This window comes from Rana temporaria, chromosome 2, assembly GCF_905171775.1.
Source record: "Rana temporaria chromosome 2, aRanTem1.1, whole genome shotgun sequence".
In the NCBI taxonomy this organism is placed as follows: Eukaryota; Metazoa; Chordata; class Amphibia; order Anura; family Ranidae; genus Rana; species Rana temporaria.
The window spans coordinates 20,851,437-20,965,260 of NC_053490.1; the positions used below are offsets into that span (position 1 = coordinate 20,851,437).

The 113,824-nt window shown below is 47.0% G+C and overlaps 2 protein-coding genes across 5 annotated transcripts in view; one reads left to right on the top strand and one right to left on the bottom strand.

The window, feature by feature from the left end:
* The window catches only part of PAK1 (p21 (RAC1) activated kinase 1), a 123,026-nt gene extending 109,521 nt beyond the window's left edge, over positions 1 to 13,505 (top strand). For all 3 annotated transcript variants that reach the window (XM_040339959.1, XM_040339958.1, XM_040339957.1), the window contains one exon: positions 13,131 to 13,505. In XM_040339959.1, the coding sequence (XP_040195893.1) occupies positions 13,131 to 13,217 (87 nt within the window). In that variant the 3' untranslated portion in view covers positions 13,218 to 13,505. The remainder of the gene's footprint in view (positions 1 to 13,130) is intronic.
* A 25,762-nt stretch (positions 13,506 to 39,267) lies between these two features.
* ALG8 (ALG8 alpha-1,3-glucosyltransferase) lies at positions 39,268 to 85,160 on the bottom strand. Of its 2 annotated transcripts, XM_040339960.1 has the most exons (13): positions 84,997 to 85,159; positions 81,506 to 81,584; positions 77,121 to 77,314; positions 74,410 to 74,519; positions 67,932 to 67,999; positions 67,639 to 67,765; positions 59,812 to 59,915; positions 55,628 to 55,748; positions 53,760 to 53,899; positions 49,940 to 50,079; positions 45,183 to 45,280; positions 40,925 to 40,997; positions 39,268 to 39,732 (listed from the first exon to the last, which is right to left on the bottom strand). In XM_040339960.1, exons 1-13 carry the CDS (start codon positions 85,113 to 85,115, stop codon positions 39,501 to 39,503), a joined length of 1,605 nt encoding a protein of 534 aa, XP_040195894.1. In that variant the 5' UTR covers positions 85,116 to 85,159; the 3' UTR covers positions 39,268 to 39,500. The 2 variants fall into 2 exon arrangements, with proteins under 2 accessions (XP_040195894.1, XP_040195895.1); XM_040339961.1 differs by lacking the exon at positions 49,940 to 50,079 and having other exon boundaries at positions 39,556 to 39,732; positions 84,997 to 85,160.
* Positions 85,161 to 113,824: the final 28,664 nt, after the last annotated feature.

The window sequence follows — 113,824 nt, forward strand, 5'->3', positions numbered from 1 at the left end:
GCAACTCACAGAACTAATTTTGTCTAATTCAGCCGGAATTCAATGCCTGTATGGAGAGCTTTAAGCTCACCGAATATTTTACAATATGACCATACAGTTAACTTTTTAGAGGTACCAAAATCTCTGTATTATAAGGGCTAACTATCCACTTGAATCTAAATTTAACCACTTAAAGACTGCCCGCCCACAATGTACTGTGGATAGGTGGCCCATACAGGCAAGTCGACTTACTGGTATGTTGTTGCCTGTTTCTGGGTTTAGGGCACGCGCATGTGCGCCCCCCTTGCCAACACCCGCTGTGATTGTATACATCAGGAGTGCGTCAGAAGGTCCCGGCCAATGATTCATGGCTGGGCCCTTTTGATCGGCTGTGTCCAATCACAGCACAGAGACCTGTGTTGACAATTCACACAGGGCTCTGTACAGAGGGAGCAATCTCTCTGTCTCTTATCCCTGCAAATCGGGGACAAGAAACAAAGAGATCTTTGGTAAAAAAGCAGCACACATTGTTAGGCACACATTTAACCCCTTAATCGCCAGCAGCCAGCAGCAGACATGCTCAGGTCTGCACCAGAGAACACAAGCCGGCGTATTGTGCGTTGGACTGGCTGGGCATACGTTATGTTCACGGCGTACGCAGTGATCCGGCGTAGCTTAGGTAGTTGTGCCGGCGTGGTTGTGAGCAGGCGCGGGGGGGTGTGCGCATGCGCAGTTCGTAATACGTACCTGTCTGGCGCTCGGCCCATCATTTGCATGGGTTCACGCCTCATTTGCATGGGTCACGCCCACTTCCACGTACGCCTTCGAAACTCACGCTGGCGCAGCGTTGGGAGCACTGGCTTGCTGAATGCAATGCTTGCCTCTCTGCGCTGCGTTGGCGTAGCGTACGGTGGTTACTCTACGGCGGGGGCGTAATGTGCGCCTTACTCTTTGTGTATCTGGGCCACAGTGAGTAGCACTACCTGTGATTATAGTTGCCATTAAAAGTCCCCACTACAGTTCTCAGATCAGCAGATGACTTTGATCAAGAGCACCTAAATTGGCTGATCAGAACTCCCCCCAGCACTGCCACTGATCCCATTGCCCCCCCACCAAGGAGTGAGAGAATGAATTAAAATAGAGAATACATGGAAGGAAGCGAAAGAGAGGGGGCGGAAGAAAGAAAAAGGGAGAGAAAGAATAAGAGAAAAAACAAGTAAGATGGCTAGAGAGAAGGATGGGGGGAAAAAGCAAGGAATTAGGATAGAGAGATAAAAGGGAAAAAGAGGAGACCAAAGAGACAGAGTGGTAAATCCTAACATGTACCATAAGGGGTTTAACCACTTAACCACCAGGCACATAAACCCACTTAATAACCAGACCAATTTTCAGCTTTCGGTGCTCTCACAATTTGAATGACAATTACTCAGTCATACAACACTTTACCCAAATGAAATTTTCGTCCTTTTTTTCACACAAATAGAGCTTTCTTTTGGTGGTATTTAATCACCATTGGGTTTTTTATTTTTTGCGCTATAAGAGAAAAAAGACTGAAAATTCTGTAAAAAAATATGAATTTTTCTTTGTTTCTGTTATAGAATTTAGCAAATTTTGTATTTTTTCTTCATTCTTTTGCATAAATGTGAAAGATGAAGTTACGCCGAGTAAATAGATACCCAACATGTCACCCTTCAAAATTGCACACGCTCGTGGAATGGCGCCAAACTTCGCTACTTAAAAATCCCCATAGGTGACGTTGCAGGGTATTGTGGGGTATTGCAGAGTAGTGTGGGGTATTGCAGAGTAGTGTGAGGTATTGCAGAGTAGTGTGGGGTATTGCAGAGTAGTGTGGGGTATTGCAGAGTAGTGTGGGGTATTGCAGAGTATTGCACAGGGTATTGTGTATTGCACAGTATGGGCAGGGATAGCTGAGCATGTAGGGATGGATGGATCTGTGACTGCATTTGTCACAGATCCAGCCCACAGCACTCGTGCTGCATCCGCTCTCTCCCCTCTCCTCTCACACTGTACAGTTCGATACAGAGAGGGGAGGGAGGAACCGGCGTCATCACATGACGCCGGTTTGTTTACAAGTGATCGCTCCGTCATTGGACGGAGCGATCACGTGGTAAACCGCCGCTATCAGCGGCGATTTACCGTGATCCGTGATGCGCCGGGTCCTCCAGACCCGGCGGTCACGGACATTCCCGTGTGCGCGCCCCATGGGGCGTCCTCCCAGAGTTAAGGAACCGCCTTGTAGATGTCTTTTGTCTATAGGGCGGTGATTAAGCGGTTAATATTGTACGAGTGGAGGGGACTCAGGGAGCGCTAAATTTCCGTGGGTTAGGGGCGTAAATTACTTGTCTTGCCGTGGGTGCTGACAACCCACGCTACGAAAATAATTTTACTGTAAGGGGTCCCCAAAACTTGGGAAATTTTATCAAGGGGTCATGGATCTAATAGGTTGAGAACCACTGCCCTAGTAGGTCTCAACCAACTGCAGTTGTAGTTGTTGTATATTTTTTGTACCGTTCGAAACAGGGAATGTCCAGAGGCTCTGTATAGTACACTACTTTTGGAAAAACAATAAAAATAATAAAAAATAAAAAAAAGTAGCGCAGTGCTAAATAGCAAAAAATGGTCTGGCCATGAAGGGGGTGAAACTTTCCGGAGGTGAGGTGGACATGAAGACACTTTTAGCTAGATTCAGAGAGGGCGTCCTAACTTTGCGGCGGCGTAGCATATCGTGTTTACACTACGCCGCCGTAAGTTAGCGAGGCAAGTACATGATTCACAAAGTACTTGCCTGCTAACTGTCTACTTCAAATTTAGCGGAGGGGGCGTGTTTTATGTTAATGGGGCTTGACCTGACGTGATTGACATTTTGACCTGACGTGACCGCCTACATATCCCAGTGTGCATTGCGGCAACGTACGCCACACGGGCCTATTGGTTTTGACGTGGATGTAAATGACGTAAATCCCTATTAACGGACGACTTACGCAAACGACGGAAAATTTTCGAATTTCGACGCGGGAACGGCCGCCATACTTTAACATTACTATTCCAACTATTTGATGGAATATCTTTAGGCCTGATAATGCGTTACGTAAACGGCGTATCTGTACTGCGGCGGCCGGGCTTACGTTCGTGAATAGGCGTATCTAGTGATTTACATATTCTACGCTGACCGCAATGGAAGCGCCACCTAGCGGCCAGCCTAAATATTGCACCCTAACATAGGACGGCGCAAGCCGTCGTATCTTAGATAGGTTTAAGTGTATCTCTGTTTGAGAATACACTTAAACTTAGGTCGGCGCAGATTCCGAGTTAGGTCGGCTAATCTACTGATACGCCGACCTAACTCTTACTGAATCTGGCTATATGAACGACATTGCTGTTGGTAGATGAAAAGGAATGGATCTACCAACAAGGACACACAAGGAGAATATACCGAGGTTGGGTGTGGATGGAGAATGAGCCACATCCTCTGTAGATTGCGGTGTATTCGTTCTATATCAGGAAGCTGGCTGCGTCCATGGCACCAAGCTGTGCATTCCTCTGCTGTCCGTATTGCATGGAGCAGGTGGCATCTTCTGTTCCCCATGTGGTTGGCAGCAGACGTGGGCCGAACACGGGCTCTGAGCTTATTCTTGCTAAATAGATTTCTTGCTTTTGATGAGCGGTCTGCACTGAACCCAACACGCCACATCGGGGCCGGAAATTCCCATAATCCTTTGCTCTGAAGAACTGTGATGGGAAAGCAGCCAATATTACACCTGGCTGCATTGTAATACTGTAGAATGGCATGGTGGTGGTGGGGGGGGGGTTATGTAAATTTTTGGCAGCCTACAGTGATTGATGGCCGAATGGGGAAGACAGCAAATATCTATATCTATATATATATAGATATAGATAGATGTGTACATATATATCCAGAGGCGTTGCTAGGGGGTGCGGGGGGTGCGGTCCGCACCGGGTGACACCCGCTAGAGGGGTGACACCATCCCGTTTTTTTTTTTGTTTTTGTTTTTTAGCTGACATGCCCAGCCTGCCCTGTACCACCCCAGCCTGCCCTGTACCACCCCAAACAGCCCTATACCACCCCAGCCTGCCCTGTACCCCCCCAAACAGCCCTGTACCACCCCAGCCTGCCCTGTACCACCCAGCCTGCCCTGTGCCACCCCAGCCTGCCCTGTACCACCCCAAACTTTCCTGTGCCACCCCAAACTTTCCTGTGTCACCCTAACTTGCCCTGTACCACCCCAATCTTCCCTATGCCACCATAACTTGCCCTATACCACCCCAACCTGCCCAATGCCACCCTAACTTGCCCTGTACCACCCCAACCTTTCCCATGCCATCCCAACTTGCCCTATGCCACCCTAACTTGCACTATACCACCCCAACCTGCCCTGTACCACCCTAACTTGCCCTATACCACCCCAACCTGCCCTATGCAACCCTAACTTGCCCTATACCACATCAAACTACCCTATATCACCCCAACATGCCCTATACCACCTTAACCTGTCCTATACCACCCCACTACAACAAACCTGCCACTATACCACTCTATACTACCCTAACCTGCCACTATACTATCATTTACAGGGGCTGGTTTGGGGTGCGCCCCATGCCCGTGCGCTGCCTGCTTGGTGCTGGGCAGCCTAGACAGAGGGGGGGGGTGACACCATGTTTTACTGCACCGGGTGACACCAACCCTAGTCACGCCACTGTATATATCTATATATACAGTGCCTTGAAAAAGTATTCATACCCCATGAAATTTCCCACATTGTGTCATGTTACAACCAAAAACGTAAATGTATTTTATTGGGATTTATGTGATGGACCAACACAAAGTGGCACATAATTGTGAAGTGGAAGAAAAATGATAAATGGTTTTCAACATTTTTTACAAATAAATATGTGAAAAGTGTGGGGGGTACATTTGTATGGCGCCCCCCGGAGTCAATACTTTGTAGAACCGCCTTTCACTGTAATTACAGCTGCAAGTCTTTTTGGGGAAGTCTCTACCAGCTTTGCACATCTAGAGAGGGACAATTTTGCCCATTCTTCTTTGCAAAATATCTCAAGCTCTGTCAGATTGGATGGAGAGCGTCTGTGAACTGCAATTGTCATGTCTTGCCACAGATTCTCAATGTGATTTCGGTCTGGACTGTGACTGGGCCATTCTAACACATGAATATGCTTTGATCTAAACCATTCCATTGTAGCTCTGGCTGTATGTTTAGGGTCGTTGTCCTGCTGGAAGGTGAACCTCCGCCCCAGTCTCAAGTCTTTTGCAGATTCTAACAGGTTTTCTTCTAAGATTGTCCTGTATTTGACTCCATCCATCTTCCCATCAACTCTGACCAGCTTCCCTGTCCCTGCTGAAGAAAAGAATCCCCACAAAATGATGCTGCCACCACCATGTTTCACGGTGGGGATGGTGTGTTCAGGGTGATGTGCAGTGTTAGTTTGTTCCTTGGTCTTCATGATGCTGTTTGTTCACTAAAACCTCTGATGGCTTCACATAACTGCTGTATTTATACTGAGATTAAATTATTGGCTTCTATTTACTAATTGGGTGACTTCCGAAGGCAATTGGTTCCACTCTATTTTAGTTATGGGTATCAGAGTAAAGAGGGCTGAATACAAATGCACACCACACTTTTCACATATTTATTTGTAAAACAAAATGGAAACCCATTTTACATTTTCCTTCCACTTCACAATTATTTGCCACTTTGTCTATCACATAAAATCCCAATAAAATACATTTACGTTTTTGGTTGTAACATGACAATATGTGGAAAATTTCAAGTGGTATGAATACTTTTTCAAAGCACTGTGTGTATATAGATATATACAGAGGCCGGGATTCAGAAAGAACGGCGCATGTTTAGATAGGCGTAGCGCATGTGATATGCGCTACGCCGACGTAACTTGGAGAGGCAAGTACTGTATTCAGAAAGCACTTGCTCCCTTTCTTGCGCCGACGTAACGTAAAATGGCCGGCGTAAGCACGCCTAACTCAAAGTAGCAAGGCAGTGGGCGTGTAGTATTCTAATGAAGCGTGACCCCATGTAAATGCATGGCCGAACGAACGGCGCATGCGCGCGCATGCTCAGAAACCCGTCGCAAATACTCCCTAAGATACGCCGGCTCCATTCATACGACGTGAACGTAACCTACGCCCAGCCCCATTCACGTACGACTTACATAAACGACGTAAAATACGACGGCTGTTCCGACGTTTCCGACGTCCATACCTTAACATGACTTACCCCTGCCTTATGAGGCGTAATTTACTGCGACGGGCGCAAGTACGTTCGTGAATCGGCGTATCTAGCTCATTTACATATTCGACACGTAAATCTACGGAAGCGCCCCTAGCGGCCAGCGTAAATATGCACCCAAGATATGACGGCGTAAGGAGACTTACGTCGGTCGTATCTTGAAAAATGTAGGCGTATCTCAGTTTCTGAATAAGCGCATAGATACAAAGGCGCACATTTGGACTTACGACGGCGTATCTGGAGATACGTCGTCGTAAGTCTCTTCTGAATCCCGGCCAGAGAATATAAATGATAACGCAACAACTTTTCTATCACTTGGTTAGTGTTTGGCTGAAGCCATTTATTAATTAACGGTGTTTACTCTTTTTAAATCATAATGACAACAGAAACTACCCAAATGACGCTGATCAAAAGTTTACATACCCCAGTTCTTAATACCGTGTATTGCTCCCTTTAACATCAATGACAGCTTGAAGTCTTTTGTGGTATTTGTGGACGAGGCTCTTTATCTTCTCAGATGGTAAAGCTGCCCATTCCTCTTGGTAAAAAGCCCCCAGTTCCTGTAAATTCTTGGGCTGTCTTTCATGAACGGCACGTTTAAGATCTCCCCAGAGGGGCTCAATGATATTGAGGTCGGGAGACTGAGATGGCTACTCCAGAACCTTCACTTTATTCTGCTGTAGCCAATGACAGGTGGACTTGGCCTTGTGTTTTGGATCGTTGTCATGTTGAAATGTCCAAGTACGTCCCATGCACAGCTTCCTGGCTGATGAATGAAATGTTCCTCCAGTATTTTTTGATAGCACACTGCATTCATCTTGCCATAAATTTTGACCTAATTTCTTGTGTCTTTGTAGCTCACATATCCCCAAAACATCAGCGACCCACCACCGTGTTTCACAGTAGGTATGGTGGACCTTTCATCATAGGCCTTGTTGACTCCTCTCCAAATGTAGTGTTTATGGTTGTGGCCAAAAAGCTAAATTTTGGTCTCATCACTCTAAATGACTTTGTGCCAGAAGGTTTGAGGCTTGTCTCTGTGCTGTTTGGCGTATTGTAAGCGGATACTTTTTGGTATTTGTGTAGTAATGACTTTCTTCTGGAGACTCGACCATGCAGCCCATCTTTCTTCAAGTGCCTCCTTATTGTGCATCTTGGAACAGCCACACCACATGTTTTCAGAGAGTCCTGTATTTCACCTGAAGTTATTTGTGGGGTTTTCTTTGCATCCCGAACAATTTTCCTGGCAGTTGTGGCTGAAATTTTAGTTGGTCTACCTGACCGTGGTTTGGTTCCAACAGAACCCCTCATTTTCCATTTCTTGATTAGAGTTTGAACACTGCTGATTGGCATTCTCAATTCCTTGGATATCTTTTTATATCCCTTTCCTGTTTTATACAGTTAACCTACCTTTTCCTGCAGATCCTTTGACAATTTTTTTGCTTTCCCCATGACTCAGAATCCAGAAACCTCAGTGCATCACTGGATGGAAGATGTAAGGGTCTGTCAGGAGTCCAGAAACTCATTGATCTTTTATACACACACACTAATTACAAGCAAACAGATCACAGATGAGGATGGTTACCTTTAATAGCCATTAAAACACCCTTGTGTCAACTTGTGTGCATGTTATCAGGCCAAAATCATAAGGGTATGTAAACTTTTGATCAGGGTCATTTGGGTCTTTTCTGTTGCCATTATGATTTAAAAAGAGTAAACACAGTTGATTAATTGATAATAAATGGCTTCAGGCAAACACTAACCATGAGTGAAAGAAAAGTTTTTGTGTTTTTCATATTCTCTGAAAAATGGCCAAGAAACCATAAATTCTGCCAGGGTATGTAAACTTATGAGCACAACTGTATATACACACATACAACAAACATAATAGAAAGATATATAGATAGATATATACACACACACACACAAAGCTGAACTCCCTCTACAGTAAAATATAGAGCCCAGCTGAGTTAAGTGTAGACAAAACTATTTTGCAACAGTACTCACCTTCAACCCAAAGCTGTCCCCTGTGGTGCTTCTTATCCACCATTAGTCGCCACTCTTCCAGGTAAAATGACAGCTAGTGTTATTAAACCCACTTCCTGTGAGCCCAGGATGTTTTGAATCCGCCGCCTGGAGGGGACACCACCCGGGCTGGACTTGCAGTACTTGCAGTACTGGAGCACAAAATGTATCTGACATGTCAATATAGAATATGTTTTGTGCTAAAGTAAGGACCGCCCACCACACAAGCAGGGGAAAGGACTGTGATGTTATCGGACTGCTCAGAAGAATCTTGGGAAAAGATGTGTACTTGCATTTAAAAAAACAGAAAAAAGTGCAGTGGGTCTCAGGGAAGGGGTACAGGGCAGGGAATGGGTAGAGGTTGCTGTAAAGCAGGGGTCTCAAACTCGAATTACCTGAGGGCCACAAGACAAGTTTTCATATGCCATGGGGGGCCGCATGCAAACTTTCAAACTTCAAAAACAACAGTACTGGTGTCAGCGAACACATTATTAACCCCTAGCACTGGTGTAAGGCAGGGTTTGACAAATTTGCTTGGAATCTAGGAGCCAGCTAAAAAAGTTAGGAGCCAGAAAACGCACCCCGTCCCGATGAGCTTGCGCGCAGAAGTGAACACATACGTGAGCAGCGCCCGCATATGTAAACGGTGTTCAAACCACACATTTGAGGTATTGCCGCGATTGGTAGAGTGAGAGCAATAATTCTAGCTCCTCTGTAACTTAAAACATGCAACCTGTAGATTTTTTTAAACGTCGCCTATGAAGATTTTAAAAGGTAAAAAAGTTTGTCGGCATTCCACAAGCGGACGTAATTTTGAAGCGTGACATGTTGGGTATGAATTTACTCGGCGTAACATTATCTTTCATAATATTAAAAAAAATGGGGATAACTTTACTGTCTTATTTTTTTTTTAATTAACCACTTGACCACTGGGCACGTAAACCCCCTTAATAACCAGACCAATTTTCAGCTTTCGGTGCTCTCACAATTTGAATGACAATTACTCAGTCATACAACACTGTACCCAAATGAAATTTTCGTCCTTTTTTTCACACAAATAGAGCTTTCTTTTGGTGGTATTTAATCACCGTTGGGTTTTTTATTTTTTGCGCTATAAAAGAAAAAAGACTGAAAATTCTGTAAAAAAAAAAATTTTTTCTTTGTTTCTGTTATAAAATTTGGCAAATTTAGTATTTTTTCTTCATTTTTTTGCATAAATGTGAAAGATGAAGTTACGCCGAGTAAATAGATACCCAACATGTCACCCTTCAAAATTGCACACGCTCGTGGAATGGCGCCAAACTTCGCTACTTAAAAATCCCCATAGACGACGTTGCAGGGTATTGCGGAGTATTGTGGGGTATTGCGGAGTATTGGGGGCATTGCAGAGTATTGCGGGCATTGCAGAGTATTTTGGGGTATTGCACAGTGTGGGGGCATTGCAGAGTGTGGGGGCATTGCAGAGTATTTTGGGGTATTGCACAGTGTGGGGGTATTGCACAGTGTGGGGGCATTGCAGAGTGTGGGGGCATTGCAGAGTGTGGGGGCATTGCAGAGTATGGCTGGTACTGCAGAGTATTGCACAGGGAGGGATCGATGGCTGGATCTGAGACTGCATGTGTCACAGATCCAGCCCGCAGCAGCAGCTGCTGCTGCTTCCGCTCTCTCCCCTCTCCTCTCTCACACTGTACCGTTCGGTACAGAGAGGAGAGGGAGGAACCGGTTTGTTTACTAGTGATCGCTCCGTCATTGGACGGAGCGATCACGTGGTAAATCGCCGCTATCAGCGGCGATTTACCGTGATCCGTGATCAGTCGGGTCCGGAGGACCCGGCGGTCACGGAGACTCCCGTGTGCGCGCCCCACAGGGCGCGCGGGAGCGCGATTCTGGGAGGACGTACATTGACGCCCTCCCAGAGTTAAGCAACCGCCTTGTAGACGTATTTCGTCTATAGGGCGGTTGCTAACTGGTTAAAAAAAGTGTAATTTTTTCCCAAAAAAAGTGCGCTTGTAAGACCGATGCGCAAATACGGCGTAACAGAAAGTATTGCAACGATCGCTATTTTATTCTCTAGGGTGTTAGGATAAAAAAAATATATAATGTTTGGGGGTTCTAATTAGAGGGAAGAATATGGCAGTGAAAATAGTGAAAAATGACATTAGAATTGCTGTTTAACTTGTAATGCTTAACTTGTAATACCAACGGCCACCACCAGATGGCGCCAGCTCACATCTGGTGGTAATAACTTGTAAAACCAACGGCTCACCACCAGATGGCGCCAGCTCAAAAAAAAATATATATATTTTTTTTTTGCTCCCCTCACTTCCACCCTGCCTGCGGGCCATTTATAACTGGTCCGCGGGCCGCAAATGGCCCGCGGGCCGGTACTTTGAGACCACTGCTGTAAAGCTAGCTTGTCCATGCCGTGTCATATGTTTTTAAAATATCATCAACCAGTGTAGTATAATATGTTAACACCTAAAGATACAATATTTCGAATCACATTCACCTATATGGATAAGACAATTGATCCCCTTTCATTTTTCATATATGTCTAGGATAGCTATTCTCAGCCAGGGTTCCGTGGGATGCTAGGGGTTCCTCCGGAGATTGCTAGGGGTTCCTCCAGAGATTGCTAGGGGTTCCTCCAGAGATTGCTAGGGGTTCCTCCAGAGATTGCTAGAGGTTCCTCCAGAGATTTCTAGGGGTTCCCCCAGATATTGCTAGGGGTTCCCCCAGAGATTGCTAGGGGTTCCTCCAGAGGTTGCTAGGTGTTCCTCCAGAGATTGCTAGGGGTTCCTCCAGAGATTGCTAGGGGTTCCCCCAGAGATTTCTTGGGGTTCCTCCAGAGATTTCTTGGGGTTCCTCCAGAGATTGCTAAAGGGTTCCTCCAGAGATTTCTAGGGGTTCCTCCAGAGATTGCTAGGGGTTCCTCCAGAGATTGCTAGGGGTTCCTCCAGAGATTGCTAGGGGTTCCTCCAGAGATTGCTAGAGGTTCCTCCAGAGATTGCTAGGGGTTCCCCCAGAGATTTCTTGGGGTTCCTCCAGAGATTTCTAGGGGTTCCCCCAGAGATTGCTAGGGGTTCCCCCAGAGATTGCTAGGGGTTCCTCCAGAGATTGCTAGGGGTTCCTCCAGAGATTGCTAGAGGTTCCTCCAGAGATTGCTAGGGGTTCCCCCAGAGATTGCTAGGGGTTCCTCCAGAGATTGCTAGGGGTTCCTCCAGAGATTGCTAGGGGTTCCTCCAGAGATTGCTAAGGGTTCCTCCAGAGATTGCTAGGGGTTCCTCCAGAGATTGCTAGGGGTTCCTCCAGAGATTGCTAGAGGTTCTCCAGAGATTGCTAGGGGTTCCCCCAGAGATTGCTAGGGGTTCCCCCAGAGATTGCTAGGGGTTCCCCCAGAGATTGCTAGGGGTTCCTCCAGAGATTGCTAGGGGTTCCTCCAGAGATTGCTAGGGGTTCCTCCAGAGATTGCTAGTGGTTCCTTCAGAGATTTCTAGGGGATTCTCCAGAGATTGCTAGGGGTTCCCCCAGAAATTGCCAGGGGTTCCTCCAGAGAATGCTAGGGGTTCCTCCAGAGAATGCTAGGGGTTCCCCAGAGATTGCTTGGGGTTCCCCAGAGATTGCTAGGGGTTCCTCCAGAGATTGCTTGGGGTTCCCCCAGAGATTGCTAGGGGTTCCCCCAGAGATTGCTAGGGGTTCCTCCAGAGATTGCTAGTGGTTCTAATAAAGAAAAATTATTCAGCGCTGGAATGTAAATATAAACTAAAAAATGCAAGCCAGCACTAAGGTAAATTCAAATAAAACATCTCACATTGACATAAAATAATAATAGTGCAGCGCAAAACAAACAATTTTAAACTATACATACAGAAAGTTAAAACATATGATATATGATATATAATTAAAAATTATATAATAGAGTCCATATAAAGTGCTCAAGTGCAAAAAGATGATCCAAATCGGAATATAATAGTGCAAAAATCCAAAGGGTGATATCCAGAAGGAACCTCCACCAAATAGCAGGAATGGCCTCTCACCTTACAACTTCGACCTGCAATAGGTCACAAAGCATAATCAGAGAACCACCTGTTCTCAGAGGACAGCAAGCAATGCAGCAGTAGAACCACGATATCAGTCAGACTCAGGATCAGGACATGGCAATCAGGGCATAAAAAACAAAGGAGAGGAAATCTAGTGCTCTCTGAAGCCAAAATACATTTATTTAAGAATAAAAAACGAATACACTCTCAAACGAGTGCAGCGAAACAGCATAAAACATCCATAAGAGCATGGGTTTCAGTCTAGGTCGGCGATCGCGGGTGACGTCACATGGCTGCCTTTTGCACTATTATATTCCGATTTGGATCATCTTTTTGCACTTGAGCACTTTATATGGACTCCATTATATAATTTTTAATTATATATCATATATCATATGTTTTAACTTTCTGTATGTATAGTTTAAAATTGTTTGTTTTGCGCTGCACTATTATTATTTTATGCTAGTGGTTCTCCCAGAGATTGCTAGGGGTTCCTTGACCTGTGGCTGATTGACCCCTCATTTGATGGTGCCTGCATTAGTCCTGAGGCCGAGACCACTTGGCTGAGTCAGCGGCATGACATTAATGTTCTTTTGTAGCTAACTGTAAGGGTGGCATTCCTATCACTACTGTACTTCCCACTGACCCCCGATGAATTGGTTCCTCAAGACCTGATTATTTTAACTGTTCCTCAGGGGTAAAAAGGTTGAGAATGGCTGGTCTAAGAGGAGCCTATGAGACTGAAATCTTATCAATTGATGTTATTCTTTTATTTCTGCAGCACCCGTTCCTGAAGGTGGCCAAACCTCTGTCTAGCCTGACGCCTGTAATACTGGCAGCCAAGGAAGCCATAAAGAACAGCCACTGAGCGATGAAGTCACTACTACTGTTGTTGTTGGCCTGGCTCTCTGCGATGGGACTGATGGGACTGTTTTTGGCCTGTTTTTGGCCTCCTTTTATTGTGTCTTCAGGCCGTGGGACACCAGGCAGCCTCCTCTGGAAGCACAAAGCACGAGGCCTCTTCTCTGGACTCGCACAGGACTGTGAACTCTGTTTTATATGTGATAACATTTTGTCAGCGTCTATTTAAATTCATTTTTTATGATGTGGAGCCTTGATTGCTGATCTGAGTAAATTAAACCACCTTGTTCTTCAATTCTGCAGAGGATGGATTATTTCTAGACTTGTGAGGTGGCCCCCAACAATACTAAGGGGCCACACCCAATGTTCAGTATACACAATTTTACAAACGACTGTCAGATACTGCATTGTGGGAGGCTAAACCTGGGGACAGGTTGAAGGAGGCAGTTGCAGACCGGGGACAGATTGCAGGAAACAATCCTGTGCTAGGGACGGCATTCACAGGCTGGAGACAGAGAGACCGGGGACTGGCTGCAGGGAGGCACAGAGCCGGGGACTGGCTGCAGGGAGGCACAGAGCCGGGGACTGGCTGCAGGGAGGCACAGAGCCGGGGACTGGCTGCAGGGAGGCACAGAGCCGGGGACTGGCTGCAGGGAGGCACAGAGCCGGGGACTGGCTGCAGGGAGGCACAGAGCCGGGGACTGGCTGCAGGGAGGCACAGACCCGGGGACTGGCTGCAGGGAGGCACAGACCCGGGGACTGGCTGCAGGGAGGCACAGACCCGGGGACTGGCTGCAGGGAGGCAGAGACCTGGGGACTGGCTGCAGGGAGGCAGAGACCCGGGCACTGGCTGCAGGGAAGCGGAGACCCGGGGTCTGGCTGCAGGGAGGCGGAGACCCGGGATCTGGCTGCAGGGAGGCGGAGACCCAGGGACTGGCTGCAGGGAGGCAGAGACCCGGGGACTGGCTGCAGGGAGGCAGAGACCCGGCGACTGGCTGCAGGGAGGCACAGACCCGAAACTGGCAGCAGGAAGGCAGAGACCCGGGACTGGCCAGATTGGACAGATTGCAGGAGACAGTCATGTGCTAGGGACAGTTTTCAGGAGATGGTCACACACAGGGGACAGGTTGTGGGAGGCATTCACAGGCTGGGGACAGAGAGACCGGGGACTTGCTCTGGGAGGCAGAGACAGGGGACTGGCTGCTGTAGGTGGCCATGGACCTGGGACTGGCTGCTGTCCGTGATCACCTGCGCACATCTGTACATGATCATTTGCGTACATCTGTCCGTGATCACACAAACTAATTATTATACACTTAATGGGATTGTTTTTACCAAAGACATGTAAAAAAATATTTCTTTCTCAAATAGGTGCTGGAACTCACCCACGATGCCCCAAAACCCCTCCCCTTTGACGTTTCTTTTATAGGGGAGGCGGGCCACGCGTCACGTGACCCCATCCCACTCTGACGCAAGGGGCATGTCTGGGCTGTCCCAGTGACATAGCAGAGTGTGCATCAGAGGGGGACGGGGTCACGTGACGCGTGGCCCGCCTCCCCTATAAAAGAAACGTCAAAGCATCGGCGCGTCATTCGCTGAGCTGTGCTCTGAATGGATGGATGTTCTCATCGCTGGACCAATCGTCCGTCGCTGGAGACATCACCCGGCACTGGATAGAGACAACGTTGGAGCAGGGAGCAGCATCGATCGTCTATTTTCACAGCTGGATTTTTATTTGGTTTAATTAATAAAGTAATTTGTTCTACGGTGTGTGTGTTTTTTTTTCTGAAAACTACTATTTACACTTCCTTCGTGAAATGGTAGGGGTACAGTGTACCCCGTTACCATTTCACACAGGGGGGGCAGGATCTGGGGGTCCCCTTTGTTAAAGGGGTCTTTCAGATTCTGATAAGCCCCCTGCCCACAGACCCCCACAACCACCGGGTAAGGGTTGTGGGGATGAGACCCTTGTCCCCATCAACATGGGGACAAGGTGCTTTGGGGGGCACCCCAAAGCACCCTCCCAATGTTGAGGGCATGTGGCCTGGTGCGGTTCAGGAGAGGGGGGGCGCACTCTGTCCCCCCCTCTTTTCTGCGGCCGGCCAGGTCAACATGCTCAGATAAGGGGTCTGGTGTGGATTTTAGGGGGAACTCCACGCCATTTTTTTTTTAAATTTGGGGTGGAGTTCCCCTTAAAATCCACACCAGACCTGAAGGGTCTGGTTATGGATATTTAGGGGGAACCCCATGTCTTTTTTTTTTTTTTTAAATTGACGGCGGGGTTCCCCTTAATATCCATACCAGACCTAAAGGGTCTGGTTATTGAATTTGGAGGGACCTCTGCATTTTTTTTTTTTTTTTACTAAAAGTCCGTGTTCTATTGACTTCAATGGGGTTCGGGTTCGGGTTCCCGAACCCAAACTTTTTTTTTAAAGTTCGGGTCTGAACCCGAACATTCAGGTGTCCGCTCAATACATTGTTCAAAGTACAACATATAGGTTTAAAATTAAAAGGAACATTTTGGAAAGAGCAATGCTGGTGGTGTATTGCATTAATGAATGATTATATATCATCTCTGAATTATCTAAATTATCCACATAATTATAAACTAATTTAATTTATTTTTTTTACAATTTTATATGATATTTCCTTATTTTATTCTGTTAAAAAAAAGGGTACCTTTAAAAACGCTTATAAACGCAAACGCGGCTAAACGCGGGTGCCGCGTTTAGCGTTTGAAACGCAAAAACTTTTGCGTCTGAACCCAAAATTTTGCTTCTGAAAAAACGAGCCTAAACCCAACTGCTTTAAAACGCAAAAAAAACGTGAATGTATGCATGGACACACAGGATAACATTAAATGTGTTCAGGGACAGTTGAATAATAAGTAAAATATTGTAAAAAAAAAAATTATTTGATAACAAACATCTCTATACTTACCTGCTCTGTGCAACGGAATTGCACAAAGCGCTGGTGAACCTCCTCTTTTTGGGTCCCTGTCAGCGCTCCTAGCCCCTCCTCTCTGTCCAGTGCCCCCATAAGAAGCCGATTCCCATGGGGGCACCACTGACCAGAGGACATGTATTTATCCCATTCCACACCAAGGACATCATCAATATTGGTGAAGTGACCACTGAGGCCTACAACAGCTGAAGGACTCTGTAGCTTCGGGTCACTGTACAAAAAGGATCTCTAGGTCACTTAAAAATATCGTAACCCAAGGGTAAATACGGACGGCTCAATGGGTAGGGTGGATGGAATGAGACCCATTCAGAGTCTCCCCCTACAGGATAGATTATGAAAGATTGATAACTCTACCTGTATCTCCAGTTCCTTTAGGAAATTTAAAGCTGAAGGAGTAAGAGGAGGAAAAGCAGAACTTCCCTTTTAAAGATCGGACAGAACAGAGGCTTAGTAGTTGGCACTTCTGCCTTGCAGCACTGGGGTGTTTGGTTCATATCCTGACCAGGACACTGTCTGCATTGAGTCTGCGTGTTCTCCCCGTGCTTGTGTGGGTTTCCTCCTACAGCTCAAAGACACGCTGGTAGGTTAAAAGACTTAATTCAGTGCGCCTAAGATGGCTACTTCACCTCCTAAGTGCTTTGAGTGTACATCACTCATTTTCCCAGGAGCAGCCCAGTGGGCGTGGTCTCCGCCGCTGTGCATTCTGGGAGAGGGTACTTAAGGGACAGACACGCCGCCGCAACTTAGAGAGGCAAGTGCTGTATTCACAAAGCACTTGCCTCCTAAGTTACGGCGGCGTAGCGTAAATGGGCCGTGGTAAGCGCGCGTAATTCAAAGTAGGCTTTAGGGGGCGTGTTGTATTTAAATGAGGCTTGACCCCATGTAGATGCATGGCCGAACGAACGGCGCATGCGCGCGCATGCTCAGTATCACGTCGTATTTACGCCCAAAGACACGTCGGCTCAATGCCTGTGACGTGAACATAATTTACACACAGCCCTATTCGCGTACGACTTACGCAAACAACGTAAAAAGATGCGCTTGTTCCGACGTCCATACTTTGCATGGGATGCGCCACCTAGAGACCAGCTTTATCTTTACGCCGGCGTATCTCTAACGTAAACGGCGTAACTAATTGCGATGGGCGCACGTACGTTCGTGAATCGGCGTATCTAGTCATTTGCATATTCTACGCCGAACTCAACGGAAGCGCCACCTAGCGGCCAGCGTAAATATTGCACCCTAAGATACGACGGCGTAGGAGACTTACGCCGCTCGTATCTTAGCCTAATTTAAGCGTATCTGGTTTCCAGAATACGCTTACATTTAGGACGGCGTAGATTCAGAGTTACGTCGGCGTATCTACTGATACGCCGGCGTAAAGCTACCTGAATCCGGCCCTAAGTGTTGGTGCAGACATTTGTGAACAATTCTTCAGGGAGGACCCCTAGGACGAACGTGGTGAATAGTGAGGTAACGGTAGGCACAAATTTAAACCAGCGGCCCCTTCTGGGGTATTGCTACAAACTTATCATAGGGGCCATGTGATCCCTTCCTGGCTATGTGGGGGGATCCATAGTAGAGAAGGATCTGGAGGTTTTGGTAGATCATAAGCTTAAAACGTTTCGTTGAAAAAGTATTCATACCCCATAACATTTTCCAAATTTTGTCATGTTACGACCAAAAATGTAAAAGCATTTTATTGGGATTTGATGTGGCTCAGCTCTTCAGTGTGGGGAAGGGAGAGGGGAGAGTTTAGAAAGCATACAGGTGCGGCGGCGTAACGTATCCCATTTACGTTACACCGCCGCAGGTTTACAGCGCAAGTGCCTGATTCACAAAGCTCTTACCTGTAAACTTTCGGCGGTGTAACATAAATGCGCTCGGCGCAAGCCCGCCTAATTCAAATGGGGCGGGCACCATTTTAATTAGGCGCGTTCCTGCGCCGAACGTACTGCGCATGCTCCGTCGGGAAAATTACCCGACGTGCATTGCGCTAAATGACGTCATTTGTTTAGACGTTAACGTAAATGGCGTCCAGCGCCATTCACGGACGACTTACGCAAACGACGTGATTTTTTTTTAAAATTTCGACGCGGGAACGACGGCCATACTTAACGATGCTTAGAACACCTAGGAGGCAGCCCTAATTTTACGACGCGTATCTCGACGGAAAAGGCGTAAATTTAGATCGGCGGGCAGCGCGGACGTTCGTGAATCGGCGTAAGTAGTCATTTGCATATTCTACGCTGACTGCAATGGAATCGCCACCTAGCGGCCGGCCTAGAATTGCAGCCTAAGATCCGACGGTGTAAGTCAATTACACCTGTCGGATCTTAGGGCTATCTATGCGTAACTGATTCTATGAATCAGCCGCATAGTTAGGACGGGCGTATCAGGAGATACGCCGTCGTATCTCTTTTGTGAATCTGGCCCACTATCTGCAGCAAGGCTGGCTGTGTCAGTGAGAAACGCCATAAACTGGTTCTACCAATACATTTGGTGAGTGATGTCAGCAATTCATTTTTCTTTTCTTAAAGGGTCACTAAAGGGAAAAAAAAATGTTGCCTAAAATTAATGGGCTGGATTCAAGAAGCAATTGCGCCTGTGTAACCATAGGTTACACAGCGCAATTGCTTACTTGCCCAGGCGTAACGAATGCTCCTGATTCAGGAACCTCGTTACGCCGACTGCAGCCTAAGATATGCGTGGCATAAGGCTCTTATGCCCGCATATCTTAGGCTGCATTCTTGCGATGGCCGATAGGTGGCGTTCCCGTTGTGCTCAGCGTATAGTATGCAAATTGCATACTAACGCTGATTCACAACGTTACGCGAGCCCTGCGTACGCAGTTTACGTCGTTTCGGTACGGCGGTTTTCGCGTAAGGCTGCCCCTGCTATTAGCAGGGGCAGCCAATGTTACGTATACCCGTCGTTCCCGCGTCGCGAAATTTCAAATTTACGTAGTTTGCGTAAGTGAATCGTGAATGGCGCTGGACGCCATTCACGTTCACTTTGAAGCAAATGACATCCTTGCGACGTCATTTGCCGCAATGCACGATCGGAGCGGGAACGCGCCAAACTTAAATGATTCCCGCCCCCTACGGGATCATTTAAATTGCGCGCGCTTACGCCGGGCATTTTGCCGGCGCGCCCACGCAATTCTACTGCTCCGTGAATCAAGGGCAGCGCAGTAAATTTGCGGGGGCGCAGGGCGAAAACGTTGCCCTGCGCCTCCGTAAAAAAAAGCGCAAATCTACCTGAATCCAGCCCAATGTCTGCAAGGTTAGACAGACAGAATAGTGTAATGATTCTGTTAAAAAACGAGTAAATACCTATTAAATTCCTTCATCTATATCACCTCCGGAGTTCTAGTTTCTGTTCTCTCATTCACCTCCTGGTTTGCGGAGCTCGTTCATGTAAGAACTACATTTCCCAGTATGCATTGCGGCATGCCCAGTAATTCACACCTCCTTGAAGTCTCTAACACGTAGAGGGCGTCCTGCCGCACAGATGTAGTTCCCAGGAGGGGGTGAGCACGTCACTGACCACCGCAGTAAAGCCTCCCTTCACGGTGGTCAGTAACAATCAGGCAAGCAGGAAGTGAACAGAACAGAGAAGAAATAGAGCGACTTCTGAGCAAAAACTAACAATGAGGAAGTGAAAAGAGGAATGTCTGCAGGTAAAGGATGCTTATTATGAAAAAAAAACCATTTCCTTTACAACCCCTTTAAGCCTCGTACACATTACTACTCCACATCAGAAGAGAAATACGGGAGAGGTCATCATTTCTTTTTAAGTGTGTATGGGACTACATAGCAAGTCAATGACCAAGGAAAAGCATGGAGCCAGAGTAATGGTGGAACATTAGACCGGGTCAGAGACTCACTGGGCCGGATTCAGAAAGATTAGTCTAAGTTGTAGGCGGGCGTAGCGTATCTCAGATACACTACGCCGCCGTAACTTAGGGCGCAAGTTCCGTATTCAGAAAGAACTTGCGCCCTAAGTTACGGCGGCGTAGTGTAAATGTGTCGGCGTAAGCCCGCCCAATTCAAATTTGGCTGATAGTGGGCGTGTTGTATGTTAATCTATCATGACCCCACGCAATTGACGCTCGTTACGAATCACGTCGCAAATAGTCAATGCTTTCGACGTGAACGTCACTTACGCCCAGCCCCATTCACGGACGAGTTACGCAAACGACGGGAAATACGACGCTGTCCCGACGTCCATACTTAACATTGGCTGCGCCTCATATAGCAGGGGTAAGTATACGCCGGAAAAAGCCGAACACAAACGACGTAAAAAAAAAAGCGCCGGGCGGTCGTTCGTTTCTGAATCGGCGTAAATAGCTCATTTGCATATTCCTCGCGTAACTATATGGAAGCGCCACCTAGCGGCCAGCGAGAATATGCAGCCTAAGATACGACGGTGTAAGACACTTACGCCAGTCGGATCTTAGGGATATCTATGCTTAACTAATTCTATGAATCAGGCGCATAGATACGACAGGCCGAACTCAGAGATACGACGGCGTATCTGGAGATACGCCGTCGTATCTCTTTTCTGAATCCCTCCCACTATGTATAAGCCATGATCAGGGGGGTCATCGGAGGGGGGGGGGGCAAAAAGAGCTGTAAATCCCAATGCCCTCCTTCTATTTTAGATTCTCCCCAAAAATATAGCGATGCTGTTATAGTTTAGTGTGCCTGGAATATCCCAACCATTTCAGTTACTTCTCAAGCAATACCTAACTTTTGTAAACATAAAACTAAGATAATGGCATCTAAAAAAAATATGCCGTTGATTTTACCAATTGGAATTCTTATCTCACAGCACCATCTAGTGTATAAAGTGCTACACAAATCTAAGTGTGTGTACCAGGCTTAAGGCAGTGGTCTCCAAACTACGGCCCTTTGCTTGCCTTTATCTGGCCCTTGGGGCACTATTCCTCCCCCTGACGGTAACAATGGGGCACTATTCCTTCCCCTGGTACCAATGATGGGGCACTATTTCTCCCCCTGATACCAACAATGGGGCACTATTCCTCCCACTTGCATCAATGATGGGACGCTATTCCTCCCACTGATACCAATGATGGAACACTATTCCTCCCACTGATACCAATGATGGGACACTATTCCTCCCACTGATACCAATGATGGGACGCTATTCCTCCCCTTGATACCAATGATGGGACACTATTCCTCCCACTGATACCAATGATGGGACACTATTCCTCCCACTGATACCAATGATGGGGAGCTATTCCTCCCACTTACACCAATGATGGGACACTATTCCTCCCACTCACACCAATGATGGGACACTATTCCTCCCACTCGCACCAATGATGGGGCACTATTCCTCCCACTGATACCAATGATGGGGAGCTATTCCTCCCACTGACACCAATGATGGGACACTATTCCTCCCACTGATACCAATGATGGGGAGCTATTCCTACCACTGACAGCAATGATGGGACACTATTCCTCCCACTTACGCCAATGATGGGGAGCTATTCCTCCCACTTTTGCCAACACTGGGGCACTATTCCTCCTCAGGATACCAATGATGGGGCACTATTCCTCCAACTTATACCAACAATGGGGCACTATTCCTCCTACTGATACCGATGATGGGACATTCTTACCGATGCCAGGACATTTTCTACTCTCACTGACCAAAGTCTGGCCCCTATAAAAGACAGTAAACTGACCCTTTGTTTAGAAAGTTTGGCGACGCCTAAGACACTGTCTGCTGGTCTTCAGAGCTTTGATGCCACTATTGTTCTGTCAGTGGAGAGTCTGCTGGAGAGGAAGCAGTATCTGAGAACCTGCAGTGCACGGACCTCCCTGCTTTATTTATTCTGTTCACTTTCTGCATCTTGATTTCTCCCCCCACCAGAGATCATCATTCATTGAGAGGCAACTCTAACATGGGGGAGCGAAGCACAATCTCTACCAATATGGCCACCCTCCACACCAGTGTTGCCAACCGTCCGTATTTTTACGGACAGTTCTTAAAAATGGGCACTTTTTTCCCCCCGTTCGTAAATGTTCGTGGTTGCGGGAATGTGCCAGTAAAAATAGCCAAGATCGGTTCGGCTTGGAACTGCGCATGGAGATTGGATTTGAGAGTTGATTTTCGCGCCAAAGAAAAAAATTGTGGAACATCAAAACTTGATATAATAAATAAATTACATAAAAAATATATAATGAAAAAGCTGCTCCCCTGAAAATATAAGAGGACAATACCTCATTAGATTTAGTGAATGTGTAGGTAGGTAGGGGGCGCTAGTAGAATAATTAGTGTGATAGCAATTACAAAATCATGTGATATTAATTAAATGAACAACAACTAGCAATCAGAGCTAAATAGCAAAGACCCAGTTGGATCAGTAGTGAAAAAAATTGGATTCACAATAGAGCCACTACATAGAGAAGTGATGTGCTCCCAAAACTTAATATCAAAAAAAAATAATAATTCTCCAGTGATATAAATAATGTCCATAAATTTCTGTAGTAGTAGTGAGCCACTTGAAAAATTACGAAGTGAATCTTGCAATGGACCAGAAGATAAACATGCAATCTTCTCATTAACTGCAGTGCTTTAAAATCCTTCCACCAGTTTTCGCTAAACGACACCCAAAAGTGAGTAATATATATGCGCTTACCACAGCGCTTTGACTCCTTTAATTAAAAAGAAAGTCAAAAACGCTTGTGCAGTTGTGAATGTCTGCAAACATATATGCGTCCTCCAGTGGTTGACACAGGCAGATCTTCTCCCAGTTTTCTCAGAAATGGAATAAAAAGCAGAAAAACTCCATAGTGTAACCGGTTTTAATAAAAAATTATAAAACAAAACAAGGGCCAAGTGGCCACTTACATTAAAAGGTCTGCGGGCCTTTGAATTGAGGAGGTTTACAACCTCAGTTGCGTGCGGTGTGTGTCTCCTCTCGCCTCGCCAGCTCTCATGCGTCGGGTGATGGGGAAAGGTAAAAAGCGTGACCAGGCTACGCCGCCGACGATCGTTTCGTGTATACGTCTTCAGGGGGGCGTGCCTGGTCACTGGGGTCACGTTTACTTATTTTGGAGCAACCGGATGTGCTCCGCTTGATTGACTCACAATCTGGCCAATTACAGCACAGTTGCGGTCTAGACGGAAACCGGAAGTGGCCAGAACTAATGGACATACGCCGCAGCCAATTACAGCGCGGCAGCGAGACACTGGGGGCCGGATAGAAACAAGAGTGATGGACACAATATCTAGCCAATCACAGCACAGTCCCAGTGTTGGCTTAGGCACTTTCATAAAGGATTTGTTGATTTAAACAAACGACATTGTATAACCATTACTCTCCTTATCGACAACTAGTTCTTAATGGCAACCACCTTAAGTCACAAGTCTCTATCTCAAAAATAGTTTTAAACTTAAATCAGCGGTTGTAATGAAAGATATATTACTGAGATATAAGTAGACAATGTAAGGCTGTCTTCTAGTAAAAGGCCACAAGATGGCACCCTATATTACACTAGAAGAAACACACCAAATAGATAGGAGAATATGATCTTAAATTAAAAATAAATTAAAAATATCAGAATCTCATTGGATATTAGTGTCATTGAAAGACAAGGGATATTTTAAACATTAGTAGCTACCTTGATCCAATGAAGGAAAAGATATATAATAAGTAGATGATAATACACATATAACTATATAAATAAATATAGGAATATATTAAGAGGGCCCACCCAAGAGCTAATAAGGCCTATAAACTAACTTAGAAATTGTATAAAGTATTTTAGTCAATTGGCTTGGTTTGTGAACTGGTGGCACAAATGAATAAAAAATATATATATATATATATATATATGAAAGGTGGACTTATTGGACTAAATACATAACAGAAAAAAAGAAGAGGCATACACAAAGCTCAGTCGTTGGATAAAAAGCAGTTAAGGTCGAGTTCGATGTTTAGACCTAAGGGCTGCATACTTCTGAGCTTGTGTATCCACATAGTCTCATTCTGAGAGATGGCTCTTCTCATGTGAGTACCCCGCCAGTGGTTCGATATCTTGTCAATTCCGTAGAACTGACAAAGAGATGGATCACTTTGATGATATTTTTCAAAGTGTCTGGAAACACTGTGGTTCGGAAATTTCTTTTTTATGTTTGCTAGATGTTCATTTATCCTCACTCTGAGTTTCCGAGTGGTACGGCCTACGTACTGGAGCGAGCACGGACACTCCAGGACGTAGGTAACATGATCAGAGTTGCAAGTAATCAATGGTTTAATTTTGAACTTGTCTTGAGTTACATTAGACTGAAAATGTGTTCGTTTCTTTGTGGCTCCAGGCTTTCTTGTAATCTGGCAGGCCTTGCAGCGTGTACAATGGTGAAAGCCAGAGCCATCTAAGAAAGTAATCAATTTTTTGGGGGGATCTGGTACATTTTGGGCTATCCGATTTCTAAGCCCCGGCGCTCTTCTATATATGAACTTTGGTTTTGATGTAATCGATGTCATCAAATCAGGGTCTTTTAGAAGTAGTGGCCAGTGCTTTTTAAATATGGTCTCCACCTGACGATATTGTCGATGAAATCCTGAGATGAATGGAACCTGGCTCTCAAATAACTTTTTCGGCTTGGTGGTAAGTAAAGATTCTCTTTCCATTATAGACACTTGGGTCAACACTTTATTTAAATTTACTTCAGAGTAACCTTTTTCTAGAAACGTATTTGTCAATACTTGTGCTTGTGCTTCAAAATCCCTTTGTGTGGCACAATTGCGTCTTAGACGCATGTATTGGCCTTTTGGAATGGCTCCTACCCACTGGGGGTGGTGGCAACTAGTGGTTGGAACAAAGCCATTCCTGTCAGTTGCTTTGAAGTATGTTTTTGTTTCAAATAAAGTTGCTTTTTTTGTAATGGTGAGATCTAGGTAGTTCACTGTCTCCATACTTGTCTCAGCTGTAAATTTAAGGCTATACTTGTTGGCATTCATCTGGGCAAGAAAAACTTTTAAACTACTTTCTGGACCTTCCCAAAAAAGGATCACGTCGTCTATATATCTCCGGTAGAAATACAAAGACTGGTCTCGGTTGGAAAAAATACTTTCGTGTTCCCACTTATTGAGAACTACATTGGCTACGCTGGGAGCGTATCTGGCTCCCATAGCCACTCCGCTGGATTGGTTGTAGTACTGTTGATTTGCCCAGAAGAAATTATTAGTCATAGCTAATTTGAGACCCTCCACTAGAAACTTGATCTGAGCTTTTTTCAGGACAGATTGTTTTGTCAGTGCCCATTTTATTGCTTGTAGTGCATCTGAATGTGTAATATTCGTATATAACGATTCGATGTCAACCGTCACTAGAATGGTAAGTTCTGTGGCTGGAAGATTCTTGAGTGCAATTATAAGGTCCTTACTATCTTTCAAGTAGGAGGGGCTTAGTGGAACCAGTGTTTTGAAAAAGCTATCTAAATATTCTCCCAATCGGGAGAAAAGCGATTCTATGCCGCTGATTATAGGCCTACCGGGAGGATGTTCTCTGTCTTTGTGCACTTTAGGCAAAATATACATGACAGGAACTTTAGGTGCATGGATTATCAGATATGCTGCCTCTTTCTGATTGAGAATTTTGCGAGCCACTCCTTCTTCAATCCACTCAGAGAGTAGATCTTTTAATTTCATTGTGGGGTTCCCCATCTCCGCATGGAGATTGGAGGCAGGGGGTGATGGTGGCTGCGGTGGCACCGCAGAGGGGGATGGAGGCAGGGGGCAATGGAGGCAGGGGGAGATAGTGGCAGGGGGTCATATAGTGCAGGGGGTGATTGGAGGCAGGGGGTGATTGGAGGCACCGTAGAGGGTGGGGAATGGAGACAGGGGTTGTTGGTGGCACTCCTGAGGGGATGGAGGCAAGGGGAAATTGTGGCACCGCAGAGGGGGGTGAACGCAGGGGGTGTTGGTGGCAGAGGGGGATGGAGGCAGGGGGTGATGTGACTAAATAATTTGCCCTTATTATATCGAAAATAACAAAAATATGTTTTATTCCCTTAACCACTTAAGGACCGCTGCACGACAATATACGTCGGCAGAATGGCACGGCTGGGCACATCAACGTATATGTACGTTGCTCTTTAAGCCCAGGCCTGCGGCGCGCTCCCGCGACCCGGTCCGAAGCTCCGTGACCGCGGACCCGATCGCCGCTGGAGTCCCGTGATCGTTCCCCGGAGCTGAAGAACGGGGAGAGCTGTGTGTAAACACCGCTTCCCTGTTCTTCACTGTGGCGCCGTCATCGATCGTGTCATCCCTTTTATAGGGGGACACAATCGATGACGTCACACCTACAGCCACACCCCCTACAGTTAGAAACACAAATGAGGTCACACATAACCCCATCAGCGCCCCTTGTGGTTAACTCCCAAACTGCAACTGTCATTTTCACAATAAACAATGCAATTTAAATGCATTTTTTGCTGTGAAAATGACAATGGTCCCAAAAATGTGTCAAAATTGTCCGAAGTGTCCGTCATAATGTCGCAGTCACGAAAAAAATCGCTGATCGCCGCCATTACTAGTAAAAAAAAAAAAAAAATGAATAAAAATGCAATAAAACTACCCCCTATTTTGTAAACGCTACAAATTTTGCGCAAACCAACCGATAAACCTTATTGCGATTTTTTTTACCAAAAATAGGTAGAAGAATACGTATCGGCCTAAACTGAGGAAAAAAAATGTTTTTTATATATTTTTGGGGGATATTTATTATAGCAAAAAGTAAATAATATTGCATTTTTTTTCAAAATTGTCGCTCTATTTTTGTTTATAGCGCAAAAAATAAAAACAGCAGAGGTGATCAAATACCACCAAAAGAAAGCTCTATTTGTGGGGAAAAAAGGACGCCAATTTTGTTTGGGAGCCACGTTGCACGACCGCGCAATTGTCTGTTAAAGCGACGCAGTCCCGAACTGTAAAAACCCCTTGGGTCTTTAGGCAGCAATATGGTCCGGGGCTCAAGTGGTTAAAGCCGTATTAAACCCCAAAGCAAACATTTATTATATTGCATCTTTAAACCCAAAAATACCAGTAAGAAGGAAGAATCCAACACTAGGGTTATCATAAATTTCTCCAATGAACATCAAAAAATCCGAAAGACGATCTCCAAGTTCTGGCCTATCCTGACAGAAGACCCCATTTTAAAAAATCTAATCACAAACCAGCCACAAATAACTTTTAAGAAAGCACCTTCCTTGGGTACACTTTTGGTCAAAAGTGAGTACAAGGGTACAAACAAAAAGGATCCCTGCAAAACATTTGGCACCTACCCCTGCGGGACGTGTGCCCAATGTCCCGTCATAGGGAGGAGAACCACACTGACACTGCCAAATGGGGATACCTTCTCCCTGAAACATTTTGCAAATTGCAGAACACGGGGAGTGGTATACCTCATGCAGTGTCAGTGTGGTTCTTTCTATGTGGGTAAAACCAAACAGGAACTACACAAGCGAATAGAGAAACATATGCATTCTATGCGCATCTGTAATCTCTATCTCCCATTGGGTCGACATATAGCCAAGCATCATGGCTATCATATGCCTGACCTAAATTTCACTGTGTTGGACCGTATTCACATTCCCCTACGGGGGGGTGATTGGAATAAAACTCTACTGCAGCGCGAAATGCGTTGGATTAGATATTTAAAGGCCACTACACCTCCCGGCCTCAACGAAAGTGAGAGTTTTAGGCCTTTTTTGGAGGGTTTTTCTTCTGGCAAAACAGATTAGGATCTCAAGCGGTGATGAAGAATGTCGTCCCCGATTTTGATTTCCTGGATGACTTTGCCCACATTTTCCAAATCTTTCCCCCTTTTCCCTTCACTGTGAACGCAATAGACATTTTCAGGTTAGGGCCCAGCACATATATGACACTTAGAAATAGGGAGGGTTTGTTTTATTTTTCGTTTATTCTTATTATAATTGATATGTTTTTTGACTCGATGTTGCCCTTCCACCGTATTTATGCGGACTGATTTGAAGGGATTCTTTGTCATAATTGGGATTTTGATATTTGTTTTTTCTTTTTTGCACTTAACCTAAATTTGCTCTCTTGGTTCTATAGCTCGGAGGTGTGGGTCACGGGCCAACTACCCCGGTTGAGTGGACATCGGTGTTCTCTATGGCTATTCTGCAGGTTGTTTTCCATTTTTCCTCAATTTGTTTTGACTCATCAGCTGCCAGGGGAGACTTTGGGCTTTGTACCCAAATGTCATTAAATTTACCGAAAGGGGGATAGTCATATCCCCTTGGGTAGATATAGAAGGCAGCTGTGGCTTTTTTCTCCCAAAGGTCTCCTAGTGGTTCACGCAAGAACTACAGGAGAAAAATGTCTTACCATAATACACACACACTTGGGCTTGATTTTGCCCTTGTGATGACTGTTTCAAACTGTGATCAAGGTCATCTTTTGAACGTTTTTATCCTCCTACTATCACCCCTTACAGTTGCACCCTTTCAATCAAGTTGCTAATCTCGAACAAGACATACATCAAACGTCCAATTCAGGTCTATGCCCTTTTGTAAAATGGCCACCGGGGAATTTCCGGATCCGGTTGAGAGAGTTTTTCAGATATCTCTGATTTAACCAACCAATAAAATGGCTACGGGGGCGAATTGTGTGGCAATCGAATTGCAATTGAACGGCAATTCGCGATGGTGAGTCGAATGACAACTTAGTCCCATTGGGGTGGCATTCGAGTGGCAATCGAATGGCAATTCACAACGGTGAATCGATTGGCACTCGAATCCCTTTACCAAAATGGCCGCGGCGATACTTCCGGTTCCGGAAATGACGCGGATCTGTATACACTGAATGACGGCGCTATAATGCGCCTTGTAACAGCGGCGGTTTGCTTGAAAATAATAAGGAGCCACACATGGCTCCTCAGGAACAACAAGTTTTCAATTGATGGGTGATGAGGGGGAGGACCACAGCACCTGAATACAGTTAAGGTAAGTACTTAAGGAGGGCCAAGAGGGTTGGGTGGTGTCATTCCCTCTCCATATGTAGGAGAACAAGGAGCTGTCTTTCCTCTCCAAGGGGAATCTGTCTGGGCAACCAAAATCTTTTCAGGATTTACCTGCACCCGGCTCTCCCTCTTTTTTGGATATAAAGACTTCAAACTACTGGTGGTGAGTTTTCCATGAACGGTTTGGAATACAATTCCCAACCAGTTATTTGAGGCTCAAATGCTGGGTTATTATTTTTGACACAAGCCTTTGATATATCTCCTTTATATAGGACTACAAAAACACCACCCAAATTGAACCAATTGGTTCTATCCACTCTATGAGTGACACTCAAATGGGGATTTGTTTTAAATGGTGCAACCTGCCATAGGAGACATCGGCGTCCCTGAACACCTGGGGGCCTTCTGCCCCACACTCCTGGGCGTGGAGCTTTTTAAGCAATAGGTGAGTCCTCTTCATTGTTAATTATGCCTTTTCCCTACTCGAGGAAGAGGATGTGTATGTGCTTTTGCACTTCAATGGAGAGAATACAATGATTTAATGTGAATGTATTTAATATTTTTTGCTCTACTCTAGATGCAATACTTGTTTTATGCCATGATGAAGAATGCGTAGCATTCGAAACGCGTCGGCTTTTCAGCTACAACCTTACCTCCCTTATGGTGATGGTACCGTATGCCGGACAGTATCTGCATCATCCATGTTTTGTTTTTGTACTATGTATATTCTTACAATGCTCGAGATATTTTTGTACATGTTGTAACTATTTTTGTAATAAATTGTTATTTTTTCATATATATTTTTGAAATTTGTATTCGTTGCCTATACAATCCCACTTCAGGAGGTATTTTCGATTTATTTGTAGTACTATGGGATGATGGCAACCACATGCTATCATATGTGAGTTGGTTCTTTTTTCCTATATTATAGGGTGGACAATACACCCAACTACCTCACCACAGCTCACATATGTTGGCATGGCCCTCTAATTTTTTGATATAGGTTTCTTTTTTGATCCTTATAAACTCTTTCCATGTCCTCATGAGGTACCACCTCCAGGGGAGAAGGATTTAGGATCTAAAGAGATTTGTTGTTAACCCCAATCTGGGTTCAACATAGTGATTTTTCATTATATTTGTTTTGGTCTTTCCTTTGGGGTTGTCTATGCCTTTTCACACTATGGGGGATCTCCAAGGGGGACAATGGGAGGAACTTATGACTCAAATTGAGCGTAATTACCAGGGAAAGGAACAATTAGATTCAGACTTGCTCTCCCTTTTCTTTAATCTCACCAAACTATTGGAGAAAAAATCAGCCTTACATTGGCATATCCAATCCATGGAGAGATACATAAATGAACACATCAACCCGATTGGATTAAGAATACAAATCTTTCCAATACTCGAGAATATCAGCAAAGATTTAAAAGTTAATTGGGAGAGCAGCCTGAACGAATGTTCCAAAAATTTAATGCAATTGCTGCAAAAGGAATACAGATTGCAATTACAGGTCCTTGATAAAGAAATTGAATTAATATACATGCGCCTTACACCTTTAAAAACCATGGAAGAGTATACAGGACAGGAAAACAAACTTAAAGAACATTTAGAAAATTTCAGCAAACAGATTCTTATTAAAAAAGAAAAGAAATACTGGAGAGACAAGAATGCCTTCTGTGAAGGAAGGGCATATAAATGGAATAAAGATAAAAATAAAAAATTTAGTAACAAAAATTCCAAAAAACCCAATGTTCAATCAAATGACTATCTGTCTGATGTACCTTCGAATTCTTCCTCATCAGCCTCCTCACATACCAGTCGGACATCGGCCAAGAGAAAGGGCCCCTTCTCTAAACATGGGACAGAAGGAGAAGTCCAACAAACCAGCAAAAAACCCATCACTGATTCCCAGGTGTCATTTTCACAAAATGAAAGGGGAGCTAGCTTGACAAGGGGAGCCTCGGGTGGGAACTCCAGGGGGTCTCCCTCAAATAGAGGTAAACTCTTCTCCCGTAAAGATACGGGGGCAATTTCAAAGACTTCACGTACCCCCCTAGATAATTTTTTGGAGAAGAAGGGGGTGTCCTCAACGCCCCCACTCTTTCAAACACAGATGACCATGGATCTGGCGGTGGAGATACCGCCAGAGGAGAATATAATAATATCATAAACCTATCCTCCCATACTTTAACAACAGTAGAGCAGGAAGTTTTATGTTTGGGACTCTCCTTCTGCCCCACTAACAACACTGATTCATTTGAGACGATTAAGGATATCAACCTATTTGCACGGAGACTCTTTTACAAAGGTCTCTATTACAAACATAAAAAACAAGAAGAGGAAGTGGCCCCAAACCTCAAAGCGGCTGATTTTAGAGCCTTAAGAGACTTAAATCTCCTCTTACAGGAGAATGCCTCACTTGGTGACGCATGGGAAGAAGATCCAAATGAGGAAGCGGATGAGGAAATCGAAGAAGGCAATTTTTTCAAAATCAGGAAATTCAAAAGGAAATCTAACAAATTTCCTGTCCTGAGTTTGAATCCAGCAATTTCTTTATTTGTGAAACAAGTTTCAAAAGAATTAGAAACCTTAAAAAAGGACACAAACCATAGAAATCTGACCATTGAGCAGCAACATGCACTTAAAACCCTAAAAAATAGCCCAAATCTGATCATCAAAGCATCAGATAAAGGCGGCAATGTAGTTCTGATGAACAATATAGACTACGAGAAAATGTGCCTAAAAATATTAAACAATAAACAATGTTATAGGAAAATCACAGCAGCAACTGTGGACAGGTTCAATGGAGAATTTTATGAGCTCGTTGATAGTTTTTACAACAATGGCAGCATCATCAAAGATGTCTGGGACTTTATTAGAACACAGCACCCACGACAACCGACCATGTATTCTCTACCAAAGGTGCACAAAAACTTGAAAGACCCGCCGGGACGTCCAATTATATCTGGCAATGGATCAATTTCGGAATGTGTTAGTCAAGTAATTGACCAATACCTCCGACCCCATGTACTTGACCTACCATCCTATACTAAGGATACAATTCATCTTCTGCAGGTGTTGGAGGATTTAACCATACCTCCAGATGCTATCCTAGTAACTATAGATGTAGAATCACTCTACAATAGTATTCCGCACCAACTGGGCTTAGAAGCCATCAAGCGGGTACTCAAACAAAGACCAACCACAGATTGGAAGTTTAATCATTTCATTTTGACTATGCTGGACTTCATCCTCCAGCATAACACTTTTCTTTTCCAGGGCTCCCACTACCTCCAGGTACAGGGTGTTGCTATGGGGACGTGCTGTGCACCCTCATATGCAAACCTGTACCTGGGGGAGTGGGAGCGGGAATTTTTGCTGGGTGAAAATGCGTCTATGTGCGCTGCCAACATTCTTGTTTGGCAGCGCTACATAGACGACATTTTTATTGTTTGGGACGGTCTGGAGAACGAACTTCAAGAGATGTTGAGGCTGATGAACATCAACAGCTTCAATCTTTTTTTTACCATGTCATACAATGACAAGGAGGTCAGCTTTTTGGACATACGTATCTTCAAAGAATTGGATGGTGCACTTGGCACATCCTTATTCAGAAAGGAAACGGCGGGGAACACTCTGCTTCACGCGGAGAGTTTTCATCCGGAAGTACTTAAGAAATCTATTCCATATAGTCAGTTCCTTCGGCTTAGGAGGAACTGCTCCACGGATTTTGACTTTCAAAGGGAAAGCGATCTGCTAACTGAACGCCTCTTGATAAGAGGCTACACAAAAACCAGCCTAAAGAAGGCTTTCAACAGAGTGAGAGATACAAATAGACGATCTCTCATCTTTAAACCCAAAAATACCAGTAAGAAGGAAGAATCCAACACTAGGGTTATCATAAATTTCTCCAATGAACATCAAAAAATCCGAAAGACGATCTCCAAGTTCTGGCCTATCCTGACAGAAGACCCCATTTTAAAAAATCTAATCACAAACCAGCCACAAATAACTTTTAAGAAAGCACCTTCCTTGGGTACACTTTTGGTCAAAAGTGAGTACAAGGGTACAAACAAAAAGGATCCCTGCAAAACATTTGGCACCTACCCCTGCGGGACGTGTGCCCAATGTCCCGTCATAGGGAGGAGAACCACACTGACACTGCCAAATGGGGATACCTTCTCCCTGAAACATTTTGCAAATTGCAGAACACGGGGAGTGGTATACCTCATGCAGTGTCAGTGTGGTTCTTTCTATGTGGGTAAAACCAAACAGGAACTACACAAGCGAATAGAGAAACATATGCATTCTATGCGCATCTGTAATCTCTATCTCCCATTGGGTCGACATATAGCCAAGCATCATGGCTATCATATGCCTGACCTAAATTTCACTGTGTTGGACCGTATTCACATTCCCCTACGGGGGGGTGATTGGAATAAAACTCTACTGCAGCGCGAAATGCGTTGGATTAGATATTTAAAGGCCACTACACCTCCCGGCCTCAACGAAAGTGAGAGTTTTAGGCCTTTTTTGGAGGGTTTTTCTTCTGGCAAAACAGATTAGGATCTCAAGCGGTGATGAAGAATGTCGTCCCCGATTTTGATTTCCTGGATGACTTTGCCCACATTTTCCAAATCTTTCCCCCTTTTCCCTTCACTGTGAACGCAATAGACATTTTCAGGTTAGGGCCCAGCACATATATGACACTTAGAAATAGGGAGGGTTTGTTTTATTTTTCGTTTATTCTTATTATAATTGATATGTTTTTTGACTCGATGTTGCCCTTCCACCGTATTTATGCGGACTGATTTGAAGGGATTCTTTGTCATAATTGGGATTTTGATATTTGTTTTTTCTTTTTTGCACTTAACCTAAATTTGCTCTCTTGGTTCTATAGCTCGGAGGTGTGGGTCACGGGCCAACTACCCCGGTTGAGTGGACATCGGTGTTCTCTATGGCTATTCTGCAGGTTGTTTTCCATTTTTCCTCAATTTGTTTTGACTCATCAGCTGCCAGGGGAGACTTTGGGCTTTGTACCCAAATGTCATTAAATTTACCGAAAGGGGGATAGTCATATCCCCTTGGGTAGATATAGAAGGCAGCTGTGGCTTTTTTCTCCCAAAGGTCTCCTAGTGGTTCACGCAAGAACTACAGGAGAAAAATGTCTTACCATAATACACACACACTTGGGCTTGATTTTGCCCTTGTGATGACTGTTTCAAACTGTGATCAAGGTCATCTTTTGAACGTTTTTATCCTCCTACTATCACCCCTTACAGTTGCACCCTTTCAATCAAGTTGCTAATCTCGAACAAGACATACATCAAACGTCCAATTCAGGTCTATGCCCTTTTGTAAAATGGCCACCGGGGAATTTCCGGATCCGGTTGAGAGAGTTTTTCAGATATCTCTGATTTAACCAACCAATAAAATGGCTACGGGGGCGAATTGTGTGGCAATCGAATTGCAATTGAACGGCAATTCGCGATGGTGAGTCGAATGACAACTTAGTCCCATTGGGGTGGCATTCGAGTGGCAATCGAATGGCAATTCACAACTGTGAATCGATTGGCACTCGAATCCCTTTACCAAAATGGCCGCGGCGATACTTCCGGTTCCGGAAATGACGCGGATCTGTATACACTGAATGACGGCGCTATAATGCGCCTTGTAACAGCGGCGGTTTGCTTGAAAATAATAAGGAGCCACACATGGCTCCTCAGGAACAACAAGTTTTCAATTGATGGGTGATGAGGGGGAGGACCACAGCACCTGAATACAGTTAAGGTAAGTACTTAAGGAGGGCCAAGAGGGTTGGGTGGTGTCATTCCCTCTCCATATGTAGGAGAACAAGGAGCTGTCTTTCCTCTCCAAGGGGAATCTGTCTGGGCAACCAAAATCTTTTCAGGATTTACCTGCACCCGGCTCTCCCTCTTTTTTGGATATAAAGACTTCAAACTACTGGTGGTGAGTTTTCCATGAACGGTTTGGAATACAATTCCCAACCAGTTATTTGAGGCTCAAATGCTGGGTTATTATTTTTGACACAAGCCTTTGATATATCTCCTTTATATAGGACTACAAAAACACCACCCAAATTGAACCAATTGGTTCTATCCACTCTATGAGTGACACTCAAATGGGGATTTGTTTTAAATGGTGCAACCTGCCATAGGAGACATCGGCGTCCCTGAACACCTGGGGGCCTTCTGCCCCACACTCCTGGGCGTGGAGCTTTTTAAGCAATAGGTGAGTCCTCTTCATTGTTAATTATGCCTTTTCCCTACTCGAGGAAGAGGATGTGTATGTGCTTTTGCACTTCAATGGAGAGAATACAATGATTTAATGTGAATGTATTTAATATTTTTTGCTCTACTCTAGATGCAATACTTGTTTTATGCCATGATGAAGAATGCGTAGCATTCGAAACGCGTCGGCTTTTCAGCTACAACCTTACCTCCCTTATGGTGATGGTACCGTATGCCGGACAGTATCTGCATCATCCATGTTTTGTTTTTGTACTATGTATATTCTTACAATGCTCGAGATATTTTTGTACATGTTGTAACTATTTTTGTAATAAATTGTTATTTTTTCATATATATTTTTGAAATTTGTATTCGTTGCCTATACAATCCCACTTCAGGAGGTATTTTCGATTTAATTATATTGCATCTTAGTCATAGTTGTAGTGGCTGCATTCGTTTTCTCATCTTATTTCCACCTGGTGATCTGGCCAGTCGGTCTGTTGTTTTTCAACAGAACAAGCTCTGTTGCAGCTTAAAAAGTGTGAGCTTGAGTTTGGTTTCCTATTTGTTAGTGTATTTAAATCTGCTAGTCCACCCAACGTTCCTCCACCACCCCCACCCCCCAGACTGACAATGCTGCTGTCCAAATGTGTCTCCTGTGCTCCTTCTTCCAAAGGGGGGGCGTTCTAGTACAGGAGTAAAAAAGAAAGAAAACAAATGCAGCCGTCACATCAAATGATTGGTAAGGGAAATGGAAATATGGAAATGGATTGGATTGATTAGGACAGTTCAGGATTGCCACAACCTGCAAGGGACCGTTCACACGGTAATGAGTGGCCCTATGTGAGAACGTGCCTGAAAGCCATTAATTGTTAATAGCACCCCAACACATCCAGCAAATGTGTGCGCAATGTCCCCATCAAACCACAAAAAAAAATTGCACCTGTCGTTCTTTTTGCGCCTTCGGCTCCCCATTGAAAAGAATAGGGCTGTCAGAAACGCACATGTTCCACTTTAAATCGGGGCCAAGGGAGGTGCCACAATCAGCTTAAAGTATATGCACCTCCTACCAAATACTCGATCCCGCCAGTAACTACCTGCGCTGCACTCTATCGGTTACACTACAGAGCATCTCCCCTCTATGCTATAGAGAGGGGGTGGTGTTCATTAGTCCCGTCAATGACAATGTAGCTCCTTCATAGATACAATACAGCGAATGAGTTATCATCCAGGGGCAGGAAAAAGGTGTTACTGGTGTGATGACCAGGTAAAAATAAAAAAAGAACACCAATGTGGCCACCACATCTAAGGGTTTAGATCAGGGGTCTCCAAAGTTTCTAAACAAAGGGCCAGTTTACTGTCCTTCAAACTTTAAGGGGGCCGAACTGTGGCCACCAGGAGTACAAAATGTTCCAGTGTCACTGGGAGTGAACAATCCCCCATCATTGGTGTCATTAGGAGGAATTGTGCTCTGTCATTGGGCCCCATTATTAGTGGCATTGGGAGGATTTGTGCTCCATCATTGGTGTCATTGTTTCCCCATCGTTGAGGTCATTGGAAGGTATTTTAGCGCCATCATTGGTGTTATTGAGCCCCATTGTTAGTGTCATCAGGAGGAATGGTGCTCTGTCATTGGGCCCCATTGTTGGTGTCATCAGGAGGAATGGTGCTCTGTCATTGGGCCCCATTGTTGGTGTCATTGAGCCCCATCGTTGATGTCATTGGGAGGCATTGTGCTCCATCATTGGTTTCATTGGGAGAAATTGTGCTCCATCATTGGGCCTCATTGTTGGTGTTACTGAGAGAAATTGCGCTCCATCATTGGACCCCATTGTTAGTGTCATCAGGAGGAATGGTGCTCTGTCACTGGGCCCCATCGTTGATGTCATTGGGAGGTATTGTGCTCCATCATTGGTTTCATTCAGAGAAATTGTGCTCCCTTGTAGGTATCATTGAGCCCCATCATTGGAAGTCATTTTGCTCCATCATTGGTGTCATTGGGCCCCATTATTGGTGTCATTTGGGGGAATTGTGCGCCATCATTGGGCCCTATTGTTAGTGACATTGGGAGGATTTGTGCTCTATCATTGGACCCCATTGTTGGTGTCATTAGGAGGAATGGTGCTCTGTCATTGGGCCCCATCGTTGATGTCATTGGGATGCATTGTGCTCCATCATTAGTGTCATTGGGAGGAATTGTGCTCATCATTGTGCCCCATTGTTGGTGTTATTGGGAGAAATTGTGCTCCATCATTGGGCCCCATTGTCAGTGTCATTGGAAGGAATTGTGCTCCCTTGTAGGTATCATTGAGCCCCGTCATTGGAAGTCATTTTGCTCCATTATTGGTGTCATTTGGGGGAATTGTGTGCCATCATTGGGCCCCATTGTTGGTGTAATTTGGGAGGCATTGTGCCCCATCATTGGGGAGGCATTGTGCTCCATCATTGGTGTCATTGGGGAGGCATTGTGCTCCATCATTGGTGTCATTGGGGAGGCATTGTGCCCCATCATTGGTGTCATTGGGGAGGCATTGTGCCCCATCATTGGTGTCATTGGGGAGGCATTGTGCCCCATCGTTGCTATCATTGGGGGGCATTGTGCTCCATCGTTGCTATCATTGGGGGGCATTGTGCTCCATCGTTGCTATCATTGGGGGGCATTGTGCTCCATCGTTGGTGTCCGTGAATAAAATAGCAGCCAAAGGGCCAGATAAAAGCAAATAAAGGGCCGCATCCGGACCACGGGCCATAGTTTGGAGACTGGTTTAGATCATAGGTGCTCAACCTGTGGCCCTCCAGCTGTTGCAGAACTACAAGTCCCATGAGGCATCGCAAGGCTGACAGTTCCAAGCATGACCCTCAGGCCAAGGCATGATAGGACTTGTAGTCCCACAACAACTAGAGTACTCGTGGTTGAGATACACTTGAGGGCTTCCTGGCAAATGGCCATTATTGCTTTGCACAAGGCATGACCGACGACGAGACAAGAATTACAGCAAATGACATTTTTATTTACAAAAAAAGTATTTTTCTGCATCATATAAAAATAGTTTTTTGTTTTTTTGGTCCACCTATGTCATATTTAAAGCAGACCCGTGCTTGGCCATCCAAAAGAAAAGGTTTTCTGGAATGCCTCCCTCCCCTGCAGTGCTCACCTTTCCCTCACTCCCCACTCTCTGTTCAGCCACCAGGAGATAAGACTATACCCAGTGGCCCGGATTCAGAGAGCAATTGCGCCTGCGTAACCATAGTTACGCAGCGCAATTGCTTACTTGCCCGGGCGTAACGAGTGTTCTGTATTCAGAAAACTCGTTACGCCGACTGCAGCCTAAGATATGCGCGGCATAAGGCTCTTATGCCCGCATATGGTAGGCTGCATTCTTGCGATGGCCGCTAGGGGGCGTTCCGGTAGTGGTCAGCGTACAGTATGCAAATTGCATACTAACGCCGATTCACTACCCTACGCGAGCCCTGCGTACGCAGTTTACGTACGTCGGTTTTTGCGTAAGGCTGCCCCTTCTAAGAGCAGGGGCAGCCAATGCTAAAGTATACCCGTCGTTCCCGCGTCGCGAAATTTGAAATTTACGTAGTTTGCGTAAGTGAATCGTGAATGGTCGCTGGACGCCATTCACGTTCACTTTTAAGCAAATGACGTCCTTGCGACGTCATTTACCGCAACGCACGTCGGGAAAGTTTTCGGTGCGGGGCCTAATTTAAATGATTCCCGCCCCCTACGGGATTTTGCCGGAGCGCCTACTGCTCTGTGAATCGCGGGTAGCGCAGAAAATTTGCAGGGGTGCAGGGCAAAAAAAGCGCAAGGCTACCTGAATCTGGGCCAGTACCTCCGAGTATGGAGGAGCATGTGACCATGATGGTGCACCGCCATTGGCCCACTGTTGTCACAAGCCCCAGAAGACAGGGTTCAGTCCTTTTAGAGCTTTCATGGGTCATGCTGAACAGAGCAGAGGAGGGAAGGAGAGGAGATTTGTGTTGCTGGGAGGGTATTATAGTGAACCTGTCACTTCGCCCGATTGGTAGAGGTCCTCATTGACGTTTCTTGTGAGCAGCTGCAGGATCTGTGAAGACGGAAGCATAGAGTCTGATCCAGGCGTATCCAACCCCCAGCGCACAGTATATGGAGGTCAGCATCAGAGGAACGAATGGGAGGCTCTGCTGCCAGGGGCTCAAGGGGTAAATCACCTCACATAGCAGCTCCAGCGGGACCAAACCCCAGAGGTACAGGGTCTCCATACAGCCCAGGAGGCGGCCATCTTTCCTGCAACAATGCCAAGAAAAGGGGATTGCAATAAAAGCTCAACTCCATACACATTAATCAAAGCTCTCAATTCATTATTACATCAATAAAATTTACTTTTTTTTTTTTTAAAGCACTGCTAAGTACCAAAATATGACCAGGTAACAGCCTTGTGCAGCTCCCGTACAGAAAAGCTCAGACTGGGAGCAGAGGAAGCAGCACAAGCAACCAATCAATTGTGCTGCAATGTGTTAACAAGACTGACCTAGATTAAGTATGCAGCAAGTGAAGTCACAACTCCTGATCTACATACCTGCTGCTCTTTATATTCTCAGAGTATTATTTCTTCCATCTCTCAGGGACTCCTTGATCTATCTTCACCCCCTCAATACGTGACCCTCGTCTCTCATATACCCCCCCAATGCACAAGCCTCATCTCTCGTATCCCCCCCCCCCCCAATGCACAAGCCTCATCTCTCGTATCCCCCCCCCAATGCACAAGCCTCATCTCTCGTATCCCCCCCCCAATACGTGACCCTCATCTCTCCCAATACACGACCCTCATCTCTCCCAATACACGACCCCTCATCTCTCCCAATACACGACCCTCATCTCTCCCAATACACGACCCTCATCTCTCCCAATACACGACCCCTCATCTCTCCCAATACACGACCCCTCATCTCTCCCAATACACGACCCTCATCTCTCCCAATACACGACCCTCATCTCTCCCAATACACGACCCTCATCTCTCCCAATACACGACCCTCATCTCTCCCAATACACGACCCTCATCTCTCCCAATACACGACCCTCATCTCTCCCAATACACGACCCTCATCTCTCCCAATACACGACCCTCATCTCTCCCAATACACGACCCTCATCTCTCCCAATACACGACCCCTCATCTCTCCCAATACACGACCCCTCATCTCTCCCAATACACGACCCCTCATCTCTCCCAATACACGACCCTCATCTCTCCCAATACACGACCCTCATCTCTCCCAATACACGACCCCTCATCTCTCCCAATACACGACCCCTCATCTCTCCCAATACACGACCCTCATCTCTAATATCTCCCAATACGTGACCCTCGTTCTATTTACTTGGGTGATGGGTGGACATCCCCTGCAGAAGTCACCCGCTCTGTGCCCCGGGGTTCACCCAACTAAATATCAGTGAATAAAAGTTAGTGGATTACCTGAAAAGTGCCTTCAATGAGCTGACACTGAACACGGTGAAAATCGCCATTAGAAAGATCTTGATAGGCAACTCTAAAAGACATTGGTGAAAAATGAATCACAAATAAAATCTTTACAGCAAATTATTACAACAGGACCAAAGTAAAAATTATAGAGAATAACTCACAACAGGACAAAATACATTCTCTACATAATATCACTGCAATAGGATTGAATGACATCCATACAACCAATACCAGTATCACAAATGTCATCTTACCTCTTATTGTAACACAATTTAACCTCAATAAAAAAAAAAAAAAAAGCGACCCCAAGTCAGAAAGTGAAGATTTCTTATGTTATAGGGAGCAATAATCCCCAGATCCAGGGCCGCCATCAGTGGGGTACAGGCAGTACACCTGTAAGGGGCCCGGAGGTCCCCAGATGGCAACCAACCCTTTTTTTTATAAAAAAAACAACACACACACATATATATATATTTTTTATATAAATGTTTTTTTTTTTTTATATATATATATATATATATATATATATATATATATATATATATTTTTTGTATTTCTTTTTTATCAAAGGGCCCAGAGGTTTATTTTTTTTTATTATTAAAGGGCCCAGATGGCAACCCCCCTTTTAAAAAAAAAAATATATATATATATATATATATTTTTTTTTTTTTAAGGGCGCAGAGGACCCCTCTTTTTTTTAATATTTATATATATATATATATATATATATATATATATATATAAAATTTTTCTCTTTGCTTCTCAATTCGCGGCACCCTTCCCCCCCCCCCTCCCGCTTCTCAATTTCAGGCAGGGCAGCACCCCCCCCCCCCCTCCCGTTCAGGCCCATGCCTGAAGCCGTGTAAGGGGCCCCATAATTCCTGATGGCGACACTGCCCAGATCCCAACAAGAATGTCAGAATGCACGTGCATTTACCGCATGAGCCACAAACACTAATGTTAGTGAGCGCAATGTCATGGAGAATTTTAACCAAATCGCAATTCTACTCAAATGCCTGTCCATGTAACCTAGCTATTGTGTGGCCCCCAGCTGCACGTGGGACTCCCTCTATATTTACTATGTTAACCACCACTACTCCAAGACCTGTAAGGCACCAATGTCCGTTTTAGCCAACCAGTTAACAAAAACATAAAAAATAAAAAAATTGAAGGGAGTTTACTTTTAAAGTAAAAAAGTTCTCTGGACGAGGTGTTCTCTGACTGGATGAGGTGGAGTTTGTGACATAATCCACCCCCTCCTCATCACCTTGTCCAATCAGAAAACTCCTTGCATACACAAGGCGGCGCTTGTGGCCTAGTCCTGAGCTCCGTGACTGCACCCATGGGACCCGATCGCCGCCGGTGTCCCGCAATCGGGTCACAGGAGCTAAAGAACGGGGAGAGGCGAGTGTAAACAAACCTTACCCGTTCTTCTCTGTGGCTGGTCACTGATCGTCTGTATTCCCTGTCATAGGGAACGATGATCAGTGACGTCACACGTCCAGCCACGCCCCCCTACAGTAAGAATCACACAATAAGACACACTTAACCCCCTTTAGCGCCCCCTAGTGGTTAACCCCTTCACTGCCATTTTCACAGTAAGCAGTGTATTTTTACAGCACTTTACGCTGCGAAAATGACAATGGTCCCAAAAATGTGTCAAAAGTGTCCGATGTGTCCTCCATAATGTCGCAGTCGCAAAAAAGAAAAAAAAAAAAAAACGCTGATCGCTGCCATTACTAGTAATTTTTTTTTAATAAAAATGCCATAAAACAGACCTTGTAATGCAATGTACCCACGAATTAGGCTGGGTTCACACTACGATTTTCCCGTCCGTCAGCCGCATACGATTTCAGTATTGAAAACGTACGGGCCCGGACGGGAAAACGTATAGATAGACAATGCATTGCAAATCGTATGCACTCAGATGCATCCGGGTGCGTACGATTTGCTGGCAAAACGTTTTTTAAATGTACGCAAAACCGTGTTCAACCACGGTTTTGCGGCCGTTTTTGAAACAGTATGGCAAACGCATACGTTTTTTTTTAACATTAATGTCAATGGAAAACGCACATATGTGCGGTTCCATACGTTCCCGTCCGTTTCAGCCGCATACGTTTTTTCATATAAATCGTATGCGGCTGACGGATGGGAAAATCGTAGTGTGAACCCAGCCTTACTGATTGATTTCTGTATGCAACTTTACTCAATAAAATATTTTGTTTGATTAAAAAAAAAAAAAAAAAAAAAAAAAAAAAACATAAAAAACTTTCCCCTATATTGTAAACACTATGGGCCAGATTCATAAAGGACATACGACGGCGTATCTCCAGATACGCCGTCGTATGTCCGAATGAGCGCGGTCGTATCTATGCGCCTGATTCATAGAATCAGTTACGCATAGATTTGGCCTAGATAGGAGCGGCGTAAGTCTCCTACGCCGTCGTATCTTAGGGTGCATATTTACGCTGGCCGCTAGGGGCGCTTCCATTGATTTACGCGTTGAATATGCAAATGAGCTAGATACGCCGATTCTGAAATGTACGTCTGCCCGGCGCATTGATTTACGTCGTTTACGTAAGGCTTTTTTTCGGCGTAAAGTTACACCTGCTATATGAGGCTTGGCAATGTTAACTATGGACGTCGGGACAGCGTCGCTTTTTCCGTTGTTTACGCAAGTCGTACGCGAATAGGGCTGTGCGTAAGTTACATTACATTGACTATTTGCGACGTGATTTTGAGCATGTGCAATGGGATACGTTCACAGACGGCGCATGCGCTGTTCGTTAGGAGCGTGAATTACGTGGGGTCAAGGCTCATTATAATACAACACCCCCACTGCCTGGACAATTTGAATTAGGCGGGCTTACGCCGGCCCATTTACACTACGCCGTCGTAACTTAGGACGCAAGTTCGTTGTGAATACGGTACCTGCCTCACTAAGTTACGGCGGCGTAGTGTAACTGAGATACGCTACGCCCGCCTAAAGATAGGCAATTCTATCTGAATCTAGCCCTATAACTTTTGCGCAAACCAATCGAACGCTTATTGCAATTTTTTTTAACAAAAATTTGGTAGAAGTATACGTATCGGCCTAAACTGAGGAAAAAAATGTTTTATATATTTTTTGGGGATATATATTATAGCAAAAAGTAAAAAATATTGGCCCAGATTCAAGAAGCAATTGCGCCTGTGTAACCATAGGTTACACAGCGCAATTGCTTACTTGCCTCGGCTTTATGAATGCTCCTGATTCAGGAACATCGTAACGCCGACTGCAGCCTAAAATCTGCGTGGCATAAGGCTCTTATGCCCACATATCTTAGGCTGCATTCTAGCGATGACCGCTAGGGGGCGCTCCCATTGTGCTCAGTGTATAGTATGCAAATTGCATACTAACACCGATTCACAACGTTGCGCGAGCCCTGCGTACGCAATTTACGTAGTTTGCGTACGTCGGGTTTTGCGTAAGGTTGCACATCCTAATAGCACGCGCAGCCAATGCTAAAGGACACCCGTCGTTCCCGCGTCGCGATATTTGAAATCTATGTCGTTTGCGTAAGTGATTCGTGAATGGCGCAGGACGCCATTCACTTTGAAGCAAATGACGTCCTTGCGACGTCATTTGCCGCAATGCGCGTCGGGAAAGTTTCCCGACGGAGCATGCGCTCTACGCTCGGCGCGGGAGCGCGCCTAATTTAAATGATTCCCGCCCCCTACGGGATCATTTACATTAGGCGCCCTTACGCAGGGCAAGTTTACACAGCGCACACGCAATTTACGGAGCTACTGCTCCGTGAATCGTGGGTAGCGCAGTAAATTTGCGGGGGCGCAGGGCAAAAACGCTGCCCTGCGCCTCCGTAAATAAGGGGCAAATCTACCTGAATCCGGGCCATTGAATTTTTTATAACATTTTAGCTCTATTTGGGTTTATAGCGCAAAAAATAAAAACCACAGAGGTGATCAAATACCACCAAAAGAAAGCTCTATTTGTGGGAAAAAAAGGACGCCAATTATGTTTGGGAGCCACGTCGCACGACCGCGCAATTGTCAGTTAAAGGGACGCAGTGCCGAATCGCAAAAAGGGGCCAGGTCCTTTACCTGCATAATGGTCCGGGTCTTAAGTGGTTAATAAGCACGTGATCCATACACCTATATTGTGCTTGAATTCTAGATTTAGCGGTCCTCCTGGGGTTGAACCTCATGCTTTAGCACAGTCCTAAACCATGATAATATAACGGGAATCTTTTACCTTGTGCTGTGAAGAGCAGAGGGAAGAGGGAGAAGTGGCCCGTTGTTGCCAGAATCAAATATATCCCAGCATCCTTTGCACTGCCGACTGCTAGTATGCTGAAAGAAAAGAACCAGACTTTTACATTACAGTGAATCAATGGCAGGCCTTTTATATATCGGGGTATAGCGCGCTCCCGCGTATAGCGCGCACCCCTAAAGTTGCCCGAATTCCTGTGGAAAAAATATGTTTTGTACTTACAGTTTTGGTGTCTTGCGCGGCGGCCTCGTCGGGTCCGTCTGCGGCTTCGGGTATCCTCTTCGTCGGGTCCGGCGTCCTTCTGCAGCGTCCTCGCCGCTCATTTCCCGCGCCGAGTTTGAATACTGCGCCGACATATACCGAGCGCAGTACACTCGTGTATCGTCGGGCAGGCTTCGGCAACTCTCGCGCTGACGTCCTGTACGCTCAAGACGTCAGCGCGAGAGGCGCCGAGACTGCCCGAATGATACACGAGTGTACTGCGCTCGGTATATGCCGGCGCAGTATTCAAACTCGTGGCGGGAAAGCAGGTATCGGCGTATACCGCGCACCCACGATTTTGCAAAATAGTGCGCGGTATACGGCGATAAATACGGTACATCTCAGTCACTCCAATGGCGATAAATCTCCACCAATCCCAACGCTGCAGCCATTGATGGCCCATCCACGCAGGGGCGCCAAACCCCGCCCCCCCCCACACACACAATCCATCCCCTAATCTGCATACAGGACGCCAGACGCATGGATTTCAAAGGGGGCTTTTTTTTTGGAAGCATAGGATTAGAGCCTGAGACAATAGCAAATATTAAGGGCTAGATTCAGCAACATGGAGATACGCCGCCGTAATTTCAAATCTGCGCCGTCGTATCTTTACGCCGATTCTCAAAGGCAGATACGTTGAAAAAAATAGGCTTCCTCCGCCGACGTAACTTGAATACGCCGGTGTATAATTGTGTGCAATTTTACGCTGGCCGCTAGGGGCGCTTCCGTAGGATTTCAGCGTAGAATATGCAAATGCACTGGATACGCCGATTCAGAAACGTACGTGCGCCCGGCGGAATTTTTTACGCCGTTTGCGTAAGGCTTTTTCCGGAGTAACGTTGCTCCTGCTATATGAGGAGCAACCAATGTTAAGTATGGACGTCGTTCCCGCGTCAAAGTTTGACATTTTTACGTCATTTGCGTAAGTCGTTCGCGAATAGGGCTTTGCGTAAATTACGTCCACGTCGATAGCACGATTTGCGGCAGAATTTCCAGCATGCGCACTGGGATTTTTTCACGAACGGCGAATGCGCCGTTCGTTAAAGACGTAATTTATGTGGGGGTCATGTTTTATTTACATAAAACACGCCCACCTCTTCTCAATTTGAATTTGGCGCACTTACGCCGGCTGATTTACGCTACGCCGTCGCAACTTACGGAGCAAGTGCTTTGTGAATACTGCACTTGCCCGTCTAAGTTGCGGAGGCGTAGCGTAAATGGGATACGCTACGTCTGCACTAAAATACGCCAGGATACGTGAATCTAGCCCTAAATTGCTATTGCCACATAACTGGGTGGGCTCAGCGGGCAGTGCTCTGCTCCCCGAGCCCACCCAGTTATGTGGCAATAGCAAGTTAATATTTGCTATTGTCTTCCCGATACTCCTCCTGGTCAAATCGGGAAGCGGGTCCTGAGACCTGATTGGCCAGGGGCGTCCGAGAACTCCTGTCCAAATCTCAGGACCCACTTCCTGTTCGGCCAGGAGAAGCATTGCCTGTTCGGCCAAGAGGAGAAGCCCCTAACCCTCGTCCTCGATATCTCCTAAGGTAAGGCCGCTTACCCGTCCATCTCCCGGAGGGGGGGGGGGGGGTATTGGCATTGGTTCGTGTGAGAGGGGGAGGTTTGTTTGCCGCGCCCCCCTCCCCCTAACAAAAAAAAATAAAACAATGAGCACCAGCCGCCACTGGCTGCAGCCATTCCAGCGCCAACTGATGTCAAGCTATTCGCTGGATTCTCCAAAATAGGGGAGTCCTGCTGAGAGGCAAATACACTCATGTGCTGGTATGTATGCGAGCCAATCAGGCTGCAAGAAAGCATAGTGAGTAAGCTCCAGTGGGTGAAGTGAAACGCGTCAGTGGCGCGGCCTGCACACAGCGGGTCTTGTTCTGATATGAATCTCCCAGGACCTTCAGATCTGAAAGTGGAAGTAAACCCCCCCTATTGTTTTCAGCCAAGGAAGCGGCCATCTTGGCCTCTGTTTAATCTTCAACTGTCATGGTGCTGCCCATGTGATCAGTTATGACACCAGCCATTGGATGGTTTGACAGTTTGGTTGAGAGCACAACCAATGGGAGTGTTACATTTCCGGCACATGCTGGAAATGGATTTACTTCCGCTTTAACTACCAAAACTTTATTATATTTATTATATGAGAGCCTACCTTAACCACTTAACGACCGCCTCCTGCATATATACGTCAGCAGAATGGCACGGCTGGGCAGATGCACGTACAGGTACATCTACCCAGCCGCGGGCGCGCTCCCGCGACCTGGTCTGAAGCTCCGGGACCCGATCGCCGCTGGAGTCCCACGATCGGTCCCCGGAGCTGAAGAACGGGGAGAGCCGCGTGTAAACACGGCTTCCCCGTGCTTCACTGTGGCGGCGCATCGATCGAGTGATCCCTTTTATAGGGAGACACAATCGATGACATCAGACCTATAGCCACACCCCCCTACAGTTGTAAACACACACTAGGTGAAGCATAACCCCTTCAGCGCCCCCTGTGGTTAACTCCCAAACTGCAACTGTCATTTCCACAATAAACAATGCAATTTAAATGCATTTTTTTGCTGTGAAAATGACAATGGTCCCAAAAAGGTGTCAAAATTGTCCGCCATAATGTCGCAGTCACGAAAAAAAAAAAAACGCAGATTGCCGCCATTTGTAGTAAAAAAAAAAAAAAAAATGCAATAAAACTATCCCCTATTTTGTAAACGCTATAAATTTTGCGCAAACCAATCGATAAAACGCTTATTGCAATTTTTTTTACCAAAAATAGGTAGAAGAATACGTATCGGCCTAAACTGAGGAAAACAACTATTTTTTTATATATTTTTTGGGGATATTTATTATAGAAAAAAAGTAAAAAATATAGAATTTTTTTCAAAATTGTCGCTCAATTTTTGTTTATAGCGCAAAAAATAAAACCCGCAGAGGTGATCAAATTACCACCAAAAGAAAGCTCTATTTGTGGGGAAAAAAGGACGCCAATTTTGTTTGGGAGCCACGTCGCACGACCGCGCAATTGTCAGTTAAAGCAACGCAGTGCCGAATCGCAAAAAGTGCCCAGGTCCTTTACCTGCATAATGGTCAGGGTCTTAAGTGATTAAAAACGCGGTATTGAGACAACCCTTAATTATAATAATATTGAACAAGCAGCTTGTAACATGTAATACCAGCATGGAGTGTGGCCTTGTAGGAAGGGAGGAGATGCAACTACTGTTATATACAAATGCACCTTTAAAAGGAAACCTCTACCCAGCCCATCCAACCCTAACCAACGAGATACACTATATTACCAAAAGTATTGGGACGCCTGCCTTTGCACGTGCATCAACTTTAACACCAAGGTCCATAAAATACATTAGCGAGTTTGGGGTGGAGGAACATGACTGGCCTGCACAGAGTCCTGACCTTAACCCCATAGAACACCTTTGGGATGACTTGGAGTGGAGACTGTGAGCCAGCCCTTCTCAGCCAACATCAGTGCCTGACCTCACAAATGCTCTTCTGGAAGAATGATCAAACATTCCCATAGACACTCCTAAACCTTGTGGACGGCCTTCCCAGAAGAGTTGAAGCTGTTATAGCTGCAAAGGGTGAACTCCATATTGAACTTTACAGACTAAGACGCCATTAAAGTTCATGTGCGTGTAAAGGCAGGTGTCCCAATACTTTTGGTATTATATAGCTGGATTCAGGTACGGCGGCGCATCGTTGCGGCGGCATTGCGTATCGTATTTACACTACGCCGCCGTAAGTTTGCAAGGCAAGTACTGTATTCACAAAGTACATGCCTGCCAAGTTACAGTGGCGTAGCGTAAATGCAGCGCGCCTAATTGAAATTTAGCTGAGGGGGCGTGTTTTATGTTAATGGGGGGGGGGGTGACCTGACGTGATTGACGTTATTTCCAAACGGCGCAAGCGCCCGTCCGTGTACATATCCCAGTGTGCATTGCGGCAAAGTACGCCGCAACGACGTATTGGTTTCGACGTGGACGTAAATTACGTCCAGCGCTATTTACCGACGACTTACGCAAACGACGTCAAATTTTCAAATTTCGACGCGGGAACGACGGCCATACTTAACATCACTAGTCCAGCTATTTGATGGAATAACTTTACGCCTGAAAATGCCTTACGTAAACGGCGTATCTTTACTGCGTCGGCCGGGCGTACGTTCGTGAATAGGCGTATCTGGTGATTTACATATTCTACGCCAACCGCAATGGAAACGCCACCTAGCGGCCAGCCTAAAAATTACACTTTAAGATACGACGGTGTAAGACACTTACGACGCTCGTATCTTAGCCTAATTTAAGCGCATCTGGTTACCAGAACACGCTTAAATTTGCAACGGCGCAGATTCAGACTTAGGCCGGCGTATCTACTGATACGCCAGCCTAAGTCTTTCTGAATCTGCCTAATAGTGTACATAGAAGACCAGCAGCACAGTTGTCAATACAGAGAAGCCTCACCTTAATGGAAGGATGGCCAGGAGGACGGCTTTCTCATGTACGTGCCAGCCAAACATAAATGACCCGAGGGCACACAGGACCAGACAGCGGAGGAAAGCGGCAGGTCCGCGGGGTCTCACCCACAGGAGGAGTACGGACGGCTGGGAAACAACAGGATGCATGCAGTGAATTTAGGGAGCGCAATAACCTTAAAGCAAAACTTCACTCTCTCCATCAACATGGACTATTTTATAATCTTTACACTTTCATCATTAGTAAATAGATGGGAAAGACGATCAGATTTACTTGTTTTAGACTTTTTTTCTCTACATTTCTTCAGTTACCGTATTTATCGGCGTATACCGCGCACTTTTTTGCCCTGAAAATCAGGGCAAAAATCGTAGGTGCGCGGTATACGCCGATACCCGCGCCGAGTTTGAATACTGCGCCGACATATACCGAGCGCAGTACACTCGTGTATTGTCGGGCAGTCTCGGCTCCTTCCGCGCTCACGTCCTGGACGTAAAGGACGTCAGCGCGAGAGGAGCCGAGCCTGCCCGACAATACACGAGTGTACTGCGCTCGGTATATGTCGGCGCAGTATTCAAACTCGGCGCGGGAAACGAGCGGGGAGGACGCCGGACCTGACGAAGAGGACACCCGAAGCCGCAGACGGACGCCGGACCCGACGAGGACGCCGCGCAAGACACCAAAACTGTAAGTACAAAAAAACTTTTTTCCACAAGGAATTCGGGGCAACTTTAGGGGTGCGCGCTATACCCCGATAAATACGGTACTTCCTGGTCTCCAATCTAGAGAACTTAAAGGGGTTGTAAAGGTTCGTTTTTTTTATATTCTAAATAGGTTCCTTTAAGCTGGTGCATTGTTGGCTCACTTACCTTTTCCTTCCATTTCCCTTCTAAATGTTTTTTTTTCTTTGTCTGAATTTCTCACTTCCTGTATCTCCTCAGTAAGCTTGCCCCCATCATCTGGGGGTTAGTCAGCGTGCTCGCCCCCTCCCTTAGGAACACAGCGTCTGTCCCCGCAGGGATGAAGTCCTAAGGGAGGGGGTGAGCACACTGACTAACCCCCAGCCAGAACTGCTCGGATGATGGGGGCAAGCTTACTGAGGAGAACAGGAAGTGAGAAATTCAGACAAAGAAAAAAAAAACATTTAGAAGGGAAATGGAAGGAAAAGGTTAGCGAACCAACAATGCACTAGCTTAAAAGGAACCTACCGTATATACTCGAGTATAAGCCGACCCCAATATAAGCAGAGGCACCCAATTTTACCACAAAAAAATGGGAAAACGTATTGACTTGAGTATAAGCCAAGGGTGTCACATCTGCATGCCTCACTGTGCCCATGTGCATGCCTCACTGTGCCCATGTCCATGCCTCACTGTGCCCATGTCCATGCCTCACTGTGCCCATGCCTCACTTGGCCTCACTGTGTCCATGTGCATGCCTCACTGTGCCCATGCCTAGACTAACATTTAACATGGGAGTCTATGGAAGGGGTGCCCAGGTTTAAAAACTCAGTGCTCCCCAGCCGTAGGTCCCACAGACAACAAACTTTGCACACTTGTAGAGAAGAAATGGGGCTACATGTGTGCCAAGTTCCGGGTCCAGGGGACCTACGACCAGCCAGTACCGGGTCCTCAAAGTCACCGGAGAAATGACAGTTTACACATGGGAGTCTATGGAGGGGGTACCCGGTTTTGAAAATTCGGTGCTCCCCGGCCAACAAACTTTGCACACTTGTAGAAGAAGAGTGGGGCTACATGTGCACCAAGTTGGGGTCCAGGGGACCTACGGCCCGCCGGTACCCGGTCCCCAAAGTCCGGGAGATCAGACGCAAAAAAGGTGACTCGAGTATAAGCCGAGGGGGGCATTTTCAGCACAAAAAAAAAAAAATGTGCTGAAAAACTCAACTTATACTTGAGTATATACAGTATCTAGAAAATAAAAAACGAACCTTTACAACCCGTTTAAGTTCATAAAACAGAGAGGAGTTCCTGGTTTCCAGGAGTCTTCAAGGAGGGGAGGAGGGGTTTTCTCAGCCAAGCACACACCTCCATGCCTGAGCCAAGGGCAGATGGACTCCAGGAAATAAATCCTACATGAATCAGCTGCCCTTATTTAAGATGGCCATGGTCTAAAATGCTGGGGGGGGGGGGCGTTTATTAAAGTGATTTCTCAGCAAAATAAAACATGCAGTGAGGTTTTTGTAGCGGTTGGGTGCGATGTGCACCCACAGGGAGTTTCTACTTTCTGTGGTATTTAATAGAAGTTCATTGTTCAGGTTCACATACACTTTAAAGCAGATTTTCACTTAAAGTTCCACTCATCTGCCTACTACCCCTAACCAATTCTTTTTTTTCTGGGAGTAGGTACCTTTTCCTAACAGATATCCACTCCAACAATTCTATCCTAAGCGAGAATTTAGTAAGCTTGGTTAGGGCACTATTCCTCCCACCGACACCAACAATGGGGCATTATTCCCCCCCACTGACACCAACAATGGGGCAATATCCCTTCCTCTGACACCAACAATGGGGCATTATCCCCCCCACTGACACCAACAATGGGGCACTATTCCTCCCATATTTCTAATCTGGATCCCGATTCTGGGTACTGTATTTGCCGGCGTATAAGACGACTTTTTATGCTTAAAGATTTGGCTCAAAAATCGGGGGGTCGTCTTATACGCCGGATGCAGACTGCGGGCGTCCATTTATTAAAACACGCACCTCCTCCTCGTGCTGTTCCACGATAGGCTCAGTGATCCACCTATCACGGACATCGTCTCGGACGAGAGGACGTCCGTGATAGGCGGAACACTGAACACAGGCTCTGCTGGGAAACTAAGTGTTCCGCCTATCACGGAACAGGACGAGGAGGCGGCGCGGCTTTTAAAAAATGGACGCCCGCAGTCTGACTCACTCTGCCAGGCAAAAAAACGGAATGAAGATCGGCAAATTGAGGCGAGGCAATGGCACAGTGAGGCGAGGCGAAGCAATGGCACAGTGAGGCGAGGCGAAGCAATGGCACAGTGAGGCGAGGCGAAGCAATGGCACAGTGAGGCGAGGCGAAGCAATGGCACAGTGGGGCGAGGCGAAGCAATGGCACAGTGAGGCGAGGCGAAGCAATGGCACAGTGAGGCGAGGCGAAGCAATGGCACAGTGGGGCGAGGCGAAGCAATGGCACAGTGGGGCGAGGCGAAGCAATGGCACAGTGGGGCGAGGCGAAGCAATGGCACAGTGGGGCGAGGCGAAGCAATGGCACAGTGGGGCGAGGCGAAGCAATGGCACAGTGAGGCGAGGCGAAGCAATGGCACAGTGAGGCGAGGCGAAGCAATGGCACAGTGAGGCGAGGCAATGGCACAGTGAGGCGAGACAATGGCACAGTGAGGCGAGACAATGGCACAGTGAGGCGAGCCAAGGGCACAGTGAGGCGAGCCAATGGCACAGTGAGGTGAGGCGAGCCAAGGGCACAGTGAGGTGAGGCGAGCCAAGGGCACAGTGAGGTGAGGCGAGCCAAGGGCACAGTGAGGCGAGCCAAGGGCACAGTGAGGGGTCATCTTATACAGTGAGTATATCCCAAAACCAACATTTTAGCTGGAAAATTGGGGGGGGGGGGGGGGGGGGTCGCCTTATACGCCGGCAAATACGGTAAATGATTTAGGAGGCACTAAAGCCCTTTGCTTAGTTATCTTGAAGTCATACTGTACACACTCACATATACATCTTATATATATATATATATCCTCTGATACAAGGACTGAGCTAGTGTAATGGGGAAAATGGAGGAGCTCAGTAGTCATCTTTTTGTTCATTACCAGGATGGAGAGAAGGGTGCAGATCAAAGTGGCCAGCGGAGTGACAGAGGGAAGGATGCTGTGCTCAAACTCCTGAACCAACCCGCCCGTCATGGATCCAGTCCGTATGGCAGTTGGGTCCACCAGCTGCATCTTGACACCTGCACCACAAAAGGGTTAGAACTCCCATAATGGATATTTCAGTTCTGATTAGACATTGAGATGACATCCCCCACCCCACATGCTAAAATATGGTATGCTATAATAATAATAATGTCATTTCAAAAGTCATTTTCAATATTTTAAAATCTTTGAGAGGTAAGTGCTGGAGTGCAGATCTCCCTGGTGACGTGGGTACTGGGTAGTCAGCAATGTATACTGGAGTGCAGATCTCCCTGGTGACGTGGGTACTGGGGTGATTTGAGAAACTTTTTTTTTGGTCTCACAGATAATAATATTATTAATCTGAGGTTTGGCTGTGCAACCCCTATCCTCATGGCATCATTTCTTTTTTTTTATTCACCTATTTCAATTACATCAGATATACTGTTTAACCCCATTACTTTTAGTGCTTTAACCAAATACTTTCTGCTCATTTCATATAGTGCAGAATTGACATTATTGTATTTATTATTATCCACAAGAAATAGATTATCATATACCACAATAAAATATTGTTTTTGTAATCTGTTTGATGAAATGACTATGCTATCTATATATGTATGAATCTTCGTACGTCTGTAAAATGAATTTCAATAAAATTAGATTGAAGTAATAAATAAAGATATCCCAGAGAGACCTTAGCAGATAAAAAAATAAAGGTAAGATAAAATAGATTATATACAAAAAATATTTACATTTTATTAAAAATATAAATAATATTTTGTATGTGTGGTAATTTGAGATTTTTATTTTTTTTGTTCTAATGGCAGATATTACATTAGATTTAGCTGAAACATATCTAACCCCATAGCAAACTTTATTTTTTAACTTTTTTATAGTCACATATTTATGTGACATTGGAGTTACCATTTTATCTCTTTATTTTTAGGTATAGAGTAATGTTTTAACATAATACTATCTACCATTTGTATATGGTATAGTATAGTATATCAAGCATACATATTTGTATTATTATAGACAAAATAGATTATTATACAATAAAGGTGTCCTCAGAGAAATGACCTTAGCATTTAAAAAATAAATAAAATAATACATAGCAGAAAATAGAATAGAACAATCTTTACATTTATTGAAACTACAAAAAAACAATTTTAAAAGTTCTATAAATATTTTTGTAAAAAAAAGTAAATTTATGTTTTTGCAATTTGTTTTAAAAATAATATTATTTCAAATTTCGTCGCGGGAACGACGGCCATACTTAACATTGTTACGCTGCACTTACGCCACCATATAGCAGGGGCAACTATACGCCGGGAAAAGCCCAACGTAAACGGTGTAAATGTACTACGTCGGCCGGGCGTACGTTCGTGAATTTGCGTATCTTGCCGATTTACATATTTCGAAGCGTAAATCAGCATACACGCCCCTAGCGGTCAGCGCAAAAATGCAGTTACGATCCGACAGCGTAAGAGACTTACGCCTGTCGGATCTAAGGGAAATCTATGCGTAACTGATTCTAAGAATCAGGCGCATAGATACGACGGCAGAACGCAGAGATACGACGGCGTATCTGGAGATACGCCGTCGTATCTCCACTGAGAATCCGGGCCTCTGTCTCTATCATTTAAAATACACATATTAAAAATTATAGACCCTTCATTTCTTTGTAAGTGGACAAACTTACAAAATCTGCAGGGGATCAAATAATTATTTTTCCCCACTGTGTGGGTTTAGTTTTGAAATCTTAGAAACGTTTAGAACCTTACCAATGATAGAAAGCACTTTATCTGCTGCATTGTATAATGCCCAGAAATTTGGAGCCCAGTAAGCATGGCAGAGACCTCTCTTGAAGGGAAAAAGGCGGGAAAGGACTTGAGGAAGTTGACCCTTAAAAGAAATGTGTACAGGAATGTTACTTTCATTGTTCAGTATACTAATAATCATTATCTTATAATGTGTTCTAGGATGGAAACATTCAATTAGGTTTTGCGCTTGTCAATTATTTTATCAATGGATTCTGTTTAACCAGTCATGCGATTCACACATCCACACCACACAATCCAGGAAGGGACACCACCACTTCCTGGTTAGGATTTGTAGCTTCCTGTGTCACCTGACCACCTCCAGCCTGCTTAATGAACAGTGAAGGAGAATGAACACCTATTTAACCACTTAAGGACCGGACCAATATGCTGCTAAATGACCCAAGGGGTTTTTACAATTCGGCACTGCGTCGCTTTAACAGACAATTGCGCGGTCGTGCGACGTGGCTCCCAAACAAAATTGGCGTCCTTTTTTCCCCACAAATAGAGCTTTCTTTTGGTGGTATTTGATCACCTCTGCGGTTTTTATTTTTTGTGCTATAAACAGAAATAGAGCGACAATTTTGAAAAAAATTCAATATTTTTTACTTTTTGCTATAATAAATATCCCCAAAAACAAGTATAAAAAAAATGTTTTTTTCAGTTTAAGCCGATACGTATTCTTCTACCTATTTTTGGTAAAAAAAAAAAAAAAAAAATCGCAATAAGCGTTTATCGATTGGTTTGCGCAAAATTTATAGCGTTTACAAAATAGGGGATATTTTTATTGCATTTTTATAATTTTTTTTTTTTTTTACTACTAATGGCGACGATCAGCGTTTTTTTTTCGTGACTGCAACATTATAGCGGACACTTCGGACAATTTTGACACATTTTTGGGACCATTGACATTTTCACAGCAAAAAATGCATTTAAATTGCATTGTTTATTGTGAAAATGACAGTTGCAGTTTGGGAGTTAACCACAGGGGGCGCTGTAGGAGTAAGGGTTCACCTAGTGTGTGTTTACAACTGTAGGGGGGTGTGGCTGTAGGTCTGACGTCATCGATCGAGTCTCCCTATAAAAGGGATCACTCGATCGATGCAGCCGCCACAGTGAAGCACGGGGAAGCCGTGTTTACATACGGCTTTCCCCGTTCTTCAGCTCCGGGGAGAGATCGCGACGGAGCGGCTATAAACGAATAGCCGCGCCGTCGTCCCGGATCGCTCCCCGCGGGAATCCGACCGCCGCATGTAGCGGGGGGGGTCCCGATCGGACCGCCAACCCACGTCTAGGCAGGGACGTACAGGTACGTCAATGTGCCTGTACGTGCCATTCTGCCGACGTATATGTACATGCGGCGGTCTGGAAGCGGTTAATTAGCAGACTGGCTGTACAGCCAACACTGTATCCAGGCCAAGGGCAGCACGGAAAGAGTCCCCGCCGGCTTGCGCTACACTGTTATGCCGCGTACACACGAGCATTTTTGATGTCATGGAAAAAAGCAATGTTTTTCTCAACGGGATTCTTGTCAGGCCTGTGATAAAAAATGCTCTAGCAAAGCGCGGTGACGTACAACGCGTACGACGGCACTATAAAGGGGAAGTTCCATTCGACTGGCGCCACCCTTTGGGCCGATTATGCAAATTTCCCTTCTCATAACTTGCTTCTGAGCATGCGCGTTTTTTTTCCCCCGGTCGTTAAAGCCTACACACGACCGTTTTTCGTGAAAACTACGAGAAAAAAAATAGAGCAGGTTCTAAATTTTTAATGGCCATTTTTATGGTCAAGAAAAATGCTCTGGAGCCCACACACGATCATTTTTAACCACTTGGGATCCGCGCTATAGACGAAAGACGTCCACAGCGCGGCTCTCAAGTGCAGAGTGGACGTCTTTGGACGTCCTCTTGTTGACATTCCCCGTGCGCGCCACTGGCGAGTGTTATACACCAATAAATACAGTATTTAAATATTAAAAGTATATTTTTGTTTCAAGAACCCGATAATATTACTTACATGTATTTGCTTTAGTCTAAAAAAAAAAAAAAAAAATCACCTCCCCCGCATTTACTTTTGTAAGTTCCCCCCCAGACGCACTGGCCCATTTTATATTTTTCCCCCTGTGTCACGAGGACCTATGGAGTCCCATAGAAGTCCGCTCTATGTGTGTGCACCCCACTCCCAAACAAGCTTTTTCTTTTAGTTTTGGGTTGGGGGTAAGGAATAGTTAGAATCTCTGACGGTTCTTTAAAACAAGCCCTCACTGACCTCTGTAGCTGCAGGTACTCTGGGGAAATTCATCCTAGAGGACTTCAGTGCTCCTGCTGTGATATTTGGGGATAAATCACTCTGCATTGCCTGTAGCTACAGAGGTCAATGGGACCTATGGAGTCCCGTAGGAGTTTGCTCTATGTGTGTGCCCCCCACTCCCAAATCTGAGAATCGGACAAAGATTTTTCTTATTGTTGTGGGTTGGGTAAGGAATAGTTAGAATCGGTCAGTTCTTTAAAATAAGCCCTCACTGACCTTTTTAATCAGGATGAATTGCCAGAGTATCTGCAGCTCAGTGGTGTAGTGAGTAGCACTTTCGAATAGCAGCAAAAAGGGTCGCTGGTTCGAATCCCGACCACGACACCATCTGCCTGGTGTTTGCATGTTCTCCCTGTGTCTGCGTGGGTTTCCTCCGGGAACTCCGGTTTCCTCCCACACTCCAAAGACATGCTGGTAGGTAAATTGGATCTTGTCCAAAAATTGGCCCAGTATATATGTATATCTGTGTGTATGACTGTGTGTCCCTAGCGTGTCGAGATCCTACGGGGTAAAATGACCGCACCAGCCAAGCAGACACTGGCTGGAAAAGCGCCCAGAGGCGATTCAGTTTGCATGTGTAGCGCTATACAAGTCATTCATTCAGCTAAAGAGGTCAGTGAGGACTTCTTTTAACCACTTGCTTACTGGGCACATATACTCCCCTCCTGCCCAGGTGAAATTTCAGCTTTCGGCACTGCGTCGATTTAACTAACAATTGCGCGGTCGTGCGACGTGGCTCCCAAACAAAATTGACGTCCTTTTTTCCCCACAAGTAGAGCTTTCTTTTGGTGGTATTTGATCGCCTGTGCGGTTTTTATTTTTTGCGCTATAAACAAAAAAGTGCGACAATTTTGAAAAAAATACAATATTTTTTACTTCTTGCTATAATAAATATCCCAATTTAAAAAAAAAAAAAAAAAATTTTTTTCTCAGTTTAGGCCGATACGTATTCTTCTACATATTTTTGTTAAAAAAAAAAAAAAATCGCAATAAGCGACTGGTTTGCGCAAAAGTTATAGCGCTTACAAAATAGGACAGAATTATTATTTTTTATTATTTATTTTTTTACTAGAAATGGCGGCGATCTGCGATTTTTATTGGGACTGCGACGTTATGGCGGACACATCGGACACATTTTTGGCGCCATTCACATTTATACTGCGATCAGTGCTATAAATATGCACTAATTACTGTATAAATGTGACTGGCATTGAAGGGGTTAACACTAGGGGGTGAGGAAGGGGTTAAATGTGTTTCCTATCAAGTGTTCTAACTGTAGGTGGAGGGGGGGTGACCGATCTGTGTCTCTATGTACAAGGGACACAGATCGGTCTCCTCTCCAGAGACAGCACCGCTGTCTCTGTGTAAAACGGCAATGAGAGATGATCTCATATGTTTATATATGAGATCATCTCTCATTGGCCGCACAGATCGCATCGCAAACGGCCACTCTGATTGGCCGTTCGCGGCGATCTGTAATTGGCTGTGTCCGAGGGACACGGCCAACACAGATTTTCCCCGCTGCGCGCTCTGGAGCGCGCGCGGGGACCGCCCAAAGGGGCGGACGTCAATTGACGTCCTGTTGGCTTTTGGGATCCGCGCTGTAGCCGTCAATTGACGGCAGGCGGATCCCAAGTGGTTAAAGAACTAGTCTAACGAGATTCTAACCAGCTAGAGGACTTCAGTGCTCCTGCTGTGACATTTGAGAGTGAATTACTCCGCAGTGTCTACAGATACAGAGGTCAATGCAGGCTTGTTTCAAAGCTCATTCAGTGCTGGAAAACACAGGAATGTCCACAGTCTGGCCACAATTTTACATGTCATAAAACAAGTCATACCATGTACACAAAAGGTCCAAATGAAACTGTAAACACGAACAGCACAATGACAGCCAAATAGAGGAGTCGCAGAATGCTGAAACTTCTCCATTTTAAAGATCCATCTACAGAACAAAAAACACAAATCGGTGTCAGAAAGGAAAAACAGAAACCAATTTCCAAGCAGATAAATCTGTCTGTCAATAAAATCCTTAATTTTTCTATGTATAGACCACATTCTTTCATTTTCCCCCTAAGCTAGGTAGTTTTGTCTTTCACACTGGGGCGGAAGGGGCGTCGGCGGTAAAGCGCCACTATTTTTAGTGGTGCTTTACCGTTGTTTTAGCAGCGCTTTCCGACCGCTAGCGGGGAGGTTACACAGGCTATCCCACCTTCAGTCTATTATGAATTCTGCTGTTAGACTAATACATCTCACTAACCGATCTGTGACTGCTGCTCCTCTCTGCCAATCTCTTCACTGGCTTCCCCTACCCCACCGTATAAAAAAGAGATTTTTAATACAGCTTACCTGTAAAATCTTTTTCTTGGAGTACATCACGGGACACAGAGCGGCATTCATTACTATATGGGTTATATGGAGTACCTTCAGGTGTAGACACTGGCAATCTTCAAACAGGAAATGCCCCTCCCTATATAACCCCCTCCCATAGGAGGAGTACCTCAGTTTTGTAGCAAGCAGTATGCCTCCCAAAATGGTCCTCAAAAGAGGGGTGGGAGCTCTGTGTCCCGTGATGTACTCCAAGAAAAAGATTTTACAGGTAAGCTGTATTAAAAATCTCTTTTTCTTTATCGTTACATCACGGGACACAGAGCGGCATTCATTACTATATGGGATGTCCCAAAGCAATGCTTACAATGAGGGGAGGGAGAACATCTCCAAGACAAAAGGATTTAATTTAGAGATATACTCAAATCATAATAAATCCAACTTATTTGAGAAAAATAATCTTAAATTTTAAATTTAACTCAAAAAAAGAGGAGCCCCCGGAATCCGAGGGTCTCAAACTGCAGCCTGCAGCACTGCCTGCCCGAAGGCAGTATCAGTATTCCTTCTTACGTCCAACTTGTAGAATTTTGTAAACGTGTGGACAGAAGACCAGGTTGCCGCCTTGCAAACTTGAGCCATAGAGATCTGGTGGTGTGCTGCCCAGGAGGCGCCCATGGCTCTAGTAGAATGAGCCTTTAATGATACTGGAGGAGGCAACCCTTTCAAGCCGTAGGCCTGAGTGATTAATTGCTTAATCCACCTAGAAATGGTGGACTTTGCAGCTGCCTGCCCCTTCTTGGGCCCATCCGGTAGAATGAACAGCACATCTGTCTTCCGGATCTTCTTTGTAGCTTTAAGATAGGCCTTCATGGCCCTGACAATATCCAAGGTATGCAGCAACCCTTCCTTTCTGGAAGTAGGTTTAGGGAAGAAGGATGGTAATACCAAATCCTGGTTCAAATGAAAACTGGATATGACCTTCGGAAGGAAGGAAGGATGAGGGCGGAGAACGACCCTGTCCTTATGAAAAACAAGATATGGTTCCTTACAGGATAAGGCTGCCAGCTCCGAAACTCTTCTTGCGGAAACTATGGCAACCAAAAATACTAACTTCCTTGTCAGTAGAACCAAAGGAATATCAGCCAACGGCTCAAACGGTTGTTTCTGTAAACTTGACAGAACAAGATTTAAATCCCACGGACAAAGCGGGGATTTAACTGGAGGTCTAATACGTAAGACCCCTTGAAGGAAGGTTTTAACCAGCGAGTGGGTGGCCAGCGGCCGCTGAAACCACACTGACAGAGCAGAAATCTGTCCTTTGATTGTGCTTAATGCCAATCCTTTATCCACTCCTAGCTGGAGAAAACTTAATACTCTATCGATGGTAAATTTGCGAGAAAGCCATCGCTTGGACTCACACCAGCCTACATAGGCCTTCCAGACCCTGTAATAAATCACCCTAGAGACCGGTTTCCTGGCTCTGATTAGGGTAGAGATTACTTTCTGAGACAGACCTCTACCCCTGAGAATCAGGGATTCAGCTTCCAGGCCGTCAAATTTAGATGCCGTAAGGCAGGGTGGAGGATCGGACCTTGCGATAGCAGGTCTGGCCGTAGAGGAAGAGTCCAAGGGTCTCCCACTACCATCCTTAAGATTAGTGAGTACCATGCCCTTCTGGGCCATGCTGGAGCTACCAGGATGACTGGTATGTGCTCCACCCGGATCCTGCGCAGCAGGCGGGGTAGTAACTGGAGCGGGGGAAACGCATAAAGAAGTTTGAACTGATGCCAAGGGCAAACCAACGCATCGGTTCCGCAGGCCATCGGATCCCTTGAGCGGGACATGAACCTGTCTAGTTTCTTGTTGAGTCTCGATGCCATGATATCCACGTCCGGCACTCCCCATCTTTGGCAGAGTGCTTGAAAGACTTGTGGATGCAGAGACCATTCCCCCGGCCATAGAGTCTGGCGGCTTAAGAAGTCCGCCTGAAAGTTGTCCACTCCGGGAATGAATATTGCCGATATGCAGGGCACATGAGCCTCTGCCCATAGGAGAATCAAGCTCACTTCTCTCTGAGTGGCCTGACTCCTGGTCCCCCCTTGGTGATTTATGTATGCCACTGCCGTGGCATTGTCTGATTGAATTCTCACCGGGAGCCCCTGCAATTTCGACGTCCAAGCCCTGAGGGCTAGTCGAACAGCTCTGAGCTCCAAGATGTTGATGGGTAAAAGCTTCTCTGGCTTTGTCCAAATACCTTGGCGAGTGGAACCATCCACAATCGCTCCCCAGCCCGTCAGGCTGGCGTCTGTGGTCACTATCTTCCAAGCCACTGGGCTGAAAGACCTCCCCTTCAGTAGATTCTGAGGGTCTAACCACCAACACAGACTTTGTCGGACTCTTGATGAGAGAGGCAACGGGATATCCAAGGCCTGTGGCCTTCTGCTCCATGCTGACAGGATGGCTGCCTGCAGGATGCGAGTGTGGCTCTGGGCGTATGGCACCGCCTCGAAAGTAGCCACCATCTTGCCTAGTAATCTCATACATAGGCGAATAGTCGGTTCTTTCTTGCTTAGAACCAGTAGGATTAATTCCTTGATGGCTTTGACCTTCCTCAGAGGTAGGAACACCCCTTGTTGTTCTGTGTCTAATCTCATGCCGAGATATTCCAACTGCCTTGTGGGCTGGAATGCTGACTTCTCTCGATTTAGGACCCAGCCGAACCTCTCGAGGTATTGGACCGTGAGGGCCACTGCTCGTTCCAAGCCGGGAGACGAGTGGTCTATGACTAGGAGGTCGTCCAGGTATGCTAGGATCGTGACCCCTTGGATCCTTAGCTTGGCTAGGATTGGAGCTAGAACCTTCGTGAACACCCGGGGGGCCGTAGCCAACCCAAAGGGAAGTGTCACGAATTGGAAATGACGCGAAGCCACCATAAAGCGTAGATATCTTTGATGTGGCTGATAAATTGGAACATGAAGGTAGGCATCCTTTATGTCTATGGACGCCATGAAGTCGTCCTTTTGGAGTGTGGCAGCTGCTGACCGCACGGATTCCATCCGAAATGAGCGGATTTTTAAGTATGCATTTACCATCTTTAGGTCCAAAATTGGCCTGACATCTCCATTGGGCTTTGGGATGATGAATAGGTTGGAGTAGAAACCCAGCCCCTGTTCCAGGACTGGTACCTCCACTATCACTTCCTGGGAAAGTAGATGATCTAGAGCCGACTTTAATGCGGCTCCTTTCTCCAGATCGTTTGGAATCCTCGACTCCTGGAAATGAGGAGGAGGAAACCTTAGGAATTCTAGCTTGTAGCCTGTGGCCACGGAAGACCGTACCCACTCGTCGGGAATGCTGGCTTCCCAAATCTCCGAAAAGAGTCGCAGCCTTCCCCCCACCTTCGTGGGTGGGGGCGCCCCTTCATGAGGTAGACTTGGGGGCTGGTTTTGCCGGCTTGCGAAACCACTGCCTCTTGCCCCTAACAGCCTGTCCTCTTGATCTGCTGTTGAAGCCGAAGTTTGTTCTTGCAGGAGGCCGTCGATACTGCTTGGCATTAGAGGGCCCCTGCCCAGGGGAGGACTGTCGTTTAAACGCAGGCCCCTGAACCCTCTTCTTAGTTGGCAAGAGAGTACTCTTGCCGTTTGAAATGGTCTGAATGTATTTATCTAAGTCCTCTCCGAAGAGCCGTCCTCCATGGAAGGGAAACCCTGCCAGGAGCTTCTTGCATGGGGGCTCAGCCTCCCAGCTTTTTAACCATAAGAGTCTTCTCATATGGATAAGGGATAATGATAAACGTGACGCTTGTTGGATAGAATCCTTGATTGCGTCTACCGTAAAACATATGGCTTTAGGGACATCCGAAAATTCTTCTGCCTGCTCGGCAGGAATAAGTTCAAGCATTTGTTTAAATTGATCCGATAAAGCTTGAGCGACTCCAATCGCAGCCACGGCTGGCTGTACTACTGCCCCTGCAGAAGTGAAGGAGTTCTTAAGTAGGGCTTCCAAGCGTCTATCAACTGGATCTTTGAAAACCTGTACGTTTTCTACAGGACATGTTAACGATTTGTTAACACATGAGATGGCTGCGTCTACTGCAGGAGAAGCCCATTTCTTGGAAAACTTTTCTTCCATAGGATATAAGACAGAAAATTTCTTAGGTGGAAAGAAAACCTTGTCTGGTTTGTTCCACTCTTGGAACAAGACTCCCTCTAAGAGAGGATGGATCGGAAACACAGCCCTGCTTTGAGGCGCCCTCAGTGAGCCCAAAGCTGAAACCGTCGATACCTGGAGATCTGGTACAGGCAGGTTGAATGCCTTATGGACCAAGTCCGTCAAGCCCTGAATCCACCAGCTCTCCCTCAGGGAGACTGCCCCAGACTCCTCTGTATCCGGATCTTCGATCCCTGAACCTACTTGGTCTCTGTCCAAGAGGTCGTCCAATTCCCCAGAGGAAAGGACCTCCTCTTCCGAGGGTCCGCGCACGGGTGACGGAGATCTATTCCGCTTACTACCCCGCATGGCTGCGGCTATCATTTCTCCCATGCTTCTCCGCATCTCATTTAAAGAGGCGAGTAACACCTCTTCCGTGACCACCTTAGGGTTGGGTTGACTCGCGTCAGCTCTAGCCCCAGACCCCGATGGCCCAACGGCTCCCTGTGGGGAAAGCAGCGGCATAGCTCTATCCGAGACCTCAGACTCTGCGGGGGAATCCCCACCTTTTGTACCCTCTGATCTTGATGCCATAGTACAATACCGAGGTACACCTGCTACTTATTGGTACCTGGGACTTATAATAGTTAAATGCCCAAACACCTGTTTGGGGAATAAAAAAAAATGTTTCCTCTACCCTAGATGACACCTTTTTTTTTTTTTTTTTTCAAAGAAAAACTTTTCTTCTTTTTTTTTTTTTTTTTTTTCAATCTAGGCAAGAAAAAAAATTCTATCCCCCTGAGTAGTATTGCCAAAGAAAAGACTATGAGATGGAAAAGAAAACCAGCCTATTCCTAGGCTAAACCACAATCTTCTGAAGACTGTAGTATTCTTTCTGGCCACTGTGTGTCCTCAGCGCCCGTGCTTCCCTCCAGTCCTTCCTCCCTTAAGCCAGAGAAATGAATGAGCTGTGGCATCTAAGGAAGGGCCGCCCCTTCCTTTAAACCACTGACCCGCCCTTCCCCCCCAGCTAAAACGGCGCCAAATGCGTCTATAACACGTGCACGCGCACCGCGCGCGCGCCCGCGACGGGGGGTTGGGAGGAAGGGCCTCTCTGTTCCTGCAGCCGCAGGCCTGTGAACACACGAGGAGGTCAGCGTTTTGCCTGCCTTGCAGGCATGAGGGAGAGGACTGGATAGAGCATCGCCTGGAGGCTTGCAGGTAAGCATAGCTCTCTGACACACACATACACTTGTACATAAAAGGCCCCACTCACAGCTTTTACAACACTACCAGGGAGGTCACTTTTTATGGGGAACTATAACATATAGAGCCATCCTATCTTCATGATATGTGACTGGTTTGCCAGATGCAATGCATAACCTTTAGGCATGTCCCCTGTGACCTCCCAGAAAAAACTTGCTAAGAGCCAAGCCCCGCAGGTTTTTCCCCTTACTTACCTGCTCCATGCCGCAGGACTTTGCCAAGCAAGAGGTCCAATCTTCCCCCATCTCCGTGGGGATGTCTAGACCTTCAGGCCCTGGGAACCTTCTTCTTCCATGAAGGATCCACTGTCCTGGGCCCATACAGCACCCTGGCAAACAGAAAACATTAGGCGCCCCAAAGGTTTCTAAGTTCTGGGCCCAGGGTCCAGCTCTCTTAAAAAGAAAGCATTATGGGCTATACCCCAAGGGTTTGGGGTCCGGTTACTGACCACTTTAGCGCGCAGGCTTTTTTGGACAGAACCGGTAGCTCACCTAATCCCAAGGATGCGGAGGCAAGCTAAACCATGACTAACACCTAAGACACTGGCGTAAAAACTGAGGTACTCCTCCTATGGGAGGGGGTTATATAGGGAGGGGCATTTCCTGTTTGAAGATTGCCAGTGTCTACACCTGAAGGTACTCCATATAACCCATATAGTAATGAATGCCGCTCTGTGTCCCGTGATGTAACGATAAAGAAATGCTAAATCACAACATACAAGGCCATTCGCAACATCGCTACCATCTACATCACCAACCTCATCTGCAGATATCACCCAAATCATCCCCTCCGCTCCTCCCAGGACCTCCTGCTCTCTAGCTCCCTTGTTACCTCCTCCCATGCTCGCCTTCAGGACTTCTCCAGAGCCTCTCCCATCCTCTGGATCTCCTTGCCCCGGTATGTCCGATCAGCCCCTAACCTCGCCACCTTTAGGAGATCCCTGAAAGCTCATTTATTCAGGGAAGCCTATCCCACACCCACCTAACAACTGTCCCCGAGTCACCCCCATCAAATCATTCTCTGCAGCTATTACCTTTTGTACCACCACCCCCTCCCTTTAGAATGTAAGCTCTATGAGCCGAGCCCTCCTGTACCTTCTTGTATTGAACTGAATTGCAATTGTGCTGTCCCCCCTATACATCGTATAGTGCTGCGTAAACGGTTGGCGCTATATAAACCGTGTATATTATAGTATACCTAGCACAGGGATTTTTTTTTCTTTATAGAATGGTGGAGGAGTGAAGGAAGTATGTGGCTGCATTTAAGTAACCCTATTGCTTTGTCCTGCATGGGCAAAGAAAAGGCTTGTTTTAGACCCCTTTTACACCGAGGCGCTTTTCAGGTGCTAAAGAGCTAAAAAATAGCACCTGTAAAGCGCCTGAAAAACACCTCCCCTGTAGTCCCAGTGTAAAAGCCAGAGTGCTTTCACACTGGGGCGGTGCGCTGGCAGGACATTAAAGACACTGTCACACTGAGGCAGTGGGGGCGTCGGCGGTAAGCAGTGCTTTACCATCGTTTTAGCAGCTCTCTTCGGCCGATAGCGGGCCGCATTTACACACCACTCCGACAGCACTCGGGCTTTCACACTCGGGCTATAGCGCCTCAGTGCGAAAGTAGCCTAAAAAAAGTACTGCAAGCAGCATCTTTGGGGCAGTGAAGGAGCAGTATACACCGCTCCTGCCCATTGAAATGAATGGGCACCTGCTCAGCGCTTCGGCACTGGTGCTAAACTGGCGCATTTAGGCAATATACTTTCCTTCCAGCGTACCAGCTGCTTGGGAAGAGGGGAATTAAGTGACCCTTTAGCTTTACCTTGTACCTTTAGGCCAACCTACAGTTAAAAGTATTTCCACAACAGAAAATGCAAAAAAAAAAAAAAATGCAAAACCTGTTTTTCAGAAAAATTTTGAAATCCAGACACTGACCTGCATTATCAGAAGTGAAGCAGTACGACCTTAACAAATAGATGCCATAGGCTGGGGCGATGTACAGATAGATGTGCTTGAAGTTCAGCAGCACAGCAAAGAGGAAGGCGCTCTCCAGATGCCTCTTCTGTGGGAAGATTAAAGGGTCAGTTCACTTGAAAAGTCGTATTTTACACTAAAACTTCAGCCCCCCCCCCACAGGTTCACTTGATATGTGCACAGAATGTAGCTGTCACCTGGCACAGGAGCCGCACTCTTACCCGCCAGTGTACACACACCTCAATGGCGTTTACCTGAAATAAGCGTGCAACCGACAGAAGCATGATCCCTGAGAGAAAACCATTGTACTGGAAGTGGATGTCTGACATTACACTCAGGAAAGTGAACTGAACTGTATTGGTACAACTTATCAGCTAACATTTTGCATTCCTTGATTCCGCCCCCCCCCCTCAATCAATCTGTTTTCATTTCATACCTTATTATAGACCCAGTAATGTCATCACTGGGTCTATGTACAGAGTGCTGTACATAGCAGTACCCTGATGCAAGCAGTGTTATGCAACATTCAAAATGTCTTATATAGTTAGTCAGGTTGGGAGAAAAAAAAAAAAAAGACACAAGAGAGAGATATCATTTTGCCCCCCCCCCCCCCCTTTACAAATCATTAGTAAGACCTCATCTGGAATATGCAGCTCAGTTTTGGGCCCCAGTTCTCAAAAAGGACATCGGGGAACTGGAGAAAGTGCAGAGAAGGGCAACAAAACTGATAAGAGGCATGGAGGAGCTCAGCTATGATGAAAGATTAGAACGGAATTTATTCACTCTTCAGAAGAGGAGAATTAGGGGGGATATGATCAACATGTACAAATATATAAAGGGGTCTATATAGTGAGTTATTGACTTTACGGACAACACTGAGGACAAGGGGGCACTCTTTACGTCTAGAGGAAAAGAGATTTCATCTCCAAATACGGAAAGGTTTCTGTTCGATTTTAAATTCATTAATATTTTTATGAATTAAATGTCTCTGAAGCATTGGTTTAACCACTAGCCGACCGCGCACCGCCGTTCTACGTCGGCAGATCGGCTCGGCTGGGCGAGAGCACGTAGTATAACGTCCTCTCTCTCAGCCGCCCCCGACTCCCGTGCGTGTGCCCGGCGGGCGCGATCGCCGCCGGGCACACGCTATCGCTCGGTACAGAGCGGGGACCGGGAGCTGTGTGTGTAAACACACAGCTCCCGGTCCTGTCAGCAGGGGAAATGCTGATCTTCGGTTCATACAATGTATGAACAGAAGATCAGTGTTTCCCCCTAGTGAGGCCCCCCCCCCCCCCCCCACACAGTAAGAACACACCCAGGGAACATACTTAACCCCTTCCCCGCCCCCTAGTGTTAACCCCTTCACTGCCAGTGGCATTTTTATAGTAATCCAATGCATTTTTATAGCACTGATCGCTATAAAAATGCCAATGGTCCCAAAAATGTGTCAAAAGTGTCCGAAGTGTCCGCCATAATGTCGCAATACCGAAAAAAAATCACTGATCGCCGCCATTACTAGTAAAAAAAAATATATTAATAAAAATGCCATAAAACTACCCCCTATTTTGTAAACGCTATAACTTTTGCGCAAACCAATCAATAAACTCTTATTGCGATTTTTTTTACGAAAAATATGTAGAAGAATACGTATCGTCCTAAACTGAGGAAAAAAAATGTTTTTTTTTATATATTTTTGGGGGATATTTATTATAGCAAAACGTAAAAAAATATTCATTTTTTCTCAAAATTGTCGCTCTATTTTTGTTTATAGCGCAAAAAATAAAAACCGCAGAGGTGATCAAATACCACCAAAAGAAAGCTCTATTTGTGGGAAAAAAAGGACGCCAATTTTGTTTGGGAGCCACGTCGCACGACCGCGCAATTGTCAGTTAAAGCGGCGCAGTCCCGAATCGCAAAAAGTGCTCTGGTCTTTGGGCAGCAATATGGTCCGGGGGTTAAGTGGTTAAAAAAGGTCTGGATACTTTCCTGAATGTACAGAATATAACTGAGTACTAAGATTTGTAGGTAAAGTTGATCTGGGGTAAATCCGATTGCCTCTCGGGGGATCAGGAAGGAATTTTTCCCCTGCTGTAGCAAATTGGATCATGCTCTGTTTTTTTTTCGCCTTCCTCTGGACCAACTGTGGGTATAGAATTGGGTGTATGCGATTGTACGATATTATTATTATTATTTTATTTCTTATGGCTGCACTTGAGGGACTTGTGTCTTTTTTCAACCTGACTAACTATGTAAGTCCATCTAGTTCAACCGAAAATACAAAAAAAAAAATTAAATTGAAGGGTGGATGTCAGTCTGGAGAAGAGGGCTTTCCTAGACAGGCTGTATTTGCATGCAGATAATGCCCACGTGTGATGGTGAGCTTTTATAACTGAAAGAATTGACTTCCAATGAATGAAAGGGGCGGGCCATGAACAGTCAGGGTAGGGAGGAAAGGGCTAGATAACGCTGGGTCACCTCCTGCCAGGCAAACCAGGCGGCCTTTATTAGGACTTGCGCAGTGAAATCAGTTGCAGTACAGGAGAGGAGCCTGTACCCCTGTGTGCAAGGCTGCAGAGAAGCCCGGAGTTCAGCTTATTAAAGCTGAACTCCGGGCTTCTCTGCAGTCTTGCACACAGGGGTACAGGCTGCATAGCAAAGACTCCGGATGCAGAGCAAAGAGTGACATTTTCAGGGTTGAAGGAAAGAAAATAAACCGATTCCCACAATCAAAGTTTTAAAGGGGAATCCCTCCTGCTGCGCCATTGTGACAGCGGGGTAGCCGACAACAGTAATCGCACGCAAAGAAAAAAAAAAAAAAAAAAAAGAAGAAGAAGACAGTACTGAAGTGGATTGATAGGTTGAGGAAATCTCAAAACTAATCTTTGAAAGTATTATTTTACCCATGGGGTAGTTGATACTTGGAACAAACTTACAGCAGAGGTAGTGAGTCAGTCAAAGTAAGTGGATCATGCTTGGGACAAAAAAAAAAAAAAAAAGGGGGGAATGGTTAAAAATAAATACAAAAACCATGTATAAATACATCTAAACTGACCAGGCCGGGCAAGGAGAACCTTCAGAGAAGCAGCCAAGAGGCCCATGGTAACTCTGGAGGAGCTGCAGAGATCCACAACTCAGGTGGGAGAATCTGTCCACAGGACAACTATTAGTGGTCTCTTCACAAATCTGCCCTTTATGGAAGAGTGGCAAGAAGAAAGACATTGGTGAAATGTGAAATACATCTATAAAAAAAAAAATAAAAGTATTAATTAAAAACAAAAAACATGCATTAATCATGTAAAAAAAAAAAAAGAAAAAAAAAATACTAAAACTACAAAAATGGAATTAAAAAAACATAAACGTATAAATTAAAAACCAAAAAGGGCACACTCGATGAATCTGGTCTTATTTCTTCCATCACTTTTACAGTGCCTTGAAAAAGTATTCATACCCCTTGAAATTTTCCACATTTGGGATGTTGCAACCAAGAACGTAAATGTATTTTATTGGATAGAGTGACCAACAAAGTGGCACATAATTGTGAAGTTGAAGGAAAATGATTTTCAATTTTTTTTACAAATAAATATGTGAAAAGTGTGTGTGTGTGTGTGTAGGGGGGGGGGGGGCGCATTTGTATTCTGCCCCCTTTACTTTGATACCCCTAACTAAAATTTAGTAGAACCAATTGCCTTCAGAAGTCACCTAATTAGTAAATAGAGTCCACCTGCGTGTAATTTAATCTCAGTATAACTACAGCTGTTCCGTGAAGCCCTCAGAGGTTTGTTAGAGAACCTTTGTGAACAAACAGCATCATGAAGGAACACACCAGACAGGTCAGGGATAAAGCTGTTGAGAAGTATAAAGCAGGGTTAGGTTATAGAAAAATATCCCAAGCTTTGAACATCTCACAGAGCTCTGTTCAATCCATCATCCGAAAATGTAAAAACCTACCAAGACATGGCTGTCCACCTAAACTGACCAGGCCGGGCAAGGAGAACATTCAGAGAAGTAGCCAAGAGGCCCATGGTAACTCTGGAGGAGCTGCAGAGATCCACAGCTCAGGTGGGAGAATCTGTCCACAGGACAACTATTCGTTGTGCTCTCCACAAATCTGACCTTTATGGAAGAGTGGCAAGAAGAGACATTGGTGAAAGAAAGCCATAAGAAGTCCAGTTTTCAGTTTGTGAGAAGCCATGTGTGGGAGACACAGCAAACATGTGGAAGAAGGTTCTCCGGTTAGAGGAGACCAAAATTCAACTTTTTGGCATAAAAAAAAAATGCTATGTGTGTAACACCGCACATCACCCTGAACACGCCATCCCCACCGTGAAACATGGTGGTGGCAGCATCATGTTGTCGGGATGATTTTCTTCAGCAGGGACAGGGAAGCTGGTCAGAGTTGATGGGAAGATGGATGGAGCCAAATACAGGACAATCTTAGAAGAAAACCTGTTAGAGTCTACAAAAGGGTTGAGACTGGGGGGGGGGGGGGGGTTCACCTTCCAGCCGGACAACGACCCTAAACATACAGCCAGAGCTACAATGGAATGGTTTAGATCAAAGCATATTCATGTGTTAGAATGGCCCAGTCACAATCCAGACCTAAATCACATTGAGAATCTGTGGCAAGACTTGAAAATTGCTGATCACAGACGCTCTCCATCCAATCTGACAGAACTTGAGATATTTTGCAAAGAAGAAGAATGGGCAAACATGTCCCTCTCTAGATGTGCAAAGCTGGTAGAGACATCCCCAAAAAGACTTGCAGCTGTAATTGCAGAGAAAGGCGGTTCTACAAAGTATTGACTCCGGGGGGCGCCATACTAATGCCCCCCCACACTTTTCACATATTTGTAAAAAAAATTGAAAACCATTTATCATTTTCCTTCCACTTCACAATTATGTGTCACTTTGTGTTGGTCTATCACATAAAATCCCAATAAACTACATTTATGTTTTTTGGCTGTAACGCGACAAAAACGTGAAAAATTTCAAGGGGTGTGAATATTTTTTCAAGGCACTGTATATGTTTCTATCTAAAGTTATTTTGGTTCCTGCTGAACCGACCGATTGCTTGTAATCCAAAGCACTCGCATATCAAAGCGAGTTTCCCCATAGAAGTCAATGAAAATGAAGATAATTCGTTCCACATTGACTTCTATTGTATGCAGTACCGCATTTGGCCAGAGGTGGGGGGGGAGCGCCGGATAGACTCAGAAATACTCGGAAAATGCTCAGATGCACTTGGAAACCCTCAGGAACGGAGTATGTCCGAGTGCATCCGAACAGCTCCGAGTGTCAATTTCGATCTGTCTATGGCCAGCTTTACACAAGTATGGTTATATAAAAATTAAATAAAAAACACTCAAAAGCACCGAATAAAACAGAAGAGTTATTTGAAAGGATGCTGGGTTTATTTTTTTGTCTCTGTTCCCTACTGTAGTAGTGATCAGTTCGGAACCACTGATCAATAAGAATAGGAGTTTCCCCATCTATAAAATTTCCAAGACAAGGAGACGGCAGTGACAAAGATTCTGGAGGACGGAGCCACAGCATGCAGCAGGACATCCAACATTCTCGGAAGTGTCAAGTGCTGTGGATTCTGGCGGAAGGGAGGTAGGTGACCCGGGCTGCTTCTTCTAAAACCAGGGAACAGCAAATGAGATCTTTTAATGAAAATGACAGGTTCTCTTTATGACAGGGTTTGACAAATTTGCTTGGAATCTAGGAGCCAGCTAAAAAAGTTAGGAGCAAAAAAAACGCGCCCCGTCAAGTTTGCGCACAGAATCGAACGCATAGGTGAGTAGCGCCCGCATATGTAAACGGTATTCAAACCGCACATGTGAGGTATCGCCGCGATTGTCAGAGCGAGAGCAATAATTCTAGCCCTAGACCTCCTCTGTAACTCAAAACATGCAACCTCTAGAATTTTCTAAACGTCGCCTATGGAGATTTTAAAGGGTAAAAGTTTGTCGCCATTCTACGAGCGGGCGCAATTTTGAAGCGTGACATGTTGGGTATCAATTTACTCGGCGTGACATTATCTTTCACAATATAAAAAAAATTGTGCCAACTTTACTGTTGTCTTATTTTTTTATTAAAAAAAGTTTTTTTCCCCCCCAAAAAAGTGCGCTTGTAAGACCGCTGCGCAAATACGGTGTGACAGAAAGTATTGCAACGACTGCCATGATGGCAGTGAAAAACACATTAGAACTGCCGTTTTGCTACTTGTAATGTAACTACGTGTAATGCCAACGGCCACCACAAGATGGCGCCAGATCACAGAAGGAAGCTTAGGCCTGCAGAAGGCCGTAAAGCCATGGCCTCAATTACCGGCCGGCAATTGAGGCCATGGCTTTGCGGCCTTCTGCAGGCCTAAGCTTCCTTCTGTGAAGGCTGCAAAGCCGCGGCCTCAATTAACGGCCGGCCCGCGATCGCGCCGGCCAGCAATTGAGGCCGCGGCTGTGCGGCCTTCTGCAGGCCTAAGCTTCCTTCTGTGAAGGCCGCAAAGCCGTGGCCTCAATCACCGGCTGGCCCGCGATCGCGCCGGCTGGTAATTGAGGCCGCGGCTTTCTGCAGGCCTAAGCTTCCCTGGGCGCCAGGTCACAATTTTGCCCGGATTTTGTCGAGTCCTGCCTTAGGAAATAAGCCCAGTTTGTTGCAACAATCCCTCATGTAAGGCGACAAGAGATCCACGGCCAACACAATAAAAGAGTTAAAATGAAAAAAGGATACGATCCACAACGAGTAATCCAAAATTCCACAGCAAGAGGACGGAGAGGATAAACGTTGGTCGCTCCAGGAGATCCCTGCGATCCGTCTTCCAGTCTATGCTCCGACAGCACCTGGATCCACACAACAAAGGATACGGTGGAAACAGGCACACGCATTCTACATTTGTTCACACAGCGGTTAAAAAAAAAAAAAAAAAAAAAAAAAAAGGAGGTTTTCCAACCAAAACTAAAATGTCAAGGCTGGAGTTATACTTCACAAGAGCAACTTCACTTTTGAACCCCCTTCAGGCAGTCAATGTACATTGCAGGGATAAAAAAAAAATAAAAAAAAAAAAATAATTTGCTGCAAACCCCTACCGGGTTTCTGCTCTAAAAAATATATGTTCTTTGTTGTCTGTAGAGTGAATCTAAATGGAAGTGACTTTTTCATTAATAAAAAGCTGATGCACTCTCAGGGTTCTAATCAGGAAAGTTGCAGTGTCAGCATCCTTTTACAAGGACTTGACCCTTTATGTATCTCACCAAAAATGATATTTTAATTGCAGAGGATGCCTAATATCTTAAAGCAAAACCCAACTTTCTCAACCTACATTATCTATGTTATCCTTATGCTGCCAGCATTGGTAAATAGGAAGATATATTATTGTTACAGTAATACCTTGGATTACGAGTAACGCGGTATACGAGCGTTTCAAAAGACGAGCAAATTAAAAAAAAAATTTTTTATTGCGACTTGATATACAAGCAGTACAATCCATGTAGTAAAGCCGCTGGTGTATGCAGTACTGCATGTCGCCAAAGGTCAGGGGCCGCTGGTGGCTCCCAGCACTTTCGTGGAGAACTCGGAGACGCTCTGAGCCACTCCCAGCTGGATGGGGCGGGCGCAACGTGCATCGGAGCGCCTGAAAGTGTCAACAATTCCAAAGCGTCTCCTGGAAGCCACCAGCGCCCCCGCACCTCTGGCCACATACAGTACTGCATACGCCAGCGCCCCCGCACCTCTGGCCACATACAGTACTGCATACGCCAGCGCCCCCGCACCTCTGGCCACATACAGTACTGCATACGCCAGCGCCCCCGCACCTCTGGCCACATACAGTACTGCATACGCCAGCGCCCCCGCACCTCTGGCCACATACAGTACTGCATACGCCAACGCCCCCGCACCTCTGGCCACATACACTACTGTATACACCAGTGCCCCCGCACCTCTGGCCACATACACCAGCACCCTCGCACCTCTGGCCACATACAGTACTGCATACACCAGCGCCCCCGCACCTCTGGCCACATACACTACTGCATACACCAGCACCCTCGCACCTCTGGCCACATACACCAGCACGCTCGCACCTCTAGCCACATACACTACTGTATACACCAGTGCCCCCGCACCTCTGGCCACATACAGTACTGCATACACCAGCGCCCCCGCACCTCTGGCCACATACAGTACTGCATACGCCAGCGCCCCCGCACCTCTGGCCACATACAGTACTGCATACGCCAGCGCCCCCGCACCTCTGGCCACATACAGTACTGCATACGCCAGCGCCCCCGCACCTCTGGCCACATACAGTACTGCATACGCCAGCGCCCCCGCACCTCTGGCCACATACAGTACTGCATACGCCAACGCCCCCGCACCTCTGGCCACATACACTACTGTATACACCAGTGCCCCCGCACCTCTGGCCACATACACCAGCACCCTCGCACCTCTGGCCACATACAGTACTGCATACACCAGCGCCCCCGCACCTCTGGCCACATACACTACTGCATACACCAGCACCCTCGCACCTCTGGCCACATACACCAGCACGCTCGCACCTCTAGCCACATACACTACTGTATACACCAGTGCCCCCGCACCTCTGGCCACATACACTACTGCATACACCAGCACCCTCGCACCTCTGGCCACATACACCAGCACGCTCGCACCTCTAGCCACATACACTACTGTATACACCAGTGCCCCCGCACCTCTGGCCACATACAGTACTGCATACACCATGCACACATGCATTGCGGTTCCACTTTAATGCAGATTGCTGGGAAAATCAGTGAGCCAATCACACAAGCAGAAAATGACATCTCTAGGGGCATTCCAGGTTTCCATATTACATTGGACAGAACATACAGAGCTGCAGATTGAAAAGGAAAAGGTACTTTTTAATACCATTCAATGGTTTGTGGTAGTAATGTTATATGATATAGTATTATTTTGTTATATTTGCCATTTCCCCCCCCACAAAAGTGGAATTACCCTTTGGCCTCATGCACACTAGAAAGCTAAAAACAACGCTGCATTTGTTTTTTGCTGGCGTTTAGCACAGTGTGTAAGCTACATTTAGTAGCATTAGCGATGAGAAGCATGGCCGTCTGTGTCCTTAACCAGGAGGGGGGGGGGGGGGGGCAGGATCAGGGGGCCCACTTGTTAAAGGGGGCTCTCAGATTCCGATAAGTCACCCCCCGGGCCAGGGTTGTGGGGAAGAGGCTCTTGTCAACATCAACATGGGGACATGGTGCTTTGGGCCCCCCCCCCCCCCCCCATGTTGTTGAGGGCATGTGGCCTGATATGGTTCAGGACGTGGGGGGGGGGGGGAATGCATTAAAGTAAAAAAGTTTTTAGCTTTAGTATCACATTAAAGACAGTTTTCTAATAGATATGTGAGTGCAGATGGATGAGGCGTAAGACGCACTTACTGTTTGGCGGCATAGATAAAGAGGAGATCGGTAAGGATTACGGAGAGTCTCTGGAACAGGATGGTTTCTTGGCTGGCATAGTTGAGGTTTTCAACTTTCAGCATTTCCGGATCAAAGAGCCGCGCGACATGTGACAGGGCATGCTCAAACCAGGCGAAAAAGGGAGGGTAGTCCAACGTCCATTCAGAGGTTGCCTGTGAAACAGTTATAACATTATATTAGTCGTCTCCAGATTTATTTATTTTTTATAACTTGCCCAGCTGTCCTTACAAATTCACCTTTTGCTACAATACTCCCCTCCTCTCCAGTGCTGTCCCCTGCAAGCACTTTACTGCCAGTCCTCTTCTACTGTCATTCCACACACTTCCTGTAAAACCCAGGCTATCGTAGCCACACTCACTTCCTGCCACACCCACTTCCTGTAAAACCCAGGCTGTCACAGCCGCACCCATTTCCTGTAAAACCCAGGCTGTCACAGCCGCACCCATTTCCTGTAAAACCCAGGCTGTCACAACCGCACCCACTTCCTGTAAAACCCAGGCTGTCACAGCCACACCCACTTCCTGTAAAACCCAGGCTGCCACACCCACTTCCTGTAAAACCCAGGCTGCCACACCCACTTCCTGTAAAACCCAGGCTGCCACACCCACTTCCTGTAAAACCCAGGCTGCCACACCCACTTCCTGTAAAACCCAGGCTGCCACACCCACTTCCTGTAAAACCCAGGCTGCCACACCCACGTCCTGTAAAACCCAGGCTGCCACACCCACTTCCTGTAAAACCCAGGCTGCCACACCCACTTCCTGTAAAACCCAGGCTGCCACACCCACTTCCTGTAAAACCCAGGCTGCCACACCCACTTCCTGTAAAACCCATTTTTAAAAAAAAAAAAAATTGTGAGCTGGCGCCATCTGGTGGTGGCCGTTGGTATTACAAGTTAAGCATTACAAGTTAAACAGCAATTCTAATGTAATTTTTCACTATTTTCACTGCCATCTTCTTCCCTCTAATTAGAACCCCCAAACATTATATATATATATTTTTTATCCCAACACCCTAGAGAATAAAATGGCAATCGTTGGAATACTTTCTGTCACGCCGTATTTGCGCAGCGGTCTTGCAATCGCACTTTTTTTGGGAAAAAAAATACACTTTTTTTAATTAAAAAATAAGACAACAGTAAAGTTATCCCCATTTTTTTTAATATCATAAAAGATAATGTTACGCCGAGTAAATTGATACCCAACATGTCACGCTTCAAAATTACGTCCGCTCGTGGAATGGCGTCAAACTTTTACCCTTTAAAATCTCCATAGGCGACGTTTAAAAAAATCTATAGTTTGCATGTTTTGAGTTACAGAGGAGGTCTAGGGCTAGAATTATTGCTCGCGCTCTACCAATCGCGGCGATACCTCACATGTGTGGTTTGTACACCATTTACATATGCGGGCGCAACTCACGTATGTGTTCGCTTCTGCGCGCAACCTCGTCGGGACGGGGCGCGTTTTCTGGCTCCTAACTTTTTTAGCTGGCTCCTAGATTCCAAGCAAATTTGTCAAACCCTGACTTACACCAGTTTATTTTTCGTATAAAATGATCCGATTCCCCTATTCATGCATTTGATGTGGATGGGGGAATCACACTGTGCCATCATATTCTGACAGTGGGGAGCTACACCCCCCACCCCCATCAGGATACAATGATCAGTGATGCTGGCTATAGCCGGCAGCACTGAACAATTGAGAAAAACTCAACAGGCTACCAACTGACTTCTGTACAACCAGGGTGCCCATACATGGATCAAAATTTGTCCCGTCCCTGCTGAACTGGACACATTTTGATCCATGTATGGCCAGCTTAAAGGGGTTGTAAAGGTACAATTTTTTTTCCTAAATAGCTTCCTTTACCTTAGTGCAGTCCTCCTTCACTTACCTCGTCCTTCCATTTTGCTTTTAAATGTCCTTATTTCTTCTGAGAAATCCTCACTTCCTGTTCTTCTGTCTGTAACTACACACAGTAATGTGAGGCTTTCTCCCTGGTGTGGAGTGTCGTGCTCGCCCCCTCCCTTGGACTACAGGAGAGTCAGGACGCCTACTAACACACAGCTCCTTTCTCTATCTGCAATGTAGAGAGTGTCCCAACTCTCCTGTAGTCCAAGGGAGGGGGCAAGCACCACACTCCACACCAGGGAGAAAGCCTTGCATTACTGTGTGGAGTTACAGACAGAAGAACAGGAAGTGAGGATTTCTCAGAAGAAATAAGGACATTTAAAAGCAAAAATGGAAGGATGAGGTAAGTGAAGGAGGATTGCACTAAGGTAAAGGAAGCTAATTAGGGGGGGGGGGGGGAATTGTACCTTTACAATCCCTTTAACAGGGCCATTCAAACTGGTGGAAAAGGGAATTTTTCTGTGCCAATCTTTTATCCTAAGTCAATCAAAGGGATGGGGGTTGGGCTGGTACATTGCCAGGGGAATCATTCTGCCTTAAAAAGAATTCCAGGTATGGATATTTTATATGTACAGTATATACCAGATGTCTAGATCAGGGGTCTCCAAGTTTCCTGAAATTACCAATTTACTGTCCTTCAGACATTAGGTTGGCCGGACTGTGCCCAGTGGGAGTTAACAATGCCCGATCTTCGGTATTAGGGGGGGATAGTTGGCATCAGTGGAAGCCATGTATGGTGTGCGTTGGTGGGGGAGGATCTGTACACAGATGTGTCATATATGTGAGCTCAGTGTGTATGTGGGGTGCGGTGTTCATGTACACTCCACACAGGCAAGTCCCTCGTGGGGCATGGAGCGGTCACTTTGGGATGCCAGTCGTACAGCAAATCTATTTCTCTCTTTGTTTAAAGCTACCTTTTTTTTCTATATATATATAAAAAAAAAAAACGTTATTTAACCACTTGCCGCTGCCCCGGGGGCGCGCATCACGGTGATCGTTGTTGCAGGGTGTCAGTCTGACACCCCGCAACACCGATCTAGGTAAAGAGTCTCTCACGGAGACTCTTTACCACGTGATCAGCCGTGTCCAATCACGGCTGATCACGATGTAAACAGGAAAAGCCAGACGCGAGTAGAGGAGAGCCGATTGGCTGCTCCTCTGACAGGGGGGGGGGGTTTTGTGCTGATCGATTATCAGCACAGCCCCCCCCCCCCCCCCCCCCCCGAGGATGCCCACGGGACCACCAGGGATGCCCACTAGACCACCAGGGATGCCCACTAGACCACCAGGGATGCAAAACCAAAACACAGGTATGCCACCCTAGACCACCAGGGATGACAATGACACAAATAATGGATGCCAATCAGTGCCCACAATGGGCATCACTGATTGGCATCCATTAGTACAACACATATCACATAACACCCATCCATGCCGCCTATCAGTGCCGCCTATCCGTGCCCATCCATGCCGCCTATCCGTGCCCATCCATGCCGCCACATCAGTGCCGCCTTATCAGTGCCCATCAGTGAAGGGGAAAACTTACTTATTTACAATGTTTTATAACGGAAACAAAAAAAAACGTTTTTTTTTCTAAATTTTAGGTCATTTTTTTTTGCAGAAAAAAAAAAAAAAAAAAAAAAATCGCAGAGGTGATCAAATACCACCAAAAGAAAGCTCTATTTGTGGGTACAAAATGATACAAATTTAGTTTGGGTACAGCGTAGCATGACCGCGCAATTGTCATTCAAAGTGCAACAGCGCTGAAAGCTGAAAATTGGTCTGGGCGGGAGGGTGTATAAGTGCCCCCCCGCTATGGAAGTGGTTAATCTTCAAAATTATATACATAGTAACATTACTGCATTTGAAAAAAAAAAAAAAAAAAAAAAAAAGCCGGTTTATACCGTGTTTCCCCGAAAATAAGCCCGGGTCTTATATTAATTATGCCAACAAAAGACACAGTAGGGCTTATTTTCAGGGTAGGTCTTACCATGTAATGTGCTGTCTTCTCTCCCCCTCTCCCTCCCTTCCTGTCAGGAATCCCCAGTGTGAACTGAGTTAAAATGCTTGTACAATCCTATAATCCACTCTATTACAGTATTATATAATGTACAATATGTGCGTTTCTGTAATATAATTGTGCCAAATACATTTGTTATAGCGCCGCTCTGCACTTCCGTTACCCGCCGGAGCTCTCTTCCCCCGCAATTATATTACAGAAACACACACATTGTACATTATAAACTACTGTAATATAGTGGATTATAGGATTTTACAAGCATTTTTAACTAGGGCTTATTTTCGGGGTAGGGCTTATAGTGCAGCCCTCCTGGAAAATAGCACTAGGTCTTATTTTCAGGGTAGGTCTTATTTTTGGGGAAACAGGGTAGTTGGTAGAAGATTTCCCCCCCTGCATCCATGTAAATGGCCACCTACCTCGTAGTACCAGCGGGAGACGGGCAGACTGTGAGTGATGGCCAACCAGTTCCGATGAACTTCAAAGTCTGTGGAATGACTGCAGAAGGGCAATAAGAGGGGGGCAATTAGAGAGGGGCAATTAGAGAGGGGCAATGTCAGCCGAAGATCTCCCCTCCGCTCATCACACGGACTCACACAGTGCAGGTAATAAGCCCTCACCAACTGCAATGCATGCTGGGACTTAGTCCCACAATAAACTCCTTATTAGCCATGCATGCTGGGACCTGTAGTCTCACAATAGCCCTATTCTTATACAGCAATGCATGCTGGCACTCATAGTCCCCACACTAGCCCCCCACTTAGCAATGCATGTTGGGGCTTGTAGTCGCACACCAGCCCCATACTCTGCCATGCATACTGGGACTTGTAGTCCCACAATAAACCCCCTACCTGTCCACGCATTCTAGGACTTGTCATGATACAATAACCTCCCACTTAGCAATGCATGCTGGGACATGTGGTCTCACACTAACCCCATGCATGCGAACTCTTGTCCCACACTAGCCCCCATTTTGCAATGCATTCTGGGACTGCTAGTCCTACTTAGCCATGCATGCTGGCACTCATAGTCCCACATTAGCCCCCACTTAGTAACGCATGCTAGGACTGGCGGTCACACACTGCCCAGTACTTTGCCATGCATACTGGGACTTGTAGCCCAAGCAATAACCCCCACATAGCAATGCATGCTGGGACTTGTAGTGCCACAATAACCCCCACATAGCAATGCATGCTGGGACTTGTAGTGCCACAATAACCCCCACATAGCAATGCATGCTGGGACTTGTAGTGCCACAATAACCCCCACATAGCAATGCATGCTGGGACTTGCCCCACAATAGCTCCCTTTTAGCAATGCATGCTGGGACTTGTAGTCCCACAATTACTCCCCCCTACCTGGTCATGCTTTCTGGGACTTATAGTCCCACACCAATCCCCACTCAGGAATGCATGCTGGGACATGTAGTCTCACACTAACCCCACGCATGCTGGGACATGTAGTCTCACACTAACCCCATGCATACTGGGACATGTAGTCTCACACTAACCCCACGCATGCTGGGACATGTAGTCTCACACTAACCCCACGCATGCTGGGACATGTAGTCTCACACTAACCCCATGCATACTGGGACATGTAGTCTCACACTAACCCCACGCATGCTGGGACATGTAGTCTCACACTAACCCCACGCATGCTGGGACATGTAGTCTCACACTAACCCCACGCATGCTGGGACATGTAGTCTCACACTAACCCCACGCATGCTGGGACATGTAGTCTCACACTAACCCCACGCATGCTGGGACATGTAGTCTCACACTAACCCCACGCATGCTGGGACATGTAGTCTCACACTAACCCCATGCATGCTGGGACATGTAGTCTCACAATAACCCCATGCATGCTGGGACATGTAGTCTCACACTAACCCCACGCATGCTGGGACATGTAGTCTCACACTAACGCCATGCATGCTGGGACATGTAGTCTCACACTAACCCCATGCATGCTGGGACATGTAGTCTCACAATAACCCCATGCATGCTGGGACATGTAGTCTCACACTAACCCCATGCATACTGGGACATGTAGTCTCACACTAACCCCATGCATACTGGGACATGTAGTCTCACACTAACCCCACGCATGCTGGGACATGTAGTCTCACACTAACCCCACGCATGCTGGGACATGTAGTCTCACACTAACCCCACGCATGCTGGGACATGTAGTCTCACACTAACCCCACGCATGCTGGGACATGTAGTCTCACACTAACCCCACGCATGCTGGGACATGTAGTCTCACACTAACCCCACGCATGCTGGGACATGTAGTCTCACACTAACCCCCACGCATGCTGGGACATGTAGTCTCACACTAACCCCACGCATGCTGGGACATGTAGTCTCACACTAACCCCACGCATGCTGGGACATGTAGTCTCACACTAACCCCACGCATGCTGGGACATGTAGTCTCACACTAACCCCACGCATGCTGGGACATGTAGTCTCACACTAACCCCACGCATGCTGGGACATGTAGTCTCTCACTAACCCCATGCATGCTGGGACATGTAGTCTCACACTAACCCCCATGCATGCTGGGACATGTAGTCTCACACTAACCCCACGCATGCTGGGACATGTAGTCCCACACTAACCCCACGCATGCTGGGACATGCAGTCTCACACTAACCCCACGCATGCTGGGACATGTAGTCTCACACTAACCCCACGCATGCTGGGACATGTAGTCTCACACTAACCCCACGCATGCTGGGACATGTAGTCTCACACTAACCCCACGCATGCTGGGACATGTAGTCTCACACTAACCCCATGCATGCTGGGACATGTAGTCTCACACCAATCCCCACTCAGGAATGCATGCTGGGACATGTAGTCCCACACTAACCCCACGCATGCTGGGACATGTAGTCTCACACTAACCCCACGCATGCTGGGACATGTAGTCTCACACTAACCCCACGCATGCTGGGACATGTAGTCTCACACTAACCCCACGCATGCTGGGACATGTAGTCTCACACTAACCCCATGCATGCTGGGACATGTAGTCTCACACCAATCCCCACTCAGGAATGCATGCTGGGACATGTAGTCCCACACTAACCCCACGCATGCTGGGACATGCAGTCTCACACTAACCCCACGCATGCTGGGACATGTAGTCTCGTACTAACCCCATGCATGCTGGGACATGTAGTCTCACACTAACCCCATGCATGCTGGGACATGTAGTCTCACACTAACCCCATGCATGCTGGGACATGTAGTCTCACACTAACCCCACGCATGCTGGGACATGTAGTCTCACACTAACCCCATGCATGCTGGGACATGTAGTCTCACACTAACCCCACGCATGCTGGGACATGTAGTCTCACACTAACCCCATGCATGCTGGGACATGTAGTCTCACACTAACCCCACGCATGCTGGGACATGTAGTCTCACACTAACCCCATGCATGCTGGGACATGTAGTCTCACACTAACCCCACGCATGCTGGGACATATAGTCTCACACTAACCCCATGCATGCTGGGACATGTAGTCTCAAACTAACCCCACGCATGCTGGGACATGTAGTCTCACACTAACCCCATGCATGCTGGGACATGTAGTCTCACACTAACCCCATGCATGCTGGGACATGTAGTCTCACACTAACCCCATGCATGCTGGGACATGTAGTCTCACACTAACCCCATGAATGCTGGGACTGTGCATGCTAGCTCTTGTAGTCCCACACTAGCCCCCGTTTTGCAATTCACGCTGAGACTTCTAGTCCTACTTAGCCATGCATGTCGGCACTCATAGTCCCATACTTAGGAATGCATTCTGGGACTTGTTGTCCCACTTTCCCATATGGCGCTCACTCATTCCATTGAAGCAATCATCCTCGGTGCCTCTTACTATGTGGGTATGAGCAGACATTTCATCAGGGACACCCCTAAAGCCAGGGTGACAAACCAGCCTCCGTCCCCGGATTGTCGGGATGCCCCATCCATGTTTCCCCCTCTGGAAGCCGCCATCTTGCTCCACCCGGAACTGCCCCTGCAGTGACAGTCAATGACGCTGCGTGTAGGCGTGGCCTACGGCTGCCGCTTCTGTGGGCGGGGCTCTGGTAATTGGGCTGTCATTGTTCGGACATGAAAGAGAACCTGTCACCAATCACCTTCTATTCCCCATAGAAAATGATTGTTTAGTTCAGTCCATCCTGTCTATAGATTTATTTACTGTGCTCTTTTCTGTCTACTATCAACCAGTCATCGTTTTATGTATGACTTATATTTTATATCCATTGTTATATCCATTTCTTAGAGGTGACACAATGTAACATTGAATGTTATTACCTAAAATGTATCTTTGTATTGAATACATTGTCATATCATGGAGACAGTGAGGCGCTCTGCTGCCACCTATTGGCGAATAGATATATGTACAGTAAGCAGAATTTTTTAATTCATTTAAAAAATATATATTTTTATTCACCTAATAAAGTGACATTGGCTTTGCCATTTGTCTCTTTATTTTTGGGTATATAGTAGTGTTTTAGCTAGGGTTGTCCTGATACCACTTTTTTAGGACCGAGTACAAGTACCGATACTTTTTTTTATGTACTCGCCGATACCGAATACCGATACTTTTTTTTAAATGTGTCCCCAAATGCAGCCATGTCCCCCCACAAATGCAGCCATGTCCCCCACATATCCAGCCATGTCCCCCCACAAATGCAGCCATGTCCCCCACATATCCAGCCATGTCCCCCCACAAATGCAGCCATGTCCCCCACAAATGCAGCCATGTCCCCCACATATCCAGCCATGTCCCCCCACATATCCAGCCATGTCCCCCCACATGCAGCCATGTCCTCCACATGCAGCCATGTCCCCCACATATCCAGCCATGTCCCCCCACATGCAGCCATGTCCCCCACATATCCAGCCATGTCCCCCCACATGCAGCCATGTCCCCCATATATCCAGCCATGTCCCCCACATGCAGCCATGTCCCCCCCATATCCAGCCATGTCCCCCCACATGCAGCCATGTCCCCCACATATCCAGCCATGTCCCCCCACATGCAGCCATGTCCCCCCACATGCAGCCATGTCCCCCACATATCCAGCCATGTCCCCCACATGCAGCCATGTCCCTCACATATCCAGCCATGTCCCCCCCACATGCAGCCATGTCCCCCACATATCCAGCCATGTCCCCCACATGCAGCCATGTCCCTCACATATCCAGCCATGTCCCCCCACATGCAGCCATGTCCCCCACATATCCAGCCATGTCCCCCACATGCAGCCATGTCCCCCACATATCCAGCCATGTCCCCCACATATGCAGCCATGTCCCCCCACATATCCAGCCATGTCCCCCACATATCCAGCCATGTCCCCCCACATATCCAGCCATGTCCCCCACATATTCAGCCATATCCCCCACATATCCAGCCATGTCCCCCCACATGCAGCCATGTCCCCCACATATCCAGCCATGTCCCCCCACATGCAGCCATTTCCCCCATACCTAAATGATGCCACCGCCACGTTAATCACCGCGTGGGGAACAGATTACAGTCTCTTTATTTTTGGGTATGGCTGGATATGTGGGGGACATATTTTTGGGTATATAGTAGTGTTTTAGCTAGGGTTGTCCCGATACCACTTTTTTAGGACCGAGTACAAGTACCGATACTTTTTTTTATGTACTCGCCGATACATTTTTTTCAATGTCAGACGCGAGTGAGGAAAAGCCATCAACGGCTCTTCCTGTTTACATCGTTATCAGCCGTAATTGGACACGGCTGATCACGTGGTAAAGAGCCTCCGCCGGAGGCTCTTTACCGAGATCGGAGATGCAGGGTGTCAGACTGACACCCCGCATCACCGATCGCCGCGCTGCGCACCCCCACAGGCACGCGCGGCATGAAATCCTGCAGGACGTCCAGGGACGTCCAGTCAGGATTTCAAAACCACTTCCCGGACGTATATCGGCCATAGGCCGGGCGGGAAGTGGTTAATGTTTGCAAGGTAGACAGACAGAATAGTGTAATGATTCTGTTAAAAAACAAGTAAATACCTATTAAATTCCTTCATCTATATCACCTCCGGCGTTCTAGTTTCTGTTCTCTCATTCACCTCCTGGTTTGCAGCGCTCGTTCATGTAAGAACTACATTTCCCAGTATGCATTGCGGCACACCCAGTAATTCACACCTCCTTGAAGTCTCTAATGCCCTGTACACACGATCGGTTCATCCGATGAAAACGGACTGATGGATCTTTCATCCGATATCCGATGAAGCTGACTTTCATCAGTCGCGCCTACACACTATCAGTTAAAAAAAACGATTGTGTCAGAACGCGGTGACGTAAAACACAACGACGTGCTGAGAAAAATAAAGTTCAATGCTTCCGAGCATGCGTCGACTTGATTCTGAGCATGCGTGGATTTTTAACCAATGGATTTCTCCACAGACGATCGTTTTTTTCTATCGTTTTTTTAACCATCAGATCATTTTAAAACAAGTTCCTAGTTTTTTAACCGATGGATAAAAAACCGATGGGGCCCACACACGATCGGTTTGTCTGATGAAAACGGTCCATCAGACCGTTTTCATCAGACAAACCGATCGTGTGTACGCGGCATTACACGTAGAGAGCGTCCTGCCGCACAGATGTAGTTCCCAGGAGGGGGCGAGCACGTTACTGACCACCGCAGTAAAGCCTCCCGTCACGGTGGTGAGTAACAATCAGACAAGCAGGAAGTGAACAGTAGTGTTGCTCACGAATATTCGTATTGCGAATATTCGGCTCGAATATGGCATATTCGAGTATTCGCGATATATTTCGAATTTCGCGGTGAATATTCGCTATTCCGAATATTCAAATTTTTTCAATTTTATTTTTAGAACAGATCACATCCTAGTGATCTCCATCGACGTCTAAAAGCATTGCTGGTATGATTAGAGACCTTGGGCCGAGTAGCTGAAGCGATCACTTTATCTTGCCGAAAAATTGCAATGCGATTATTCGGCAATCGGAATATCGCGCAATTATTTTCTCCGCCCTTCTTTTGCATCAGAGCCAATCAGAGTGCTCCTACCGCAGTTGTCGAAATTCCGCAATAAATATCGCATTCGCATTTTGCGAAATTTCGATAAAATATCACGAATATTCTGAGCCAATCAGAGGGCTCCTACCGCAGTTGTCGAAATTCCGCAATAAATATCGCATTCGCATTTTGCGAAATTTCGATAAAATATCACGAATATTCTGAGCCAATCAGAGGGCTCCTACCGCAGTTGTCGAAATTCCGCAATAAATATCGCATTCGCATTTTGCGAAATTTCGATAAAATATCACGAATATTCTGAGCCAATCAGAGTGCTCCTACCGCAGTTGTCGAAATTTCGCAATTATTTTCGCATTCGCAATAGCGAAATTTCTCAAAAACATTTCATTTCGATAAAATATCACGAATATTCGAATTTAGCGAATATTTCTCGAATATTCGGCTATATATTCGTGATATATCGCGAAATCGAATATGGCGTATTCTGCTCAACACTAGTGAACAGAACAGAGAAGAAATAGAGCAACTTCTGAGCAAAAACGAACAATGAGGAAGTGAAAAGAGGAATGTCTGCAGGTAAAGGATGCTTATTATGAAAAACATTTTTTTTCCTTTACAACCCCTTTAAAGTTCATATAGGAATTTTCTTGTATCTGCCGCACAGTTTGCAGTAAATATTGATGTTCACATAATGATGAATCCTCAGAGATGACAAACTGAAAATGTCTTTTTTCCTCTTCCTGTGAAAATGACTTTGGCCGGTGACCTTCAGTGGCTTTCTATAAAAAGCTTTCAATATTTAATCGGTCTGTTATGATATGCAAGAATCTGCATTGTGTTTTTTTTCCTTTAACCACTTGCTTACTGGGCACATAAACCCCCTTCGTTCCCAGGCGAAATTTCAGCTTCCGGCACTGCGTCGCTTTAACTGACAATTGCGCGGTCGTGCGACCTGGCTCCCAAACAAAATTGACGTCCTTTTCCCCCCACAAATATGGGGCCCCTTACACAGCTTCAGGCATGGGCCCTCCTGGAGCAGAGAACCAGGGAGGGAGGGGGGGGGGGGGGTGGTATGCTGCCGCCTGAGATTTAAAAAATTAAAAAAGGAAAGGGGGGTTGCCACATGGGGCCCTGGGGACCTCTGAGCCCTATAATAATAATAATATATATATATGTATGTATGTATATATATATATATATATACATATATATATATAAAAAAATAAAAGAAATAAAAAAATATATACAAAATTTTTTTTTTTTTTATAAAAAAAAGGAGGGTTGTCATCCGGGGCCCTGGGGACCTCCGGACCCTTAAAAAAAACAAAAAACATTGGCCCTTTAATAAAAAATAAAATAAAAATATATAAAAAAAAAACATTTTTTTTTTTATAAAAAATAAATATCAAAAGGGGGGTTGCCATCCAGGGCCCTGGGGGCCTCCGGACCTCAAAAAAAAAAAAATGTCCCTTTAATAAAAAAATAAAATAAAAATATATTAAAAAAAATATATATATTTTTTATAAAAAATAAATAAAAAAAGGGGGGGGGGTTGCCATCTGGGGCCCTGTGGTCCTTCGGGCCCCTGGGAACCTCCGGACCCCTTTTTTTTTAAAGAGGGTTGACATCCGGGCCCCTGGGGACCCCCGGCCCCCTTACAGGTGTACTGCCTGTACCCCCCTGATGGCGGCCCTGGGGTTACGGGCAGTTGGACTATCACGGTACAGATAAGCAAATAAAGTAAGGTATAAAAGCACATATGTAAAAAAAAAAAACCTCAATTTTATTAATAAAAAATTAATAAAACAATAACATTCATATATAATTAAAAACATTTGGTGGCAGACCACACATATCACCAATAGAAGAATCCCCAGGTGGGGGAAAAATCCCAAACGGGACATGGGTCGCGAAGGGCATCTCTACTAGTTTTGCGGTGTGAAACGCTTCGTCAGGAGAATGTCTGCAAACGATTGATAATTTAATCCGAGAACTATACAACAAACAGATTCAGAAATACAATCTCATACATAAAAACAAGAACCAGTGGATAATGAGGGGAACATTTAATCAAAGCTGCTTACCTAAAGCCCATAATAGACCCGGGACACTGAAGGCACCACAAATGAGGGGTCCCCCGCGGCGGACATGGGGGGACGTGCCATGGATGGACTAACTGTCCAAATGGTAAAAAGAGGATGTCGGAAATTATTAACCAGTTCCCGACCTCCTCATGTACATTTACGTCAGCAGAATGGCACGGACAGGCACAATCACGTACCTGTACGTCCTCTGCTAGACGTGGGTGGGGGGTCCGATCGGGACCCCCCCCCCGGTATATGCGGAGGTCGGGTCCGCTCGGGGAGCGATCGGGGACGACGGCGTGGCTATTTGTTTTTAGCCGCTCCGTTGTGATCGCTCCCCGGAGCTGAAGAACGGGGAGAGCCGTATGTAAACACGGCTTCCCCGTGCTTCACTGTGGCGGCTGCATCGATCGAGTGATCCCTTATGTAGGGAGACTTGATCGATGACGTCAGTCCTACAGCCACACCCCCCTACACTAGTAAACACACACTAGGTGATCCCTAAATTTTACAGCGCCCCCTGTGGTTAACTCCCAAACTGCAACTGTCATTTTCACAATAAAGAATGCAATTTAAATGCATTTTTTGCTGTGAAAATGACAATGGTCCCAAAAATGTGTCAAAATTGTCCGAAGTGTCCGCCATAATGTCGCAGTCACGAAAAAAATCGCTGATCGCCGCCATTACTAGTAAAAAAAATAAAAATGCAAAAAACTATCCCCTATTTTGTAAACGCTATAAATTTTGCGCAAACCAACCGATAAACGATTATTGCGATTTTTTTTTTACCAAAAATAGGTAGAAGAATACGTATCGGCCTAAACTGAGGAAAAAAAAAATTATATATGTTTTTGGGGGATATTTATTACAGCAAAAAGTAAAAAATATTGCATTTTTTTTAAAATTGTCGCTCTATTTTTGTTTATAGCGCAAAAAATAAAAACCCGCAGAGGTGATCAAATACCACCAAAAGAAAGCTCTATTTGTGGGGGAAAAAGGACGCCAATTTTGTTTGGGAGCCACGTCGCACGACCGCGCAATTGTCTGTTAAAGCGACGCAGTCCCGAACTGTAAAAACCCCTTGGGTCTTTAGCCAGCATATTGGTCTGGGGCTTAAGTGGTTTAGGCAATTGATATAGATAACCAAAGGATAGGGGCAAGTGAGGGTGGGTGAGGAGGAGTGAAGTGTACTATTGGTGAGGCATATGGGAGTGATACAAGGGGGTGACCAGGGGAAACCAAATATATAAAAGGTAAACATAAAACATATTAAGTGAGTGAAAAAGGGAATGGAAGACATGCCTGGAATCAGGTATGTAAGTGAGGGGGAGCAGTAGTGTAAAGCCAGAGAGGGGCGATGTGATGATGAAATGGGTGCAGAAGTGAGGATAAGAGGGGGGGGGGGGGAGGGGAGATGTGTTAAAAGGGAAGGGGGGGAGAGGGGGAAGGAGAGCACAAGGTGTGGAAAAGATGAAAAAGGGGGGGGGGAGCGGAAACCATGGGACAAGTGAAAGGGAGGAGGGGGAGAAGGGAGGGGGAGAGAAGAAGGAAGGAGAAAGGGAAGGGGTTGTGAAAGGGCTGGAAAAGGGGGGGATGGATGGGTGAGAGAGGGGGTAAGAAAGGGGGGAAAAAGACAGGAGTAAAATTGGGGGGGAAAGGGGAAAAAAAGGGGAAGTGAGGGGACCTGAAAGGGGAGGGGAAGGGAAGGAGGGAAAAAAAGGGGGAAGCAAGGGAAAAGGAGGAGGAAAGAAGGGGGAGAAAAAGAATATTGAGTTGTCCCACCCTTTGCAGCTATAACAGCTTCAACTCTGGGCTAGGGTGACCACATTTCCAAACTACCATTCGGGGACACCCTCCTTTCCCAAAAGTCAGCTTGTGCTATAACGAATCACAGCGATTGGACACAAGAGGCAGGATTTATGATTTCTCCAATCACAAGCGGGGATTGTGCTCCTCCAGGCATTTCTGGCGAGGACAAGTACTGTCAGTGAGTAAAGCGGTGATGTGGCGGCCTTTTTTGGGGGCATCAGATTGGCCAGGGGGGGGGGTGGCTGTGTCAGTTTCATTCCGGGACACTGTATTGTCCTGGAATGAATGTGCCTGGGACTGACCTGCAAAATCCGGGACTGTCCCGGGCAATCCGGGACACGTGGTCACCCTACTCTGGGCTGTGAGCCAAGCCTTCTCGTCCAACATCAGTGCCTGACCTCACAAATGCTCTTCTGGAAGAACGGTCAAACATTCCCATAGACACACTCCTAAACCTTGTGGACGGCCTTCCCAGAAGAGTTGAAGCTGTTATAGCTGCAAAGGGTGGGGCCAACTCAATATTGAACCCTACAGACTAAGACTGGGATGCCATTAAAGTTCCTGTGCGTGTAAAGGCAGGCGTCCCAATACTTTTGATAATATAGTTTGGATATAGATATAAAGTACTGTAGCCTTTCATGCAATATTTACTTTCAATCTGGAGCAGTACACTGCAGTACTTCTTTTTCACCACAAGATGCCCTCATTGCTCTGGGTTTAACCACTTGCCCTCCAGAAGGTTTTACCCCTGTCATGATCAGACCATTTTTTGCTATTTGGCACTGCGCTACTTTAACTGACAATTGCCCGGTCATGCAATACTGTACCCAAATGAAATTTATGTAATTTTTTTTTTCTCACAAATAGAGCTTTCTTTTGGTGGTATTTGATCACCTCTGCGGTTTTTATTTATAATTATACTTTTTACATTCTGCTATAAAACACATCCAACAAAAAAATGTAAAAAATCGAATTTGTTTATGAATATAGGCCAAAATCTATTCTTCTATATATCTTTGGTAAAGAGAAATCCCCAAAAATGGGGGACTGTGATAGTATGGCGGGCAATCTGACACTAGCTGACGCTGACACCAATAATGACACTAATACCAGCCGTAGCGGCTGTGTTTCTTTTTTGGGGGGGTGGCAAGCACTCCACTTTGCCGGCCGCCATGGCACTAGCGAACCCCCCATCCCCCCCCCCCCCCCGCTGTCTGCCAGTCAGTCCTTACCCCATCTAGGTGGCGGGGTGTGGGCAGCTGCTCCAGTATCCCCTCCAGCACGGCGGGCGGGCCCTTCTAAGTGGCAGGGTGTGGGAAGCTCCTCCGGTGTCCCCTCCAGCATGGCGTGCGTGCCCCACCTATGTGACAGGGTGCGGGCAGCTGCTCCGGTGCCCCCTCCAGCACGGCGGGTGGGATACATCTAGGTGGCGATGTGCGGGCAGCTGCTCCGGTGTCCCCCTTCAGCACGGCGTGGGGGCCCCATCTAGGTGGCAGGGTGCGGGCAGCTGCTCCGGTGTCCCCTCCAACACGGCGGGTGGGCCCCAACTAGGTGGCGTGGTGTGGGCATCTGCTCCGGTGTCCCCTACAGTATGGCGGGCGGGCATCATTTGGCTAGCAGGGTGTGGGCAGCTGATCTGTTGTCCCCATCTAGGTGGCGGGTGGCAAGGTGCGAGCAGCGGCTCCGGAGTCCGCTCCTCCATCTAGGTGGCAGGGTGCAGGCAGCTGCTCCGGTGTCCCCTCCAGTATGGCGGGCGGGCACCATTTGGATAGCAGGGTGTGGGCAGCTGCTCTGGTGTCCCCTCCAGCATGGCGAGCGGGCCCCACTCTGCGTCTCCACTCTCTTCCTCCTAAGCGCTAGGCGTCACCTGATGTTTTGGCCAATCGGCAAACAGGTCTCACGACCCGCTTTCTGATTGGCGGGGAGGAGATTTAGTGTGAAAATAGCGAATATCCATTCGCTATCTCACACAACTGGGTGGGATCTGGGCTCAGTGCTCTGCGCCTCTAACCCACCCTTTATTAAAGCCAATTAGAGCCTCTGGCTCTAATCATATGCTTTAAAAAAAAAATAACCCCATTGGAATCCATGGTCCGGCGTCCTGTATGTAGATCAGGGAATTACAAAACCAGCGAGATCGCCTGTCAGTGTTGTTTAGAACACAGAGCTCCCTTCCTGCAAGCGGCGAAGCCGATCAGCGAGGACCGGCGATCTATTGTTGGCTGGGACCCGCTGACCGGCTTGTGCCGTAACAAATCACAGCACGCCCGGGTCGGTGGGCACGTGCGCAAGCCTTACACTAAAAAAGCTGATCACGTACCAGATATATGATCCAGGACGTGGGGCAGTTAGTGACACCTTTATCATTCAACCCACTCCCTCTGGGCCTGGGCTCTCATGAACCTACCAATCGCTGTGATTGGATAGTGAGGAAGAAGTTGCACGGTGATGAGCCCACCTTTCTGTCACTCTGCTGTCTCCTCCTATCAACATTCTCCTTTGTTAGTACTTGAACTGATTGGTTCCCTCTGCTGCCTGTACCTCTTCCAGTCTGAGCTCTTCTGCACAGGCACTGCAAGAGGCTAATACCAGATAATAATAATTACAGAGCTGTATTAATTTGTGTCTTTTAACCACTTCCATACAGGGCACGTATACACCTTCCCGCCCAAGCCAATTTTCAGCTTTCAGCACTGTCGCACTTTGAATGGCAATTGCACGGTCGTGGCTCCCAAACAAAATTGGCGTCCTTTTTTCCCCACAAATAGAGCTTTCTTTTGGTGGTATTTGATCACCTCTGCGATTTTTTTTTTTTGCGCAACAACTAAAAAAAGACCGAAAATTTTGAAAACAATTACGTTTATATTTTTTTCTGTAATTTTTTTGTAAATAAGTAAGTTTTCTCTTTCAATTACGGGCACTGATATGGTGGCACTGATGGGCACATATGAGATGGCACTGATAGACATCGACGAGGTAGTACTGACGGGCACAGATGAGGTGGCACTGATTGGCGGCGCTGGTATGCGGCACTGATGGGCACACATAGGCGGCACTCATGGGCACACATAGGCGGCACTGATGGGCACTCATGGACGGCACTGATGGGCACTCATGGGCGGCACTGATGGGCACTCATAGGCGGCACTGATGGGCACTCATGGGCGGCACTGGGCACTCATAGGCGGCACAGATAGGCACTGTGGGGCGGCACAGATGGGCACTGTGGGGTGGCACAGATGGGCACTGTGGGGTGGCACAGATGGGCACTGTGGGGTGGCACTGATGGACACTGTGGGGCGGCACTGATGGGCACTGTGGGGTGGCACTGATGGACACTGTGGGGCGGCACTGATGGACACTGTGGGGCGGCACTGATTTACTTGTTGCCAGTCAGTGCCCATTTGTGGGCACTGATTGGCATCTTTTTTTTTTTTTGCATCTTTTTTTTTTTTTTCCCCAGACTTTTTTTTTTTTTTTTCAGACTTTTTTTTTTTTTATTTGGACTTTTTTTTTTTTCCGTTTTCTTTTGTTTTGCCCTTCCCTGGTGGTCCAGTGTGGCGATCCGAGGGGGGCTGCGCTGATAAACAATCAGTGCGAACCCCCACTGTCAGGAGAGCCGACGATCGGCTCTCCTCTACTCACGTCTGTCAGACGCGAGTGAGGAAGAGCCATCGACGGCTCTTCCTGTTTACATCGTGATCAGCCGTGATTGGACACGGCTGATCACGTGGTAAAGAGTCTCCGTGAGAGACTCTTTACCGAGATCGGTGTTGCGGGGTGTCAGACTGACACCCCGCAACAACGATCGCCGCTAAGCGCGCCCCCGGGGGCGCGCAGCGGCTCAGAATCATGAGGACGTCATATGACATCCAGTCAGGATTCTACAACCACTTTGCCGACGTCAATCTGTCATTGGCGGGCGGCAAGTGGTTAAAGCTCCCTTCCGGCCTTCCCTTCAGTCTTGCACATTTGTACCGGCTCCTCTCCTGTTATGAAATGGCTTACTCTGATTTCACTGAACACTGCGAGCTTCTCACAATGTGCATTAGAAGCTGCAGCAAGTCAAATAGAGCCTCCTTTCCTGGCTGGAGAATACCCAGCATCATCCAGCTCTTTTCTCCCCTGCCTCAGTCTCCCTGCCCTTTTTTATTTATTGGACTTCAGTTCTTTCAAACATAGAGGCTTAGCAACACATGTGGGCATTACCTAAGTGCAGGGTCGGGACAAGGGGTGGGCAGGAAGGTCGGCTGCCCTAGGCACTGTGGTATCATGTGAGGTGGGGGGGGGGGGCATCACAAGGAGATTGAATGGGGGGGATTTTGTGTTGGAAGTAATTTGGGGGGCAGGAAGGGGGTAAGTATTGTTCTTGGAGGGAGAATTTTTTTTGGGGGGGGGGGTGTGCTAAGAGTGGTAATTTAGGGGGATTTGTGTTAGGAGGAGGGATGTGGGAAAATGATTTGTGCCAGGAGGGGGGATTGGAGGGGATTTGGGGGGCAGGAAGGGGGTAAGCATTGTTCTAGGAGAGAGAATTTGGAAGGGGGGGGTTGCTAAGAGTGTTGATTGAAGGGGATTTGTGTTAGAAGGGGCGGATGTGGGGAAAAAGATTTGTGCTATAAGGGGGAATGGGGGGGGGGGATTTGTGCTGGGAGGGGACTGTGTGCTGAAATGGGAGATTGGGGGAGGGATTTTGTTTTGGAAGGAATTTGGGGGGGGGGGGGCAGCAAGGGGGTATTGTTCTTGGAGGGATAATTTTTTTTTCTTCTGGGGGTGCTAAGAGTGGTAATTTAGGGGAATTTGTGTTAGGAGGAGGGATGTGGGGAATAAGATCTGTGCCTAGGGTGACCACGTGTCCCGGATTGCCCGGGACAGTCCCGCATTCTGCAGGTCTGTCCCGGGCACCTTCACTCTGGGACAATACAGTGTCCCGGAATGAAACTGACACAGGTCCCAGCATGAACCCCTCAGAGCTTAAGATGTAACACCCCCCCAAACTAGTGAAGAACTACAGGTCCCAGCATAGATCTGTGAAATCTATGAGGTCACACCCTTAGATCTCACGGGTTCATGCTGGAAGTTTCAAAATTGAGGGGGATGGGGGTCACATCTTTAGATATCATCGGTTCATGCTGGGATTTATAGTCCTTTACTTTAGGGGGGTGTGACCTCCCCAAAGTTAAGGACTACAGGTTCCAGCATGACCCCCCCCCCCCTAGAGCTGAAGATGTGAGACCCCCCCCCCCCCAAAGAGTGAAGAACTACAGGTCCCAGCATACACCTGTGAAATCTATGAGATCACACCCTTAGATCTCAGGGGGTTCATGCTGGGTGTTGTAGTCCTTCAAATTGGGGGGGGGGGTCACATCTTTGTATTTTAGGAGTTCATGCTAGGACTCGTAGTCCTTCACTTTTGGGGGGAATGTGACCCCCAAAAGTGAAGGACTACAGGTCCCACCATGAACCCCTCAGAGCTGAAGATGCGACCCCCCCCAACTAGTGAAGAACTACAGGTCCCAGGATGAACCGGTAAAAACCATGGGGGGGGGGGGGTCACAATGTTTTTTTATAAAAAGTTATCTTTTTTTAGAAAGGGGGGGGTGTGTCCCTGTATGGCAGTTTGGAAATGTGGTCACCCTATCTGTGCCATAAAAGGGTATTGGGGAGGGGGGAATTTGTGTTGGAAGGAATTTGGGGGGCAGGAAGGGGGTAAGTATTGTTCTTGGAGGGAGAATTTAGGGGGATTTGTGTTAGGAGGAGGGGTGTGGGAAAAAAGATTAGTGCTAGAAGGGGGGATTGGGGGGGATTTGTGCTTGGAGGGAATTTGGGGGGCAGGAAGGGGGTAAGCATTGTTGTAGGATGGACAATTTGGGAGGAGGGGGGGTTGCTACGAGTGTTGATTTAAAGGGAATTTGTGTTAGAAGGGGGGATGTGGGGGAAAAGATCTGTGCTACGAGAGGGTATTGGGGGGGGGGGTGTTTATGCTGTGAGGGGGGATTGGGGGGGATTTGTGCTGGAAGGAATTTGGGGTGGCAGCAAGGGAGTAAGTATTTGTCTAGGAGGGAGAATTTTTTGGGGTGTGCTAAGAGTGGTAATTTAGGGGGATTTATGTTAGGAGGAGGGATGTGGGGGGGTTGTTCTGTGAGGGGAGATTGGGGGGGGGTTGTGTTGTGAGGGGAGATTGGGGGGGGTTGTGCTATGAGGGGAGATTGGGGGGGGGTTGTGTTGTGAGGGGAGATTGGGGGGGGTTGTGCTATGAGGGGAGATTGGGGGGGGGGGGGTTGTGCTATGAGGGGAGATGGGGGGGGGGGGTTGTGCTATGAGGGGAGATTGGGGGGGGGGTTGTGTTGTGAGGGGAGATTGGGGGGGTTGTGCTGTGAGGGGAGATTGGGGGGAATTTGTGTTGGAAGGAATTTGGGGGCAGGAAGGGGGTAAGCATTGCTCTAGGATGCAGAATTGGGGGGGGGGGTGTGCTAAGAGTGGTAACTTAGGGGATTTGTGTTAGGAGGAGGGATGTGGGGGAAAAGACCTGTGCTACGAGGGGGGGTTTGGGTGGGGGGGTTGTGCTGTGAGGGCAGATTGGGGTGGGTTTGTGCTGCGAGGGGAGATTGGGGGGGGGTTGTGCTGCAAAGGGGGGATTGGGGGGGGTTGTGCTGTGAGGGGAGATTCGGGGGGGGGGGGGTTGTGCTGTGAGGGGAGATTCGGGGGGGGTTTGCTGCGAGGGGAGATTGGGGGGGGGGGTTGTGCTGTGAGGGGAGATTGGGGGGGGGGTTGTGCTGTGAGGGGAGATTGAGGGGGGGGGTTGTGCTGTGAGGGGAGATTGAGGGGGGGGGTTGTGCTGTGAGGGGAGATTGAGGGGGAATTTGTGTTGGAAGGAATTTGGGGGCAGGGAGGGGGGGTAAGCATTGTTCTATGATGCAGAATTGAAGTGGGGGGGTGGGGGTGCGAAGAGTGGTAATTTAGGGGGATTTGTGTTAGGGGGAGGGATGTGTGGAAAAAGATCTGTGCTAGGAGGGGGGATTGGGGGGGGATTTGTGCTTGGAGGGGGGTGCAAAGATTTATGCTGGGGGGGAGGAATTAATTTTAGGGGGTAAGCATGCAGATTAGTGCTCAGTTTTTTAGGGGGGGCTCATACATCTTTTTTTATATATTTTTTGGGGGGGGGGGGAAGTTTGGCATGTTCGCTCTAGATGCCCTTGTCCTGGCACTGCCCACATCTCCCACCCATCAAGGTGTTTTGATATTTACATAACCAAGAGCCTGCCCACTGCTTACATCAGGGCTGAGGGCTCCTGGGGGGAGAACTGAGACGGGGTGCTGTGATGTTTTCAGCCCCCCCCCCCAGGACGCTGCCTTAATCCCAGGCTGCGGTCCATGGTCAGGGAGTAGGGATAGGCATTTTGTGCCCTGACACCCCCCCTCCCTTCTTTTTATATTTCTGTTTATTTCTTGTCTGTTCCCCTCTTTTACTCAGATGTCCTAGTTTCTTCTTTTTATCTCCTGGGAACTGGATACCCCCAGCTTGTTGGTAAGCGCTTAGACGCGAGTTTCACAACTCGCATTCGGCGCTCTATAAGCATTTATTCCAATCCGATGATGTCACTAGGTCTGAATATAAAATGTGATGAAAATAAAAAAGCAGGTTTTATATAGAAATGTGATGATGGGAGGAAAAAAGGCAAAATAAAAGCAGATGAAAGTTCAGCTTTGAGTGTTGGAGACGGAGAGCGGACGATTGGCGTGTGTGCGGTGAACGCGCTGTCCGCACGCTCTAGCAGTGGGCGTGGTGAGCACTCCAGGGAGCGTGCCAGACAGCAGAGGCGATATTGAACTTTGGGGAAAGAACGATCGTGTCGATCCTGCAGAGAGGAGCAGACGCAGCGTCTCATCCCTTCCCGGGGACCGGATTACACAGAGTGGATAATTCATGAACGACCTTCCCGTCTTTTTTTTTCTTCATGTGCTCGCTACCATCATCGCATCAACGCACGCCGCCAGTTCTGTCTATTTCTAGAAAAGGCTGCATTATCCTCTCCGAAGATCCCTCGTCTGCCTGCGTGTGCGATCACAGCCAGGTGAGTGAGATATATGATGTAATTCGATCGACTGCAACCGTATCCATCGATTAAAGTGCGTGTCCACTTTCCCTAAAGGATCGCCTACTATTCGCTTGAGTGGTTTCAGCGTCAACTTTGGCCCAGATTCAAAGAGATCTGCGCTCTATTTGCGGAGGCGCAGGGCAACGATTTTGCCCTGCGCCCCCGCAAATATTTTGCGCTGCCCTCGATTCACGGAGCAGTAGCTCCGTAAATTGCGAGGGCGCGCCGGCAAAATTGCCCGGCGTAAGCGCGCGCAATGTAAATGATCCCGCCGGGGGCGGGAATCATTTAAATTAGGCGCGCTCCCGCACCGAGCGTAGAGCGCATGCTCCATCGGGAAACTTTCCCGACGTGCATTGCGGCAAATGACGTTGCAAGGACGTCATTTGCTTCAAAGTGAACGTGAATGGCGTCCAGCGTTATTCACGAATCACTTACGCGAACGACGTAAAATTTGAACGTCGCGACGCAGGAAGGGCGGTATACTTTAGCATTGGCTGCCCCTACTATTAGAAGGGGCAGACTTACGCTAAAGACGCCGTACGGAAAATCCGTAACTTGCGTACGCAGGGCCCGCGCAACTTTGTGAATCGGTGTTAGTATGCAATTTGCATACTATACGCTGATCACAATGGGAGCGCCCCCTAGCGGCCAACGCAAGAATGCAGCCTAAAATCAGCGTGGCATAAGAGCCTTATGCCACGCAGATTTTAGGCTGCAGTCGGCGTTACGATGTTCCTGAATCAGGAGCATTCGTAACGCCGGCGCAAGTAAGCAATTGCGCTGCGTAACCTATGGTTACGCAGGCGCAATTGCTTACTGAATCTGGGCCTTTGTCATCAGTTTTCTAGGACTGGTCCTGTTCTGGTGAAGCCAAGCAAGCTTTTCTAGTATTTTCTAGTATAGATTACTAGAACCAGATACGCTTAAATTAGGCTCAGATACGAGCGGCGTAAGTGTCTTACACCGTCGTATCCTAAAGTGTCATTTTTATGCTGGCCGCTAGGTGGCGCTTCCGTTGAGTTCAGCGTAGAATATGTAAATCACTAGATACGCCTATTCACAAACGTACGTGCGCCCGTCACAGTAAAGATACGCCGTTTCCATAAGAGATACGCCGCGTAAAGATAAGAGCTGCCCCCTAGGAGGCGTAGTCAATGTTAAGTATGGCCGTCGTTCTCGCGTCGAAATTTGAAAATTTTACGTCGTTTGCGTAAGTCGTCCGTGAATAAGGCTGGACGTAATTTACGTCCACGTCGAAACCAATACGTCCTTGCGGCGTACTTTGGCGCAATGCACACTGGGATATGTACACGGACGGCGCATGTGCCGTTCGTAAAAAACGTCAATCACGTCGGGTCACGAGTAATTAACATAAAACAGGCCCCCCCATCCTCATTTGAATTAGGCGCGCTTACGCCGGCCACATTTACGCGACGCCGCCGTAAGTTAGGAGGCAAGTACTTATGGCCAGATTCACAGAGGAGATATCGTATCGTTGTATCTCTTGTCGTATCTATGCGGCTGATTCATAGAATCAGTTACGCATAGATAGCCCTGAGATCCGACAGGTGTAATTGTTTTACACGGTCGGATCTTAGGCTGCAATACTTCGGCCGCCGCTGGGTGGAGTTTGCGTCGTTTTCCTGCGTCGGGTATGCTAATGAGCATTTACGGCGATCCACGACGGTTTTCGCGTTCGTTACGTCGTCGCTATTAATTTTTTCCCGTCGCAAAGTTACACCTGCTTTAACATGGCTTAACTTTAGTCGAGCCATGTTAAAGTATGGCCGTCGTTCCCGGGTCGAATTTAATTTTTTTTTTTGAATTGGGCGGGCTTGCGCCGGACGTGTTTACGATACACCGCCGCAAGTTTACAGGTAAGTGCTTTGTGGATCAGGCACTTACACTGAAAACTTGCGGCGGTGTAACGTAAACAGGTTACGTTGCACCGCCGCAAATGTACCTGAATCTGGCCCTTTGTGAATACAGTACTTGCCTATCTGACTTACGGCGGCGTAGTGTAAATACGCTACGCTACGCCGCCGCAAAGATGCGCGCCCCTACATGAATCCAGCTATAAGTGAGAAATGTTTCACTTCTACTGGTGGGAAGAAGGGGTGTGTCTACGACACCCTGCACTTTTCCGATGCTGTGTGCAGAATGCTTAAAGGGTATGTACACCCCAAAAATCAACTCCTCTTATTTGCTCCCTATCGCTCTTTTAAATACACCATTGAAAGTGTTTTGTTATATCTGCTTAATAAGTACAATAGAATACCTGTTGATCCGACGAGAAATCTTGTGAGCTGATAACTTCCTGTGCTCTCTGCTTGCTCTAAACTCTTATTTACTATGGGCTAGATTCAGGTAGGGGAGCGCATAGTTACGGTGGCGCAGCGTACCGTATTTACGCTACGCCGCCGTAAGTTAGAGAGGCAAGTGCTGTATTCACAAAGCACTCGCCTTCTAAGTTACGGCGGCGTAGCGTAAATGGGGCCCGGCGTAAGCGCGCGTAATTCAAATGTGGATGAGGGGGGCGTGTTTTATGTTAATTCTTGGTGACCCGACGTGATTGACGTTTTTTCCCGAACGACGCATTTCCCAGTGTGCATTGCTCCAAAGTACGCCGCAAGGACGTCATTGGTTTCGACGTGAACGTAAATTACGTCCAGCCCTATTCGCGAAACGACTTACGCAAACGACGTAAAAAAATTCAAATTTCGACGCGGGAACGACGGCCATACTTAAAGCGGGGGTTCACCCTAAAAAAATAAAAATAAAATTCTACTATGTCATCCAGCATACTAGCGCGAGCTACAGTATGCCTTTATTTTATTTTTTTGCGCCGTACTCACAGTTTAATCGCGTAGTTACGTTTCAGACTCCCCGCGGGGAGTAGGCGTTCCTAGGCAGAGGGGAACATGATTGACGGCTGGCTATGGCGCGTCACGCTTCCCAAAAATAGCCGAAATAGGACTTGGCTCTTCACGGCGCCTGCGCAGTCAGCTCCTAGGCTCCGCCGTATAGCGCCGTGAAGAGCCGAGTCCTACTCCGGCTATTTTCGGGAAGCGTGACGCGCCATAGCCGGCCGTCAATCATGTTCCCCTCTGCATAGGAACGCCCATTCCCCACGGGGAGTCTGAAACGTAACTACGCGATTAAACTGTGAGTACGGCGCAAAAAAAAAAAATACAGGCATACTGTAGCTCACGCTAGTATGCTGGATTTAATGGTAGAAACTTGTTTTTAAGGGTGAACCACCGCTTTAACATTGCGTGCGCCTTCTAATAGCAGGAGTAACCTTACGCCGAAAAAGCCTAACGTAAACGACGTAAAAAAATAGCGCCGGGCGTACGTAAATTTGTGAATCGGCGTATCTAGGTCATTTGCATATACTACGCTGAAAACTACGGAAGCGCCACCTAGCGGCCATCGTAAATATGCACCCTAAGATACGACGGTGTAAGAGACTTACGCCAGTCGCATCTTAGGCTAATGTCGGCGTATCTTGCTTTCTGAATACAGAAAGTAGATACGCCGGCGCAGATTTGAATTTACGCGGCGTATCTATAGATACGCCGGCGTAAATTCTCTCTGAATCTAGCCCTATGTTCCCAGCTTCCAACAGAGAGGGGGATGTAGTCCACTGAGGAAGCTAGGAACAAAGTAAAGGGGCCCACCACCACCTATGTTTTATATAGAGGGGGAGGTGTTTTGTAGTCCTGTCCTTGCAGGGGATGGCTGGGCTGGGGGGCAGGGGGACAATTGCCTCCCAGGCCACCCTAAATTATGTTCAAAATGGGCAGCAGCCGCTGCCCGCTACCATTTTCTTTTTTATTCTGGTCTAGGAAGTCGGGCCAGGGGCATGGCCACAGCGGCCGAACCACTAGCTGTTGCATTGCGGGAGTTGTAGTACACGCTCAAGCTCCTGGTGGGTGGAAAACAGAGCAGCGCAGAGGAAACTACAACTCCCTGGGACCGGATTCTTGAAATCAGGCAGAGGCAGGGAGTCGGAACGCAGGGCTGGGCGCTGACTGCAACTTGACCCCAGGACCAGGAGCATTACCCCCCAGGAGGCCGTGGCGTGCAAGGACCTGCTGAGCTGAGATCACTGAGGCGAGATACCCTGACACCCCTAGCTGACCCCCCCCCCCACCCATACACCCCATGTTACCTGCCCCAGCTGCACTGATGGGCACTGGTGAGGCTGCATAATAAAAAAAACAGGTGGGCCATGGATGGTGAGCTGATTTGGCGGTTCAATGGACCACCTGACTGGACTTGCCCCTCAGGCCTAAGGCTGCCTGACCTCCCCTGTGTCCTTGGGTGACAACTAGGGTGACCACATTTCCAAACTACCATTCAGGGACACCCCCTCCCTTCCCAAAAATCATCTTGTGCTGTAACGAATACAAGAGGCGGGATTTATGATTTCTCCAATCACAAGAAGGGCGGGATTGTGCTCCTCCAGGCATTCCTGGCCAGGACAAGTACTGTCAGTGAGTAAAGCGGTGATGTGGTGCCCTTTTTTTGGGGGCATCAGATTGGCCCTGGGGGGGTGGCTGCGTCAGTTTCATTCCAGGACACTGTATTGTCCTGGAATGAAGGTGCCCGGTAGGGATGAGCCGAACACCCCCCGTTTGGTTCGCACCAGAACCTTCGAACGGACCGTACATTCGGGCGAACATTTAAAACCCCATTGACGTCTATGGGACTCGAACGTTCGAATTCAAAAGTTCTCATTTTAAAGCCCAATATGCAAGTTATTGTCGGAAAACGGGTTTGAAAACGCTACTTTTTTTTTAAAATGTGTCCCCAAATGCAACCTTGTGTCCCCAAAAGCAGCCATGTGTCCCCAATTGTGTCCCCAAATGCAGCCATGTATCCCCAAATGCAGCCATGTGTAGCCTTGTGTCCCAAATGCAGCCTCGTGTCCCCAAATGCAGCCATGTGTAGCCTTGTGTCCCCAAATGCAGCCTTGTGTCCCCAATTGTGTCCCCAAATGCAGCCTTGTGTCCCAAATGCAGCCTTATGTCCCCAAATGCAGCCTTGTGTCCCCAAATGCAGCCTTGTGTCCCAAATGCAGCCTTGTGTCCCCAAATGCAGCCTTGTGTCCCTAATTGTGTCCCCAAATGCAGCCATGTGTAGCCTTGTGTCCCAAATGCAGCCATGTATCCCCAAATGCAGCCTTGTGGCGATCCCCAAATGCAGCCATGTGTAGCCTTGTGTCCCAAATGCAGCCTTCTGTCCCCAAATGCAGCCATGTGTAGCCTTGTGTCCCCAAATGCAGCCATGTGTAGCCTTGTGTCCCAAATGCAGCCATGTGTAGCCTTGTGTCCCAAATGCAGCCTCGTGTCCCCAAATGCAGCCATGTGTAGCCTTGGGGACACAAGGCTGCATTTGGGGACACAAGGCTGCATTTGGGACAAAAGGCTGCATTTGGGGACACAATTGGGGACACAAGGCTGCATTTGGGGACACAATTGTGTCCCCAAATGCAGCCTTCTGTCCCAAATGCAGCCTTGTGTCCCCAAATGCAGCCTTGTATCCCCAAATGCAGCTTTGTGTCCCCAAATGCAGCCATGTGTAGCCTTGTGTCCCCAAATGCAGCCATGTGTAGCCTTGTGTCCCCAAATGCAGCCATGTGTAGCCTTGTGTCCCCAAATGCAGCCTTGTGTCCCAAATGCAGCCTTGTGTCCCCAAATGCAGCCATGTGTAGCCTTGTGTCCCCAAATGCAGCCATGTGTAGCCTTGTGTCCCAAATGCAGCCTTGTGTCCCCAAATGCAGCCATGTGTAGCCTTGTGTCCCCAAATGCAGTCATGTGTAGCCATGTGTAGCCTTGTGTCCCAAATGCAGCCGTGTGTCCCCAAATCCAGCCATGTGTAGCCTCGTGTCCCCAAATGCAGCCATGTGTAGCCTTGTGTCCCAAATGCAGCCTTGTGTAGCCGTGAATTATGGGCCGTGACGCGCCCAGGGCCGTTGTTAGGGGTGGGCTGGGGAGGCTGGAGCCCCGAATGGGTCGGTGAAAAGCCCAGAGTCTCGGCCAATAAGGCTTTCACTAATAGCCCCGAGTCCCGCCGAGCAGGAAACATTTTATTTACGACTCACGGGCGACACTTTTTTTTTTTCAGCCCTTCCGCCTGGTTGGCTGGTGGAACTGTCTGTCTCCCTCGATGTGGGAGTGGCGGGAACACCAGCCAACCAGGCGGAAGGGCTGAAAAAAACAGATAACGGCAGCGATTGGCGGGTGGTGGAGTGGGAGGCGCTGTGCCTCTGTGATGCGCTGACGTGTGCACGTGTTTACAGCGCGGCGGCGCGCCAAGTTTAATTTTCTCCATCTCCAGCTGCAAGGTAAGCAAACACTCTCCTGTACCGCAGGGGAGAGAGAGACAGTGAGCAGCGCTGAGTAGAGAGCTGCTGAAGCTAACATAAGTAAACTAGCAGGTGATTGTCCTCTGTTCAGCGCTGCTCACTGTCTCTCCATCTGCATGATTAATGTAGGAAAGGACAGAGGTGGGGGGGGGGGTGTCTGTGTAAATCTAAAGGGGTCTAGTGGTGCAGAGTGTTGCTGTGTAATGTAAAAGGGGTCCAGAGATGCTGTGTAATGTAAAAGGGGTCCAGAGTGCTGTGTAATGTAAAAGGGGTCCAGAGGTGCAGGGTACTGTATAATGTAAAAGTGGACCTGAGCTGTGTAATGTAAAAGGGGTCCAGAGGTGCGGTGCTGTGTAATGTAAAAGGTGTCCAGAGGTGCGGTGCTGTGTAATGTAAAAGGGGTCCAGAGCTGTGTAATGTAAAAGGTGTCCAGAGGTGCGGTGCAGTGTAATGTAAAAGGGGTCCAGAGGTGCGGTGCTGTGCAATGTAAAAGGGGGCCAGAGGTGCAGTTGTGTAATGTAAAAGGGGGCCAGAGGTGCGGTGCTGTGTAATGTAAAAGGTGTCCAGAGGTGCGGTGCTGTGTAATGTAAAAGGGGGCCAGAGGTGCGGTGCTGTGTAATGTAAAAGGGGTCCATGTATGACACACCAAGGCTGCCCGCCACATCTCCACTCCCTGCTCGGCCGCTCTCCTCTCCTCCTTGGTTCCATCGCTATGACGGTGCCCGCACACCACGGCTGAGGTAGGTGACGTCAGTGATTGTTTATGTATGTAGGTCAGGTCAGTGTAGTGAGGTCCAGTCAGGTCCGTGATTGTGTATGTAGGTCAGTGTAGTGTAGTCAGGTCAGTTCAGGTCAGTGTGGTCAGGTCAGTGTATGCAGGTCAGGTCAGTGAGGTCAGGTCAGTGTATGCAGGTCAGGTCAGTGAGGTCAGGTCAGTGTATGCAGTCCAGGTCAGTGAGGTCAGGTCAGTGTATGCAGGTCAGGTCAGTGAGGTCAGGTCAGTGAGGTCAGGTCAGTGTATGCAGGTCAGGTCAGTGTGGTCAGGTCAGTGTATGCAGGTCAGGTCAGTGAGGTCAGGTCAGTGTATGCAGGTCAGGTCAGTGAGGTCAGGTCAGTGTATGCAGGTCAGGTCAGTGAGGTCAGTGTAGTCAATGCAGGTCAGTTCAGTGTAGTCAGGTCAGTGTGGTCAGGTCAGTGTATGCAGGTCAGTGAGGTTAGGTCAGTGTAGTCAATGCAGGTCAATTCAGTGTATGCAATGCAGGTTAGTGTAGTCAGGTCAGTGTAGTCAGGTCAGTGTACTGTATGCAGGTCAGGTCAGTGTATGCAGGTCAGGTCAGTGTAGTCAGGTCAGTGTAGTGTATGCAAGTCAGGTCAGTGTAGTCAGGTCAGTGTAGTGTATGCAGGTCAGGTCAGTGAGGTCAGGTCAGTGTAGTCAGGTCAGTGTAGTGTATGCAAGTGAGGTCAGGTCAGTGTATGCAGGTCAGGTCAGTGTAGTCAGGTCAGTGTAGTGTATGCAGGTCAGGTCAGTGTATGCAATGAAGGTCAGTGTATGCAGGTAAGTGTATGCAATGCAGGTCAGGTTAGTGTATGCAGCTCAGTGTAGTGTATGCAGGGCAGGTCAGTCAGGTCAGGTCAGGTAAGGTGGAGTGTATGCAAGTCAGGTCGGTCAGTGTAGTGTAGTCAGGTCAGTGTAGTGTAGTCAGGTTAGTGTATGCAGGTCAGGTCAGTGTAGTATAGTCAGGTCAGGTAAGGTGGAGTGTATGCAGGTCAGGTCAGTGAGGTCAGTGTAGTGTATGCAGGTCAGGTCAGTGTAAGTGTATGCAGGTTATGTCAGGGTGTACTGACACATACATACATACACACACACTCACGTAGGTCTGGGTATGTGTCAGGTAGGTCTCACCCTGCTCCACTCCACCGGCCGCACCCCATCCCCCCGGTGCCGGCTTGGCTTCGGGCTGAAGCCCCTGGTCTTTTTGGCACCTAGCAACGCCCCTGGACGCGCCACTCAAATTTAGCGCCAACCCCCCGTAACTTTCGCAATTTGACGAACGGTCGAACATACGATGTTCGAGTCGATGTGGTGCCCAAAAGTTATGCATCGTTGCGCACATATTTTCATGCATTCTGCACTCTATGGGCCAGATTCACAAAGAGATACGACGGTGTATCTCCTGATATCTACAGATACACCATCGTATCTCTGACTTACACTGGTCCTATCTATGCGCCTGATTCATAGAATCAGATACGCATAGATAGGGCTAAGATCTGACTGTGTTACACTGTGTTACACTGTTGGATCTATTTTTCAATTTAAAAATGGCGCCGGGGGCGTTCCCGCTGATTTACGATTAATAATATGTAAATCAGCGAGATACGCAAATTCACGAACGTACGCGGACCCGACGCAGTCTTCTTACAACGTTTCCGTAGCGGCGTACCCGTCGTATACTTACCCCTGCTTTCATCAGGCGCAGCCAATGTTAAGTATAGCCGACGTTCCCGCATCAAATTTGCGTAAGTCGTTCTAGAATACGGATGTGTCGAAACCACTGATGTCCTAGCGACGTCAGTGGGAGCAATGCACGCCGGGAAATTCCCCGGACGGCGCCTGCGCATTTAAATCGGCGCTGGAACGCGCCTGATTTAAATAGTACACTCCCCTAGCCGCGGAATTTGAATTCCGCCGGGGGATTTAGGATCCGCCGTCGCAAGTTTGGAGGTAAGTGGTTTGTGAATTAGCCACTTGCCTCCTAAATTTGCGGGAGCGGATCTTAATTCACGTAGAACGAGCGGATCTATAGATCCGCTGCGCTACGTGAATCTGGCCCTATAGGTGAGTTCTAACAGCCAATGAAATGGTGAGTAAAGCTGAGCTTGCTATGGGAGGAGTTGGCTACCATGTGCTGCAAGTCACATACATATTCATGCACTGCCATCGCCATCAATACTGCCTACAATGCTCATCGATGCATAAAAAAAAAAAGACATCAAGGAATCCCACGTCCATTTTCTGGCTTATTCAGATGTGTGTGCATATTATAAGAAAAGCAGGATGTCAAACTATTCAGGCTATTCACAGCATAGCAATAAATGAATGAGAAACCCAGCAGCCTTTTTTGTGACACCTGCTGGCTGCAAGTAGTAAATATGGGATATTCACATTCAGCATTGCATTCTGTTTTTGTTTTTTTTTAGCCCTGAACATGTCTCCTTTAAATGATGGCAAGGGACAATCCAAATTCTATGCCTTGTTTATTATTCATAAGAATTATCTTGCAAGAATTTACTGGCACAGCAAAGCATGACCTCAGCAAAAAAGGATTGGAGATCTAGGGTGAGATAGCAAGATTCTATTTAAAACCTGGTCTAGGGAAGTATTAAGATGTGCTAGCTAGGAAGATTATTGCCAGCTGGGAGGGAAGAGGTAACAGAAGTTAAAGCACAACTCCTGTCTCCTGTACAGGGCCACTGATAGGGGGGGGGGGGACCACCGGTCCTTCTGTACGGGGCCCAGGGCTGTCTTAATGAGAGGGCACACCTGGGCACTGTCCAGGGGCCCCAGCTGCATGGGGGGGCCCTGCACTTTCCCCAAAGCAGCTTGTCCTTGAGCCCACACTGCCCTGAAATTGGGGGCCCCATGATGGCACTGAGAGTGATAAATACACAGGGGAGGCAGTCTGCCTCCTACCTACTTAACCACTTCCATACAGGGCAGTTATACACCCATCCATACCAGGCCTATTCTGGCACTTCTCTCCTACATGTACAAATCATATTTTTTTGCTAGAAAATTACACAGAACCCCCAAACATTATATATTTTTTTTTTTTAGCAGACACCCTAGGGAATAAAACGACGGTCATTGAAACGTTTTATCTTGCACGCCATTTGCGCAATAATTTTTCAAACGCCTTTTTTTTGGAAAAAAATTGTTTCATGAATTAAAAAAAATAACAAAACAGTAAAGTTAGCCCAATTTTTTTGTAAAATATGAAAGATGATGTTACACCGAGTAAATAGATACCCAACATGTCACGCTTTAAAATTGCGCACACTCATGGAATGGCGCCAAACTTTGGTACTTAAAGATCTCCATAGGCAACGCTTTGAATTTTTTTACAGGTTACCAGTTTAGATTTACAGAGGAGATCTAGTGCTAGAATTGTTGCTCGCACTCTAACGCACGCGGCGATACCTCACATATGTGGTTTAAACGGCGTTTACATATGTCGGCGGGACTTGCGTGTGCGTTCGCTTCTGCGCGCGAGCTACTGGGGACAGGGGCGTTAAAAAAAAATGTTTTATTTCTTTTTTTTTTTTTTTACATATTTATTTATTTTTTTACACTTTTTTTTTTTATTTTTATTTTTTTTATTATCACTTTTATTCCTATTACAAGGAATGTAAACATCCCTTGTAATAGGAATGTGTGTGACAGGTACTCTTTATGGAGAGATGCAGGGTCAATAAGACCCCACATCTCTCCTCCAGGCTGGAAAGCATGAAATCGGTGAAAAAAAATTCACCAATCTCATGCTTGTGGTTGCTTAGCAGCCGCAATTGCAGCTTTGTTTACTTACGGGGACCCGGGCGTGACGTCATCACATCGCGCCCGGGTCCTCCGACGGTCATAGAGATGACTGGTGACCATCTGGTCACCAGTCATCTCTATGCTTCCTGCCAGCGCCGGACGATTCGTTCTCCGGGCCCCCGATGGCACGGGAGAGCCCGGAGAAGCACCAGATGGCGGCGGGAGGGGGGGATGTCCCCTCCCGCCGCCTGTAAGAACGATCTAGCGGCGGAATCGCCGCTATGATCGTTCTTACGTTGTGCAGAATCGCCGCCAGGAGAGAAGGATATCTGAATGATGCCTCTCGCTGCAGGCATCATTCAGATATCCACCCGCAAAGCCCAGGACGTCATATGACGTCCTCCTGGATCGAGGAGGGGTTCCTGCCGCCGTCATTTCACAATGACGCGGTAAGGAAGTGGTTAATGTCTGTTTACCTGCACTGTCACCATTGTAGGGCCCCAAGAGCATTACTTTGCCCAGGGGCCCATGATGCTATTAAGACGGCTCTTCATCTAACTACTACTAGATATACCATCACCTGGATAAATGAGTACCTTCAGGCCCCATACTCACGAGCAAACATGTCTGCTGAAACTGGCCCGCAGGCCAGTTTCAGCAGACATGTTTGGTCGTGTGTGGGCGCGAGCGGGCCGAATTCCAGCAAACATTTGCCCGCCGGGCCTTTTCCCAGCGGGCAAATATTCCTGGACTTGTTTTAAAACAGCCCGCTGGAATTCAGCCCGCTCGGACATGTACGGTCGTCAGTACAGACCTACCGTACATGTCCAGGCGCCCGCCGTCCCTCGCATGCGTCGAATGACTTCGACGCATGCGTGGAAGCATTTTAAAGGCGGGCCGCCCACGTCGCCGCGTCATTGTCGCGGCGACACCGCGTCATCGACGCGGCGACACCGCGGACACGCCCCGCGTATTGTTTACGCGCGGACTTCTGTACGATGGTGTGTACAACCATCGTACAGAAGCCCTCTGGCAGACATGTATGGTGAAAACGGTCCGACGGACCGCTTTCACCATACATGTTTGTCCGTGTGTACCCGGCCTGACAGACACTGACAGACTGTTTGCATGTTTCAAAAACTTATGAAAGACTGCTCACGTTTGACTGCCTTGCATTTTCCTGAATGCAGCAAGTACATCCTATTGGAGATCACTTTGCAATGCAGGCAACCTTTTACGTTTGTAGGCATGCCTTTGAATTGAAATGTAACACCTGTACACAAGCCCCTAGACCTCGTAATATATTTTGATAAAAAATAAATAAAAAAATTCTTGCGATAGAGGATCTGAAGTAATCCCTGGAAATCTTTGGCAAGTACCGTACAGCTATACCCCGTGCAGTCATAGGCCCTTTCACACCTGTGGACCGTATGTCCGTTTTTCAGCCATCCGTTTTCGGATGAAATACGGACATACGTGTATCTCTATGGGATTGCGGATGTCGGGGGATGAACATCCGCTGACATCATATCTCATCAGTCCTTGCTATGGACCGTTTCTGCAGACGGAGGAAAATCCTATTTTTCCATCCCTCATCGGATTGGATGAACACAGAGAGACGGTCCGTGTTCATCCGATCCCCCTATAGAGGAGAGCGGAGATCTGACAGGGCGGTCCCTGCACAGTGTGTGGGGACCGCCCTGTCATCTGCCGGCTCAGCGGGGATCAAACGGAGCGATCCCTGCCATGGGCATCTCAGGGGGGGCACTTCGGCAGCGGCGATACAGTCGCATTTAACCCTTTCTTCAAACAGCCGAATAGCGCAGCTAAAACGATGGTAAAATGCCACTTTTTAGCGGCGCTTTACCGATAACGCGGCCAGCTGGCGGTGTGAAATAGTTCTTGAGATAATTCAGCTTCACTCAATGCCCATATAAATATAGCCTAGAGAATGTACAGACCCCCCTTCAGCACAGATCCCCCCCCCCCATTCAGTACAGATGGACCCCCCATTATGCACAGACCCCTCTATTCAGTACAGATGGACCCCCCATTATGCACAGACCCCTCCATTCAGTACAGATGGACCCCCCATTATGCACAGACCCCTCTATTCAGCACAGACCCCCCCCCCTTCAGCACAGATGACCCCTTTAAAGCGGGAGTTCACCCAATTATATATTTTTTTATCTTTTCCCCCTAGATTAATGCTCATTTTGTCTAGGGGAATCGGCTATTTGTTTTAAAATATGAGCCGTACTTACCCGTTTTCGAGATGCATCTTCTTCCGTCGCTTCCGGGTATGGGTCTTCGGGAGCGGGCGTTCCTTCTTGATTGACAGTCTTCCGAGAGGCTTCCGACGGTCGCATCCATCGCGTCACTAGTAGCCAAAAGAAGCCGAACGTCGGTGCGGCTCTATACTGCGCCTGCGCACCGACGTTCGGCTTCTTTCGGAAAATCGTGACGCGATGGATGCGACCGTCGGAAGCCTCTCGGAAGACTGTCAATCAAAATAGGAACGCCCATTCCAGAAGCCCATACCCGGAAGCGACGGAGAAGATGCATCTCGTAAACGGTAAGTACGGCTCATATTTTAAAACAACTAGCTGATTACCCTAGACCAGGCATCCTCAAACTACGGCCCTCCAGCTGTTGCAGAACTACACATTCCATGAGGCATTGTAAACTTCTGACCTTCACAGACATGACTAGGCATGATGGGAACTGTAGTTCCTGAACAGCTGGAGGGCCGTAGTTT

Excerpts from the sequence above, each read along its gene's own strand:
- ALG8 (XM_040339960.1), bottom strand. The coding sequence starts at position 85,115 with ATGGCGGCTTCCAGAGGGGGAAACATGGATGGGGCATCCCGACAATCC. Across the intron at positions 55,749-59,811 it reads TTGGACCTTTTGTGTACATG|GGTCAACTTCCTCAAGTCCT; the intron begins GTATGACTTGTT and ends ATTTCTTTTAAG. Across the intron at positions 50,080-53,759 it reads GCACCCTTCTCTCCATCCTG|CCGTCCGTACTCCTCCTGTG; the intron begins GTAATGAACAAA and ends GTTGTTTCCCAG.